This window comes from Petromyzon marinus, chromosome 3 (assembly GCF_048934315.1).
Source record: "Petromyzon marinus isolate PM22_M1 ecotype Great Lakes invasive population chromosome 3, UKy_Petmar_22M1.pri1.0, whole genome shotgun sequence".
NCBI lineage: Eukaryota > Metazoa > Chordata > Hyperoartia > Petromyzontiformes > Petromyzontidae > Petromyzon > Petromyzon marinus.
The window spans coordinates 6227558-6368487 of record NC_133669.1 but is presented as its reverse complement, the minus strand read 5'-3'; the positions used below and the strand labels follow the sequence as shown (position 1 = coordinate 6368487).

The window sequence follows — 140930 nt, the reverse complement described above, 5'->3', positions numbered from 1 at the left end:
CCTATTCCTGTGCCAACGCGGCGGTGGCGGCGCGGTGTTTACCACCCCGACGACACCTTTTTATTAAACGTCGCATGGGACGAGAGGGCGGGAGTTGCCACGTTCTTTCGGACGCAGAAAGCGACAGAGGCGAACATCGACGATGGAGAGGCTGCAGAACATTGGGGATGAAATCTGCGCGTTAGGAGAATCTGTCCACGTGACTTTACCGAAAGAACCAAAGAATAAGAGTCGTCGTCACGGAAATAAATTGTGGTGATGTGGCTCTGGGATTATATAATCCAGGATGTTGCGTATAATAAGAGCAGCGCAGTATGGCAGGATGAGCGCTCAATGCATTATCGTACAACGGAGCGTATCTGACCGTCACGCAGCCGCTCTGTCAAATTAAACACCCGCTTCGGGGTCAGTAGTGTATTCGTCTACAGTGAGAGTATCATTGTGAACACGAACGTTAAAACTTAAACACGGAATGTGTAATGTGAGAACTCAAGTTGTCCTGCAGTTTTGCACCTTTGAATAATTACATTTATTTGTAAGATACTCTGGGTAAATAAAAAGTGGGATTTTTTTTCTCACACGCAAATTACACAACGGCGCGCAATCTCAATGTAACATGGTGCGCAACTTGCTTGCAGCGAGCAACGCCCAGCGTCATGTGAATATGTAACTGTAGAAAGCACGGTGCCAAGCACTTATTAAGCGGGTGACTTACGAGAAAACGACACCGGCCGCTGTCGCACGCAACAGATGCGCGCGGGAGTCGGAACCCCTTGAACGCACTCAACCAACAAACACTTGCCAATGCTCATCGGGGCTCGCAAACACTCCACAAATGACCGGCTATTCATCCAACTCGCATCCCACCTTAGGAACCGTGAGAAATGGCGATGGCTTGTGAGAGGTCTTGGGTTAATCATGGCTGATGATGATGATGATATTTCACTCGTAGCAATTCGTTCACAAGAGAGTCTCAAGAGTGAATTCGGATTTTCTGGAGAAAAAAAAAACGGTTATAAAACATTCCAGCAATCCATTACAAACAAACCAGAAGCCTCACCAGAACTCAAACTTATGAGCCCAGCAAGTGCGCGCTAGGTGTAACCTCGACCTATTTAACCCCGCAGCCACGGATTCAACCCCTCACGTGGACTCCATCGCATCATCTTTGTGGTGTTTCGCTCATTGCTCCAACTTCACCGTCCCCTCGGAGTTGCTCAGCAATTCTACACCGCTGCACGCGTTGCACGTACGTATGCTGAACTTCTTTCGCATCGTACGTGAACAACCGTGATAATCGGAGGCGTTGTTTAACACTACAATTCAGAGAATCGTTGAAAGTGCACATTTTTTTGCCGTGAACTTTGACATGACCCTAACCTCCCGGGTTTTGCCAGGGATTATCACAACAGGGGTCAGATGGGGTCACCGTTGTGACTTGACGGCACGTCGCTCGCGAGCTCCTGTCGCCGCGCTCGCTGCTCATCCATCTTTAAGTGAACGGTTCGATTCCAGTCACAGTCCACCCCGGGATTTATGTGGAGACGTTAAGAGCATAATGATTTACGATAAACTGCTGAAGAGTCGGGAAAAGACAAAATATGCTCAAGTCATACACAGGGTGAAGCAATCCCTGTATTTACGTGCGTATGCACGTTCAACTTGTTTCGCAACGTGCGTAGCCAACAGTGCTTATCGAAGGTGCGGGCCTCTCCATGCCGTGCGTGTTATTTTAACCGCACTTCCCCAATGCTGGCTCGGAGGCCAATACCTCCCGAGAGAATAGAGAAAACAGGATCTGCCATTACGGCTACTCGTACCACCTCCTTGGTAACGCGACGAACTTAGCGCTGCACGTGCCCGACCACTTTCAGCGTCTACCTGCACCAACGTTTGGCGACGCCGGTGCATCGCAGAGATGTAGAGCATCGACAAGGAATCGGCCCGGGGTTGGGGGGTGGGGAGGAGGTGGGCGGGCGGGGGATCTTCGGAGTGGCCGTGCAGCGCGACGCAGCTCTGGACTACGAGGGCCTTACGAAGGGGACGCCGGGTACAAATCACCCGCGACATTACGCGTGACACTCCTCGCCCCACGGTGCATGCCTCTTTGACCCGCGGCTATGTTTGTTCCACGAAACTTGAACGATTCTTTACCCCGTGACTCCGCGACCGGGGAATCCGTGCGGTACTCAAATATCCGGCCATCAGTGGCCAAAATCACACACAGAGGGTTTCCCCGCGAGCTTTTGCCGTCTGTTAGTGAGACGGGCAATAAGATCAGATCACCCGAGAAGCGTGTCCAATTTCGCTCGGTCTCGGAAGCAACTAAGCAGAAATCGAGCCCGGTGAAGCACTTGGATGGGTGGCCACCAATGCATAAACAAGGTACTATATCGGCTGCTGCGGGTCTACGATGTCAACGGAGGAGCAGGAGCAGCAAAATCGATCGTGGCACGGCACTAAAGACTCCAACAATGCAGGCTGCCTGCTTTTCACCACCCCGCGCTGACCTGTGCGGTGAAGCATGTGACATCGAAAAATTCACGTGACCCACGCAAGGCATGGGGCGGCCCTCATCCGGCCAGCGGCGGACTTACGAAAGATCTGTACTTGTTAATTCGCACGAGGATCTGCGGTACGGCAGGTGACAACATCGATGCCGACAAGTCCCGGGATTCGACTCTCGGCTGTGCAAAATGTTCTCCAGCGACAAAATCGTCATCCGACCCGGGCTCAGTTTCCTGTGCAGCAAGTCGACTTGACTTAAAATTAGTACCTGTTGCGCCGTGGTAAACATTAACCCTTGAGGGACAAAGGCATTCGGACGTTCTGGGCTCGAGCACCCACACCGCCCCCAGACCCCCTTCACTCACACACGCGGTGGTGTGTGAGTGTGTGTGTGTCGCGACAGGCAATACAAAGACAAAGATCCCCCCCCGTGTAGCCTTCACGAACTGTTGGGACAAGTGCTGCTCGCGAGCACCTATTAAGGCTGGCACGGCACAGGATGGGGTAGGCGGCCAAAACCACGCCCGGCCGCATTTGTCTCTCTGGTGGCGATGTTTACACACCGCACCAGGTACTCATTTGAGGCTGAGTCGACCTTAGGGAGGCCCAGGACCGGTTCAGATAATCGGCACTGGTGTTGGCCACGAGCAGGAATCGAACCCGGGTTCGTAACGCAGCGCGCTAACCGCTAGGCTACCGCTTGCCAGGCAACACACACGCTCAGTCGCACACACGTGAACACACACACACGGGGCTTATTTGTCAGGCTCCATTGCTATGTTTGGATGTGAAGGCTGTCTGAGCCACATCCTGGTGGGGAGGGATGCGGTGGTGTACCCATCCCGCTGGCTTCGAGTGACGGGGAAATACCCATGCAGCCTATGTATAGTGCCACGTAGGGGATACGTTCAATGTATGGGGACGTTATTTGACGGTCACTGCAGTATGTTGAACTTCTTTCGCACCGTACGCAGCCAACCGTGATAATCGGAGGTGCGAAGTGCAGTAGTGCAAGTGACCAAATCACCCGGAACGAGTCCGATCTCGTCCAGATCTCGGAAGCGAGTCTGAGTAAAGCCTGGATAGCGCTTGGATGGATGACCGCCATGCAAAGCAGGTTGCTAGAGGCTGCTGCGGGGCTACGCTGTGACGGGCAGAAGGCAGTGTAGCGAAATGCAATCTCGGCCAGGACTCAAACTCAGGTAGTTGGGCTCGTAGTGCAGTGCGTTGACCACCGTGCCACCGTTCCAATGTGGAGACGAGAAGATAAAGGTCATCGAACTCAAACGAAAACTATTTAAACTAAGACTATTTCAACTAAAATTATTTAAACCATTTTTTATTTTACCAGGTAAGGCCCACTGAGCAATGTAGCTCTTTTTCAGAAGCGACTTGGCTACAAATGATAGCTCAACGAAGCGTCTTATCATCACGTGGAAATATTTAGCAGCAAAATACTCGCATGTGGAATCTAAATGTGGAAGGAAAAGCAGGTGGACCCGGGGAAAAGTCCACGCAACCACGGGAAGAGAGACACCGCAAACTCCAAATATACAGGTGTCAGGGTCGGGATCAAATCGACGACCTCCTGTATACCAGGCGAGGTAGTTAACATCTCCTCGCCACCGTGGCGAGATGTTAACCAAAGAGTGGCCACAAAACGGGAGGAACGTATACGCTGAAAGGGAAACATGAAGCAGTTGACGCGGTGAGAGATGTTGGTCAGGAGACCGATGTCAAAATAAACGATAAATGCAGTATACACTTGAATGGCGAGATAGCAGATCGTGGAATTAAACGAGATACATTTATTACGATAAATTGATTTTTTTTTTGCTAAGGAAGCCTCACTCAGGATTGAAGACTGATTTTCAAGAAGGCCATGAATTTTGGAAGTTTGTCCAATTTCGATGGAGTACACGTGCCATGAAGAGGAAGCCAAAGTAGCGACAGAAAATCCTGAGAGAAGAAGCGTAAGATTCCAACCTGCTTTCAGTATCGCCTCGTGCGGGCAGCACCACATTGCCCTACGCGTGGACGTCTCGCGTTCATTACGACCGTCGCTGCCCTTTCTACGTCAGCCATCCAGTCACCGTTTCTCGCCGAGCCGCCGGATTACTGGCGAGCTCCATGCCAACCACAAACCCACGGATACGTCGCGCCGCAGAATGAGAGATTTGACTCGACACGTGTATCCTACTGGGGGGTGGTGGGCAGGGGATCAGTGGCGCCACTGTCCGGCGAAATGCGCTGTGAACTCATCAACCCGAGTTTGATTCTCGGCCACGGGCCAACACCAGTGGTGATGTTAACCCCCCTCCCCCCCACACTTTAATTCACCAACTCGGAACTAACCAGCGTGGTAAAGTATGGACGAACAAATCCCTCCTCCCATCACAAACAAGGCGTGGGGCGGGCCTTCATCCAGCAGTGGATTGACAAATGCTGCAGGGAATATTATTTTCAATCATTATTAGGAGCCCAAGAGGCAGCGAGACGCTGATGAATCACGGTGCCTCCACCCGAAGACAAAACACCACAAGATAAATGCCAATTCTGCAAAATCCAACTGCTTTATCCGTAGTGTAACAAGCAATGATGGAGTGCGTGTTGGGCTTAAGTGTCTCCCCGGAGAGCGCGAGAGAAAAATATAAAATCGTGCGCACCATTTGAAATCGTTGCACCATCTGCCAAGGTCTATTCTGGAATACCGGGTATACATTTTTTCATTCAAATCAGTTTTTTTTTTACCAGGGACAGTTCACCAGTCCCCAGTTCCCCTTTGCCATGCGTCTTTCTTGTTGGAGGGGAATACAAAATAACTGGAACACAGCGCACAAATAATAAAACGTGTTCTAACCTATATTTTTTTATTCTTTCGGTAAAGCCACGTAGAAAGGAAACAATAAAATAATAAAAATATAAAACAATAACCTCACAATTGAGACTGCTTTTCACATCTCCCCACCAGGGCCCAAGGACCAAGGGGCTCTTACCCAAGAACAAACGACGCCAACGAACCATTCCCACCCAACCCAACCAAAGACAAAGATCCCCCCTAAAGCCTGAATAGACTCTTGGGGCAAGTGCTGTTGGCGAGCACCTATGAAGGCCGGCACGGCACGGCACGCGAGGGTTTGGGTGGCCAGCACCACGCCCAGTCCGCCTTTGTGTCTCCGGTGCCAATGTTTACACACCGTAGCAGGTACTCATTTGGGGCTGAGTCAACCTCGGGGAGGCCCAGAACTGGGTTCAGATAATCGTCACTGATGTTGGCCATGAGCGAGAATCAAACTCGGGTCGCCGGGTTGATAGCGCAGCGCTAACCGCGACACTTCCGCTATCCGGTCCACACGCAACCTCCGCACCATCGCACACTATCACACAACGCCACCCACCCTGCCTCCCCAAGGGCACCCACCACTATCCCATCGCTTCTTGTACACGCACAGCCCTTCTTTCACTCCACTGCTGTTAGTCCAGCGCTGTGCGGGTCGTGGGGCTTATTTGACCGTATCGCACCACACTGGTCAGTGCGGCTTAACGATATATAATAGTAAGTCTCGATGTGTAACGTGGGTCGGTGAAGTCGGGGAGCATGGATGCAGAAGCATAGACGTACAGAAGAACAATTTATATTGCTGCTCCGACCCGTGCTGCCTTATCGCGTAGTCCCCGTGGCTGTGGTGGCTCCGGGCCACCTCCCAGCTCAGAATTTGGCAACGATTTACCAACGCGCATTGAGCGCTTACAAAAGACGGTCACTGCGTCGCGCGCTCTTAGATGCGCTCCTGCGGCCGTCTGGAACGCTTCTTCCTTCGGATATTAGGAGGCCACTGGAGCTGCGCACTTTATGAAAAAAATCATCGAGATTGAAAGCTCATTTCTTTATAACTACGTTTTTTGCGCTCAGTTTGTTGTCCTTCCACCCGCACCTCCGATTAGCACGGTTGGCTTACGTACGGTGCGAAAGAAGTTCAACGTACATTTGGCCTGTCTGTTGTAAAAGCGAGGCCAGATGGATATAGGTGGTCACATGGGAGGGGAGGGGAGGCGGGCGAGGAGCGGGGGGGAGTTGCAGGGGCATCACCGTATCGCGTTACGTAGCCTAGTATGAACCGACGACGAGCAAGCGGTCGCAATTCAACAGCGAATTATTCATTACGCGCCACGTCATGGAAATGTAACCGACACCCCTCCCTGACAAAGTGAAATATCGGTTTGTGCCTCATCTAGCGGCGCGACAACAATGCCCCATGCGTCTGAGATAACTCGAGTAAACTTCCCTAACCGCGGCACTACATTAGCAAATTGCAATAATTATAATCACTCTTGCTTCTCAAGGAATGCCTCGTTGCCATCGGTTTTAAAGACGATTTTTGGTACGTGCATGTGTACGCCGATCTCATGTCGCACCCGTACGTAGCCAACCGTGCCTATCAGAGGTGTCGGAGTGAGAGAACAATTAACTAAAACACTAAAAGCAGTTCTAGAGGAAAGTCATCTTTCTGGATGGTCTTGCTCGTGACGTTCGAATGTTCGGTAAATAATAGCGAGTGTTGGTTGACATGAAATATTGTATTGTCCGTGTGTGTGTAGGTATTAACTTCTTTCGCTGCGTACTTAGCCAACTGTGCCACTCTGAGGTGCTGGAGGGAAAGAACAACAAACTAAACACAACACGCTTGTTTTAAACAAATTATTTTTAAATTGTATTTTTTTAAAGCGCATAGCTCCATTGGCTTCCTAAGCTTCGCATCGCTTGCACATCATTTACTGTGGCGGCTCCAGCCTTGGACCACCAACTCCACCTCCAAGGTGCTTTCGTTACAGGCAACGACGTATAAACGCCACTGCCACTTCCCGGCGGATACATTTGGGTTCAATACAACTCAGGGATGACAGCCGGTGGCCGAGACTAACGACAAAGTAGCAGCCAAAGGACGGAACGAACGTGCCCCGAGAGAGAGAGAGAGAGTAGGGCCACCTCGGAGATGGAACGACGAAATCAGGTCGTGTGCAAGTGGCGGATGGATTGTTGCATTGATGGACTGTGAGAGATGAAGAGGACTTTGGTAGGCGTTCATCCAGCAGTGAACAGATCATGGCTCACGATCAAGATGATGATGATTACACAAGTATTGCGTGGTCGGTGTGGCTCAGAGTATATAATGACCATCATTTCAATGGGAAAAAGGGCCTCACCGAGTTCCCATGATCTTTGACAGGGGTGGAGGGACCCTTTATCAACTATATTCGAGCCATTCCGCGACTTACATTGAAGTGCGGGAAACAGGGAGCAAGCTGAGCTGAAGTGCGTGGAGCAAACCCATCCACACGAGGGGTTCAATAGATCTCGCACAGACAGGCGAGAAATCATTAGCTCTCGGTGTAACTGGGCACCTCGTTTTGTTTTTTTTCCCACCTGGCCCGGTTTGGAGTCTCACTCACGTTACGACTCCCGTCTCTGCACGGGTCTGGTCCGCGCAGACACGGGGACACTTTGCCGTGCGTGACGTCTGTCCATTTGGAACCGGCGCACGATGTGACATTCACAGCCGATGGCTGACTAATTGCCCAGATCGTGCGCGATCTCTTGACACCTCAAAAGCCCAAATCAGGGGCCTGCACAGTATTTGGTGTTTGAACATCTAAACACCTGTCTTATTGCCAGAAAGGGTAACACCTATTCTTATCTATATATAAAAAGGAAATTTGTGAATGTGTGTGTCTGTTCGAAATGTTTAGCATACTTCCCAACATGCAAAAAACTTGAAATTTGGCACATGGGTAGCTTCCAGACTGTACACAATGTAAAAAGTATAAAAATAGACTTTTGTATTTTGGGGGACGGGGGGGGGGCGCAAGTGAGCGGTGACGTCATATTTGTGTTGTCACCCGCATGCGGCAGCGTTACGCAGTGTGCCTGCTGACGTCACGCATCCCCCCCCCCCCCACCCTCCGTGTAGGCCGTGTATTGATCCAAGACAAGAATTCAAGTCTAGGGCGAAGCCCGGTAGTAAAGCTAGTTTTTCGTAATTTGGGATACTGGCAAAAAGGTTCCGTAGGCATAATCGCTCGACCCGAGCTACGAGTGTTCCGCTACTTGCATTGGCTTTGTGCTGTTCGCCTTTTGGCGTTCCCGGGTCTAACGCTTGGTGAGGCAAGGCCACAAAGAAGGCTGCTGTCTCTAGTGCAGGCCAATCAGTTTCAAAGACAACGCATACATCATTATCAGAGCACGTTTTGTTTGCACGTTTGGCCACAGGCACGTGTGGTTAACGCAGACTCCGATGCCTTGCATAAGGCATCTATTTGGCATCTGAACATCCTAACACCTCCTGTTCCATTGCCAGAAAGGGTAAAACCTATTCTTATTGTTTCATCATAGCAAGGGCTGCAGACTGCCGCAGCCTCATGCTGTAAGCCGCAGAGGGGTCAGTGCAAGCAAGTTCCACGGTAGACGTGCCGATGTTCTATGCATCGTCAGCGACCAGCACTGACCGCCGTGGTATCGGCGTGGCAGGGGGGAGGGGAAGCCCTCATCCAGCAGTGCACCGACAAATGCCCGTGCAATGTACACGCGCATGATATGGCCTGGGTCGGTGTCCTAGCTGCACGCAGGGAGAAAGGGAGAGGGCAAGAGCTGGGGTGGTGGGGGGGGTATGGAGGGGATGGTCTTTGGTAAAATACGAAGCTGCCTCACTGGAATGGAATTTTGGCGAGGTCACCCTCCCGCAAAACCCCACGGCGGGGTTGGGGGTGAGCTTGCTTACCACGTACTTTTAGTACTGTATGCACGCCCAATGTCTTACCTAAAGGGCACGAGTGCCGTACAACGGGCTAATGCACCCGCGCACCCAATTATTTTTTTTTGGTTGCCCCCCCATTATCCTTTGAGAACGCACGTGGAATATGCTGCTCCCCGAGACAGGGTCAGGACAGAGGGCCGAAAGGGGCGTGCGACGAAGCACGGGCGAGGGGGCACCCTCAGAACTACACAGAGACACGGGGGACACGACGGCACGCGGACCAGAGAAGGGAATTGCAGCTCGGGAGACGTCGTGTTGGGTAGGAGGCGTCGCTCGAAGTGGCCGAGACCGACGGTGGAGCGGCGGCCGAAAGGGTGGGGAAACGTGCCCCGAGAGTAGAGTAGCGTGCGCGCACGCGTGCTGAACTTCTGTTTGCGCACCGTACGCAGCCAACCGTTAATCGGAGGCGCGAAGTGCAGTATAGATCATGACAGTGAAATTCATTTATCGAAGGACCGCAAGGGATGGCCAAAGCGTTGCGGAAGCTTTCAATCGACAGCGAGCAACGACGTACCGGATATGCATTGTCCCACGTACAATGTCAGCACGATGCGATGCACGTAACGCAACATTGCCCAAATGTATTTATACGCAATATCGCGTTACTGCGCACGCACTACGAAAAGTTGCGCCGGTGTGAAGAAGAGCGTCGGCACTGGGGCTGAGACACGGTTGGTTGGGGTGTGGCGTGTGTGGTGTGTGCGTGTGTGTGCGTGGTGCTGGTTGTACCGCCTAACGGGAGCGGTAGTGTAGCGGTTAGCGCGTTGCGCTAAGAACCTGGCATCCCTAGTTCAATTCCCGCTCACGGCCAACACCTGTGACGATTATCTGAACGGGTCCAGGGAACTCCCATAGGTCGACTCAGCCTCAAATGAGTACCTGGTGCGATGTGTAAACACCGTCACTAGGGAGACAAAGGCGGCCGGGCGTGGTGTCGACCACCCATCCACTCGTGTGCCGTGCCGGTCTTCATAGGTGCTTGCTAACAGCACTTGCCTCGACAGTCTGTTGAGGCTGCACGGGGGATCTCTGTCTTTGTTATATATGAGAAGCGCACAACTGCGATTCTGGTTGTACCGCCGAACCTCTTACACGTGCTGTGGTCGGCTTTAATAGGTGCTCGCTAACAACACCCGCCAAACAGCCTATGCTACCCATGCCAAAAAGGGTGATGGCGTGTTCGCGTGGCCTTGTGCGAGCCCCGTTCCCTGACCTTCAATCTATTTGTAATGTTGTTGTTTTTTTTGTCCAATGTGGGGAGGCGAAGGGCTTTGGGTTGAGCGCGTGGCGCGGAGTTTAATGCGGATGAAACGGAGCGGGAATGCTTTCCAGTGACGCGATGAGCGTGCGAACCTCGTTCCCGTTACGCCAGGCGCACTCCCCCTCGCCATAGTAACTCATCGGAACGGTAAACCCCACACTTCAACAAACTGTCGACGCCAATGCTAACCGCAGTTAGAGACTTAATCCTGAATCTCACCACAATCCCAGTCCAGAGCAAACGTTAACCTACTCGACAACTAACGCCATTCAGAACTCCGACAACGGTATAGTGATAACTTTAGCACCCGAACGCTGGTCCTAAACCGTATGTGTAGCTAAGATTTTTTGGGTTCGTGGCATCGTTAGGCCACGAACCCAAACATTGTTCATTTTTGTCCTTACGATAATCTAATCCCAGGTGGAAAGTGTTAAAAGCAAGACCGAGCCATAACCACAACATTACGCCTAACCACAGCCACGTGGCCATAACCTTAGAGTAATGTTTGTACATGCCCTCCTATTTTGTCACCAATATCTGGAATCGTATAGAAAGCATTTCCCATGGCAATAGAATTGCTTAACAGCCATTACGGGTGGAAAACCTGCACCACGTGACGCCTGTTTTTAGGCTTAAGTTGCTTTGTTTCACGGCCCAAGGGATTAGGAAAATAAGCAGATTTTGTTTCTATAAAAAGACACTCGGCCATAAAATCACGGCACAGGGACCATGAATGAGTATCCCTAAATCATTGAGCTCAGAGAAAAATGCCCCCTTTGTTTGGCTATACATTGCCCACCGGTGGATAACGAAAGCAAACCGTAATCAAGATCGCGCGTAATACTCATAACAATCTCACCGAATTGACGATTTCAAATAATGGTTAAAACTGCTACACGGCTGCTGTGTAGAGTAAGCCGGTGTGACGAGATGTGGTGGGGGGGGAGACTAATTTCTCGTGGGATTAATCCGCGAACTTACTGCCACTTCTTCTTTGGTTCTTTCGGTAAAGTCACGTAGAATGAGAATAAAATAATAAAATAACACAATAAAATTCTCACGACGTTTCGGCCACAACACAAGTGGCCTTCTTCAGGTGAAAGGAACAAACCTGTCGGGACGACAGAGCTTCAATGAACGTTGTTAAGATTCGTAGCGTCTTTTAAGCTGGTTTAGAGACGTGAGGCACCTTGACAAAGGGGTTTACATATCAAACAGGAGAATTTTACATTGAAATAGCTGAGGGTTTAGCTTGTGACTGTTCACAGAAATGGCTATGTTAAAGTCAAAGCCTACACATCCACAGAGGCACCTAGTACAAATCAAACAGGAGAATTTAGCATTGAAATAACTGAGGGATTAGCTTGTGACTGGTCATAGAAATAGCTATGTTAAAGCCAAAGCCTACACATCCACAGAGGCACCTAGTACATGGATGCTAAAGAAGCTGCCACAACTCAACTATCATACAGTAAACCGATGTGAAAAAACCCAAGTCTAAATTACATCAATATAATAAATGTACTCAATATATTCTTCAATAAGCTGAGCTGTTAACAGTAACTGGGTATACATATAGTGTAGTTCGCGTGGCCATCTCTCATTTTCTTGGTTCTTTCGGTAAAGTCACGAAGATAAAAAAATAATTTGAAAAATAAAAAAAATGTAATTAAAAATAAAAAAACCCCACGACGTTTCGATCGCAACACAAGCGGTCTTGATCAGGCCCTGAGAAAATGACAATGAGAAACGGCTTGGGTGCCTCTCTCCTCCGCGTGACCCTCCCCCCCCCCCCTCTGCGAGACCCCCCGGGGTTGACGGCACATCATTATGACGGACCCTCCCCCAAAGGTGGCCTGGTGTCTGTCTCAGAGGGGGGGGGGGGCTCATAACGCCGTGTCACGTGACCGAGCAACCGTGCTTGCACAAAAGCAAAGTTGCTCGTCGGATTCGGCTTCGCCAAAAAAATCAGCAGCGCTGCTGCCTGCCGCGGAAGGTAAATTATTAAGTTGTTGCTGTTGCACTGACTTCCCGATAATTGCTCGTCACTTGGAGATGGGGGGGGGGGGTTGGTGGATCGTACAGAGATGGAATTCGCGTGAAACTTACGCGTGTAGCAGTCGGTGATTCGATGTACGACCAACTTAAAAATAACATGACGATTTTTTTTACCTATCTTTCAGGTTTATATTTCAAACTTGTCGCATATATCAATAGAACTTTGGACACGTTCGGCCTTTGTCCGTCTGCTGATGGATACAGTTTAATAAGAATAATTTACTAAACTATCCAGGAGAGCCATGCTGAGTCGTATGACTCTTTCCCAGGAGGGTCCTGTTACATTTGGGCTTCAATTTAAAGACCTTGTCAGCCAATTAACGACAAGCGTTCATTAGACGCGTTGAAGGAAACCAGAGCACCTGGAGAGAAAGAAATCCCTCCCTCTCCCCACGCAGTTTTGGGGGTTGACTATACTTAACCACACTGGTCCATGCCCTCTGCTGCTGACGCAGCAGCCCCGCAGCAGCCTATAACACCTGCCACGCATGGGGTTTGCTCGCCCAGGAACTCTCCAGGCTCGAGCCTGCTTGGCATGTGAGATGTAATGACGATATCGAGTGCATGCATGCAAGAAGATTTGCTTATAGGCAGGGGGGCAATATCCCCACTAAACATGGAAGGTTTGGGCCACCGTTGGCATGTTTTACTGGGATGTTGCAATCAGTAATACGATGTATAACTTTTTTGGAAAAGCGTTGCAAAAGGTTACATACCTCCTATGATTTTCTCAAATGCACCGAAAATATGTGATGATTTTTTTTTCAACCTGCTGTGTATTATTTTTCCAGACTCATTGTCAGAATAGTCCCAACTCGTCTGCCGTACAGGGGTCAACAGACACAGGAGCATTTTCAAGATGCTGTCTTTACAAAATGTCGTGGCTCAGCCGGCATATAACTGCACGCTATTGAAAAATTATATCAATCGTGTCAGAGAGAGAGTTTGCTTTGAAACATTTTTTTAAATGTCTCTGCAAAGTCGGTGTGATCGATGTTGGGCAGCCTTGCATTGATTCCATAAGCGACCGTGTGTGTGTGTGTGTTTTTTTATACAACGGCGCTGGTGATGATTGGATCAATTGGTTTATTTTGCCGCACTCAAAAGTTGCGCGCTGTGCGGTGGACCTCTGCTGGCTGGGAGGAGGATGATGAAGATGACGAGAAGGAGCAGTTACTTCGTACGTGGCGTGGTGGATTGGCATTAAGAATCCCCGGCGTGTGGGTGTCGAAGAAGCAGAGGGGGGAAGTGTTTGGCCCGCAAACATCCGCGCCCGTCTGCTTCAGAGTGGACGTTAAAGATCCCCCTGACGTCACTCGCGAGAATGGGCCGGAATTGGAATAATACATGGCAAAACCCGTAGAATGTACCCTATCTGAATGCATGGCAACACCGGTAGAATGTACCCTATCTGAATTTAAATTAACGACGCGCAGTGCTCGATAATGATCATACATCATGATCATTATGAATTATATTTTTTTATATCTGCAATGGCAAACAGATTCCTCGGCACGGCAGGTAGAATCAATGAGTGAAGTTCATGGGGACATTTACCATTGTCGCAGACGATAGAATAGTGATAGGTACTGTGTATGTCGGCCTCATCCAGTTTAAGGCCATAATGGTGCTAGGGTGTGTACGTCGATAGCTTCATGGCAGCAGCGTAAAGTGCGACATTTAAATGCGCACCAATCTCTCTACTCCCAAGAAAAGCCATTCTTGCGAAACTTCAGTCGATCATATTTCTTCTTCTATTATAACCCTTGTGGTTGATGTTGTGAGGTTAGTTTTAAAACATGTTTACGATGTTGTACCACTGTCAAAACGGTTCCTGAATGATCTTTTTTTTCTCACATATTTGATCTGTTTTTCTGACGTGTTTATTTTCGGGGCGCTAAAAAATTCAAACCAAAGCAGGTTACATTGCTTTCGGTTGTAAAGCTTTATCTTACTTCTATTGAGTCAATGCTTGCTCAAATTATGCACTTCCCGCAAGGCCGTGAGGTCGTTGTTTTAACATTTTTCCGTGGAGAAACAGATTTAGATATGAAGGAGACGTATTGCCCGCTTACCTGTTTAGTTATTTATATCCTCCGACAAGAACACCGAATGTTTATTTGATTTCGCCGTGTTGATTCGTCACCTTTCAATGAGCAGCAGCAGGGGGCGGTGATGTCCCTTCAAGGGGGCCGGGTGGCTCCGAATGATTGCTGCCCTCTGGCCGCAGTCACGTGCTTTGAGAGATGACGCTGCTGCGCCCTGGGATCCCAATTCTGGAATTCAGTCAGTGGTTTGCTATAACCAGTTCGTTATTGGGGCGTAACAAAGGTGCGCGGCCTTCGGCGAGACCATCAATGACCGCACTAACTAACAATTCGTGTGTTTGTTTTTTATCTTGAAATTTTGTCAAGCCCCAGCTTAGAGCTCAAACTATACTCACGCAACTGTAGAGAAGCGTAGAAACATAGGATACGCCTCCTGACATTGTTGTGACCCACTGGAGCATGTGGCTCATGCATTGCCTGAAGGGAAAACGTGTGTCTGGGTAGTAGATTCAAGGGCCGGGTATTCACTCACCCTTGTGCTCCATCCCACCCCCCCGTAAACATGCCAACGTTGGTGGTTAGAATCATTGCGCTGGCACCACGAGACCGACAGCAGCACTGAACAAATAGAAAGTAGCACACGAGTAAAGGTGCAGTCCGGCGATTTCTTGCTCATGCCACTGCTGGTGGAGTGACCCCCACTCGAGGGCATTTTGGCCTTGCCACCCACCCTGGCCAGACGAGTCGGCGGCGGTGGGAGTACCCACGCTTTACCCCACCACCCCGGGTCAGCAAGATCCGCTAACACGCTATGTAGCGCGGGGCACATACAGTCCACAACATGTGTGTGCTGTATATACAGGGTGTCCATAGAGGTATCGTCCATTATTAAAGAGTTATAATTAGACAGTCACAACAGAAACATGGACATTGACAAAGAACGTGGAACAAAAGCTGAAGAGGGCACAAAGAAGAATGGAGACGCGCGTGCTTAGAATTGCACTGGGATACAGCAAGTGAAACATATGGGTCTGAGAACATACGTCTGTAAAGGTAATACTACCAGGGTCAGGTGTGCATATTTAAGCCACATTGTTGAATACAAATTGTCTTCGATAGAAGGTTTTGAATGTGTTTTTTTTTTGGGAGGGGGGGTTGTCGCCTTGGCCACTCATGAGAATGTGGAATATCCACCGTGCCACCAAATAGGGGTTTTCTTTTCACTACAGCTCTGCTGTGGAAGTGAGATATCTGAATATCTAAAGTAACCGATCAGACTCCTGACTATTGGCTCGATTGCCCAACTAAGTCTCACCTTTTGGACACGCTGGGCTTGGCATTTATGGACGGGGGTTTCCCGCCTTCAGAAAGACCAAGATGTGGCTTGCGGCTGCCATTTTCAAAATAGGAATCCGCCCAATTCGCCATGACACGGTGCGGTCGATTCTTACCGTGGGCTGATTATATCATGGACTAGAGTTGGACTCAATCGTGCCCGCCGGCGTCGACTCCATGGCCAGGGACGGCCTCACCACGACACGGTGCTGTATCGTATGGCAACCCACGGTTAGCGGCCCTCGTGGCTGACAGCCGCACCTCTCGTAGAAGCTGCTCGTGCTGTGATACTTTGATGATTATCGCCCAGCCCTGCATTCAGGGGGTTCACAAATAGCGCAGGCAAATGAGCCATTAGGGATTTTTTAAAATATATATAATTGGATTTGTCCACGTGGTAGTTTTATGCCAATATGCTTGTCGCTCAGAAAAGTCCTAAGCCATCGGTGAGGAGGCGCTCTGTTGGTCACAATTTGACCAATATATCGGCCACATATAAACACGTTACAATTTTTTTTGTTAACGTGACAATCTAGTCACGTGTGGGTCTTGTTAATTACTATTATTTTGGCATGAAACTACTACCACGTGGCTTAACCCATAGGACAAATATGGACAATCACACTGGCTATAAAATACCAAAGTTTAAAGGCGATTAAGCCTATACTTAAAAAATTCCAAGCCGTTAAGTCCTCGAAAGTGCCAGTAAATCTAACTTCGCTTTTGATAGGTATACCGAGTCACAATTACACGTTCTCACGACCAGAAGTAGCATCTCAACAACAGCCGCTGTTGCCTCACCCGCTTCGAGTGGGTACAGCCTTCAACGAGTTTTTCTTTTAACACATACACGGTGTCCACAAATGTATCATCCGTTATGAAATAATTATGAGCCGACACACGTTTGAACTGCGTTGTTGAAGTGTTGGTGGAAGGCACCCATCATCATACGCGTCAGATCTCCAAAGCTAAGCAGGCTTGAGCCTGGATGAGAATTGTACGGGTGACCGCTTTGGACAAACGGGTGGTCAGAGAAATGGGGGGGGAGGGAGGCTATGCAATGGGGGAGCAGAAAGCAGTGCCACTTCTGCCCGTTGTTACTGGTCACCGCGTTCTGGCGAAGGTGTTCCCTAAATCTTCACCCAACACGCATTGACCAGCGTGGTGAAGTACAGTGAAACAACCCCCTACGATCCGCACAGCGTGCGCGGTCTGGTGGGAGGTCCTCACCAGCAGTGGATTGGTGAAAGGGTCGTACAGTCGGTTCTTCGAGAACGCTGCGTGTTGTTTTCATAACGTGGATTGGATATAACGTGACGAATATCTTGGGGAACGCGTTTTGGTTGTAGCGCGGATGCGAATTGGATTTAACGCGATTCAGTGAACAGAACTACGTCGCGCGAGTAGTCTGCCTCGGCGTAGCATCGCACAAGGCGGGATGCTGCTGGATGCTTCTGGATGCTACCCACGCGCCTCAAGTCTTTGTTCAGCCTGCATGCGCACCCCACGTGTTATGGTGGATTGCGCTTTACCCATATATTATGTTTTTTTAATAACGAGATTTTTCCATAACGCGGTGTTATTCAGGAACGCAACCACTACCGCGTTACAGGAGAACAGACTGTGCATGGGCACAACAACGCATGTCCAAACAGGACGCACAGCTGAGCGGATGATATTTGTCTGTGTGTGTGTGCTCTGAGCTTAGACCGCACACCACCTGACCTTTAAGGCAAACGCGTGCGTGTGTGCACTAAGGGCTGGGCCCGTGGCACGCAATGCCCTCTATGAAAGGGACACACAAAAAACCCGCCACAAAACCCTTCCGTAACGTCAGGTGCCCCCAATGGCTTCATTGACAACGGCTCTCTCTCTCTCTCTTCTTCCACAATAGTTGTTCCGGTTGAAATTTTCAACAGGAAAATAAATAAATGAACGTGTATTGTGATGTTGTTGTTATTGTTGTTGTTGTTTTATGTCGTAAACTCGTCAACTCGTCAGCTTGCCAGCGGCTCGCTTAGCTACTCCGAGCCTTGGTTCGCATGCATTTGAGACCGAAGTTTAAACCAGAGAAACAACTTCCTCGCGATGTCTGCCGCGTCATTATATTTTAATACCACCTATCCAGTCAACAGGTAACGTTGAGCCAACGTAAGGCATGTGATTGGAACCGTCGGACCAAAGGTGGTCCAAACGTTCCGCGTTTACTGGGAAAGTGCACGAGTCCGCTGTGAATTAGATGTCAGAAAACATCGCAAATCACAGTAAAGTGTGCGCCCCAATGAAAAACGTTGAATTGTGACGTAACTAACGCAATTGCAGCACAGTGGATCTGTGCTCTTATCTCTGTAACGTCTCTTGTCCACAGGCCCAGGTCAATCCATGGCTCTTCCGATTATAATTATTTAGATTATTTTGGTGCTATAAATGTTCAAGCGATTAGGCCACTTTTGCTAAGTTTTCCATTTGTGGCCAGGTCGCTTCTGAAAAATAAGGAAATGCCTCAGTGGACTTTGCCTAGTCGGAATGGATATTTTATTTATGTTTGTGTGATTTGTTAACCTTTCTTGTAAAACTTTGCAGTGCTATCATGGTTTTTTGTTTTGTGCTGATTGTTGTTGGAACGTTCTTACCCGCCCGACTGGACATCTGTGCAAAAAGAGCTTCATAGCTCATCGGATTCCTCCAGTATAAATATTCTGATCTGCAGGCCACTTCACATTATGCCGTTATATTTCACGGACAAGGTGGAGCTACTTCGGAAGACCAGAAGCTGATTATAATAAGCACACCGCTTGGGTTGCAAGACCAGGTGTGCTTATATGCGAAGTGCGCTTGCATCACAAGTAGCCCTTTGCCTCCCTCCACCACCCCAGCAGTGCAACGTGTTGTTTATATTAGAACTGTGCTTATATATGGCGTGCTTATTTCCATATACTACCGTATCTGTATTTTATAACGTAGAGCAGAATAACTGGTGGAGCTGAACTTCCAGCCAGCTATGGAAGTTCCTTTCAACAGTTAAAAGATTGATAATGAAGGCGGTCATCATCATGATTATATTTCGTTTTCCAGCAGTCTCAAACACTCTAATGAGTTTCTATATCCGCCTCTGTAATGGAGAATAGTTCCATGTTGTTTGGTGCTTATATGATAAAGGCTCTGACACAGACACCAGCCAGACGAGTTAGAAGAGGGCTGACCCCCAGCAGGCGATGATAGTTCACTGATCGTCCTGCTAGCGATAGGGCCCGTACGGGGTAACGAGTTCAATGAGATGTGCATGCCATGCCTACGGATTGCCTTAAACACCAGAGGGTGTCACGAGGTTTTTTATTCATCGTTGACGCCAGTTTGTTTTTATTTTTCAGTAGAAGTCAATAAAAGTATTTCACTGCCACCGTGACGTCCTCAAAATTTCTCCCTCGGCTCATTTCCAAGTGGCTGCGCGGTACCAATCGGTTTGCAATTTGTGCAGGGATTGAGCTTTCGGGAGACCCACCCCCCAGCGCTACAATTGATCGTTCAGACAGAATGCAACGAATGTGTACGTACACGTGAGCATATACTCAACGACCCCGTGTCTGCGAAGGTACGTAGATGAGAACACGCGGTGTTTGCACGTGCCACACGTGCGATTTACAAGCGAGGGATTATCACCAAACATGGCTCACAACATACAGGCCTTGCATGTACACTTTCCACGTGGCACGATTGGGACTCATCACAGTGAGGCTTTGGTAAAGCAAAGTTTATAGACAATTTAGTAGCAAACCTCCGATTAAACAGACTTCAGTGTTGACATTGCGCTTAAGGTGCCATTCATATATATTTTAAAAAAACACGAAATATGAAGAATACTGTGTATTGCATGTGGGCAGCTCCGAGCCTAAGGGCTTTCTTTAGATCGGCGATAAATGAAGGTTAAACGCAATCGGTGACCTGACCATTGAAAAACCCCGTTTTCATCGTGTCCCTCAATTTAATCACAAGCGCTTGGCGGTGTTGAGACTAAATTGCCCCACGCATGCCTAATTTATGCTTAGACTTAAGTGACAGACACACTCACGTATGCATGGTCAAGCAAAGGGCAGTCGTGCAATATATAGCCGTTGGCAGATCCGACTTAATGTTTAATTTCATCATTTTTTTTCAGGAGGGAGACGAGTTGAGAAGACACCACTCCGCTTCATCCTCCTGACCCCCTCCCCACCAACCCTTCTCATGACAGCAAAGCGAGTGAATAATGCATGGAGGAGGGAGATGATGTGGGGTGGGGAGTAGGGGAGTGAAGGGAGGGAGCTGTGGGTGGAGGGGGCGAGGGGAGTCTCGGTGCATGGCTGCTCAGAAACCCGACAACTCATTGTACTTAGTTCATTAAAGTTCCCCGGCTGTTGACAGGCTGGGGACAGGAGTAAGGGTGGTGGTGCTGAGGGGTGGTGGGCTAAAGACATTGTGTTGCTGTAGTGCAAAAAGAAAAAAAGCCATTTTTGTCATCGTGGCTCAGTGGATCATTCACCACCACCAGCATCATGGTCACCACCATCACCAGCCATGATCAGTCCACCGCTAGTTGAAGACTTCCCCAAGTCGCCGACGTCCTTCGCAGCCACGCGATGCAACTACCGACCCAGCAGCACCTTGCACGTCAGCTGATCGCATCGCTCCACATGGGCAGTGGACGTCCTCTTAGACCAGTGCATCTTGACCTTTGTTGCAGCCCGCACCCCTTTGATTCTCAATATTTAACAAAATTGTATAATGTTACTACATATGTTTGATGAAACAAAGTATTTGTACTTGGGTGTCCGTGTTTAATTTGTGTTTTCGATGAATTACCTTCTAAAAAAAACACTGGCATATATCGCATCCCCCAGAGAGGGCATCTCGCACTCCCAGGGGGTGCGTGCACTCCCAGGTTAAGAGCCCACTGTCTTAAGACAATTTATTTCCCCTTCATTAGCTGCCACTCAAGGAGTTAATCTTTCCCACCGGCCATCGCCATGATCATCATACCACCCTTCAAATTAGATTTCCTGCGCAAAGCCACTCACTTCTTCTTAAAAGTGAAAAAAAAAAATCATGTCTTTAACCTGCATGGATCAAAATGCATGTTGATATGTTTTGCTGTTGAAGGAAATTAACTTTTCTGAAATAAATTTTCCGTTGGGATGTCAATCGTTTGGAAGATTGTTTTTATTAATACTTGATATTAAACATTAAATTTTTTCATTATATAATCACATCGATACATTGTCCGGTTCACTGATGTCTAAATCACACTTAGAGAAACCTGCCATGCTAACGCAATACGTCCAATTACCTCCTCGATTAACCGAGCACAAACACCGAATGAAGATGAGTTCACTGCCAAAAAACCTATAAATACCTCAAACTATCCTGAGATCTCTATACTCACACAAAAGCCAAACACTTGCCATACAAGTCCTTATAAGTAGTCGGCAAACAGCAGCCATAGAATGCCATCAGGTAGAAGAGGTTACGATCCATGAGTGGGACACGTGTGGCAGATGGAGGAGAGCAGGTTACCCAGACCCGGCATTGTTGGAGTGGCACCCAGAGGTCTGCGATCCACGGGGAGAGACCTCAATACAGGTGATGGATTGCAGTGCAGTATTTACAAACTGTACCTTAAAGCTTGGGATGTCAACTGTGCAACAGTTGATGGATATTGTACCAGAAAACATGTGAAGGCGATCAACTGTGGTCGCACCATCATCACATGTATCGCGTGCTTTCAGATGCACTTCTGCGGCCGTCTGGAACGCCCCGTCCTTCAGATATTAGGAAGCCATTGGAGCTATCCACTTATACATCTAGATTGAAAACTCATTTATTAACATCTGCTTTTCGTGTTTAGTTTGTTGTCCTTACCCCGCACCTCTGATTAGCACGGTCGGCTACGTATGGTGCGAAAGAAGTTCAACATTCATACATATGTGGTCGCAAAAACCGTCTGTACTTCACCTTATCTGTGGCTTTTCAAGTTTGAATACTAACCCATGTTAGATGATTTTACTATCACCTTTTGCGCTGTCCCACACCTAACTGGTTTATAAACTTCCCATAGTATTTCTGGCTGTGGTCTACATTCTCACGTGAGGTTGGTTTGAGCTATAACCCTGCATACTTGCTCGGGAGTAGGGATGTAACATCGCTGCTCGAGAGCAATCATTGGCCACTGCCCATCGCTTAGGAATCGGCTGCCATCCCCACAGAGTAAAACTAAACTACTTGTTATTTAACCAGGTAAGGCCCACTGAGCAACGTATATAGCTCCTTTTCAAAAGCGACCTCGCTATCACAAATGATAGCTCAACGAAGTGGCTTACCGTGTGGAAACGTATAGCAGCCAAATACTCTAAACGCACTTTGCTAAGCGTGGAGGGAAAAATCGGAGGACGCGGAGAAATGTGCACGCGACTTACGGAGAGAACACGCAATCTCCAAAATACACAGGCGTCTCGGTCGGGATCGAACCCACGACATCCTGTGTACCAGGCGAGGTAGTTAACATATCGCCACCACGGCGGCCCCCCGTATTCCTCCCATTTCGCATGTGCATCGCAACTTGGAAATCTGATGATGAAACGGTGAAAATGTATTTGGAGAAAGGTTTCTGCCACTCGATCTTTTGCAGCGTACGTAGCCGACCAATATTCACAATCAAGAAAGTTATATGTACTGTAATGATATTAAGCAATAAGAATCACGTAATGGTTCTGTCAAGAAAAAGCTTGCAGTGGCATTTTAATCCCTTCAATTCCCGTTACGCAGTTAGCCAAAGCGAGCAATACGTGCTTGTCAAACTGATATACGTCAAGTAACATGGCCACGCTGGTCAGTACGGGTTCGTGAAGGTGTGGAGCATGGGTGTGGGAGCGTAGAACTACAGTACAACAATGCGTTTTGTTGCACTGCCCTCTGCCGACCCCCACGTGACACAGCCCCGCAGCTGCCTATTGCATCTGTTGATCTATGCATGGGACTCACCTGCCCGAGGACGATCCAGGCTCGACCCTGCCAGGCTTCTGAGATCTGCCGAGAGCGGGGTGCGCATTCCGGGTGATTTGGTCACAGACGTGACAAATACATCACACGCCAAAATATAACACGTCGAATAGGCTCACACACATTGGCTATGCACACAGCGATGCTCGTATCTTCCCCGGCTATCACTCGTCAACAGCCTGAATAATTCTTTCTAAACAGAAAAATTAATCGGAAAAACTGCGGTGCCCACAAATCCTTAGCCCTCCCCCCCCCCACCCCTTCGCTTTTGCCATCTCTCCTGCCCCACATCAACTCCACCGACCACTCTCCCACTCTCCCCACGCGTTTTCATCCCAACTTCCACTGCTGCTCCTACTGCTGCTGCTGCTGCTGCAAGCGTTTGGAGGAAATTGCGTCAACTGACACACTGACGCGTTGCGAGGTGCAAGATTCAAGTTTTCATGTCGGTGGGGAAAGACACCTTCTCGTGAAAAATGCGCTCGGTGAAAAGTCAACACTTTAAACAGAAATAAGTCTGGAAGGCCAATAGGGCTGACGGACTACGATGTTTTATATATATATGTGTATATACATAAATATATAATTTGGGAAAAGAAATGTAAGTTCGTTTTATTTGAATTATTCAAAATATTACACAGCATTTAATTTTTATTTTACACAATATGCTTTGGTTTGGCAATAAAACATCATACGCATTATCTTTAAGAACCTTAAATATCGTTTTGATGTGCTTACGCTCGTTGTATATCCGTGTGAGAAAAAACATTAAATGTAAATATTTTCTTCAGTTTCGTGTTAAATGTTATATAATTAGACTGATTCGGCAGGCCTGCAAGGGGGGATTTTACATTCCCAATCCTAGAGAGATGACAGTGATGAATACAATGATGCATTGATGATGGTAAAAAAAATAATGAACATCAAGCGGTCATCCTGGCCAATGCCAATGGATGGCATCGTACCTCAACTTTGCTTACATCTGTTCGAGCTGGTAATTGTTGAGAAACAAAAAATGACATTTAACCTTGGCTATAGTATCGATTATAATATATGGAACACGACGACAATGATGGAGATGATTGGAACGTTTGATTGATGTCTACGTATCGAACTAAATTGATAATGACCAGAAATTGGAACTTGCTAACCTCTTTCGCCATAATAAGACCAGTGACTGCCTAATGACTGAGCCGCACCCACACAACTGGGGGGGGGGGGGGGGGCATTCTCATATACATTACCTGGCGAGCGGGCAATTAAGGATGGTGGTGGTGCTATCGTTTCTTGGCTTCCATTATTTATAGCCAAGTGAAAGATGCCACTTGTTTTCTAAACGGATTTCAGTCGCAGGGACAGATTCCCTGCACTGTATATACATCTACCGGTTACAGACACTTTGACTTTAAGCATCGCCGCTTGAGGCCGTGACGCCAGGAAAATCGTGCGAGCTGGCCGAGGAGCTATCGCGACCTCGAAGTCGCGGAGACGAACGCGCGAGGGATTATTATCTTGTACTCTTGGCCGGGGGGGGGGGGGGGGGAGCGGATGGAGACGATGTGACGACTTTTTAGCGAGGTTGATTCGGAGCAGATTGCCGGGATAAGAATTAACACAGGGGTACAATTTGTTTTGTTTATAAAACAACACTCGCAATATATTGTATACAACATAGCTATGTTGTGAAATTATGACATTCAAGTGACATTAAAAAAGTCATAAACAATTATAATTACAATTATATCATGAATTATATATTTTTTTGGGGGGGGGGTGGTGGTGGAGGAGTAGCTCAAATCGTCGGCTTCTTTGCAGATCCAGGAGCGAACTCTGAAGAATCGTGGCAACGCAAACGAACCCAGAGAGATTCCAGCGGAGGCCCAGCAGCTGCTGCTGCTGCCGGGAAGAGTTATATTCGCTCGCAATTCGCCCTCCGCTTATCCGAATCATTGCCGTCAAAAAATAAACAACCAACCTCCGCACACTTGCACGCTCGCAACACTGCGACCGCCATCACCGAGCCGCCTCTCCACCGCTCCACGCGTTCCACAGACAGACGTCGACCTCCGACGCCTGCTCGTGCACAAGATGCACGCGGGACACTGGCGAAAGTCGCGTGCCCCATCAGCACCTTGATCTTCACAATAAACAGCTCTAAAACAATCAGGACACCCAAAAAAGCGACAACCGCCACACTGCAGGCCAAAACAGTTCTCTTTCAGGCCTTTAGAAGACTGCCGTGCGGACGTAGCAGTAAGGATGAGTTCACGTGCGCGGTGTGGATTGCGGCATCACAGGGCCACGAGGGATGGCTACGGGGTGTGGGAGGCCTTCAATCAGCAGTGGATAGAAAATGGAATTGCGACGGTGATAATTGTGTCACTCAAAAAAAGAGTGGCTGGCTTGCACGTGATGTCCGACTTTCTGGTATATTCTCCATTATGTGGTAATCTCTCAATTCAGCTACACAGGAAACCACTTGCCTGGCAAGATTGGCGGAAGGAAAAAGTGATAATAATAAGTCACATAATTGGTGACCACGAAGGATGCCTGTTGTCCTCACGTGAACTCCAAACTCAAATATGGGCTTTCCTACCTCCCAATTGTCGAGATATTCTCAACTTGAAGCCATCCTGACCAAAAATAGCCTTCCTATCTCCCCTCATCCTCACACTATTATTCAGGAGCTACTCTATCCACCCTTACATAACAAATCAACTGATATCTAGCAACAACACTTGTTTTTGTGTTTAATTTGTTGTCCTTTCCCCGCACCTCCGATTAGCACGGTTGGCTAGGTACGGTCTGAAAGAAGTTCAACATTCAAGACCCATAGGCATTGAACGTTACCCCTCGGAAGAAGACATAAAACACATGGTTCTGCTTTCTAAAGCATTATCCAGCAGATGAAAAGAGAGAAGCGGTTATGTAAAAATCCTCTCAATGATCTTCATGCAGCCCCGTTGAGGGAGAACCGTAAACAATTCCTTCGTGGATAGTTTCTTAACGAACAGCGCACAGGATACATTCGATTTGTCCCCAACATCAGTCCCAGATGCCCTCCCGACACATCGCAAACGCACAAACACGCATTCTGTGATTGTCCAGACATTCAACGTTTCTACCAAAAACCATTACCTGTTATTTTAACCATACACAAGGCTCCAAACTGATTTATAACCCTGTTGTTTCTTTATTCGGACTCATAACCCCCTGAACAACCCAAACATGCACATTTTTAAAATTGCAAAGATTTAATGCAGCAGGCCAAGAAAGCTGTCATCCAATCGGCTGGACAAGCAGGCCGCCTTGGCGTGTCACAGTGCTCAACTCAGAGGGAAGGATTTTGACATTTGTGTCCAAGTGTGGGCAGCCTTCCCCAACATCCCCTCCTACAGGAATCGCAGATTAACTTCCCCGTAATGTTTGCTCGCCCGTCCCCCAACCACGCATAATCCCATTCCACACTCCGCCTTCCCTTTACCCGCTTAGGTAAGAATAGGTTGGACGCTTAAATGTAATAAGAGGTAATAAATGGTAAGACGGGTGATATGGATAAACCTTAATATGATGTTATTCTATCAACTCGCTGCATTTTCTGAATACCTTTTAATACAAGTAGACAATTCCGACAATGGCCTTGCGATTCTTACCACGCGAACACCGACAACAGCAACCGCCATTCGCCACTAAGCGGCTGCGACGTCACCACGGCGCTTGTGCCAGGTTAGGTGCACTTTAAGGCCACGTGAAGTGTCGAACGCTCACTGGCAGGTCACGGGAACAGACCCAGGTACCGTGGGTCGAATGACTAAGATGACCGGAAGATGAACCACCTGTGCCCCCTACTGTGCCAAGTTGCTGCGTTTTAGCCGCCTGGCGCTCCACTCGTTGTTGTGAGCTTTGCTCCTCGGCCCACCACCGTTGCTATTTCGTTCTCCAGAGGCCAATCTTGACACCGATGGTACCGGTCATCGGCAAATCCACTCGGCGCCATATCCTCTCGTGCCGTATCATTCCATCTCTTCTATAACCGAGCCCGTTTATCCTCCTCTGTTTGGTCGAACAAAAAAATACTTTGGCATGCGGTGGCATGTCCAAAAACCACCGACTTATACACTCGCCATCTCCGTTCCTACCTTACATTTACACCAACAACACGATTCGTTTGAACGAATGTATTTTTTAATGTTTGCTTGAGGTCTTTCTGCGGTTTTGCCCTTGGGAGCGTTGAGGCGCATTTCAACGTTAAACAATAGTTTTGCTTTAAAAAAAAAACCATGAGTGGCTGAAAAAAAAACGGGAAGGAAAATTATCTGAGTGGGGCTGACAACAACAATTTTACAAACCACCTCTCGACCCTGTCACTTCAAATCGAACAAACACGGATCGCACTCTGTCATGCCCCCAGTGGACACGAACACGTGTTACCCAATATAAAATGTCATCCCGTGACCGACGACGACACGCGCACGCGTTCACATTGACCGACAACGGGGTTAAACAAAAACAACCAAAAAAATAATGTTTCTGCGAGACGCGACTTGTGGGGTTCCTGGGCGTTTAAATAAAGGGGCCTTTTTTTCCCCGTGGGTAAATGGTCGACCGTCAGAATGTTGCGTCGGGGGTCGGCCGAGGGAGAGAGAGGCGGGGGGGTACGAACTGTGTGTGTGTGGGGGGTTACGAACTGTGTGTGTGTGGGGGGGGGGGGGTTACTGTGTGTGGGGGTTACGTACTGTGTGTGTGTGTGGGGGGGGGTTACGTACTGTGTGTGTGGGGGGGGGGGGGTTACGTACTGTGTGTGTGTGTGGGGGGGGTTACGTACTGTGTGTGTGTGGGGGGGGTTACGAACTGTGTGTGTGGGGGGGGGGGGGTTACGAACTGTGTGTGTGTGTGTGGGGGGGGTTACGTACTGTGTGTGTGTGGGGGGGGTTACGTACTGTGTGTGTGCGGGGGGGGGGTACGAACTGTGTGTGTGTGTGTGTGGGGGGAGGGTTATGTAGGTAGCCGCTCGCTCATCGCTGCACCTGAGCCAGCTGCAGGCCGGCGTGCGCGCGAGTCACCAATCCCTCCTCCCTCGGCAGTCGCAGCTCGACTGACGGATGCTGCCAGCGCAAAGTGTAACCACATCATCAGCGCCCTGCCTGCGTGAGACGCGCCTTTAGTTAACCAGGTGAGACCCCCCCCCCCGCCAGCCCCCCCCCCCACCCCCCCCACACTTTTATTCGGATTTATTACACGTATGGTGGTTTTTTTGTTGTAACAGTGACGGGCATTGTTTTTATTTATTGATATTTTTGTATCGCGGGGAATTCTGGAGAGATTGGATGTGGGCTATGACGTGCAATGGTTTGGTCAGCTCTTGCGAACGATGCCACACAGGGTGTTTAACGTCTGCTTTGCCATGCACATCACGTAGCATACACTAAGCGTATAAAGATCTGCCATAAATCACCATGTGGACGGTTTGGGCGAGCGCCGATAGCGGAGCAACTCGTGAAGGCCGCACGTTCGGGGCAGGTGTGCCCAGCGCCACACCTGGTCGCTTTTTCTTGTTAAATCTCCCAAGTGTTGATGTTTACACACTGCACCAGATACTCGTTTAAGGCCGAGTCTACCTAGGCGATGCCCAGCACCGGTTGAGACGTACAATTGTACACGTAAAACACACGCGTGTAACCGCATGTAGCAACAGACTCATTTGTATGGTCATGTCAGTGTCTATTGCATGTCCGATGATTGGCTCGTAATGCAATGAAGATATACAGCATGTAGAATAGTTAAGATCACAAAAATAATAACTCATTATTTTTCCTGTTTGTGAACTGGATTTGGAACACCGTGCGAACATTATTCTCAAGGTCATATGCGTCTGCCGACAAAGACTATAGTCCACGTTTTCCAAATTGCGAACAAAAATTGTATAGGCTGAATACAAATATAACATCCTGCAGTATTTGTCTGTGATTTGAGCTGGAATCCAACCTCAAAAAAGGGATGCGGTGAATGTCCAAAAAAGATCTACGGATAAGAATTACAATTAAACTATGGGTTCATTAATCAGACAGACTACAGCCCCAACGTCAATGCATCTCAGCCATGCGGTATCCACTGCTGGATGAAAACCTATCCAAGTCATTACCATCGCTCATCTTTTAAAGGAAGCGACAATCCACTTAGCCGATGTCATTGCTTCATTTTTACGGTGGGAATCCTTTCGACCTTCATGCCTCCATTGGCTGCCACTTCTTTATTAGTCTCGACCACCCATCACCATAATCCCCACTAGCGATGTTCCTACCTATGGCCTCTGACTTCACTTGACTCTCAATACGATGTCTCTAAGTTGGTATGTTCTCCTGTGCATGTGTTCCTCTCCGTGTCTCGGCGTATTTCCAGCCACGCACCTCTCCACGCTTCTTTGCGCGCTTATTGCAGATGTCTGTGTAGTAGAGCAGTGGTTCTTTTCTTCTTAACCTGTGGTGCGCGCACCCCCTGGGGGTGCGAGATGTCCTCTCTGTGGCCGTATATTTTTTTTCGGTAAATCACCGAAACACAAATGAAGCACGGGCACATATACAACTAATTTGTGTCATCAAACCTGTTAACATGATACATTTTTTTTATCATTGAGAACCAATGGGGTGCAAGGCTACAGTAAAGGTTAAGAACCACTGTGTAAGATCAGTGCTGTGGTCGGTCATAGTCACTGATTAAATACTTTCTTCCTTAGCCAGTGGTAAGTTGGGTTTTTAATCGCCAGTTCGGTAATATGAAATCACTCCAACTTTCTCTGACCCGTCTTTTCAGTTAACAGTTTTTATCCTTGTCCGCCTTCAATAAGTGCTATGGGTATATGGTACATACTCTGAGGTGGGTGTTTTTTTGACAGTTGTGTCCCTCTAACAGACGTTGTCATTTATTTAGTAAACCTGTTGCACGTGACTTTATTTTGGTCGAAATTACCTGAAAACTTTACAGCCTTCTTTATCACAATTGTAACATAATTTCCTCTTATTAAACAGTTTCGTTACTATCACACTCATCAGAAAATCTGAGACGGTGTATATATTTTCTCTAGTTAATGTCCACCCCCTTCCCCGAGTCCTCCCCCTGCTATGTATGTTTTGTTCCACTCATCATGCGGTCTCAGTGAAGCTCTTCCATTGTTGTAAAAAAAAATATATCGTTTCTAAAACATGATTTTTCATAGGCCTCGGTTTGTGAGTTTGGATGACTCCATCAGTAGCCACCGAATCAACCACAAAAACCACGACAACGTAGAGGAGATATCAAAGTAGACAAATATGCAATTTAGAATGAAAACACAGAACGCTGTAAATTGATGAGGGAAATGGTGAGGAAGTTCATCATAGAACACAACACGAAATATAAATGAGGACATCATAGAAATAGGAGCATGGAAGCAGCATAAAGTATGATTGGTAACTTACAAATGGTATCCCTCAGGGAGAAAGATGTAACCATAACACACGCTAAAGAAATCATTTTAATGTCAGTGGAGGAATTTCACGTAGAACTCTATAGCAAAATAATTGTATATCCCAGGAACCAAACCACTTTTTAAATGAAGAATTTCCAGATATCACATTGGAAAAATGCTCTTCAGAGTGTGCAAAAAAGGGAAAACTCCTGGACTGAAAGTAATAACTGTGGATGTCACCAAGGCGGTAGGACCAGAACAAAATTACCAGACAATTACTGAACGTTTACGTAACGGGAATATGCCTCGATCATGTTTCTATTAAAAGAGGGTGGTGAAACGGACTTGGATTATTAGAACCATTAGTCTCTTATGTCCCATTTTACAAATACCATTGGAAACAGATTAATAGAAAATTTGAGGCCTAACCAAAAATACGAGCGAGCTGGGTTTCGTAAAGGTTGCTCTATCACCGAAAATTTTACATAGTCGTAATCAGATTCGGAAAGAGAAAACAAATATCGAAAACCATTGCCTGGATGTTGTAGAATATTGACCTCAATGCAAGAGGCTAGAATTTTTGCATCCAATCCCACACACAATCACACGGCTTAATTGATTGGAACAGTGTCCCCACAGGTAAAATATTTCCTACACATTGATGTCCATCATCGAATCGAACCGCAATAGAAATTGAACTAGCCAAAAAGCCAAAATTTGTGTATTTGCGGTATTATCTTTGGTAACACAGCTGGTTTAATTAAGCATGAGATATGCGAGTGCAATGTACCAACACAGACTCGAGTACACAGCTTCGTGGCTTGAGGCCAGGATCCCAGCTAAGAAAGTCTTCGTCCAGACTGAGACCGTCAAAACTCACGACACATTTGGAATCTCGTTCACCGTACAACGCGGGTAGGAGGCCAGGATTCAAACCCAGAATTTCAGCGTTAGCGGCTCATTGGTTCCGACATGCTCAGTGGCTACAACAGGCGACGTCAAACTTGGGGTATTATGAAATATTCAGTTTGATCGCTTGACACGTGTTTTTAAACACGAGCTACAGCGCATCATGCGAATAACTTTCTATTACACGTTGACAATAAAAACCCACCCCCAAAAAAACTAACACCACAAAAAAAAGTGCCCCTCTCCCTACCTTTCGACATGGATACAATGTCCCCCACTCGTATCAATTATGCAATGGCTCATTCAAGAGCGATAGCGGGGCGAGCGTGGCGGGCGGGGGGGGGGGCGCGGAGGGGGGGGGATCATCGGCGCAGGCAATTAGCTTGATGGGAGCATGGGGGCCACGTGCGAGCCCTGCCGTGGCTACTTTATTCCTCGTTCCACCGGAGACTTCGGCGAAAGGGTCTTTATAAAAGCGTTCCCGTCGTGGCTCGTTTTCGCCGCGACGATCACTGACGGACGACGATTACCGCCGGGGAATCGCGCGCGCGGGGCTTTTCGCAGTTAGGTCTACAACGCGCGTGCACGCGCGTGAACGCGCTTGCACGCGCGCCCTACCTGAGCGCACTTAAGGCTCACCTTGCTAGCTATACTCGGCGGGGATGGGTGTTTTATTTTTAATCATACTTTCGGGCGGCTTTATTCGTGAGCCAAGTGAATTCCAACATGACAACAACGAGCCGCATTTTGAACATTCTCGCCGTGCAGCGCCTTTTTTTTTCCAATGTAACTAATATGGGATTGCTTACTCTTTTTTTGATTCATTAATTAAACAGATGTTCTCCCAACTGCGGCGCTGTGATGATCGGCTCCGTTCGACCTGGACCAGCAGCAAGTCGTCGACGTGACGAGATGCGAACCCGGCTATTTCTCCTCGCTGTCCTCGTTCTCCCCGTTGGCTCCTCTTCCTCCTCCTCCACCTCCTCCTCCTCCTCCTCCTCCAAGGAAAGTGACAACATTGACCTTCATCTCTCCGGAGGCCGGGTGATCCCATTCGGAGACTCCAGGAGGTCCTCGGTGCAGACAGAGAAGCCCGGCTTGGCGCTCATATTGGACCAAAGACACAAGTATCAGAAATGTTTGAGTCAACAATTCGATCAGCAGCAGCAGCATCAGCAGCATCAGCAGCAGTTGCCGATGCAACAGCAATCAGTGAAGCGACATCAGCAACAAGCGCCGGTTAACGGGCAGCGAGAGCACCAGCTGAAGCAGCAGCAGCAGCAACTCTATCAGCAGCGACAGCACGAGCGGAAACAGCATCGATTGAAGCAGGAGAATCAGAACTTAAACCAGCAGCAGCAACAACAACAACAACAATTAAAGCAACGGGAGGAGCGACAGCCGAAGCGGCAGCAGTGGCAGCTGCCGCAGCCTCTGAGGAGCAGCGATCGAGGAGCCTCGCCCAGGCCTCGCAGGGTCGTTCTGTCCACTCGGGCCCCACGGGACTTGCGGCCGCAGTCCTCGCTGGAGGGCCACGAGGAGGCAAATGACAACGGGGAGGTAGAAAAACACCGGCAGGAGGAGGAGACAGGAGGGGATGAAGACGTGGAGATGCGGGGCCTGATTGAGAAGGGCAACGATGAAGAGGATGATGATCGAGAAGATGACACCGAGGACGGGTTGGACGAGGTCAAGGAGGCACAGAATAAGGCGATGGAAGAGGAGGAGGAGGAGCCGGTGGCAGTGCTGGATGAGGTGGACGGCCAGAAGACAACCATAAAGGATTTGGTAGACGAGGCAGCGGTGGACAAGAAGGCGGTGAGCAAGGAGGTAGACCAGGAAGAGGCTAACAAGGTGGTAGACACTAATACGCTGTTGGAGCAGGAGGGCGTGATGTTTGACAAGGGCGGCAAGGAGGCGGCAGTGGCCCCGGGGGCAGGCGGGGAAACGAACCGCGGGGCGAGCGGCAAGGAGGCTGCGGACAGACATTACGCGGCGGCCGATCACGAGGAACCTGCAAAGAACAGCGGTGAGCCGGAGACCGAGAAAGTGCTGGGGCCATTTGAACGCGAAGCCCTTTCGAACGCGCCGAGTACCCGACGAGCGAGCGGCAGGAGCAAGGGCAATGCCAGGAGGAGAAGTCGGAGCGCCGCACCACAGCAACAGCAGAAGCAACAGAAGCAGCAGCAGCAGCCCCCACGACGTCCCCACCGAGGGGAGTACCCTGCCTGTGACAGCGAGAGTCGCTGGGTGTCCGATCGCGACACGGCCTTCGACATCACCGGGATGCGAGTCCGTGTACTGGGAGAGCTGTCCTTAAGTTCTTCTTCTGCATCATCATCATCATCATCGTCGTCATCATCCCAGTCTTCTTCGACGTCGGTCAAGCAGTATTTCTACGAGACGCGCTGCAAGCCGGCGGCGGCGGCGGGCGCGGCGCGGGCCGCCGGGAGTCGGACCAGAGAGGCGCCCTCCAGGTTCGCCTCCGGAACGGGGACCGGCGCCGCGTGCCGTGGAGCCGACGAGCTCCGTTGGAGGTCGCAGTGCAAGACGACGCAGTCGTTCGTGCGCGCGCTCACCGAGGACGCGCGTGGCCGCCTGGCGTGGAGGTGGATCCGGCTGGACACGGCGTGCGTGTGCACGCTCACGCGGCGCTACGGAGGCGCGTGAGACGTGCCGCGGAACACTCACACGCTCACCCCACACCCCCCCCCCCCCCCCCAGCGGTGTTGCCTTCGTGCGGATGAAGTATACGCACTCGTGCACGGTACACAGTTTTAAGTTTCATTTATTTGGTAGAGCCCTGTGAGCCATGCGGTTCTTGAATCGGGTGCGACCGCAACAAACAAAAACACGAACAAGAAAACATCTTAAAGTGACTATGCGCAACAGAAAAATTCCAGGGAAAAAAACACAGCAAAATCTTCCAGAAAAAGCACCGCGTATCGACGCTGTGTGCAAAAATCCCAGTGGGATGCAAGTCACAGAAGTGTCTTCCTTCAACAGCAAAAAATGTGAATGGATACTCTCCGGCATGCTTTGCGTTTCAAGACGACGGGGGCCGTTCGTGCGTGCGTGCTGCACACAGCCTCGCGGTCGTCACCAGCTCCACAGAGCCGAGAAAGCAAATCGTGTACCGGTTTTCAGCATTGCTCTTCAGCGCAGTATTGACATCGTTGGCCTGCTGCTGCCACGTGTACCCCGAGGTGCTTCATGTGGGTTCACCAGCCCCTTTCCTGCACTGCCCAAGCCGTGAGATCGCGACTTGGTTTCAAATAACGGCAAGCGTCGAATCGTCACCCTCCACCACCGGCTTCGAGGCCGCGTGACTCTGAGCAACGAAGAGGGACGTGGAGCATCCTCCGTTGGCTCGAGGACATCATCAGCGGTAACGGGCTCCGTCCAATGCTCGTGTGAGCAGGACACACTTTGACAAAGAGAGACCTGAAGGATTCCTTTATTTACTCTCGTATTGGCGACGTGAATGCTGGCGTAACTGGGCGTGTGAATGCACGCACGTGAACACGCAACAATAAACAGGTGCGCATTCACGAAGTACGGTCGTATTTTAAACGACGCCAGCAAAGTAAATGGCGAGCGTGAATTTTTAATGAGTTAAGATTAATAACAGGATCGCAGTCAGTTAGGGTCGTGGGTTACAGTAGAGTTATAGGGTTATGTGTAGGGACTCCTATTAATTTTGGCAAATGGTTAGACTTTTGGAAAAGAATACTGTATATGGCAAAGGCTTAGGAGGTAAGGATGTTAGGATTTGCGCTTGACTATTGTAGTGCTAGGAGCTATGCTAATGAGTAGCGGGGATTAGGTATAGGTTGGTTCCAGGTTGGTTCTAGTTAGGTTAGCAGCATGATGACAAGTTGTAATTTTGTGGCTTTGTTTAGATTCGCTATTGATCATTCGTGGTTAAACAAAGCTCACCTCCGTGCACTGCCACATCGGTTCTGCAACGACATTTTAAGACGTTTTCACACTCGCCTACCGTCGTGGGGAAAAGTTTTGATAGTGGGGCAAGCCATACGCTCTGCCCTCCTCATGGACCCTAGGGACTCTTGACTCCTCTACATGGTCACATGACCCCACCGCCCCCCTATAAGCTTCCATATGTTACTACCCCCCCCCCCCACAACTTCTAAATCATTCCCACACGATGTCACCTTCTTAAATATGAACGGACTTTCAAGCTAATTTAAATCGTCATCATCGTCATAAGGTCGTGATTCTAGCCACGGCTGGATGAAGGCATTCCACAACTTTTAAGAATTGAAAACTCATTTCTTTAGAACGGTTTTTTTGCGTTTTAGTTTTGCTGTACTACCCCCGCACCCTCCAGATTAGCACGGTTGGCTACGTACGGTGCGAAAGAAGTTCAACATTCACACGAACGTCCCTCATGGTCTCGAGATCCAATAATTCACCCAGCTCCTGCACCCGCGGTAGGCCTCCCTTCGGAGGCGTTTCCCCCATTTGGTGTGAAATTGAACTCAGGTGTTGGAGGGGTATAAAGTTTTACTCTGAGATGACCCGGTTCATCATCCCAATTCATCGAAGGGGTGGGGAATGACGGAGCGATACTTTTGCAGCATGAGAAGCTGAGAGATTTTCGCAGCAAATAAAAAAGTGACATTCATCTAAACCCTAGAAAATGTTCTCGTTAGAGATTATGGGGATGAAAGTATTTTTTTGCCCTTTACATCACAGCTGGATTCAACTTTTTTAACTCATATAAATTGTGGAATAATTGGCTTGGAATCCAGTCACTTGTTTTGCCTCTAAGCTCTTTCACCAAACTAACACGAACTTAACCAACCCAAGACTTTGAACACTAACATCGCTCAAACACTGAATGATCGAATCCTATTGCCAACACTGCACTACTTACAACACTCACACTTACCACACTGAACTTTAACCCCATTTCTTACCTCAACAATATCCACAACTTTTTTTGTAACCTTAATCATAGCTCTTACATTACTGTATTCTCTTGTAACCTATAACCACAGCTTTACTTGCAAGCCTATCCTAGCTATTACACTTAGTAAATCCTGAACGCGAACAGTTGCAGTATTGTTGATGTAAATATTGTATCGTTAATAGGTAGGTGAATGTTTAAGATTTCTTATATAGAGTTTGGGACAAGTCTTGCACGAGGAGACTAGGTAAGCACGTGTGTACATAACATATTCGGGTTAGATATCTGACTGAGGACACATCAAATGTAATTATTACATCTATGAGGTTTTTACAGCAATAAGATATTGGGTTAGGACCAATATTATGCACACGGAATCATTGTACTGTACTTTAATGTGATGTCGTGGGATGATGTGCTTGTCAGAGTGTGTGCCTTGCACAAACTCAATGAACAACCGAGTATATGGTGTACATCATATTAAAAGGTAACGTACTTACGAGCTTATTTTCAATGAAAAGAAAACAAATTACAGCTTGTATATATAAGAAGAAAAGAATCCCATGGCACAAGTGTGTTGTGTTGTTACATTTATACTACTCTCGTAATGTGCACAAGGCAAGCAACGAGCACCACGTGAGTACTTGGCTTACATTTACAATGAAGCCCTGCGTAATGATGAACCTGAGAGGTACCCGCGTAGCGCATCGATGATACCCCAATGGACCCCACCCACGAGTCTACGCGGTGACCCAACTGCGCAGCGAATTTGTGCGTGCAAGAGCACTCACTGGTGGTTCTCACCCCGTAAACAATACGGAGGTCGCCAGGAAGAACCTGGTGAATGTTTAATATCAACATCTTCCTTTCGACCGAAATATTTTTCCTACTGCAAAGTTGCTGGGTTTTTTTGTACATTTTGTAATGATTTGTGTAAAGCAATGCATGATGTACAATTAAATAAATAAGTAGTATTGTCACGAATTGTGGTCAAATGTTGACTTATTGGAAATAGTGCGTGGGAAATGATCACACAATATATACACAATGGATTTATTTTAATACTGCGGCAAGAGTGGACGTTCAGAAATTGTTTTCGTAAAAAAAACTGGATAATTAAGGCTTCCAAAAATTATGGTTTGGCCAGGAACAAGTCCCAGTTTCAGAATATCTGTCGCGGTATCCCAAATCTACAGCAAGACTCTCGACTATCCGAGCTCATGACGGGGAGGACGGCCGCAGATCATTCAAAATCGTGGATAATCTAAAAATATAAATTTACTCTCGGATCTCTGTGATAAAAACCACTAATATGGGTATAAATCACGTTAAAGTGAAGAGTTCTAAGTGGATCGCAGAGCCACGCCCAACAAAAATCAAACTCCACCCACTTAAGTGAAGATATGCAACTCCTGTACTGTTGAGGTGATCACGTGGATTTCGGATTTACCGAAGCAACATATTTGTTCGGTTTAAGCACGTGATTTATCATGAACATTTCCAAGATCAACAGTGCTATAACTCTTTTTAGATGATTAATTTGGGCTTATGGGAAAATCCACGAGTTATGAATTGATATCAAAATCTCAGGAGCGCGGTTAATCCGCCAATCGAATAAACCATACGCGGATAATCGAGTCTACTGGACCGTAGAACCTTTCTCAACAATGTTAATTGGTTCCAACGAAACCGATGGTTTCGTGATTTGGTCATTAAGCGGGTATAATAAATATATATTAATGTCTTAATGCGTTCTGATAGCATCGACAGTTATCCTTTTTCACCCAAAAAAAAGTACTTTAAATTTTTTTAACAATGGTTATCAATACATAATGATACTAACAACATTGTAAAGACATGTTCAAAGAAACATGGTCAATCAATGCATTAATTTACATTTACTGTACCCACAACAACCCGTCGTTAACAGGGGATTGGTCGGTAAGTGAACACTTTGGGCTCTATGGAAGCCCGGTCGTTAAGCGATTAGTCGTTAACAGGGGTTCTACTCTCCTAGATCAGAAGTTTGGTGCGTTTACAGGCACGCGTTGACTACAAATTGTTTAATGTTTTAATATTGAGGCGGACACACATATTTTTGTAATTTACCAGGTAAGGCCCACTGAGCTATAAGAGCTCTTTGTCAGAAGCAACCCTGGCCACAAATGATAGCTCAACGAAAATGGGCTTATCATTATCACGTGCAAATTCATAGGCAGACAAAAATGCTCTAAACGCGTGTTGTTGCTGATTCTAAAATGTCGAGGTAACAACCGAAGGACCCGGAGAAAAATCCACGCGACCACGGGAAGAGAGAAACACCGCAAACTCCAAATGTACAGCAGGGGCAGTCCAGGGGTCGGGATCGAACCCAGGGACAACGTCTGTATACGCCAGCGGAACGTCGTGAAGAATGATTCTCGCCTGTACAGTACACGCTTGCTCGCAGCTGATATAACATGAGCAGCGATCACTCGTGTCAAATACATATGCGAGCAAAGTCTTAAATGGTCAGTTCTACAGCACAGAACTCGAGTACAGTATGTAGGCGTTCATAGCATAGTAGACCTCAAACTATCACTGAAACTCAAACGAAGTATTTGAATACATTGAATTAACTTTAGTAGTTAAGAAAACAAGAAAAATGACCTTTGTTGAGCACGAAACATCCGGTATAAAATTGCTTGAGCGTAGTGTTGAAACTGACCGCAGGTGCAAGACACGTTATTATTGGAGGCCTAGCAGCCAATGGATTTGAACCTGTTGAGGGCACTTTTAGGGCAGTTGGTGACTCTTCTTGCCATATACCACAAGAGTTTAACTTTCTTATCCGTTGTTTTTTTTGTTATTTGAAACTTCAGTTCTCCCAAAGGACTCAAACCTATTCTCAAAACACTTCACAGTAGACTTGTTTTCATTATGGTCCGCTTTCAGTAACTGCCCCTTTCTATGAGATCCTGGGCCGAAAACTGATAAGCAGCTCGTGATTAAATTGGGTTCTCAAGTGTAATGACTGGATGGTCTCCACTGCGTCACCGTTGACTGCACTTTATTTGTATACATTCTAGGTTTTGAGAATTTTTAATGTTAGGTTGATGCGTGCCACTAACACGTGTCTAAGTAGCAGGGCGCGTGGGGGAAGTGCTGCCCCTAGTGTGGACGAGTTGGCTTGAAGATATCTCAAGAAGCCGTTCTGTGACATCCGCCGTCTGTGCAAAGTTCTCCAACGGCTCTACAACCCTAATCCGAATGGTTTCTTCATCTCATTCCATGATTCCCATCGCACCATCGGGATAACATTGAGGATACGAAAACAAATACAAAATTCACAAATACAGACGTGAGCGTCAACCACTTTTTTAAATGTTTTTTTTATTTACGATCTGTAGCTTTGCATCAAAATGTGAAAAACGTGAAGAAAATCAAGGTTATTAAACAACACTCTTAAGATATTAAGGAGAGATGGTCAAACATTTGTAAAGCCCCAATTGCATTCGGAAGAACCTAATGGTTGTTCTTTTCTTAGCGCATATATACACATCCATTGAAACATATTTACAGAATACAAAAAAAAATCAGTCGACAGCTCTGCTTCTTTCTAGAGTTGACAATATAAAGTTTACGATGAAAATTGCGTTCAACTTAGAAATACATATATTTTTTACACAAGCTTTGACCTATCCATGATGTAAGTCATCTAATCCTATGTAAGCTCTTCAAACTTGATCACTCTTGAGAATGGACACACCAATGTTAGTGGCAAATTGGCAATTCATTAAATGGCTACAAATGTTATTTATTATATTACACATTCATTGCATCTCTATTACAATCACTGCGAATTGTAAATGTACGTACGTAAAGATGCATATGGAAATACTTTAAATATCTAGTTCACAAAACATTTTGACCGCCGCTGTCTTTCATGCAAGGCATTGTGCAATTATGTCAAACATGAAGTTTTACATTTAAATGTACAGATTGTATTCAGCTATATTTTAGCAATACTGTACTCTTTGGTTCTTTCGGTAAGTCACGTAGGTACGGAAAGAACCAAAGAGTATGGATTCCTGCAGTCACGAAAGCTTCAAATCAATATTTTAGCAATGTTTCAAGAAACTCTAGTTTTGGAAGTTATTATTTCATAAAACAATACCATTAAATTTGTACACATTTCCCAATCCATATATCTCACAAAGGTCCAGATGTATATTTTATTTTTTTAATCTCTGTATCTGGTAACTCAGCTAGACTGCAAACACCAAGCAATTGTTTCACTTCTGCTGTAAGTGGAGACCACAATCATCTGAAAATTGTACCATAATTATGCAATCAACAATCAATTTCCATTACTCTGCTACGTTGAATATTGACGCTTCGGGTCATATATGATGGCCAACACTGTCATACAAAGAAGCAATTACCTATTGAGTTTCACATATACCTTTAGTGTTCGCATGACAGCAGACATTGCACTCTAACAGAAATGCCGCCACAGATTTTGACAGCCACAAGGAGGATCACCAACACCGATGAGCGGAAGAGTGACGCGCTGCTCTCTACGCCAAAAAACAAATGGTCAATGATGTGCTGACAGATGGAAGTTTTTTTTGTGAGCACTATCGCATGCCGTATTTGGGACTCAAGTGGCAACTGCAGCAAAGCTATTTAGAAAACAGAACCCCTCGCACTCCCCCCCCACAAGATAACACTTGACTATCAGTCCTGGCAATACGTTCACAACTCCACACTTCACATGGATCACTCTACCAACAATACCCACCAGCCCAGTTTACCATGCCTGGCCAACTGTGGACACACTCAGCGGTCAATGCAAAACAGACGTAGAGCCATGTACGTACAGTTTTCCACTCAATGCAACATTTTCGTTTTACTGTTGACAGTGAACTAAGGCGCTCTATAAATATAAAATAACATAGCCACCTATAAACAATGGAGATCATATTCTTAAGTCAACAATGGAAACTTGCTCCTCTGCAAGATCGCAAGCAAGATTTCCGTGATTTGCTTTGGAATTACTTTACACGTGGTCCTTTGTGGCCTTAAGTCCGTTTTGGTTTGCATCTAGCATTTCCCTGTGACCAGTGTTATAGTTTTGATATCTCTGCTTGAAACTATTTAGTTCTTGAGCAAGGCCAACTGGTTTTGAACTGTTGAAATTATCATTACACTTCTCATCTCCCCAGGGTTAACAAGATCAACTTGACCTGGAAAGTGCATGCCACTTGATGCCAGGAAGTAACCACTGGTTAAGAAGGTAATGGATTCCATTTTGTACTTGGAATTGTATCCACTTGCTGAGAACCATAAATGGACATGGATGGTCAAGGGAGATGGTGACACTGAGTTTACATTTGCTTAAGTAACTTGTTGTTGAACAGATTTTTTTGTTTGTTGCAGACATGTAATGTATTAACATTACAACGGCATCAATACTAACATTGATGTCCAGAGAAGACTACCATGTCAGCAGACAGATCACAGATTTCAAAAACCACAGCACTACAATAAATCCGTAAAAACGTCGACACTTCACACAATTCAGGGCAATGAGATGTTTCAACTTCCAGCCTTTATAAGCGTCACTTTTGAACTTTTATGGTTGCAAGTCATACCGAGGCTGGCAACGTAATACATTTGGCTGCTGTGCATTTGCAAGGCAATGCAAGTGCCACCTGGTTTCATGAGCTTTTCCTATGATGTCTGATAGCCTTATTTATTTACACCGGTGTGTAATTTGACAATGAGACATTAATGGTGAACAACACATTTTGGGTATACATTCAAAATACAACCAATAGGCAGTCGCGAAACGTTGTGTCGAGACGTAAATAGATTGCATATCATTGAACAAGGTTTTGAAGGTTGCCACGTATAAAATTGCACTTTAAAAGCATGGAATCCCAAAAGTTTGCGAAAATTGCCATCTCAAGCTCGTAACGTCGCTAAAAATGTGTGAAGGAAAACATTCTCGTAAAAAAAACGATACTCATATGATCCACAAACAACATTACCGCACCTTTATAACCTAGATGACATCTTTGCAGCTTCAATAGGTATCCACGCGTATGTTGAAGTTATACGACAGATTTACTTCACGTGCAACTTCTAGCAGAACCTGTGCTACGTTGTTGTATTGGTGCATGGTGCATCGCACAATAGACTAAAACATTGTCGTTAGGATCAAAAGCGCCAGAGAATCTCATTCATTCATGCCAGGAGTTGAACTGAGGGTGAAATGCAAATTTCTAAATAGAGCTGTCTTTTCCTTTTAAATTCTTTACAATACTAATATACACAGCAGTCACGATGGTGGTCACCGATACGACGCTACCCAACTCATAAGTACCAACTACGAATTCATATTTTTTTATATCAAAAATACATTTACTTAACAAAATGCAAGTTGGCAATTGTGCAGTTTCGTACCGATTGGAAACAAAAATATACGATGGTGAACAACGGTGCGATTCAATTTGAAAAGTGACGGGAACAAAACATTCAACAATTGTCCACTTCTTAACATGGGCATGGATTCAAACGAGCGATTGTTGCCAATAAATCAGGTTAACACAGCAAAAGGATAATCTTGTATGGATAAAACAATTTTTGATTGGGGTAGAACCTGGGGTTAAAGTATGGATCGTGGGTCGTACTCGAATCGGGTTTTGGTCTAGAATTAGTGTTTGAACAAGAACTAGAATTAACTCTCTGGTTATAATTGGGTTCAGGGTTCGGGATATTTAATGGTTTTGGATTAAGGAAAATGTTTGTTCAGGTTGTGGCACAGATTAGGATTTACACTAAGATCATGGTTTGGTGAAGAGTTAATGTGCAGACTGTAGACGGATAGGAATACATTCCAGAGTTATACATAGGTCTAACTTTAAAATATTCCATGTGTCAGTGTTGGTCTTTACTGCATTAAACATGGGGTCATCATTGGAATCTTCACTGCGAGATCACTCGTTCATAACAGAACCATTAATCTAGATTTGAAGCTTTCGTGACTGCAGGAATCCATACTCTCTGGTTCTTTCGGTTGTCACGTAGGTAGAAAATAAAAATAACTTGTGTTGCAATCGAAACGTCGTGAGTTTTTATTTTATACCTACGTGACTTTACCGAAAGAACCAGAGAATATAGTCATTAATTTCAGTGCCAATCGCAGCTAAGTGCGTCATTGACATTCCAGATGCACCAGCTCCCTATAGCATGAGAAGTCTGCACATTTTCTCTATGCAAACTAACAACACATTGATGAGTGTGCTCACCACCAGGCCCGCCCCCCACTGGAAGCATATACAAGATAATAAAACTAAATTCAGCCCATAACAAGTTACCCTATACACAGGACAGTGTAAGTTTTTGAGGGTGTGCTGTATAGGGTTTATCGCGTGTTGTTCAGCATGAGATTCGATGTTTCACCCACGTGATAGGAAGCTTCTTGATGAACTTCAGGAATGGAGGACGCTCCCAACACGTGGAGCAAAACATTGGACATCATGCCGAACAAAACACAATACAACCTAAAAGCATATCGAGTATGGTGGTCTCAGCTATTGACTATAATACAAAAAAAACACGAGTCGTTTGGGTTACATTTATTTCACTACACATGCATAGATTGCATATTGGACATGAAACACAACTTAAAAACAACGTGGAGTGCTAAATCATAAAAAAACTTTTGCCAAAATTTTTAAAATAAATGCATTTGTCTGCAGCTCAAGTCTGTTTTTGCATTGCTTCGTAGAACTGAATTTGTACATTTTTTGTGCTATTTACAACAAAGTACCTGTGTTGTGTGGGATGCAGACATTCCAGCTAAACCCACTTACATCAGGAATTCAGAAATTTGACTTTGCACCAAAAAATATAGAGGTCACCCGACAGAAAATGAGTATAAATACTGTGGATTAATGTTAGCTGGGTCTGTCCAGGTCTGTGACCCAGAAAATATTTTCACACCCGGCACTCCACATCCAAGTATACCGCTCCCTATGGCTGTTGCTACTAGTCACGTGGCTCACGCCGACTTCAGAAAATATTCAGTGCGTAATTAATCTATAATCAATACACACATGACTGTATAACAGAACATAAAGATGGGTATACATTAAATTTATGGATATGGTAAACGAAATATAACGTCTTTATTTGTTTTGGGAGCCTCAATAGCTCCGTTTCCACCTACATGTTACATTAGGTAAAACCAGCTGTGCTCTAAGTATTTCCAAATCAATGCAAATCAGGATCTAAATCTGCTTTTTCTGAAGAGGTGGTTCATGAATGATGTGCACTGGCAAAGAAAGGTTTGACGGAAATGCAGTAGGTCACATTGGGGCGTTTCCGACTGGTTTTTATAAATAATCTACCCTATGCCCAAGTTGATTGATTTTACTTTCCCTGCAGTCTTGTGGTCTCGGGCAGGCCCAGCAACTACGGGAAATGTCAATGATTTTCATACATTTATAAATCTGTCATCATGTGGCTTATTGACATGGGCATAAGCAATGATGTGAAATTAAATCAGCCAACCAGGGAGCATGGGTCAACTCATCTCATCATCCCTGCAGGATTGATAAGGTACCACTGTATGGGAAGAAAACAGTGGTTGTCCTATAGGTATAGATTATTTAGCCCTGCCATAGGAATATGGAATTTATATAAATGGCCCATGGCCACCCATACTGATAGATGAGTGCTACCCCAATGTTTGTTTGGGTAGAAAGACCGTTTGATTTGGCAATTACAGAGCACAATGGGAGGTTGCATTTGGAACATTTCCGAGTAAATCCAGTCCTCATGACGTTTCAGTAAAAGGGGGCTGAAAAAAACTCACGATTTTACATCGATTAAATTTAATCAAATTTTGCTGCAAATAACATCAATGCACCACTCTTTGGATAGCAACAAGTACCTTAATGCACTGTCATGTGCTATTACTCGGATAGAAACGTGGCCGATGAGGTTGTTGGAGGACTCAACTCTGGAATGTTACGTCAAAAGCTTTTTGCGTATTTTTTTTGGCGGACGGGAGTAAACTGGGGTGGACAGGGAAAACGCCCCCACACGTAAGTGCCGCACTCATATTCTACTGCACAGACAGGATAACGAATTGTTGTGTGGCATTCTACAGGCTCCACCACATTGTCCCGCAGGTGGGCGGCATGATCCGCAGCTCCGAATAACACGGTTGGCCATGTACGGCGCTAATGAAGTTCAACGTACATACGGACACGATCCACCAATCCCTAATTCAAGTGACTGTAATTACACTGGCGCGCCATCACCACCACACAGCTGACAAAATAAGGCATCCAAGTAGTTTCGGTGGGCTCATAATGCCCTTGGAGCAAAAAAGAAGAAAGCAAGTACCATTGCCATGATGGTTTTAACACCCTATCTCCTGTCTCTTGTCTTTAAACAGGATCACACAAATGTCTGATGCCACTGCGTGGGTTTTCACGGTTGCGCCGTTTAACTCTCCAGTGTGTTTTCGGGCCGTGCCATGTGTTGTTCAGCCAAGTTCTGCATTTCCGTTTCTGAAGACGCTCCCAGCATGTGGAGAAAAAACGTCGGACATCATGCCGCACAACACACGGGGGAAAAAAAACAACAACCCAAAAAACACATTGGTGAGCGGTCAAGTTTGATGGCCCCAGCAACAAAAACAATCAGCTGTTTACGTTACATTTATTTCAAGACACTTTGCATCTATTGACTATCAAACGGATGAAAAATCCGCACTCGGCGGCAACAACATGACGGTGGGGCCGTTTTTGTGGCTATGGCGGGCGGGGCAATGGAAAGACGCATGCTTCTGCCGTTTTCCTTTTCTGCCTTGGAAAAAGTCACCAAACGCATAACGATTACGTGCGTCGGGGTCAACGCAGGCACTGGGCAAGCATGAGGCTGAGCATGCAGGGAACTGGCTGCATGGCTCCACCACGGGCTGATGTCAACCACTGCAAATTGGTGTGCACCGACATCACTTGCCTTAGCAATTTATCCAGGTTAAAAGTTGGGATATTCGCACATGATGATGGCATACATTAGTGGGGAGCACTTTCAAACTGAGCCAAGCTGTCCTGCGTCGCGATTTTTAAATTGACAATGGGTGTGTGTGAGAACGTGCTGCGGGATTAATGTTAAACCCAACTCATCCAATACAGATTCATCTCATGAGGAAGCCACCTTGACGCGCAAAGTCAATGCAGAATGATTCCAAATAATAATAAAAATTGCTATAAACCATACAAATAACACCCGCTGAATATTGTATTCTTGTACATCTAACGATTATCCAGTAATCAATGATTTACAACGACAACCGAGCTTAAGCGGAATGCTCGATTAGCTGTTAGTTGCATTTCTATAGTGTACGTCTATTAATTCGGATATCTCGCTGTGTGTCTGCAGTATAGTAATAGTGGCTATGCCTGAGCTCCTAGTATCTGTTTACGCTTTGTGCGTGTGCACAAATGTTAACAATCACCCCTTAGTCGTGAGTGAATATGTTACGGTTAGCACTGTGCGTTACAAATCCAGTAAAGCCGGCTTGATTCCTGTTAATGCATGGGTCTCCCCTATGTCAACTCAGATTGAAAGAAATTACTACCATGAACATTAAGTACTGTGTTTGAGACAAACCCCCAGGTGTGAATGGGATTTACCCCACAATCTCATGTGCCGTACAGTCCTCAATGTTCTAATTTAAAAGCCTTCGTCCCGACGTACACATACGTACATCTGTTTCAATGTGCATTCATGACCGACATCCGTGTATGTCACAAATAGGTACATGATCATGGTTTTGGTCACACCATCCACCCACAGACTTGTGCTAATCAGGATTACATAGGTGCTTGCTGATATCACTTGTCCCGAAAAAGTCTATTGGGCTGAACAGGGCACCGTAGACAAAATGTGTGGGTGTGCTCGTCCATGTTAGGGCTCCGTGTCACCAGCTTGTTGTTGCTGCTGCTGCTGTTGGGAGGCCTCAGAGTGGCTGAACGGCCACGGCGTCACGGCCTCGGGCACCGCTTCCGTATCCCGAATCACGTGCACGGCGTCGCCGCTCACGTTGATCAGGCACTGGGCCTGCAAGGAGGAGGATGAGGAGGATGATGAGGATGAGGAAACGGGCGGCAAGCTGACAAACAGCCTCACGCCACTCAGGCACGTTCCGTTCACGAGGCAGGTGGCATGGAGGCGCACGACACTCGCACGCACTTTATGTAAAAGGTATTTCTCTGAGCAATTGTTGATGATGACAACAAAACAACTTTTTGTACGCTGAAACAAAACATGAAGCCACACGACCGCTCTCTGCTGTATACTGTTGTTTTGTTTTATTCACTCGATCGTGTTTGCTTTGTCTGGCCCCCATCTCTCCTAAAATTACCTCATTCGTGCTCTTTTGTTAACAAAATGTTGATGTTTGTTCTTTAAGCACTTATTTTGCCTGCACCTCTGACACGTTGTTACATTGCTGCCTGTTCCTCCGTACTAATCACTCTGATGGGAGTTGTTCTTGTTCTGTGCCGATGCGCCACCCATCTCCCTTGGAAGCTATCTGGGTAACTGTCTAAACAGGACATTCTGTGTAACAAATAAATATTGATCGATTGCTTTTCAGGGTGTACCACAATACAATCTGTCCGCAAGACAGCTATAGAGCATCACGTGCTTTCAGATAGGCTTCTGCGGCCATCTGAAATGCTCTTCCTTTCAATATTAGGAAGTCACTGGAGCTATGTACTTTGAAAAACTAATTTTTTTAGAGCTGCTTTTTGCGTTTAGCTTGTTGTCCTTCCCCCACACCTCCAATTAGCACGGTTAGCTACGTACGGTGCGAAAGAAGTTCTACATGCATACATACAACACGACTGGGAAAAAACCTCCATAGTAGCCTTTATTCAGACTTTAAACTGGCTGGTGTGTGTATAAGCAGAGGTTTATCTCGATTTCATTAACAACCAACCAACCCACCCTGACCACCTCCCCACCACACCAAAGGAACTGTCGTCTCGTACAGGTGCGCTGTATTCTACAAGCCTGCCAGGTGGAACAAACAGTGGGCAGGTGGAGGGGGGGGGGGGGGTCGCCCCGCCTGCACGCACCTGGTTCTTGTTGGGGTTCTCCGAGAAGACACACTCGCGCATGCGGTACGAGACCACGGCGTTTCCGCCCAGCGAGGCCACGTGCGCGCGCACCATGGCGAACACCTCGGCGATGAACGTGTGCAGGAAGCCGCTCGCCCCTCCCTCCTGCGTCGGTCGGGACCGTCCGGGGTTTACCGGGAATGTCCAAGAGAGATGGGGACAAAGGAGACTGACGTGAGTGCTGACCGATGGCTATCATCAGGCAGTGACAGACGTTTGCGTAATCGTGACGTTTACACATCGGAGAGTGACAGGGGACGTGTCCAAGTGAGCGAGTAAATCTCGACAGGAGTGGTGGCGGGGTGGTTAGCACACTGTGCTATGAACCCGGCGAACCGATTTTCGATGCCCAGCCGTGGCTCACGTCAGTGGCGAGAGTGACATCTGAGCGCGATATCTGAACCAGTCCTTGACCCCTCCCCCTCACCGCGGTCAAAAACCCCCTGATCAAAAAGACGTGGGGGAGGTCGTAATCCAGCAGCGGACTGACAAAAGGCTGCAAAACTTATTATTATTTTTTAATTATTGATAAGACAGTCACATGTGTATACACGACACTGGATGCTCAAGGCATAGAGGCTACTTAAACAGCCATTGTGTAAGCCTGACATTGCAGGGTTCAAATTCCATGCCGCCCCAGCTTTCCATCTCAGGAACACCTGGGGCGGCGTGTCCTTACTGAACGCAGCACCAAATGGGACATTTAGACCTCTGTCAAAAATGTCAAAATACGCAATTCCATGAGATGTGGTATTCCTTAAACCTTGAAGCCTAACCTTACGACTTGACCAACTCATTATGAACTTGGTTTCATACTTAAATGCAACTTGAATTATGAGTAATTTTAGCGCTTTTTACTGAATAGAAATTAAAAAAGTCTAACTAGAACCAATCATGGTAAAGGCAAAAGATGTGGACTGGCACATTTTTAGCGGTGAGGGATTTATAAAGGATGTTTTTGGAAGGAAAGTTGTTGGAAAAGAGACCTTGAGAGGCAGATAAAGGAAACATGCTGCTTAACAATTTGTAGGAAGGAGGCCATAAAGTAAAATTAAGAAGAAGGCTTAACATCGGATATAACGGTGGAAGTTTGAGCCAAAGAGATGCCATTTAGCAGATAAGTAAAGGAGATACATTTTTTAAAATCGAGTTTCAAATCTCGAGCAAGGGCCTACAGCAAGTGAGGGAAACAGCAGGAGTCAAAGGGTCAAGGTTTATAAATCCCCTGCCAACCTCGCGGAGCGACGTCGTCTCGCGGATGAAGAACACGTTGATGATGCCGAGGTACTTGGTGATGCGGCAGCCAGGCAGGAAGGAGAGCGGCGTCATCTCCACCAGCGGGTGGGCCAAGGCACGCGACCCCGAGCGGTGGCGCCCCTCGCCGTACGGGCTCACCCTCTCGCCACCTGCCGCTGTTGGACAACGAGCACCGAGAGGTTGGGGGGGCAGTGGGCAGCGCAGGTGTCGAGGAGGATACAGAATGAGTGAAAGGATTTTAGGGTTAATCAGAAAGAAGTGGAAGCAGTGGGGGGGGGGGGGGGTCAAATTGAGGATTTGGTGTGTGTGGGGGGGAGATAGCAATTGCGGAGAAGAGTGGATGTCGGGAATATCGTTGCATGAATTGAGAAATGAAAAGACTGGGAACGACATGAAAGGGAAATAGAAGGCCAAATGTGGTGTGGCACAGTGCAGGGGAGCAGGCTTACAGAAGAACTGGATCGTTGAGGGGGTTGGGTTGGTGGCTATGGGAGGAGTAGTGGCATTCAAATTGAATGCAACACTCAAATGTGGAATTATCAGCATTCTGTTCCCAACTGAAATATACCGATAAACCCGTCCACAGAGCTTGACGTTTCCCCCGGTTGCTTTGTTGTACCAGTTTCAGCCTCATTTAGGATAATCAGCACTCTGTGGTGCACGCTTTTCCTATGTCCATTAACAATTAACGCCATCAGTTCGTGGGCCTTTGCCTTGGGTTAAGGATTTCTCATTAGCATTGGTGTATTGAAGAACATTCTCACTAAATAGATCTCGGTGAGCACATGGACTACGCATCAATTTGCATTCAATTAGGTGGATCCGTAGAGCCACCTAATTGAACTAGCACTCCGCACACTTGCTGCTGACGAAGTTTAAATATGCTTGGTGAGATAATCCCGATCAAGTCAACACAGAATGTATTTTTTGAGGCATTCATATTGTGAAAGTGTGCGGTCTACTCTAAAGTGTATAGTTACGATATTGAGGCATTATTTACAAAAAGACGAGAGCTATCATATGCCAGATTCATAGGCCAAATCACCAAGGTCATCAATGATCAGTAACTAAATTGTGAGGAAAGATTTTGTTCCGAAAACAGTGAACCATAATGGGCTCTCCACCTGCTGAACACAATACAATGTGGCCACATCTGAAGGCGCTGCATAGAAATAGTGGGCGTATCTATTTTTTGTAGAGAGGGCGTCAGTAGTAAACAGAGGACAGGAGCAGGGGAGTCAATAGCATGGATGGCTGGGTAGAAGGGAGCTCGAAACCGCACAAGCGGCAAGATGACGAAGATGACGAATCACTTGTCTGTCGAAACCACAACATACCAATCTCTAAAGTGAAGATCAATTGCAGCCGATGGGAGTAACAAATAGCCACTAGCAAGGTTAAAACAGCTCCAGAGCTGTGAATTAACACGCACTAGGCGACAATCCTCACACACTTCACTTACAGCTGCTAGTTTAAAGGGCCAACATATAACTACCCTACCACCACTGGTGTCTAACGGTGTGTTCACAGCTCTCCTGAAATGTTCAACAGCACAAACGCTCACCCTACCGTGGAGACAACCGCTCGCAAAGAAACCCAAAATGTTTGCCCCCAATTAAGTGCAGACTCTCTTACTCAAATAATGGTACAATGAAACAATATGCGTATATAAAAGCAACATGGAAAAAAAACCCTCACAAAGCATGGGTAATACCCCAGCCTATGGTGGTGGGATGGTAATGGAACACATGGCCACCCTGCTTGGTGAGTGTAGGAAAAGGTGAGTGAACGAGTGTTGGAGTTGACAGCTGTAGAGGTCAACCTTAAAGAGAGCACACGTGCACAGGACAGGGTGGCAGCCAGGGCAAGGACGACCGAGAGAAGGGGGGTGGGGGGAAGATGCATGCGTGCAATCGCACCTGCCCATATATTCAAACACGTGTGCACAGAAACACACTTGCAACCACTCTTTAACAGACAACGCACACAAACTCGCGCACACATTCATGCACGCACGTGGACGTTCAAGATTCTCTGATGTTAGTTCCAAGAGTAGGCATTATGTGTTTTTGGCGGATGGGTCCACATTTGCAAAATAAAAAAAAATTACCCACAATTAGCAATTACTGTCGTCTGTTTGCAGACTCGTGACCCAGGCCCGCTGTTGCAAATGAGATTATCTTGATATCGAGTTCTCACGTGATCAAATAAAAAAATGAACTAGAACATTTACAAACACGCGTGCAAATGCTCATGTATGCAGGCACATTTTCATATGTACACATAGATGCATAAAAAAATACACGCTCGCAAAAGCACGCACATGCAGACTCCACAGTGTGTGCGCCGAGCCCTGTGGGAGAGAAAAAAAAAATAACGAAAACAGAAAACAATGTTTGGGCTTTTGAAGGCGACTGCTCCCCGAGAATTAAGGCTTGGTTGGAGAAAAATAGTATCGCGCACGTGCACTGTATATCAAGTAGAATTAACACCACGCGTTTGAGAGGATTAAAACACAGAGGGAGATGCGAGAACTAAGGATGGGATTGTTTTGGTGATATACTGTTGGGCAGCAAGATGTGAGGTTTCTGTGCTGAGTGGGAGGGATGAGTAGGGGATGGTTTCAGGCACACAAAATAGTGTGAAGGTTCCAAGCCTCACTTGAAAATCATTGCGGCTTGCCACGGATGTTTCACCACAAAGATGTTTAGCTGTTAAACCACATGTTCACCAAGACAGTCGCAGACTGTTCAAATTGGTATTGCAGGGTAATGATCAAGTCGTATTTATGTCAATTGTTTGTTCAGGGATGTTTCTATAAACAGTTTTATTCCCAAAAGGTCCTGGATTGTGCAAACCAGAGTACCTGGAGAAATCGAACGTGTATGAGGGGATGGATAAATATCAACAAGTTCACAGAGATTATTTTATACTCATTTCCTGTTACTGCCACCTTCATGTCATCTCAAAGCCCCGGGGGGGGTGGGCTTAGAAGTTTCACAAATTTGGATAATCCACCAAGCCTTGCCTCCAAACGTGCTGGATTAAAGTAACGTGTCACCACGCCCGGCATGAACTTATCAATAAAATATTGTATTCTTTTATCATGAGAAAAATGGCTAAAAACTAAAAACCGATATTTTTACATGCAAATGTAAATTTTCATTCAATGGAAGCATTGTAAATTTTCATTCAACGGAAGCGTTATTGGTAAAACGATTCCTGCAATGCCAGAATAAAATTTAAGGGACTAACGAGAATCACCGTGGAGACGTCCCCTTATATCTCACGTAGACATGCACATGAGATAAAAAGAGTAGACTTCATGCCCAAGTGATATAAAATATTGCAGAGAAAAGTAAATAATTATACCCACCCTCCAATTAATTCGGCCTAAATATGATAAATAATCCAGTATATCATACGACTGACATGTGTACTATTTGTAGACCATGAAGGAGCAATGTCTCTCCAGAGCAGTGGTTCCCAACCTGGGGTGTGCGGACCATTGATATTCCACAAGGCCGTGAAGAGCGGCCCGCATAAATGTTGTAGCTACGATTGCCTTATTGTATGCTGGACCGCCAAAATGTTGAGGGTTGACTGTTGTCTAAAGGTGAAGAAATGTTGGGAACCATTGGTCTCGCATAAGAAAGGCCTGTTGCAGTGACCCCAGAAGACATTTTCTGGAGCTATTTGTTCATATGACATCAGAAGTCCAACCACATGCAATAAAAACAAACTCGAACAGGCGGAAAAGAAAAAAAACCCAAGGAGAACCAATAAGAGGGAGGGTGAAGACGGTGGACGTGTGCAGGTGGCTCCATCACCGGGAACTGAGCAGGGGATGCAACATTCACCCGAGACGGTGGAGGAAAGGGGGGGGGGGGTTATTTAGGGTTGCAGAGGCAAGGGGTTATATAGAGAGCTAGGCTGGCAGCAACATCCACTGCCACCGACCAGGGGGAGACACTGATGCCAACACGCAAAGCGGTGCATACTTGTCCTCATGGATCCACGGCGAGCAGTCTGAGCCTTGCTCTTCAGGAGCTCAATCCAGCTACTGCAGCGGTCTGCAAAGGAACTGTAATCGAGCGAGGCCACTGGGATGGAGACAAGAGACAGAGAGATGGGGGGGGGGGGGTGGCAAGGAAAATAAAGCAGAAAAAATGGTAAGAGCGATACTAATGATGGCAGTAACCTTACCAATTATTACAACGCCAATAGGTGTAAGAGCATTGCCAGCAGTGTTATCCAGGCGCGAAAACAAAATCGGTTAGCTCTTCAAAATGCGGGAATGAAAATTGTTTTATCCGTGTGAGAAGTGAGACGTGAACATCTGTTATTTTGAAATGGTTTGTGGGCAGTTTTGTTCCCATTAAACTTGACAGTGAGATGTGTCTTGCTGTTAACGAGAAAGTACTGCACATCCATTCACTCGTGAAACTTAAATATGAATGGTAAAAAAAAACAAATTACCAGAAAGAAAAATAAATAAACATAATTACGGATTTTCTTTTTCTCAAAACAGAAAAAAAATTTCCTTCCGTTTTTGTCATTTAGATCCAAAAGAGCAACTATAGATGAAAGCGCAATTTCCTTAGAGTGCGATTCGATTCCCACCAACCACCTCCTCCATACACAGACACGTGGTCTCGTTCGACCAGGGAATAAAGAATAGGGGGAACGTGGGGGAAACCAGTTCCCCTCCACACATCTTCATTGTACACATCCATGAAAACACACGGGCAGACGCACACGCGTCCCATCAAGTGGACTGGTTAACCGTTCGTATGAAAAAGCTCGGCTTACTCAACTGTGATTGCGAGAGGTTTTACGATATAATGGTATTGAAAAATATAGACTCAATCTAAATTACAATTGACTTCATTTATTGACGTGAATCTAACTATAGGTTCCATGGTAAACTCACCAGCTCGTGAAAAACCATACCTCGCCACTTCCCTGCAGCCTCTTCAATCAATCCAGCCCATCGCTCACCAGTCCACCACATCAGTTAATTTAATATATTGCATTGCAATGATTACAGTAACATATCTTTTGTTGGTGCCATCACACACTGCGACGGCTCTGTAAGCACGGCATGGATGGAAGATGCGTCATACGGCATTACTCAACTCATATGGGTCTTGTAGTAGAGTACAAAGGAAAGAATCATGCTGACCTCTCATTTGGAGACACTGGTCAGGGTCGAGTCTGGATGGTTAGGATAGGAGAGAGGAGGGAAAGGAAAGGTGGTGGTACGAGTGGTGTTGCAAGGGGGTAGCAACTAAGGTTAAGGTCGTAAGATTAGGAGGTGAGGACCCAGAGTGATGCGTGAAACAGGAGGGAGGTTGCCCTCACCTCTGTCGGGAGATGTGGGATGATTGCAGAGCTCCTCTCCATTGCCTGTTAGTTACAACAAATAAATAAAAGCCAAGAGAGCTCAGAACAAGGTTGCTAACAATCCAAAAACTCGCAGTCAGTTAAAGAGACTCAAACAAAGGTTACCCTTACAGAGATCCGTGCACCTGCCAGAACGTGCAATTTTCACCAATGGATCAGGACTGCCACCGGTTATGAACGAACGATGCCCACTCGCTTTCTTTGTAAATCCGTGAAATAAAATAGGTGTCCTTCATATTTAAATGTGAAACAGACTGCGATGGTATCGCAATGCCAGAAGAATGCAACCAAACAGGAATCCAGAAAAAGCAAGAGGGACACTAGTAGAAGGCAACAGAGGGAGAGGATGATGCAAAAAAAAAGATGGACCGATAGTGGAGAGAAGGAGGCACTAGAATGGAGAGGAAACACATGGAAACATCAGCCACAGATGGTACATGAGAATTATCGCCAAAAACGGAGGACTGCTGCTGGAAGTTCATGAAACCAGCGGGGCAAGATGGGAGAAAGAAAGAGAGATAAATCCATAATTAAATCAAAATCCATCACTGGAAGCTGGTGGATATGCACAGCTGTAAACCAGCACTTTGGAGGCAAGGGTTGGTGGCTCAAAGTCATAAAACTCGCTGTCCGTGGGTGTCAATGCCGCCATCTCCTGGCTTGCCGGGGTATAGCAGCAATTCATTGCCATGCGTGCGGGGATTGAGTGTTACTTGCTCGCATGCGTGCGTTTTTTTCCGGGTCCACCGGTTTTCTCCCACGTATATCTTAACACGAATTGATGAAGGTGACCAAACATCCCAATATTGAACCGCAGAGCTTGGGCAACTGCTGGCGCTGGTTTAGGCCACATTCCCGTCTTGTCTGTGGGTTCCCGCGTCTCTTGACTCAAAAGTCTCTCCGAGTGAACGAAAGCTTTACAAATCCTAAATTATTGTTAGCGTAGTGTATTGTTTATTGTACCTGTGGGGTTGGATGGGGTGACGAGGCGCTGCACGTCCGAGCTGAGATCCATAGAGAACTGCAGCTGTTCGTCCGCATCCAAAGAGCCTGCGGATCGCATTCCTCCTTTGTTAAAACTACACCGTGTGTTTAACTGGGAACAGCACAACAACGATCACCAAGTCCTACATAACGAGCATCGTGATATCGCGTCATTCATGCAAACTGCACATCACAACGCTGCCTCAATCCGCAAACAGGAAAGATGCATTTATATCAAGACGTTTTCAGCCAACTAATGAATGAGATTTTATCCCCTGTGGGAGGTAACGGGAGCACCGCGAGTAAACAAACCTGCACCTGCAAGGGGGCAACGGGAGGCGAGAGGACCGGGAGTGCAGTAGAGTAAGCAAGGTAGCGAGGTCACGTGGTTAAAATAGACGAGCCCATTGTGAGGCTAGCACGACACAGGCAGCCTGTGTGCGCGCCGGCGTAATGACGCATGCTGGACGCCACGCCGGCACACACTGGACGCCACTCCGGCACACGCTACTGTGTTGAAAAGGCGGTGGCGGTTGAAATGATGGGGATTTAAATGTCACCATTTGGAATGGGCATTTATGTTATGTTGTTTTTTAAACAAAAATGTATCTCAATACCATGACATTTTCCTTTAAAACGTTACCTTGTTGGCTGAACGTGTCTTGGTATTTGTGGATGAAAATAACACCACGTAGTTTGTAACTACAGAGAGGGAAAAAAGTATTTGATCCCCTGCTGATTTTGTACATTTGCCCACTGACAAAGAAATGATCAGTCTATAATTTTAATGGTAGGTTTATTTGAACAGTGAGAGACAGAATAACAAGAAAATCCAGAAAAACGTATGTCAAAAATGTTATAAACTGATTTGCATTTTAATGAGGGAAACAAGTATTTGACCCCCTCTCAATCAGAAAGATTTCTGGCTCCCAGGTGTCTTTTATACAGGTAACGAGCTGAGATTAGGAGCACACTCTTAAAGGGAGTGCTCCTAATTTCAGCTTGTTACCTGTATAAAAGACACCTGTCCACAGAAGCAATCAATCAATCAGATTCCAAACTCTCCACCATGGCCAAGACCAAAGAGCTCTCCAAGGATGTCAGGGACAAGATTGTAGACCTACACAAGGCTGGAATGGGCTACAGGACCATTGCCAAGCAGCTTGGTGAGAAGGTGACAACAGTTGGTGCGATTATTCTAAAATGGAAGAAACACAAAAGAACTGTCAATCTCCCTCGGCCTGGGGCTCCATGCAAGATCTCACCCCGTGGAGTTGCAATGATCATGAGAACGGCGAGGAATTAGCCCAGAACTACACCGGAGGATCTTGTCAATGATCTCAAGGCAGCTGGGATCATAGTCACCAAGAAAACAATTGGTAACACACTACGCCGTGAAGGACTGAAATCTTGCAGCACCCGCAAGGTCCCCCTGCTCAAGAAAGCACATATACATGCCCGTCTGAAGTTTGCCAATGAACATCTGAATGATTCAGAGGACAACTGGGTGAAAGTGTTGTGGTCAGATGAGACCAAAATGGAGCTCTTTGGCATCAACTCATCTCGCGGTGTTTGGAGGAGGAATGTTGCCTATGACCCCAAGAACACCATCCCCACCGTCAAACATGGAGGTGGAAACACTATGCTTTGGGGGTGTTTTTCTGCTAAGGGGACAGGACAACTTCACCGCATCAAAGGGACGATGGACGGGGCCATGTACCGTCAAATCTTGGGTGAGAACCTCCTTCCCTCAGCCAGGGCATTGAAAATGGGTCGTGGATGGGTATTCCAGCATGACAATGACCCAAAACACAGGGCCAAGGCAACAAAGGAGTGGCTCAAGAAGAAGCACATTAAGGTCCTGGAGTGGCCTAGCCAGTCTCCAGACCTTAATCCCATAGAAAATCTGTGGAGGGAGCTGAAGGTTCGAGTTGCCAAACGTCAGCCTCGAAGCCTTAATGACTTGGAGAAGATCTGCAAAGAGGAGTGGGACAAAATCCCTCCTGAGATGTGTGCAAACCTGGTGGCAACTACAAGAAACGTCTGACCTCTGTGATTGCCAACAAGGGTTTTGCCACCAAGTACTAAGTCATGTTTTGCAGAGGGGTCAAATATTTGTTTCCCTCATTAAATGCAAATCAATTTATAACATTTTTGACATGCGTTTTTCTGGATTTTGTTGTTGTTATTCTGTCTCTCACTGTTCAAATAAACCTACCATTAAAATTAAAGGCTGATCATTTCTTCGTCAGTGGGCAAACGTACAAAATCAGCAGGGGATCAAATACTTTTTTCACTCACTGTATTTCCATGCTCGCTGCGCTGTTGGTAACTATTTCATATATATGCCGCAAGCTTCACTCTGAACCTTCTCGCTCCACCAACCCTCGGAATGCACCGACCTCTCTGAAGCATCCTCTCCAATGGCCTGGGTGTGTCGGGCAGGAAAGAGACCGCAAGTGCCGTCACCGTAACCTGAGCAAGGGCGCGCAGGAACAAAAAAAGCGCCAGCAAGATGTCAAAACGCACAGTGACCGGCTGCCCTTGCAAAACGTATTCACACCTGTACGAAGACACCGAAGTGAGCTTTCCACCTGTACAAGTCACCCACCTGTATGAGCTCGTCCTCAGGCAGAGACACGGAGAAGTTGACGTGGCACAGGCAGCACGGCATCATGGATCTGAGCTTGAAGTAAAGGCTCTGTAAGGGGGCCACAACGTGAGAAGAGGACGACTTATCCAAAATCATTGACAGTAAAAATTTACGTTTTTGCGGTTGATTGGGTGCATTGGGATCTGCGGAGGATATGCACCTTACAAATGTCAAATTATTATTATTTGTATTATTATAGCTAAACATATTTCTGTGGGTAATTATTATTATTACTAATAAAGTGCACAAATTGCTGTAATAGTGCACATTAATGACCCTGCAATGCCATCATTCACATAAAGCACTTCCACAAATGACAGGAAACTCAAAATAGCCAAGTCAGGAATTAAAGCAAGAAATTACACTGACAAGTCATATTTCAAGCGCAAGTGGATGGTGTGCTCACGAAGAACTAAGAGCACTAAAGCCCACTGTACCCTGGGTTTGGCTGATGCCAGACTCTGGCTCAAGTGAGCTGGATCAAAACCATGACTAACTAGAGCCGGCTGTGACCACGGTCTCAGCTTTGCTCAAGATTTTGGTTGAGCTGAGCCCGAGCCAAGCCTTGGACGAGCCACTCATGCAACTTTGAAAACCGAGTGGCTCAAACCTTAACCGAGCCGTGTTGGATCCAAGCCTAAGTTGACCCGTGACTAAGAATAAGGTTCGACGATTGTGGCAAGCGCACCTTGAGCATGCTCTCGCACATGTCGTTGAAGGCTTTGTTGCGGTGCTGAGAGGTCATGGCACCCTCCTGCATGCGGTAGACTCGCACCGCCGAAAACATCTGCGCACAAGAGAAGAATTAATGTGTGCAGGCACACACGTACGCAAGTACGGGTAGACACACCGCATGCATATATGCCGGCACTAATCCAGGTATGCATAGTTACCTAAAGCCACATTCCCACAAAGAGGTGGAGTCGTGGTGCATTGGGGTAGCACAGTGGTGCGCTATGAACCCAGTGACCAGAGTTCAATTCCTGGCCACGGCTACCATCAGTGGCAAGGGATATCTGCACCGATCCCGAGCACCCCAACAAGCATGGGCCTGCACGGTGAAGTATAGTCAAACAACTCCCATGGCTGACACGGAGTGGGGGAGGCCTTCATCAAGCAGCATTGGACTGACAAAGCGCTGTGAATTATCACAAATTGACATGCTCACATGAAGAGGAATGCAAACAAGCACACAGGCAAGTATCGATGTAACTGTTAAAAGGCCGCTTTCGCTGCCTAACTTGGTAGCAGAGCCTCTACACTCGGGCGATGTCTGCTCCGGTTTACGTCCCTCTGGACGATGGCACTGACAAACAAATATGAATTATTATTTATTGTTATAAAAAGGAATGTGAGCAAACGAGAGGACGCATTTGCATGTCACACGTGCACGCAAAATTAAACACATGCAGGAATGCACACACATATAAATGGAAAATAATTTGCAACGTCATCCCTGTACCACTCACCTGCAGGTCAGATGTGAGAGAAATAACACCTGGAACGGTCTCCGTATTACAGATGTAAAAACCTGAAGCACAGGCAGTTGATAAAATATTCATCAAATAGGACACTGGAAACATTTTGATATTATACATAACAATGAGCCATGATACTAGCTGTACAATTTTCAGGATTATTTCAAGATTAAAGGCTGACAAGCCATGAAGGTAAATTGAATTGATGCAACCAGATCCCGTAACAATTTCAGAGAGGATATCCGATATCCATGGTCTTCCCTTTTGGTGTTCCGATGTGATCTGACTTTAGGCCTTTGCCTTGGTCTTAGACCTCCTGGTTGTCACTCAAAAGCCCGTCTTGGTGACCTCTTCTACTCAAACATGCACACGTGTCCCAAAATCGCAATGTTATTGCCACCCCTGCCAATTTAAGATGCCATGCTCCCACCACCCTGCAAGCTGTACCAGACGGAGTGGGGGTGTCGGTGAGCAGTGCCTGTATGTCCTCTTCCGCATCTGCGTCGTCGATCTGCGGCACATGGATGTGGGGACACAAAAATGTGAGGCTCGTGAGATAAACCTGCGGGCATGGGACAACGCTAATTGCAAGTTATTTGGCACGCCAGGGAATACTGTGCTACTGACATGAATGACACGGGTGTCTTGGTTTTTGATATCAGGGTTCCTCCGCAAAATTGCCTGCTATGACGTATGGAACAAAAACATGGGCATTGAAGAATGGAACAAAAAACGATCGGTGTGCAAAGGAGCATAGAGTGATGTATGCTTGGAATTACATTGAGAAACGAAAAGAGAAACATATTGAATACATGGCATATACGCAGGTTAAAGACATCATTTTGACTGTAAAGTCACGTTGAAGAGAAACAACAAAATAACAAAATATATATATTTTGTTATTTTGTCACGTTGAAGAGAAACAACAAAATAACAAAATATATATATATATAACAAAATATATATATATATAACAAAATATATATATATAACAAAATATATATATAAATATATATATATATAAATATATATATATATAAATATATATATATATATTTATATATATATATATTTTGTTATTCATATTCTTAACAAAATATATATATATATATTTTGTTAAGAATATGAATTACTCCAGTCACGAAAGCTTTAAATCAAAATCATTTTGACTGTCAAGATAAGTAAAGAGAACACGTCACTTGCAGAGATGAGTGCCGACGGATGATACCCGTGTTAGTGGTAGCAGCAAATGGAGCGAGCAAGCCAGAGAGGATGTCCGCCAACACCACGCTGGTGGCATTTGCCGTGAGGATGGCGCTATCACCTCGAGCACGAAGGCATCCTTCTTGCCATGGGACAGGTCGAGGTCCAACGTTTCATCCGAGCTCTCCGACTGCGAGCGGAAGACACGATACCTTCGGACCTCCAGCATCGGCCAGTCAGGGGGATCCTCCATCTCCACCTATGACCAGAGAGCGCCAGACGTTTGGGAATAAGACACAACAAATAGCCAAATGACAATCACGAGGCTGATGCACAGACACAATCGTCACTTCTCATACAGGCGCGGCGGGTGGGAGGGGGTATGCACGGGGAGTCACTCACAGGTGTTTTGATCTCGTAGAGCTCCTTGTTTCGGGCGATGACCTCGTTGATCCTCTTCTGCACGCCACTCACGTAGCCGTCGAGCCCGGGCTCTGGGCTCTTCCCTGCCACATGGAGGCCACCAGGGGGCGGCAGCGCTGCCACAAACACAGCCGTGGCCGACTGCACGCACGCGCGCGCACACACAGCGAGTGGGATGGGCACATGGCGAAAACTCGACAACCATACAGTAAAGCTTTCAATTAATAATAACTTATCGTGGCTTTTGTAAACACCATATATGTGATTTAAAGCTTTCGTGACTGCAGGGATTCATATTCTTGGTTCTTTCGGTAAAGTCACGTAGAAGGGAAACAATAAAATAATAAAAATATAAAAATTAATTGTTGTACATTTTTTATTTATTAATAAAAATATAAAATATATATTTTTATGTTTTTATTATTTATTAATAAAAAATATATTTTATATTTTTATTAATAAAAATATAAAAAATATATTGTTTTATATTTTTATTATTTATTAATAAAAATATAAAAAATATATTGTTTTATATTTTTATTATTTTATTGTTTCCCTTCTACGTGACTTTACCAAAAGAACCAAGAATACCATATATATGCTTCAGTGCTTTAACAAGCTACCGACATTTTTTTAAATGTACAGCTCTTTGTCAATAAAATGCTGGATGAAGGTCTCTCCATGGCATCGGTCATGATGTTTTTATTATCATACTTCACCCCATTGGTCAGTGTGGGTTGGCAAAGAGTGAAGGCAGGACAGGTTCAGATATAGCTCACCACTGATGTTAGCCGGGACTGGGAATGGAACTCGGATCGTCGGGTCCATAAAGCAGCGTGCTAGCCACCAAGAACCTGCTCCACTACCAATCAATTTAGTCAAGGTAAAATACCCATTTAAAAACGACGACTGTTCGTTCAAGAGGATTGAGGGGAAATCGACTTACGGCAATGCCGACCAGCATGGTCTCCCCGATGGAGATGCGCACACACAGGCCGAACAGAGCGTTCATGCCGCGCAGCTTCAGCTTGTTCATGAGCTGCGTGTGCAGCTCGTACTCCATGAAGGGCAGCAGGTTGCTGATGCTCGTTGCATTCACCTCGCCTTGCGCCTTCTTTTTCTGACGGCACAGCCTGGCCGGGTAACACCACCATCATCATCAACATCACTTGTCATCGGTAGCTTTACCACAATTTCCATCATCATCATCACCACAAGCAGTCGCGATCAAATAACAGCTGGATGGAGGCCTCCCCGAGTTGCCCCAAACTCTCACGGTCCTGCAATGTCGCAATCTATCTAGCAACTGCAGACAAGATGAATTCATCGCTCCATCTCCAAGGTGAATATACTCTTGCGTGTTTTTCCGTTATTCTTGATCTTTGACCATCATACCTTCTAGCGATGTGTCCTGCCCAAGCACACTTACTTTGTGAACAGTAAAAATCTCAACAACTCATCAATGTTTTCTACCCATGTTGCAGAATATGAATTAAATTATGAAATAAAGGAAGCGGGTCAAATTGCTCTGAGAATCGTCATACGTGTTCATCATCAAAATAATCATGAACATCGTAAGCATTATCAAAATCAAACTCATTATTACTTCTAGCAACAGTAAATTCATCTATTTATTATCATCAAGATATAAAATAAACATCAATAACAATACAAGCCCTCACCACTGGTCTGTTTTAAGCTGCAGTGGAAACAATAGAGCAACATTTCTAAATCCCCCCAGACTCTCTCCATCAGGCAGTAAAAATAGGTACACCGCATCATTAGACCTCCTTTGCCAGTACCAAAATGTAATAATAGGGTTTTTCCCCTTTTTTCTGGCAACAAAACTGAAACCTTTTTACAAGGATTCATGTCTGCATTAACCCCAATACCTGCAGTCAAAATGCAAACAAAACACATACTATGATAATATATGCCTTTTGGCGTCATCTGGTCGAGCACCAATTGGGTCGAGGCTCAAAAGAAAGCCGTCCCTTGGTGTGGACCAATCAGTTTCAAGGACAATGCATCAATTATTATCATAGTATGTTTTTTGTTTGCATTTTGACTGCAGGTATTGTGGTTAATGCAGTAACATGAATCCTTGTAAAAAGGTTTCAGTTTTGTTGCCAGAAAAAAGGGGAAAAACCCTATTATTATAGGTACACCGCAGTTAATCGATCGGTAGGCCGGTGTGGAAAAGTTGGCCAAAGACCCCGTCGGGGGGTTCTCTAGAGTTCAGTGGAGGCCCTTCCACCAGCAGTGCACTAAGTAATTGCAGGAATCCACGTTTACACCTTCACTACCGACAGTCTCGATCAGTGCTCACCTGGCCTGCACAAGACAGCCCTTGCCAATTATGGGCAGCTCAGAGGGAGGGTCCACAGTGGTGAAGAGGAAGTCGGGCACTTTGTGGCGCTTGCAGCAGCCACACGGCCCCAGCTGCGTTGGGAACGGCAGGTTCAGCTCGTCGTATGGCACGTGGCAGAAGCTGCAGCTTGACTCGTCCAGGCTGCGAAAGGAGGACACGGCATACAAAGAAGATCCCCCGTCTATCCTCAACAAACTGTTGGGGCAAGTGCTGTTGGCGAGCACCTATAAAGGCCGGCACAAAACACGAGGGGGTGGGTGGCCAATACCAAGCCCGGCCGCCTTTGTCTCCCTAGTGGCGATGCTCACACATCACACCAGGTACTCATATGAGGGGGAGTCGACCTAGGGGAGGCTCAGGACCGGTTCAGATAATCGTCACAGGTGATGGCCGTGAGCAGGAATCACACCCGGGTCGCCAGGTTCGTAGTGCAGCGCGCTAAACGCTACACTACCGCTCCCCATGGCATACACACGCGGTCGCACGTGCAGACATGAAATCACAAAATGCTTAAACGAAGGTTGTTTTTCCACTGCAGAGGCCGACCCCGTGCCGCACTGAATGAGTCGCTCAACTCGCTCCTGGTCCTGCCTTCATGTCTCATGAGGGCCAGAGTTTCATTGTCTACTTTCGACTTGGCTCAGCAATTGGCAATGTAAAACCATCCGTACAATGGCGCGGCTCGGACAAGTAAACATGCACGCGTGTACGTGCATAAGCAAAATAGGCACTGGCGCTTGAATGCTGATGTCGACCACTGCTGACATCCGATAAAGCGCTACTCAATTTACTAACAGAGGGTTGAGTCGACCCAAAACACAACAACACTGACTACAATTCATTCACTCCAACCACTGCACCAACCAGTTGGGTATTTCACTTTGGCCCTACCTACTCCTCTGCCAAACCCGCCCGCTACCCGCGTAGCAGCTGAGATTCTCCATTACCCATGCAGGGTGGCGGCGGCATCGCGGCTGGTTTGCCGAGAGTGGTGCTCCATGTCCCTCCGCCCGTCGTTGGCGCCCATGCCAGCCTGCCACGAGAGGCGCGCCGCCTCTGCGGGGGGCACGGCGGTGGCCGCCCCCAGTGCCGGCGGCGCGCGGCCCCCGTTGTCCTGTACCAGCCGGGGGCTGAGTACGGCTGCAGTGCCGCACGCTGACAGGATGCACACCTCCTCGCTGCACGGGAACGCGCACACACACACACACACGCAGTGTCACGTGGAACACTGCTGTGACGCATTGCCTCATGTACAACAGACCATGGTTACGCAGGTATTTAGTTGGGTTAGTAAATCCGTTAAGTGAGTATCCTCTCAATACTGTATTATAACAGCACTGGGATTTCGCTGGAAGCAGAGCGGTGGCCCAGTGGTTCGCGCACTGCGGGAACCACTGCGCTATGAACCAATCGACCTGAAACCACTTTCGATATCACACGAGTGGCGAGTGATATCGAAAGCGGTCTCAGTTGCCCACGCTTTCAGCAACTAACAATGGTAAAGTATTATCAGCAAATCTCAAAGACTGACACTGTAGCGGATTGAGAAAGTTGCTGCGAAAAGTAATTAATTAATTCATTACGTCCATTGCTCAATAAGGCTTAGCAGTAAAATAAATACATAAATTGTGCACATTGCTCAGCAAGTCCTAGCAGACCCTGAAGGTAGTGTGTTGTCCATGTTATAGTTGCAAGATCCACCATAATGAATACAACAATATTGACATTTGGTGGCATAAACAATATTTATTGGCTCTGATGACCTTTCAAAAACCAAATGCAAATTATGACAAACTGGTGACCTTTCTTAATCCATCAACTCCACGACTTGCCAGAACCTGGTTTCACATTTTACAATACAAAGCTCAACTGTTTGAAACCTATATTTTCCGAATGTTGCTGGTTCTAATCCACAATCAAAGAGACATGAACACAGAAGCACACACAGCATATTTGGGCTCAAGTTTTTTATGTCATGGTTGGCGACAATCAGCTCATAAACACTCACCATATGCTGGTACATTCGCTGTACCCCACTACAGCGTGACAGCCTAGGGCCTTGGCGTGAGACTTAATCTCTTGCCGGATCTCGGCCCACCAGGCATCCCGTGTCTCAGGTTCCTCTACCGGATGGGTGGGCGAGCAGGTACACACACACACACACACATTAACGTAAGCAACAGTACGCGCCTAAAAACAAGTGTATAAACAATCAAGTGCGCATACACGAGCACAGAAACACATGAGCATAATGCAAACAGTGAAGAAGCATGCGCTTCCACATGAACGTGCACACACATACAAGGGCACACGTGCATCCAAACATGCATCCTCACTTATACGCGCACACACAACAAAGCACGCGCACACACACACAAGTGTATGCACACGAGCAGATGTGAAGATGCAGCACATCGAACAAACACGCGCAGAGGTAAACAGATGTGCAATAATTGACGAATGCATCAACTCACAAAAGCACATAGGCAGTATGTGTGCATGACCGTGCCACACATATGCATGGACAAGCATGTACAACAATAGCTGGCGTTTGCAGGTGTGAAAAAAAACAAGTGGGCACAGGCCTATGATCACGTACATCGCATTGGGGTAAATTCAAATGCTCACAGTATGAAGTCAAACAGTGCCCGTTAAGTAGTTGACAGTCCCGTTAAGTAGTTGACAGTCCCATTAAATTTGAAACCTCTTTTGCATGAGAGGCCCTGTTAACTACAGGTACATAAGGACGTTTAAAGTACAATGTATTTAAGTGCAATTGCTATACCAAACGTTGCATCGTACTGTGACATCCTAGCATACAATAATGATGTAGTTTTGAGAAGAGCAAAAAGTTACCGCAGATAGCACAGTTTGCGTTTTCAAGTGAACGTAGTATGGAAAAAGTATAAAATTGCCTGCAAAAAGTTTCACCTGCTTGATATCCTTACTAGTGAATGTAGCCCACATTGTTATATCAATGAGCTTACTGGAATGCATTATGAATATAAAGCTTGATAAGTTAGATTTGACGTTCATGGCAATTCCACAAACATTTTATGTCTGTTACAGCAAAATGACGGTACATATACAGTGAGGAAAAAAAGTATTTGATCCCCTGCTGATTTTGTACGTTTGCCCACTGACAAATAAATGATCAGTCTATGATTTTAATGGTAGGTTTATTTGAACAGTGAGAGACAGAATAATAACAAAAAAAATCCAGAAAAACGCATGTCAAAAATGTTATAAATTGATTTGCATTTTAATGAGGGAAATAAGTATTTGACCCCCTCTCAATCAGAAAGGTTTCTGGCTCCCAGGTGTCTTTTAAACAGGTAACGAGCTGAGATTAGGAGCACACTCTTAAAGGGAGTGCTCCTAATCTCAGCTTGTTACCTGTATAAAAGACACCTGTCCACAGAAGCAATCAATCAATCAGATTCCAAACTCTCCACCATGGCCAAGACCAAAGAGCTCTCGAAGGATGTCAGGGACAAGATTGTAGACAAACACAAGGCTGGAATAGGCTACAAGACCATTGCCAAGCAGCTTGGTGAGAAGGTGACAACAGTTGGTGTGATTAATCGCAAATGGAAGAAACACAAAAGAACTGTCAATCTCCCTCGGCCTGGGGCTCCATGCAAGATCTCACCTCGTGGAGTTGCAATGATCATGAGAACGGTGAGGAATCAGCCCAGAACTACACGGGAGGATCTTGTCAATGATCTCAAGGCAGCTGGGACCATAGTCACCAAGAAAACAATTGGTAACACTACGCCGTGAAGGACTGAAATCCTGCAGCGCCCACAATGTCCCCGTGCTCAAGAAAGCACATATACATGCCCGTCTGAAGTTTGCCAATGGACATCTGAATGATTCAGAGGACAACTGGGTGAAAGTGTTGTGGTCAGATGAGACCAAAATGGAGCTCTCTGGCATCAACTCAACTCGCCGTGTTTGGAGGAGGAGGAATTCTGCCTATGACCCCAAGAATACCATCCCCACCGTCAAACATGGAGGTGGAAACATTATGCTTTGGGGGTGTTTTTCTGCTAAGGGGACAGGACAACTTCACCGCATCAAAGGGACGATGGACGGGGCCATGTACCGTCAAATCTTGGGTGAGAACCTCCTTCCCTCAGCCAGACCATTGAAAATGGGTCGTGGATGGGTATTCCAGCATGACAATGACCCAAAACACACGGCCAAGGCAACAAAGGAGTGGCTCAAGAAGATGCAGATTAAGGTCCTGGAGTGGCCTAGCCAGTCTCCAGACCTTAATCCCATAGAAAATCCGTGGAGGGAGCTGAAGGTTCGAGTTGCCAAACGTCAGCCTCGAAGCCTTAATGACTTGGAGAAGATCTGCAAAGAGGAGTGGGACAAAATCCCTCCTGAGATGTGTGCAAACCTGGTGGCCAACTACAAGAAACGTCTGACCTCTGTGATTGCCAACAAGGTTTTGCCACCAAGTACTAAGTCATATTTTGCAGAGGGGTCAAATACTTATTTCCCTCATTAAAATGCAAATCAATTTATAACATTTTTGACATGCATTTTTCTGGATTTTGTTGTTGTTATTCTGTCTCTCACTGTTCAAATAAACCTACCATTAAAAGTATTGATTGATCATTTCTTTGTCAGTGGGCAAACGTACAAAATCAGCAGGGGATCAAATACTTTATGAGACCTCCTTTGCCAGTAGCAAGATATAGTAATAGGTTTTTACCCTTTTATCTGGCACCAAAACTGACACCTTTATACAAGGGATCATGTTTGCAATAACCACAACACAAGCAGTCAAAATGCAAATAAAAAGAGACCACTCTGATATTGATATGCACTGTCCTTGAAATTGATTGGTCCACACCCGAGACGGCTTTTCTTAGAGCCTAGTCTCCACTGGTGTTGGACCAGATGACGCCACAAGGCGTACAACTCAAAAACAGCGCACTATCAGAGTATTGAGAGCTAGCTCTCAGCACACTATCAGAGTATTGAGAGCTAGCTCCCTTTCATCTGAGCTAGCTCTCAATACTCTGATAGTGCGCTGTTTTTGAGTTGTACGCCTTTTGGCGTCATCTGGTCCAACACCAGTGGAGACTAGGCTCTAAGAAAAGCCGTCTCGGGTGTGGACCAATCAATTTCAAGGACAGTGCATATCAATATCAGAGTTGTCTCTTTTTGTTTGCATTTTGACTGCTTGTGTTGTGGTTATTGCAAACATGATCCCTTGTATAAAGGTGTCAGTTTTGGTTCCAGATAAAAGGGTAAAAACCAATTACTAGATCAATTACTTTTTTCCCTCACTGTAGCTTCATTTCATTATATAGATAAAACAATTACGATTGAGTCGATACAGCTTTGGTAAACATAAAAAGCACAAATACTTTGACAAGATAACAGTATGTGCAAGTGTTTCTGCCATAACTGACCTAACATGGTTGTGGATAATGTCCATTAATGTGGTTATTACTAATGTGTGAATTCCAACAAAATGTGTTGTTTGTTAAATGTACAAACGTATATGCGCTAGCTTGAAAACTGTGCCATTTCGAAAATGTGAAAAGCCATAGATTGTAAACAACCGACACATTTAAATAAATATGCAAATCAGTTTGTGGACAATTGTGGCACGTTATTTATTGTGCGACAAACTCTGTGTCCTGCACGCATCAACACCTGTGCAATTTCACCTATTACAAAATCATAAAGTATTGCCGCTAAATATTTCAAAATCTTTTTATTTTCATTTTAGCCCCCCTCCCTCCCGCCCCCCACCATTGAAATACAGCAGAGTCCGATTTTGCTATCTAATATTTTGAAGGTCTTTGACAGATATCTCTGAAAGGTCTCCCCTTCGGAGGCATAATTCTCTCGAGATATGTCAACGAGTTCCCGGTTCACTCAGCACGTGTTTGTCAAGTAACCCCTCAGAGCTGGGCTGTATCTCATCAAAAAGCAACAAAAGCTTGTGATTGGTCTGCGTTCATAAACATTGGGAGCATGATTTTATCAGGGATGAATGCGAGTCTGGGATTCTAAGCCAGCCATGAGATCTCAGTGGTGGCAGCTCAGTGCTGGAAGTTTGGGCATTCGCATATAATCATCAGTAAAGTGAGCCACTCCGTCCGCCTGGGGTTATGTTTAAGAACAGAAAGCAAACGAGCATAACGGACGTGGCGAATGCGCACGCAACTGGACCATCGAAAGTGTCACGTCTCCAAGGACGCAACAATGCAGACACAATGCGTTTCTGCCGCGGAGGCCAAGGTATGAACGGTTGTCAGCATCGATAAATATTTCAAGAAATACCGAAGAAGACAAAATACATTGCAATAAAAATGTGTTAACCAAAGCATTCAGCCAGTACAGCATGCATTTAGATAGGGGCGAGAGGCAGAAGTCTCTCGGGGCAGGTTGGCCTAAATCGCATGCAAAAAATTGATAATACAAATATATTACGAGAGGGCCAAAACGTGATGCGCTTACACGTGGAGGCGTTTGGGTGTTGAGAGGTCTGTCGTGTTCGTGGGAGGTGTGTGGTGTTTATGAGAGCTGTGGTGTATATCGGATGAGGTTTGGGGTGGAGATGAGTGTGACGAACTTGTGTGGGCGAGTTGGATGGGGTAGTTGGTTGGGTTGTCTGCTTTTCGTATCACACACACACACAATGTAATTCGAGCAACAACAACCTATTCATATGTACAGTGAGGGAAAAAAATATTTAATCCCCTGCTGATTTTGTACGTTTGCCCACTGACAAAGAAATGATCAGTCTATAATTTTAATGGTAGGTTTATTTGAACAGTGAGAGACAGAATAACAACAAAAAAATCCAGAAAAACGCATGTCAAAAATTGCATACATTGATTTGCATTTTAATGGGGGAAGTATGTATTTGACCCCTCTGCAAAACATGACTTAGTACTTGGTGGCAAAACCCTTGTTGGCAATCAGAGGTCAGACGTTTCTTGTAGTTGGCCACCAGGTTTGCACACATCTCAGTCTTTGCAGATCTTCTCCAAGTCATTAAGGTCTCGAGGCTGACATTTGGCAACTCGAACTTTCAGCTCCCTCCACAGATTTTCTATGGGATTAAGGTCTGGAGGCTGGCTAGGCCATTCCAGGAACTTAATGTGCTTCTTCTTGAGCCACTCCTTTGTTGCCTTGGCTGTGTGTTTTGGGTCATTGCCATGCTGGAATACCCATCCACGACCCATTTTCAATGCTCTGGCTGAGGGAAGGAGGTTCTCACCCAAGATTTGACGGTACATGGCCCCGTCCATCGTATCTTTGATGCGGTGAAGTTGTCCTGTCCCCATAGCAGAAAAACACCCCCAAAGCATAATGTTTCCACATCCATGTTTGACGGTGGGGATGGTGTTCTTGGGGTCATAGGCAGCATTCCTCCTCCTCCAATCACGGCGAGTTGAGTTGATGCCAAAGAGCTCCATTTTGGTCTCATCTGACCACAACACTTTAACCCAGTTGCCCTCTGAATCATTCAGATGTCCATTGGCAAACTTCTGACGGGCATGTATATGTGCTTTCTTGAGCAGGGGGACCTTGCGGGCGCTGCAGGATTTCAGTCCTTCACAGCGTAGTGTGTTACCAATTGTTTTCTTGGTGACTATGGTCCCAGCTGACTTGAGATCATTGACAAGATCCTCCCGTGTAGTTCTGGGCTGATTCCTCACCCTTCTGATTCCTCACCGTTCTCATGGTCATTGTAATTCCACGAGCTGAGATCTTGCATGGAGCCCCAGGCCGAGGGAGATTGACAGTTCTTTTGTGTTTCTTCCATTTGCGAATAATCGCACCAACTGTTGTCACCTTCTCACTAAGCTGCTTGGCAATGGTCTTGTAGCCCATTCCAGCCTTGTGTAGGTCTACAATCTTGTCCCTGACATCCTTGGAGAGCTCTTTGGTCTTGGCCATGGTGGAGAGTTTGGAATCTGACTGATTGATTGCTTCTGTGGACAGGTGTCTTTTATACAGGTAACAAGCTGAGATTAGGAGCACTCCCTTTAAGAGTGTGCTCCTAATCTCAGCTCGTTACCTGTATAAAAGACACCTGGGAGCCAGAAATCTTTCTGATTGAGAGGGGGTCAAATACTTATTTCCCTCATTAAAATGCCAATCAATTTATAACATTTTTGACATGCGTTTTTCTGGATTTTCTTGTTGTTATTCTGTCTCTCACTGGTTAAATAAACCTACCATTAAAATTATAGACTGATCATTTCTTTGTCAGTGGGCAAAAGTACAAAATCAGCAGGGGATCAAATACTTTTTTCCCTCACTGTATATACACATATACTGCACTCACTTTAGGTGAAGATGTTTTAACATGGAGATGTATAGTTCATGCCAAAACTGACTTAACCACCATACCCAGAAGTGTTTGTTTATGGATGAAATAATGGACTTCTATTCAAGGGTTTCTAACTTATATTTGAATTGCTTGCCAACACTGTGGGCGAAGCCCAAATGTTTTAAAGTGTGTATTGCGCTTGCTGCCATCCAGCTTAAACACAAATACTTTAATATGAACACCATACAATTGTTAATTTTCGTCCATAGACCTGTAGGTCACACTATGACCATTAACTAACCTGATCAATTGTTATTTTGAAACTTACTAATGATATATTTACATGGATAGCCACATCCAATAAAAACAAAATATACACCTTTTATCAATCCACTGCCGGATGTAGGCTTCCCCAAGCTATATCGGCCATGGGGGGGGGGGGGGCGTGTTTGACCATACACCTCCATAACTGGTCAGTTTTCAGATATTGTTCACAAGTAAGGTTAGCCTTGTCCAGGAATTTAACTCTGGTTGTCAGGTTCACAACGTGGTGCACCAACCACTGTGCCACTGCTCCACCCATCACTTGTACAGGAATGTACAGCCCACCTCCTCAAATCGTTTCAATGCAATTTCAGTGCACACAAATATTTGACGAAGTGACCTTCCCTAATGAACACAATTACTCAACCTTCTACTGCGGTTGTTGCTGCCCTATGCAATTTAACTGTCGTGTTGAGGCCACGTGTGTATACAACCTCAAAGAGGTGAAGTGCATGCACTGGCTTACAAAGACAATTTTGTGGTTAAAATGTCAAGGGACAACAGGGATGGAATAGACATGGAATGATCCTACGGCTAAGAGTAAATGTCTGCACAACTGAATGACCAGCTACTTCCCAATTAGCATGTTCACAAGTTTATATTATAAGTTGTCCAAGTGTCTCAGAAGGGTTGATGCTACTGCCTGTCGTAAAAAAAATCCTGCCAGAAATGCTAAGACCCTGAGTTCAAACCTAGTTTCCAGCCACCCAAGAATAAATTTGGATCTCAATCGGTGAGTTTGATGGCTTCAGCCCAGTCAAGAAATACGTTTTGTTTTGTACTTCTTTAAGCCTTGACAATCTGTGATGGCTTATTCAGCTAATAGATGGAAAGTGAACCACCTGTTATGGAGATGGTGAGACACTCGTAGGTTGGGGAGATGGTAGTGTTTGTAAGAATTGTGGTGAGAGACTGTCCGTGGTGAAAATGAACACGTGCTCTAATGTAACTTTGGCATTTACAAGGAGTGATGAATTAATTATAATGCCAGGTGTGGAGGGTATGTGTGCCTATAATTCGTAGCTATGGAAGTGTGGCTGATGCATTACACAGAGGGGGTTGCCTGCATTATATACCTACTTGCAGGGAAGTAAATTAGCAACCATCACAACATTGGTACCCCCCCCCCTCCTGAAAATGGGTCTTAATATCAGGGTAAAAATATATATTTATATAAAAGCCATCTGGGCAAGCGGCATCAAAGCATAAAGTAGTTAAATCCCTAGAGGAACAGCTTCATCATATTGATGAACGAATCAAGGCACCGCCCAGAACGACATTATTTGATATCTCTTCAAAAGGAATCTTACAGCAGCCACAAGACAATGCCTTTGATTGTTTTTTTTTTCGTTTAATTACGTGTCAGCGCATGTCAATAATCAACTATATAAGTTAATAAAGAAGAAGAATTAACATCCCTTTTTGTCAGAATATTTATCCGATGAGCTATGAAGCTCTTTTTCACAGATGTTACTTCACTACCGGATGAAGCCCTCCACACACCACGTCGGAGATGTGGATTGTATGACCATACTTCATCACAGTGGTCAGTGCAGCTTGGTGAAACGAGTAGACCAGGAACCGCTTCAAATATTACTTCCAAGCAATGTCAGCCGTGGCTGGGAATAAAATTTAGTTCATAGTGCACTAAGCATTGAGCCAACTTTACACCCCGAGACACTCACCACAGTACATATCTGTGTGTGTATATAGGTGTGTACATTGACGATTATCTGAACCGATCCTGGGCCTCCCCTAGGTCGACTCAGCCTCAAATGAGTACCTGGTGTGGTGCGTAAACATCACCGCTGGGGAGACAAAGGTGGCCGGGAGTGGTGTTGGCCACCCACCCCCTCGGGTGTCATGCCAGCCTTCATTAGGTGCTCGCTAACAGCACTTTCCCCAGCAGTCTATCTTTATGCTGTGTCGACACAAATGTACCCTGAAATAATAGGCGATGTCAAACTGACAAACTGAGGGAAAACTACATTTCATTGATGACTGGGCTGAGATCATTAAACTCTACAACTTATTGCATTCAAATCAGGAGTAGATGGTTGTATACATGACAAACTATAGAAATATGTGGCTTCACTTGCATTATACAGCCAGCCATGAGGCTCAAACTAGAATGTTAGCAATGCTGGGCAAAGTGCTTTGACAGGAACTTCAGCCCATGATCACCAGGTCAATAAACTTCACTAAATTTGATAAGGAAAAAAAATGTGTTCAGTGTCTATCAGGTACTTTGATATTTTTAGTTTGTATAAAAAGGTGAAGACGGTTACCAAACCCATTCCGTAACCATCCGAGCTATACAATCCTTCCTTCATTACACCCCCCCCCCCCGCTAATTTCATAATCTTACACAAATGAGGTTTATGATGGCTTTGGTTCTGTATACCAACTACAGTACTAATAAGTTAACTACTTAGAGGTGGGGTTTGTGGATTACATAAGGATGAGAGCCATGATATGCTCAAAGCCCATCTCCTGGAAGAGGTGTTGAACATAACTGGAAGTTTCTGCCTGACGTATAGCAGTATTTGATTGATGTTATCTTACATGTGTAATGACAATAGAGCCTGCATGAGGTGTGAGGGGACTAGTGGCCACGGGAGGTAATGGCAGGGGAGTCAACCTACAGTACGAATGCACCAGTGGCCACGGGAGGTAATTGACTGGGGTATCAGTTGTGTGTGCGAAGGGACTGGTGGCTACGGGAATGTTCGAGAAGGGGGGCGTGGTCAGGTGACGGAAGAGGACGGTGGAGTCTGCATGGTGGAGCGGGCGTCCAGAGTCAGCGAGAAGGTTTGAGGAGGGGGGCGTGGCCTCATGTTGCTATATAAGGGGGAGATGCGCGGGAGACTCGGGGCTGTTGCAGTGGGGGTCTCCGCCTGATGTCAAGTGAACGTGCCTTCAATGAAGTGCCATCTCAAGAGAAGTGTGTCAAGATGGTCATTACACATGTAAAGTATCTCTACTTATCCATGATTTGTCAATTCCAAAGAAAAATACGTCAAAAAGGAATTTGCCGAATATACAAATTTTGGATTCTCCTAAAGTGTGTCTTGTGTTCACAGTGGAGTTTCTCTGGGTAAAAATTTCAAACTGTAATAATCACTTTCATTGGTGTTACATATTGGCAGTTAAAACACGAGACGGTAGGGGACCATTGACCCAATGTAGCCAAAGTGGCGATGATCATAAGGATATGGATAACAATGATGATGGTGCTGTCTGTCACTGGAGTGCCATGAACGGGAAGGTGATAAGGCGACGCATCCAAGCACGGGAATGGCAGACAGGTGAGCGGGCAAGCGAGCAAGCAGCCGGGTATAATGGCAGACAGATGTACAAGGGGCATTTATGGATGCGAAGGGTGAGGTTTTGATAGCCAACACGATACCTGACGCGAAACTATTCCAGTCAAGCAGTTTGTGAGAGCGGGTGTTACCCATAATCCCGACAAAGGCTGAGTTTGGAAGAGCAACCAGCAAAGGCGTTAGAAACCATCAACGTGTAAGAGCGAAAACACGCATACACAAACACATACACACAAACACACACGCATTAAACACATGCATGCATACATGAAAGCCCAACAAATGAAATTAACGTACAGTCTTGGTTTTAGTGTTACGTTTTCTTTGGGCTTTTTAAATTCAGCAATAACAATTATCTTTAGTCACGGTGGTAGATCACTCAACCTCACAATCTTTGTCAGAGGTCAACTCATCATGGCCCTCAGAGTTCACTAAAAGGGCACTAATTTGCGAGACTTTAACAGTGGCTGTACTTGGGAGACTGGACCTTACCACAATAACGTGGAATTTCCACCAAATCACCCTCAATATGCCCAATCTTAGATGTGAGAAGCTAAACAGATTAAGTCTGCTTAGTACTTGGATTAAGACACTGCCTGGAATCCCAGGTATTATAAGCTTGGGCTGTATAGTGGCCATGTGATGGCAATATAGCTTTATACAATGTTAAATCTATCTATGCGGAGACTTAATCCCCTTGTATCTATGGATTCTACCATGTTACTTGGTTTCCTCCCACATGCCAATGGAATTGCCCAGCCATCCCCAATGCAGGACACTCTTGAAAAAGGTGTATCCAGATTCGGTGAGACTTTTATGGTTATATAAAGGGACATTATTATAGCACATCATGGCATCATTATTTCAAGAGCCCAGGAGGATGACCAATTCTTCTGAAGACACAGCGGCTTCTACAAACTAATCTCACAAGATTCCTTACTGCTCCACAAATAGAGGCTCACCACATGTGAATAATATAATATGTGCCTATGCTCTCTCTCTGAAATAGTTGTGTTTGGCCAACTTACGTGACAAAGCAAATAATCTATACATTATTTATCAACCAAGCTCAAAGCATTTTACTGACTACACTTGAGGAGTTTGGGTACTAAAAACAGAGCCATATTTTCACATACAGCAGAAAGTGGCAATGACTCCCAAAGCATGAACTGGATTTTCATTATTTGAATAGCATTTGCTCAGTGAAAAAAAAACATTTTAGTGAGGGCTACATGAACTATACTATTTGTTTAGTTTTAGACTAAAAATTCCCGTACCAATATTTGTTTCAAATATTATATTCCATTGCTAATGTGTGCACAGACACACTATTACAAATAAGCATTAAGTATGCAATCTCACAATCATGCACTAAGCGCACACACACATATCTCATGCATGCATACATACAAAATTATCAAAGGCACTCATAATATTAAAACCAAAGATCGTATTACGTATATTGAAACCCTTTGAAAATCCACTGCTGGATGAAGATCTAACCACGCCCTGTCAGCCATGGTGGTTGAGTCCAAGCAACAACGAACACCAGTGAGGAGTAACACCCGAACCGGCCCTGGCTACCCCATTCCCCCTTCACTGACCCACACTGACCGTCATTGTGAAGCATGATCAAACGACCCCTAGGGCTGAAAGTGTGTGGGGGCCCTGCATCCAGCGGTGTGTATTGCCAAAGGGATGTCAATTATTGATTATTTTGTATTTCACGAGCTCTGATTTTGACCTTTAGGAGACCACGTGCATACTGTCTGTCATAAAATGCCACTTTCAGAGTCTGCCAAGGCTGCCTAGACACTGTACACGAGACTTCTCATCGCAATAGGACAAGCATGGATATGCCACCACCCACATGTTTAGATTTGCATGTGTAACAACAATAAAAATGTGCGTGAAAAGCATCTAGGTGCACGGCAAGATATTTTAAATCCATTCTTGATAAGTATACGTTCTCAAGCCGGGTGACAATAATTATATGCTACAGCCCTTTGCCAATGCACTGCTGGATGAAGGTGTCCCCATACACTCTCTGTTGGAAGGGCTGTTTAACCATTCTTCATCATGCTGGTTCAGTGCGGGTTAGTGAAGGAGGAACCAGGACCGGTTCAGATATCACCCGCAGTAAGCTTACCGCTGTGCCATTGCTCCACCCATAAAACTGCTTAAGGACCCAACAATGGAATCATAGGTCTCCCATTGCATTCACCAAGGGCCCATCTTACCCGTGTAGACTGATTTTATCATCTGGAAAACAAGTGAGCAGTTTGCACCCGTACCTGCCTCAACGATTACAGATGTAGGTCTAATGGCTGGAAATACATCAATTAATTTGCAAAATCAGATGGGTTTTTTTGTGCAATCACAGGTGACTGGGCTGAGACCATCAGGGTTGCTACACGGTGAAATCTCTAATAATCCTGGGTGGGAGTACAATAATAAAAACCAAGATCTCCGCAGCTCATTGCTCAAACACCGGCATTGAGGACCTTGAGCCAAATAACCACTTCAAAGTCTACGGCATTTTCATTCACATTCAAGCCTAGTCTGGATTGAGGTCATGGATAATAAAACATGTTTTATGATATAATTAGTTCACAACACGCATTTTAACTCCAGTTCTCACAGCACCTATAATGTTATCCACAGATGTGACCCATTGACAACAACCACATCAAGACTTGCGTCAATTGTTGGAGATTTTGCCATTCGATAAAAAAAACATGACGAAGAGTTTTACTGCCAAAAAATTCACTGATACTTACCAATTTATGATGAAATTAATTTGCGACTGACTTCATCAGACATTGGGTGTTTATCAAATGGTACAGATTTTCAGTGCTACAGATGGAAGTGTTGCGATTCGATTCAATACATTTATTTTTTATTTCTAGCATCTCATTTGTATTGGTTTTAAAATGTCATTTCAAAGTTGTGTTTGCAGCATCAGAGAAATAGAACACATAATTCGAATAAATTGTGTGTAAATAATACTTTCTCCTGCATATTATTCGATGCATGTGCCCAATATATTTTGCTCAAAACAATAAGTAAATGTAACTCCGATTGCGCAAATGGAGTCATCAGTCAAACACAAGTTATTCTGGAATTTCGTCAGTCAAGAGATGATCGCATCATGCTTTTGAAGAGCCGTTAAACGATAACGCCACGTGAATTCCGTTGTTATGATTTAAAATCGGCTTTTCTGACCCAAAAAAACGGAAGGTTGTCCTTGATGCCCAGTAAAGAGTGGTTCGCTGGATGTGATCTATCCAACATATCTGAAGTGTTTAAGTTTCATAGATATATAAAACAAATTCAGTGAACAACACATTTCTCGCAAACATTATTTTACAGTCATAAGCCATGAGGCTGAGACTATGTATGAGGAACTGGTTTAAACGTGGATGACTGGCGCCCAAAATAAAATCCTGGCTCAATATTCTGACATCGCCATTATAACCCAGCCAGCTTTAAAACATTTTTTTTTATCTAAAAATACATTTTGAAAATGTCTGCACAAAAAAAACCCACATTTTCAGCCCGAGTGGAAAACTGAAGACTGGAGCGAACATAACTTTACGCAACTATGAGACAGAGCCATGCAAAACACTTCAACTGCAGTGGCAATGGTTTAGGCAGGAGAGGTGTGTGTGTGTGCAGAAATGTTTGGATGGAATCCACAGCACTCACCAGGGTTGTGAATTCGGTCGAGCAGTTTGACTGAGCGGGCGCTCACTACGCCGGCAACGTGGATGAGGAACCCAGGCGGGAAGGAGGTCAGGGTGAAGAAAGGGAACTCCTAGACGGGACATGGGGAGGGGGGGGGTTAGTAGAAAAATATGATTGGTGGCGAGGGTTTGCTTAAAATGTCAAGGTGACTAGAGAATGTTAGAAAATAAGATTAAGGAGAGTACGTAAAGTGAGAAGATTATAATTGAAAGGAGACAGTTTTTGGGAGAGAAGAGATGATCATGGTTAATAGAGGGAAGAGAGCTTGGAAAGAGAGAGAGAGCAGTCTAAGCGGGCAAGGATCTAAAGACATGAACAGATCAAGAGTTGCAGCGCATGCCTATAATCCAGTACTTTGGAGGCAGGGTTGAGAAATCATGGGTAACTTATCTTTTGCATAGACCTCCAACCTGAGGCGTTGTGAGGCGGACAGGCAACGGCATTTCAGAAAAAATGTTCCGGACCTGGCTACGTGGATTATAATTTCAGAATTTCAACGCGCATGGCAATCACGCGCACAGGATGAGAGATTGCTCATTTGTGAGGAAAACGTTGAACGCAGGAAAAACCCCACACACACACACAGACACAAAAAGGGGTAACACTTTGCATTGCCATCACCTGGCCACCTCACAGCCACTCAACTACTTTACAATACCAGGCTTCCGAGGTCTGACAAGATCAGACACATTTTGGGTAATTGGGACATCGGCAAAATCAGGGCACCTTCGTGGTGTCTCTCTCAGAAAGGAGACAGCAGGGAAGAAGGATGGTTCGTGTCTCACCAGTTGGTCCATGGTAGCGGTCGTGTGCTGCCGACTCAACATCTTCATGGAGTTTCCATCCCGGCCACCGCTGCCACTGCCGACACCCGCTGGGTGGAGGGGGGGAGATGGGGACAAGGGGTACGCGGAGGCACTGGCGGACGGGAAAGAGCAAACGTGCTACGATGTGGGTGGCAGAGGGCAGTGCAGCTTGCACTGTGCTATGCTCCCACGTCTATGCCCGCCGCCTTCACTAACCCGCACTGACCAGCGTGGTAAAGTATCGCTAAATAACAAAAGGGCTGCTGAGCAGTTCCGTTTTCGCTTCGCATGCAGTTGCATGGTTCAGCGTTTGGATTGTCTCACCGGAATCATTATATTTGTAAGCCGTTCTCTTTTCTTGATTTGTACAACAAAACAACATCCGTATTGACCATGGACGGACAACGTGTTGAGTCAAACCCCTCATCCTGAAAATGCACTTCAATCCTTAAAATTGACAGTTCAATGCTATTGCCAAGTTGCTAGCCCGCATAATACAATTGTAATAAATAATTTAATAATTGTTTCGCTTTTCATTTTATAATTTAACAACTACCCTTACCCTGGAAATTATTCTCAACTAAGACAGCAGCAACTGGTGTTTCATCTCAGCTTGGACCGTTATTTGCCTGAAAACCATGGTAACAAAGTGCAACGATTTCCTCAGGCAAATACGAGCTGAGATTATAATTACCCAGCCTGAGCAACAGAAAGTAAATGGAATTGAACAGAAAAAAACATAGTTGAACTCATACTTTATTGTCTCAATAGCACAGCTGGCGTAACAGCAAGACAGTTCTGTAACAAATTGGTGGCTGAAGCCAAATTTGGTGCGACTGAAATTGATCATTTCAACCCTTTCTCACTTTAAACTGCATTCTCAACCACAAAGGATGTGTCACCTAAGTTTTAAAGTCAACTTCAACTAATTGTCATTATGGTGGTCGTAACTTCTGTTCATGGAAACATTCCTACAACTGGGCCGCAGACTAAGGATTCATGTTTTATTTCCAGGATATCGTGAGGTGGCCGGTTAGGTAGTTAAGTTTCATATTATGATGAGCTCCGAGCCAGCACCTCATATAAATAATGGGCTTAAGACCTGGGACACCAATCGAGGCAAAAGAAAACTTCTCATGTATAGCAAGTTTTACAATATCAATAAATCGCCAATTAATGCATAACACTCCCTAATTGCTAAAAAAAGAGAACAAGAAAAACAGTTAAGTTTACCATAAATCGACCAAAAAACTGGTGAATTATCATCTGGATAATTAAAATAGGTGAATTTAATAAGAAACAATAGAAGTTGTGCAATATCGATCTCTGGTGCATTTTCAGGTTGTACAGCGCGTTGTTCAGCACAATATCTGACGTTTCACTTCACATTCTGGGAGCTTCTTCGGGAACTGAATTGATGAGCACACTTTCTCCCTCGAGTACAAAGCCTGTGATGAAATGGCACTTCCAGTACATGGCACGAAATTTTAGAAACAATGCCGAACAAGACGGCAGTATCACCTTAAAAAAACTCATCGGAGAGTGTTTACATTTGTTGGTCTTTAAATTATCTGAAGCCTCTGGATAGATTAGTCCTGTCCCTGTCTAAGCGATCTCCAGGTGGTCCGGTTTTCCCCTCCACATTTAGCGACGTGTGTTTACGAGTATTTGACTGATTTAAATTCCACATAAGCCAGTTCGTTGAGCCATCATTTGTGGCCAGGTCGCTTCTGAAAAAGCGTTAAATAGCTCAGTGGGCCTTACCTGGTAAAATAAAAATCTGTAAAAATGCTCTTTAACTATTTAAGACCGTACATGTTTTATCATTTGCAAAATGTATATTTTCAACCATAGTTCTATAGGAATAGATATGAATTTAAGAATGAAGCCAGACTCATTATTTTCAATTATAATTGCGGCTCAAGACACCAACACATTAGTCTGTGTGGTGTTACCGATAATAAACAGTTAATCTTAGAACAAAAGAGGACTTATCCAATCACAAAACTAATGCTCCATCGAAATGCATGGTGAGGTGGATGCAGGATAAATAAAATTGCTCAATCTACACAACTTTGACTGTCAGGCATAATTATCACTTTGCTATACATGAGGAGTGTAAGAATGCACTGATTCATTGATACCAATTCTTCGAGCCCAAAATACGAACATTTACTGAGTGTGTAAGAATCAATGGTTTTTTCAATTCACATACGTTGCATGTTATGTGTTTACACAACCGTTTAACACACTAAAAGCCACTACATTCACGACAGTGTCAAAAAAGAATCGATTCATGATTCGCAACCATTAATCGTCACAATTCATTGTTAGTGGCTACGTATACAGTAGGGACGAATAGTTACACCCCTACTAAATACATAGCCACCGTTATCACAATGTAGAACATGGGGAGACAAATAGGGCAGGATAATGCAACTAAAATAATAAGACAGACAAGGGGAGCGAGTCACACGCAAGATTAGTGATATGGTGACAATAAGGGCTGGACAAGACATGCCATTGGCAGTGAACGGGGTCTTACCCATCTTGGGGGTCAGACTCAGCTCAGTGTCGGAGGAGGAGGACTGTCGGCTGAAGGACTTGATAGGAGAAAACGAGTTGGTGGTTTGTGCTTTTTGAGGACTCGATAATGGCGGTGACTGACTCAGGAGCGCTGCCTCATCCAGAAATGGGGCCCTGTTAGCAGAGGCAGCACAGAGATTTTGGGCTTATAGGAAAATCTTCAACCCCACTCCCCCCGCCCCATATCTAAAGAAACAAGTTTAAATAATAATATATCTCAAGAACTGTCCCTCAGGTAGCTATTAAACAATTATAGTTGTAATGTAACTTCAAAATAACTTAACTAAATTACAAATGTTATTTTAGGTTTCATTTAACAAAACACACAACCATCTTTTTACATGCCAATAATTGGGTGACACAAGGTGTACATTTAAATTTCATGTGACCAGTTGTGGGCAGGAATTTTAGCGTCAAGGTCAGTGTCTGCCTTTGCTAACATTGTGACCCTCCTTGTCAAACATCAAGCTTCGTAAAGGGATGACCTTTTGTCTGTCTGCCCTGCAGACACATGCAGGGGCTGCATCCGTGCATGCTGGGGAATGGGATTAAACTTAAAAAACAATCTTTTAAAAATAACTTGTCATCACAGCATCGAGCAGTTCAGGGGTCAGTTGGTGTTAAACGAGCACACACTTTTTTTCCGTATAAGGTTATAAAAAAGAAAAACAATCGAGCTAAAATACTGAAGGCCAGCTAGTCAGTCGATCAACAGTGGGCACATGCTCACAAAGTCAATCGTTACCAAAAAATGCACCGAGCAGTAGTTTTACCATGTGCTAGTGTTAGCACCTTTTTTGTAATTAACGTGACCTCTGGGTCAACAGCTTCTTTCTCGTGGAGCAGGTGAGCACCAACTGAAAACCACCACGCAAGGTACACTTGAGAAAATTCGTATGGCAAAGAGAGATTTAATTCTTTACGAATTAGTCGTGGTAAAGGACAAAGGCTCGCATGCGCATAAACTCGTGTCGGGGGTTTTGCTCCACGCAGTGAGCGGTGTGGTTCCACTGTATGAGTCGAGTGCTGGCCAAATACCAGATCAGGTTCTTTAAAGCAACTTAACAGCACAGTAAAACAAAAGTCCTGAAAAGGCAACGGCAAGCTGTACCAAAGGGTGGGCTTTCACAAACCGGTGGCCTCTAGAAAAAAAGCAAAAAAAGAGAGAGCAACCCATTCACAAGGGAAAAGTCTTGACCACAAACTAATCACCAACATAACATTTACACCAGCCAATCAATCATTGACTTTGACCTTATCTACAGATACAATAATTGGTTTAAAAATATCAGGACGTCTCATTGCGCTGTTACTTTGCATTAGAGTACCACCTCTGATAAATCTCACACAATTCTGGCCTATACAAAGCAAGGTCCAGAATGGCAACAGAAGTTCATTTTTGATATTCAAACGCGCATACGCAACACATTTTCATTTGGCTACACACAGCTGATTTCTCAATGCATTTGTTACACTGACAGAAAGAGGACATAAAGATGTGATAGTAATAAACGCCTGTTTCAGAGATATGCAAGCAAGGACCAATCTATCCATAATAATAATAAAATGGTTTTACGTATTTCACTATTAAAGTGATATTTACGTGAAGTTTGGCACTTTTAATCAACAAAAAGCTACGCTTGATACCAAACACAAGCTGACAAAAACAGCATGTCGCCACATATTTCATCTATATTTTCCCTAAACATTTTTACATAGCAAGGGTCAGTTTACAGGGCTGATTATGATTGTACCTGCAGCCCAGCAAGGCTTCTATTCAAGCCAGGACCGCTGTTTTACGCCTTTCTCTGGAAGAAGTGCAAAGAACAATCCTCTTTATTCCGCATGGCTGAAAAGAGCGCAGTCTAGCGGGGTCGAGCATCACAGGCCTTTGCAAGGTATAGCGACAATAATCATTCCAAGAGATGACACATTCTTACTGTCTCTTAAGAAGATCTGGAAAGGATAATAAGATATACTCTTCATTCTCTGCACTTAAATATGCCAATATGATAGATGAGACACCGCAGTTATCATGGCAATGTGCAATGACATCTGGTGTCTCCCTCAATTTCTCTAACCCAGCCACCAGACCGTGCTCTTTTTTTGTGCTGTTTTCCAAGGGAGTTATTGGCATGCGACCATCAACCAAGTCATGCCTTCAGAGCCGATTTAAGTCTGATTATGGAAAGCTAGGCAAAGAAGCTGTTCATTTGTGCACTCATTGGTGACCGGGCTGAAACCGTAACACTCACGACATTTAAGAACCGTTTCATAACTGACGGCTGGATCTGAGGTTTGACACCCGGGATATATCGGTGGTGTCAGCTCAGTGCTCCGACACATGCATAACCCCCACGAGCCACAGAGTCACCTCAACCACTGCCATTTAGAGAAACCGCTCCCTCGCCAACGGGGAGGCTTGTGTGTGGGAAGTGGTTGGCAGTGGTGGCTCGAACGAAGGGGGGGAGGGGGGGGTTATAGGAGGGGAAACGTTAAGAGGGCATTAGGATCGGGTGCTTGCCGTACCGAAAGATAGGAGGGTGGGAACAGAAAGAGAGAGAGAATGTCCCAGGGCAGCGCTGCGAGCAGTTTGAACAGGGCTGCTCAGGGTGGAGTGGAAACCTTTCTGCATCAGCGTGCGCTTAGGCAGAAACCTACGGAGGAGAAAAGGGGGGGAGCGGGCGAAGTGAAACGTTAAGGGGACATGAAAAACACTGGACGGTAAGGGGAGGATGGTGGAGACCCCTGTTGAAGGATCACAAAGTAGGACACGCTGATGAGCTGCAATACTCTCCACAGCCAACGCAAGTGGAAGAAACTGGAAAGAGAAGTTAGCAGGCCTAGACCAAAACACACGACTTCACAAGAAGGGCACTTCAGTTCATGTAACGCCTGGGAATTTATAGGAATATATAGTGCGATCCATTTATAGCTATCCCACCAAAATAACGAGGGATAATATAGAGAAAACCACATTTTTATTCAATGTCTCTGACAAATCTCAATTAACTTAAGAGTTTCAACACGTTCTCTCCTTTTTAAGGTATGGAGCCATCGCTTTCACAAAATTAATTCACCTGTTAAGAAGACAGTCATGAGAAATTAATGGTGTATCTATAAAGAATCGCCCTATATATTTGATTTGTCTTCTTAGCATTTTCATATTCGGTAACATTCGAGACTCCCTTGCTTGGTCTATGGAACGTTATCTTACTGTATGCCATCATCACACAGCAAGAAGTCTGAACAAGACAATCAACCGTTAATAGTTTCAGAACAGGAGCCTGTGAAATTCAATTAACTACGATCAAGGCTCCAAGATAACTGTGGCTCTCATGTCACAAGTGGTTTTACTTCGTCAGCCAATGGACTACTAATTCACTCATCGTGTCTCTATGTTCCAATGTGAATCGTGAATGCCGCTTTTTGGTGCGTCCCAATGCATTTGATGAAGATCGCAGATAATCGCGGATAAGGGTATGTAGAGCACTCGGCTGTTATCTGGGATAGCTATGGATAACAAAGATTAATGTATGTCACGTAGACTCTTGTGTAATGTACTGGAGTGTGCTGCATCTGCAGGCTGCAGAGGTGATTTGGATGGCACAGAAATTAGCAATATCCTCTCCGAAATGGTTAAAACCCACATATCATGACCATCGGCTTTATCATCATAATCAATCATCTTCATCACCTTCATCTGTATAGCATTGTTGTCTTCACCTTCATCATACATTGCCACGGGTAATGGCATGGATTTACAACATGACACACGACGCACAGCCTATGCTGCCAACAGAGGGCAAGGCAAAAATCGATCGTCTTACAGTCCTGTTCCCAACGTCTACGCTCGCTGTCTCCACCAACCTACACTGATCAGCATGGTGAAGTATGGTGAAATAACCCCCATTACCCACACACCGTGGGGAGGCTCTCATCCAGCGGTGTCTGGCAATAGAGATGTACATGTACACGTGCACGTGAATACATAAACATGTTTACAAGTACACACAAACCATGACCGACTCCAAGGCAGATGGGATGCCAAGATTCAAAACTCAAGATCTGATGTAAAAAGGTGTTATTCAGTGGAACAAATTTGTACCCGCAGCTACCTTGAATGTATGGTTGCTATAACAACAGAGAAGAGGAGGGTTAAGGCAAAGGAGTTGTGAGCCAGCATAATAACAGACCTGAGCTTGTGGCTTCTTATTACCATGAGGTACTTAACATTCCTTCCTCATTAAATAAATAATCCAACAGCTAATGTGTTTAAAGTCTTGCTGTGGAATGCTTGTAATTAACATTTAAGGCCAGTGGCTCTCAATCAAAAGGTTTTAAGTTCAAATACAGGCCGAGGTTGACTCAGTCCATCATCCATCCGGAAGGTTGATAATATAAATACCACTATGTAGGCAAGTCAATATTGGTTGTTAAATGGATATGAATGTGGAATTTCAATCAGTCTCTGGGCTTCTTTGGTTCTTTCGGTAAAGTCACGTAGAATGAGAATAAAATAATAAATTGATAAAATAAAATAACACAGTAATATTCTCACGACGTTTCGGCCACAACACAAGCGGCCTTCATCAACACAAGCGGCCTTCATCGCTTGTTGTGGCCGAAACGTCGTGAGAATATTACTGTGTTATTTTATTTTATCAATTTATTATTTTATTCTCATTCTACGTGACTTTACCGAAAGAACCAAAGAAGATGAATCATTGCAGTCACGAAAGCTTTAAATCGAAAAGTCTCTGGGCTGTAAATAGGAGATTAGCATTTGAGCAAGAAATCACTTTGACTCGACATTATTGAAAATGTAATGCCCGAAATGTGGCTTGAATAACAGGAAATGTAAATTGTGATGCTGGTCTCTACTCAGAGAGTGCAGTAGAGGACCCAGGTGAAGTTGTCAAAACAAAGGTAAGAGATTTCAGACTGGTTAAGCAGAGGACAGATTATTGGTAAAAGCAGGTGATTTGGTCACCATAATGATGGTAACCACAATAGACAGCCTAAGAATCATAATACATAATTTATAGCAGGAAAGACTTGGGGGTATGAAGATGATCCAGGTTCACATTCTATGGTTCTTTCGGCAAAGTCACGTAGATAGAAAAATAAAAAACAATGAAATAATAAAAATTTAAATTAAGTTATTAAAAATAATACAAATATTACGACGTTTCGACCACAACACAAGCGGTCGTCATCAGGAACAGGGAGGTTATCCTCTAAGGGCAAGCTGTTTATAAAAGTTTAGAGATGGGAGGGGCAGCTAATGTTAATGTAGGAGAGGGCTCCGACACCGGCAGTAGGTCTACACCAATCAGAGAGCTGTTTATAAAGGTTTAGAGATGGGCGGGGCAGCTAATGTTAAAGTAGGAGAGGGCTCCGACACTGGCAGTAGGTCTACACCAATCAGAGAGCTGTTTATAAAGGTTTAGAGATGGGCGGGGCAGCTAATGTTAATGTGGGAGAGGGCTCCGACACCGGCAGTAGGTCTACACCAATCAAAGAGCTGTTTATAAAGGTTTAGAGATGGGCGGGGCAGCTAATGTTAATATAGGAGAGGGCTCCGACACCGGCAGTAGGTCTACACCAATCAGAGAGCTGTTTATAAAGGTTTAGAGATGGGCGGGGCAGCTAATGTTAATGTAGGAGAGGGCTCCGACACCGGCAGTAGGTCTACGCCAATCAAAGAGCTGTTTATAAAGGTTTATCTACGTGATAGAATATGAATTCCTGCAGTCACGAAAGTTTTAAGTCAAAATGACCCAGGTTATTAGGTTATTTAGCTATGACCTTGGTTAGGGCTTGTGCCCGTTGGCAGGTTTAGGGGACTGCCTGAGCATTGTGGCTCACAAGCTACGGATGGGCATAACACTACCTTCATTAACTGTGTATTTCAGAAATAATTTGCACAAAATAGACAACTGTCAAAAGGCGGCTAAGGGACAGTTTGCAATGGCAGAAAAAGTTGTTTATGGGTTATACAATCACTTTGAAAGGGTAGAGTGGTCCAATTTGGTGTTAAAGGGACTGGTGTTTTAAGCAGGAGTAATGTATGTTACTGCATAGAACAGAGTGTGGGCCAGGAGAAAAAAAAACCCCTATATATTAAAAAAACATTCAATCTATGAATACAGCTGCTTGTGGAGTGCACGAGGAATTTTTTTTATAATGGGACGGGGTCAGTAACTTTGCAAGCTCAGAAAAGAACACGGCATGAAAGCACTATAATCAGGAAAAGGAGGGTCTCTGATGGGTGAAACATGTTCAGGATGGGGAAGGGCAGGCCAGGAAGACAGGAGGGGGGCTCGCAATCAGAGAGAAAGCGCTGCAATGTGCCTGGGATACAATACTTGCTGGACAACAATTTACCAAAAATCCCATGCACACCCCTCCAGAAATGTTTATTTGAAACATTCAGTGGTGACTTCCCTCATTCAAAGTAAAACCATACGTACGCTTTTGTTTCCATGACTCGGAGTGGAAGATTCTGTGTTGGAATTGAGTAAAATTTTCACCATTTTTTACTGTGGGCGATTCCTGCAGGTACCGTGATTCTCCCATGGGAGATTCCAAAATTTAAATCTCCATTCACTTGGATGGGATTCTCACAGGGCTGAGTGCGCTATCGACTGGGCATATGTGAAAAAGAGCTTCAGAGCTAATCGGATTTCTCCAGGAAAAACATGATTCTGATCTATTGGCGACTCATAATGGCATCATTGGAATCACCAGTATCTTCTGAAACTACCAAAGCCTGAAATTTTGTGGCGATCCATGTACCGTATTTTCCCGCATATAGCCCGCATACGCATATAACCCACAGACGCATATACCCCGCAAAAATAGCGTTTTGTGTAAAACAAATTCCATATACCCCGCATGCATTCATATATTTAACGTCGTTACCGCAGCTTAATTCCATCATATTAATACGAAGTTTACATTTGTAATACATTCCACTATAAATTGTTAACATTAAAAACATAACGTGCACAAAGAAAACAAACTAACCGGAAACGAGTGAACTTAAAACAGTAAATAAGTAATAAAAGTAAATATCCAATAAATAACAGCAACTGGTAGATGAGTACAGTTTTAGCACTGGTAGATTGCGCACTGCGCAGATAATAATAGCGGCACTACGGTGACGCCGTCGCCTCGCCCCCACCCCTCTCCCCCCCCGCTGCCCCACCCCCCACCTCTCTCCCCCCCGCTGCCCCACCCCCCAACCCCCACCTCTCTCTCCCCCACCCGCTGCCCCACCCCCCAACCCCCACCTCTCTCTCCCCACAGCTCTCCCGTCACCATCACAGACCTTGCTCTGCCCCACCCCCCACCTCTCTCTCCCCCCAGCTGCCCCACCCCCCAACCCCCACCTCTCTCTCCCCCCAGCTGCTCCACCCCCCAACCCCCACCTCTCTCTCCCCCCAGCTGCCCCACCCCCCAACCCCCACCTCTCTCTCCCCCCAGCTGCTCCACCCCCCAACCCCCACCTCTCTCTCCCCCCAGCTGCCCCACCCCCCAACCCCCACCTCTCTCTCCCCACAGCTGCCCCACCCCCCAACCCCCACCTCTCTCTCCCCCCCGCTGCCCCACCCCCAATCCCACCTCTCTCTCACCCCGCTGCCCCACCCCCCAACCCCCACCTCTCTCCCCCCAGCTCTCCCGTCGCCGGTAAACAGTGCGCACACTTCAAACATTGTGGTTTAATTGTACAAACAATTAATTTAAAACGTGATCACGTGCAATTTTAGTGCTAGTGGTTTATTCAGCAGTGCTTTAGTCAAAGGTAAGTGTTGCATAGTGGATAGTCCTACCATGAAAAAATGTAACGAGTTATGACATGTCACACGTGTAAAATATTTTTGGGATAGCCCGCACCTCTATATACCCCGCAGGGTCTTGTTTTGTTTGTAAAAAGTGGTATACCCCGCGGGTTATATGCGGGAAAATACGGTAATTGTCACTAGGATGGAGATCCAAGGACTTTCATGATAATGCACAAAGATTATATGGACGATTCCAATGCTGTCAATCCCATTCAATAACATGTGGATTCTTGCAGCTTCATCATTCACAGAATCCCCATTAATTTCAATGAACACGCCAAAACCGTCATTCGCATGAACACCATTCCATTGGAAAATTCATTGGCTCTCAAAGAAAACCATTAGTTTTAAATGGATATTCCCCATCACTCCATTTAAGCAAATGGGATTCTCCGACAGCCTATGCATTCCCATTCATTTCAATATGAATTCGTGGAGCTTCATTCATATGAACATATACATACTCTTTGGTTCTATTGGGTAAAGTCACGTACCTACGTGACTTTACCCAATAGAACCAAAGAGTATGGATCCTAGCAGTCACGAAAGCTTTAAATCTAGAATTGAACATATACAATTCGAGCAATTACACAATTCTATATTCCCATTTGGAATCACAATTCCAGGCTAGAGGCAGTGGGACTCACCCAGAACTGCACATAACGATAGTTAACCACGTCTCAGTTGCAAACAAAGATTTAAAGAGTCTTAAAGGTTAAGTCTGAAAGGATCTCACATCGTGTGGTTAAATTAGGAACACAAATCACAGGCAAGTCACTATTCCAACACACCGTGGCACTCATCATCATCTCATCAAACAACTTTAATCTTTTGATTTGTCCTTTAGTTATTAGTGGTCCTCTGTGCACGCGAGCTACTCACTCCTTTGTGTCGCGAGGAATGGGGGTCGGCTGGCTCTGCTGCTGCTGCTGTTGCTGGTGATGCTGGTGCTGCTGCGGCCCAGGGCTGGCTTCACCAACCAGAAACTGGACGCCGGTGCCAGCAGCATTGCTGTTGTTGGTGGCGCCAGCTGACAGGGGTGGAAATGGCGATTGAAGTTGGCTGACCCGTCGTTGGCCGAGCAGAGCAAGGACAGGCGGGCTGGGCTGGCCAGGAGCGGCGGTGGTTGTGGCGATTGCCAACTTCTCAAGGGTGCAGGCTGTGCCAATGGCTCGGACCACCAGGCCAGACTCGCCCTCCAAATCGAAGCATTGCAGGTAGCCCACAACGGCATTGCCAAACATCTCCAGCACCTTCAAGCCAATCTTACGCTGAAGCTCACCTGCTCACCCACACAGAAGCACGTACACAGAACAGCACTGGTTTTTTTCCAACGGCTTTCCAGGTGCAACTGAGTGTCACTGCCGGTGACACTATGACTGCGTGTGTTGAGAAAAGATGAGAAGATTAAATTAGAAGGGTTATGAAGATGCCGGTGCAGGGTAGAAGTCCAGAGCAGATCTGGGGTCAATCATAATTAGTCACTGCCACCGATGTTCTCTGAAAAGTAAAAGCAAGCAGATGACTTTTCTTCTCTAGAATAATAATGGTTTTTTTGCACTACTAAGGCGTCAACTGCGCGCTTCTACACACCGGACATTTGCGAGATGAGGCGCTGGCGAGCCTCGTTGGAGGCGCGGGGGGTTCGGATGCGATCGATCCACTGGTACTCAGGGTCCTCGTTCACCACCAGCTCCTCCACAAAGCCGTGCACGGCCAGCGCACGGTAGCACCGTGGTATGCACGTTGCTATGAGCGGGCACGCACACGCGCACAGAATTATTGAATTGACACGCGCACCCAACTGCATAGTACATAATAGTACAAGGAAAAAGTGACTTATAGACAACAAAAAGCGTAAATGTGATCACTGCATCGGTCTTCCCATCATGCCCTGTATGTCAAGTGACATCACCAAAACTGCGCGTTTAATGCACACAGCAAAAAATATTATGCATCCAGTTAAAGTGGAAAAAATACAACTGCAGTGGGAAAATAAAGCAATAAATAATGAAGGCATGAAAAAAAATCACAAACCAACACTCACAGCTGAAAAACTTGACTCCGCACGATGACTGGCGGAAGCGATTTATGTCGTTAAAAAGATCCACCTTGATGGTGACATTGATTTCGCCACGGATTCCTGAAAAACAAGAACAAAAACATAAATTCCAAAAATGTTCTAGTAATGACAGCATCAAATATGGGCAGAATGGATTTTTCCAGCTGTCCCCCAAGTTCAGCTCTCTGACGTATAAAGTAAAAATACATCTCCTTGACTGCAATATCCGACTTCATAAATAACTAGGCACATAATGCTTGATTAACACCGACTGATACACGCATTTATTCGTGATGACGATCATTACAATCTCCTTGCTGGAGGTAAAAGGTCTTAGTTGTTAAATAAGGTGGTTTCCCAAATGTATTATGGTGAGTATTAATATTCCCAGCTACTCTACATGTAATCATGAGTTCAGTCAACTAAAGAATGAGCATTTTATCTTACAGACAAGTAAATGGTAAATTAAAAAAAAATAATGTTACATGCAAATTGCAGGTTACTTTGTATTCATTTTAGATGAGTCACATTGCATGCTGTAGACTACTCTGCATATCCGATTATTGAAAAATTATTAACAGTCGAATATACAAATCGTTGATAATGCAAATGTACAGCCTCTGCATGCGTTTGCACATATTTACATCGTTTTACTGTTAAAGCAAAATGTAACATCTCAAAGTCGATGTGTACTTTATAAATATATTTTACTTTCTCTGACTTGGATGTACCTAAATATACAAATGCACATTCTGAATTCTTCTGGGCCAGATTATGTTGTCCCAAATTGCATTAATCATACAACACGTGAAAATGTAAACCAAGACAATAGTGGATCACAAGCACCGAAATTTGGTAAGCGTTAGACATTATTAACATTTGGCGGGGGGCGGGGGGGATGTGTAATGTTACTTCACTGTTGGTCAGTGTGGGTTGGTAAAGACAAACATACCGAATGAAAAAAACACCGAATTCTTACAAACAAATGCGATTTGAGGCATGTATAATGACGCTTAAGAATTAACATTCATTGATGAATCAATGCATCACAATAACACATAGAACAAAGGAACAAATGCACGTGACAGACATCATATTAACCGTTCAGCAAAGTAAGTGGCCTTAGTCAGGACACGTTGCAAGAAGGGTAGAGGGCCGATGGCGAAAGATGGGAACACATGCCCAAGATAATGACCACCGCGGAGATGGAGCAACAAGGTCAGCTCTTGTGCAGGAGTGAGTTGAACTGTTGCACATCACGAGACTGAGGGATAGCGACAACTTGGGCAGTCTTTCACCAAGCAGTAAATAATGGCTGATTGTGATACAGTATTAAAATACATTAATCACTCATGTGCATGACTTTCAAGTAACCTTTGTTCCATTTACTGAAGCAAGCACAATCTTTATGCAAGGGCTGGCATTAAGCCCTCATTTCGGCATAGCATTAACTATTCTGTGACCCTTGCACAAACAACAGGAATAACAGCTGCATCACATGCACTGTAATGGTGCTGCAGGGTTGCTCTGTTAAGCAGAGTTGTTAGTTCACTTGTAATCAGCCAGTGGTTACATATGCACTATAGTTGCGTGACACACTGAAAGTTTCCAGCCATAGCCGTTATGGAAACTTGGGGCTTGATAAACTGCTGTGATACCTTTGATTACTGCTATGTTCAAGTCTCGTTGACTTGTAAGTTGATCGTTTTGGTTCGTGGATATGTATGTGTTAAGATGCCTCTGCAAACCACCCATAGTCAAATCAGCAAAACCACTTTTCAAATATTCATTCCGAGTGTGACAGTACCAATACAGTCAGTCACCCTAAATAATTGCCAGGTGTGGTTCCCAATAAATTCTACAAGTTTCCAGAGTAAACAAATATTAGCGAGGAAAGCAATTTACTTGTGACAGTGAAACAGTGGTTTAGGGAGCAAGACAAATAAATCTTGAAAGCAGGAATCAGAACCTTGGAACATTGAGACAATATATTTACTACTATAATGAGCCGAGAATGTCTGTGTCCCGCGTGTGACGTCGCTCCACGTCGACCAGCCCCCTCAGCAATAATCATGAGCAGGTGACGTCCTCCAAATAGACACCCCCTCATTAACAATAATTAGCGGGTGACGTCACTCCAGATGGAGGGGCGAGGCGCCTCCTCCCCTCTCCTCAGCATCAACTTATAACCCTCACGACAAAGGCAGAACCCTCACGTCACGCCATCTGCGTAACGCTATTGAGTCAAAGAAGTAAAAAGGATGTCAGAAATAAGTCTGTGTCACCGCGGCCTTACAAATTGCACACGAATGGATGCAATGAATATCACGTCGTGGTCTGATTTTCGCTTTCAAGTTTCAGATTTACTGCAATACACCCGTCCTTGGACGGGCAAAAGGCTAGTATTGCATATTAAGGGAAAAATGTAGAAAAATAACCGATTCATAAACAACAGTAAGTGCTTTCTACGTCAGGATATGGAATGTTGATCCCCCTTAAAACCTCACTTACAATGAAAAATGTCATGCTTAAGGTAAGCGAACTAGGTGTCAAAACCATCACGAGGCCCCTTGAGTAGCATGCCCATCATTTCACATTCCAAACAAAGCCAGAGGACAAACCTACAGATAAGAAGTGTTTTAATCCCTTAACATATGAAAATTACTCCATCAATCTGTGATAAAAATCACACATCACAAATGAGTGGTGGTGCAACGGCACGGTGGCACAGTGGTTTGTTGCACTGCGCTATGAATCCGATGACTTGAAATTGATTTCAGTCCATGGCGAGTGAGATCTGACCGAGAGACCACCCAAAAATGGCCATCCTCCCCACCGTATCTCACCTTCTATGAACAATCTGTGATGCAACGATTTGTGTAGTGTGCATTTCTGTATTAATACATCCCACCATTCATACCCGAAAAACGTGCAACTATCGCTCGAAGCAATTCAAAGAATTCTACGCTTTTCTGTTGGAAACCTTCGAAAAATCATCACAATACAGACCGTGTATGGTGTCGTAGATGGGGAACCATCCCGAGATGAGGGAGGCGGCCTCGGTGGACAGGAGGGGGTCGATGTCGATGTAAACCTTTCCGATGGCATCGTTGGCGCTGTACGTGTCGTGGTCGAGTACTGTTATTTGCAGAGGCTCGTCCTGCAGCTCCTCATCGTCCACCTAACTCACACGCACGTACGCATCTGTATACGTCTATATATATACAGCACGTATCCACTCACGGACCATGAGAGCACATATGCAAAAAATAAAGACGAGGATCCCCCATATTGCTGATAGCGAGAACCTATGAAAGCCGGCATGGCACACGAGGGGGTGGGTGGCTAGCAACCACGCCCGGCCACCTTTGTCTCCCAAGTGGCGATGCTTACACACCGCATCAGGTTCTCATTTGAGCCGGAGTCAACCAAGGAACGGTTCAGATAATTGTCACTGGTGCTGGCCATGAGCGGGAAGTCGAACTCGGAACGTCGGGTTCAAAGCGCAGCATGCTAACCGCGACACTACCTCGGGCACACACACACGTACCTGCATATACACAAATACGCACCCTTCAGGGCAGTCATGACCATCGTCATCATCCATAATATATCCACTGCTGGATGAAGGCATCTCCAAGCCACCGCCAGTCCCACAATTCAGCAATCCATCTAGCTCCCGCAAGCGAGCTGATCTCATTGCTCCATCTCTGCGGTGGACACACTCTGGCGCATGTTCTCTCCTTCGGCTGCTACGTCATCATGAGCCCCAACCACCGGCCATCATTCCTTCTAGTGGCGTGTCCTGTCCAAGCCAATTTTTCTAAACAGTCAATGTGTCTAACTTGCATTTGTTCACTGACCCGTGTTGCTCATTTTGTTTCTCAATGCACATTTCAAGTATACACCTCTCAATGCTTAAAGTTTTTGCTCGATTTTCTTTATAAAAGTGCCCATGCTTCTGAACATTGTCGTACCAGGTAATATATTCAATGATTGAAATATTTTTTTTAAGACATGTCGATTTTATGATTTTAATTAAGTTCAGTTTTACAAAAGCAATCGAATCTGCTCTTAGCTGCCTTTTTATTTCATCACTTTGATCCCGGTCTGCCTTAAATAGCTAACCTACATATACATGCTCTGAACACTCAGAACATAGGTATACTTACTAAATTGAAATAAACTGCAATAAATGGTGGAAAAAGCGAATAAAGAATGCTGCAACGCTGGGCTCATGATACATAGGAGAAAAAAAGTCAAGTACAACAAGTCTGCTAAACAACTGAAAATATCCATTGGTGGCACATAACTGAAAAACGCATCAGTGGTATACCATGCGCATTTCAGAAAGGTATTGGTGCGGTAGTTATCACTAGTTGTGTCTTAATGGGCATGACCTTCATTTGTTGTGATTAAATCAACTTAGCAGTACATTATTAATAATTACAGCTGTCAATACATTGCTGGATTGAGAAAGGGCAACTTCACCAGACCGGTCAGTGCAGTTTGGTAACGAGGGATTAGGCACGATATCATTGACGTGAGCTGTGGCTGGGAATCAACCTCAGGTAACCCGGGTTCACAGTTGCGGTGAACGAAGCACTGTACCACCACTCCAGTATAAAAAATTATAAATTCTATACATTTCCCAGTCCAAGACTATCAGGGTCAATAAACACAATGGAAAACTATAAACATGTAAAACATGCTGAGTTATTGCTGTTTGAAAAATTAAATAAACAAAAATGCCACGCACATAAACTCATATTATAGAACACTTCCAAAACATCATACAGCACTATGTAAACATACTTTGCTTGTGTGCTTTAAACACAAAAACATATAGGCAGTAAATACGTATTAAATCGTACGTGGAAGAATCGATTATTTACAAGACAATAATATATGCAAAGGTTACGTTTAGGATAATGGACAAAACGAGACTGAACCACTTAAACTGATATTAGATGGTGTGGACCTTCCTGCAAATAACTTTCTTACATTCCTCAAATGGTGAGCAACATCCTACGGTGAAAACAGTAACGCATTGTTGAGCCATTAAACGAAATTAAAGTACAGCTTGGAAGGCCGGGCAACTTGTGCCCTGCGATCATCTTGGTAGCATGGCCAAAGTAAACCCAGCAATGGGTCTAGGCAAAGGCACCTGCTTGGCGAATATAATACAAAAAACTATCCATTAATTTTAGACAAGCTGATTACAGGTGGAGCGGTGGAACAGTGGTTAGTATACTGACAAAGATGTGTGCATTGCTAAAGATTTCCTTTTGGGTCCCCAGGATTATAACTTGACACACAAACTACTATGTAGCTGCTTCAAACAGCACACCCACAAATGCACAATATAAAAAAAAATCAAATATAGCAGTGCTGATGGAATTACAAATATCATGATCTGTTTTCATTATGAGACCTCCTTTGCCAGTAACAAGATATAGTAATAGGTTTTACCCTTTTAACTGGCACAAAAACTGACACCTTTATTCAAGGCATCATGTTTGCAATAACCACAACACAAGCAGTCAAAATGCAAGCAAAAGAGACAACTGATAATAATATGCACTGTCCTTGAATTTGATTGGTCCACACCCGAGACAGCTTTTCTTAGAGCCTAGTCTCCACTGGTGTTGGACCAGAAGATGCCAAAAGGCGTACAACTTTTGTGCCAGTTAAAAGGGTAAAACCTATTACTATATCTTGTTACTGGCAAAGGAGGTCTCATAATGTAAATGCTCACCCCGAGCCCTCAATACTCTGATAGTGCGCTGTTTTTGAGTTGCACGCCTTTTGGTGTCTTCTGGTCCAACACCAGTGGAGACTAGGCTCTAAGAAAAGCTGTCTTGGGTATGGACCAATCAAATTCAAGGACAGTGCATATTATTATCAGAGTTGTCTCTTTTGTTTGCATTTTGACTGCTTGTGTTGTGGTTATTGCAAACATGATGCCTTGAATAAAGGTGTCAGTTTTTGTGCCAGTTAAAAGGGTACAACCTATTACTATATTATGATCTGTCTTGGAAATAAATTGTGTATTTCAGTGGCTCCTCAACTAATGTAAAAGCATACAGTACCTCAACAAAGTTGTGTTTTTCATGCTGTGTCTGAAAGACATCTGTTTTTAAGACATAACCACAACAAAACGGCTCACCTCAAACTTGAACCACTCAGAGTTCCACTGCGGGTTCAGGGACTTGGGGTATACGTCCGTCTTAAAAGTGATGTTGCTAAATTTGACCTGTGAGAAAGCCAACACAAATACAAAAAAAACAAGTGAACAACTACACACAAGACTGTCTAAAATGTTAACGGATTACCAACTAAACAACGGAGCACGAATTTGCTGGGATCAGCACAGACTTGCTGATGCACAGCCCTATAAAGGACACCTGTGATGACGGTAAACTAAAAACCTTTCCTTGCAGTTGGAGTTAATACAGCACTTGTAATCCTGTATGCAGTTCTTCAGTTATGGGTCCTCACTTTCCCTTCAATTTTAACCAGTGTGCATATATAATTTGGACCTAAAAGTGTGTGTACTACTCAATGTCCGCTAACAGAAAATCCATTAATGTCAATTATACAGTTAATTTGCCAACTTTCTTCAAATGTATGAATTTTCACAGGACACCACAGTGATAAGTGCAATCTCTAACTATAAGTCAGCTAATCTCTCTACCCTCTGCTTAGAAGAGATATTTCCCAAAACATCCACCAGTTATCTACTTAAAGTTCAAATGCAATTAATTTATTTTATGTGCCTAACTAAATGCTTACATATCTCAAGACACTACAAATAGTGGGACATATGCACAGACATTTTTTTTTTAGGAAAAGAGACAATACAGCCAGCCATTGGCATACAAGAAGAGGCTATCTTAAGCATTAGATTGAATAGAGGGAGTCAACAAAAATACAAACTGGCAGGGGGAGGGAGTTCCAGAATAAGGGGAGCAGCAGTAGAATGCGTGACCTTCCACTGAGTGAAGGTTGCCTAGGAGCGTCAAAATAAGGCCTTGGTTACTGGAACGGAAGAGCCCATGAGGGGTATACAACGTTATTAGAGTGGAGATTCGGCAGGAGCAAGTTCATATAGGATCTTATAAAGGGTCAGATCCATTCTGCAGTCATTCCCAGGACTGGTTTAAGAACCAGTGAAGGGTTGGAGTAGTGGGTTGATTCACGATGGCTTATTAGTGCAGGTAAGGAATCTGTCAGCGGAAGTATTACTAACAGCATTAATATCGAATGTGGTGCGATTCTTATTTGATTTGTGCTCTGTGTTGTGTGCTCCAACACACTGCAGCATTTCCATAAATAGAGCTCGTGGCAGAGCCGTAAAGTTTATTTTAAAGGATTTTTTGGTTTAAGATCTCAATTAACTGCTGTCAATAATAGCATCTCACAAGTGTCAACTCTGAAACAAGGCTCCTGATGGACAGCGGCAGCTGTATAAGCAAGGGCTCTAGTTTCACCTCTGTGTAAGGATTGGATGGAACAGAAAGGCAGGGGTTTTTGCCTCGGAAACTCTATCTGGGGAGGGTAGGAGCAGCAGTGAAGTGGCGTGTACTACGTTATGGACCTGACCAGATGCATTTGATCCTGAGCACAGCTAACGCAAGTTATCTGAGCCGGTCCTGGACACTCCCATTTACACAATCCAGCACTGAGCAGCATGGTGTAGTGTACTGCCACTACAACATTAGGAGGCCATTTCTCGACAGCACCTTGAGATGCTATTCACTTTTAGAGGCTCCACAAATTCAAATTGTATTGTATCGAACTCCTCCCGTGCACAGCACAGCCACACGCAGAGACAACTGATGGGAAGCACACCTCCACAAAGGCATCTGTTAGGTCGCTGGCGCGGTCCATGACGGGCAGATGGCGCCCCGCCAAAATCTTAACCTTCAACTTCCCGGGCATGGCCGCGGGCACCCTGTAAATGAGACAGACACGCCCAATCAAAAACCTGGACTGTGTTGTACCTAGTTATGTTTCTTCATTGTCGAGATAGCAGAGCAATGGCAAAGGTGACACAGAACACGTGGCCACAGCAGACCAGAAGATGGGCTCTGCACACAGAGCAGAAATATGCATGACACACAAACCGATCAGACTGGGTGGTGCACAGCATAGGAAATTGGGACCCCCAGCAAACACATGCAGATGCAGTCTCAAAATAAAGAGTGAACTTGCAGCAAGAACCCAACTGCCTTGGTACAAAAATCTTGAGGTTGTTTATTTTGGCAGGCACGTGTAAAAATAAATCCATATTATTATAAATTAATGCCCTTTTCATTATTAATTATATTCAAATGGCCTCAGCAGGGTAGTACTGCTGTAATGCAAGCACATTAACAGCCATGTGTTTGTCCATACACTGCTGGACGAGGGCCTCCCCACGCCGTACAACTTGTGGGGGACCACAGCTGTGACAGCATGGTATAGTATATCAATTGATTTTGTCGCACTGCACACTGCTGCCCACAACCGACAAGCAATTGGCCAGATATTTTCATCAGAAATCACTTGACACTCCTCTTGAGACTCAAGCATTGCTGTGTAAACAATTCATCAAACCCCCAGCCATCATCCTTCAACCATATCGTCATTCAGACAGACACCACTGTGCACGTATTGCAATCCAAAACCCCCTTGCATAAGGCATTGTTAAAAAAAGGAAATTATGATACAAAAGTATCGTTTGTTTTCGTTGCACCGTCTGTAATAGCTACACTACAGAGCAGTCCGTTCTACGGACAGGGTTACAAGACCCTCACGTAGGTGAAAACAAAATAACAAAAAATCACAACGTTTCGGCCACAACACAAGCGGCCTTCATCAGGTGAAGGGACGAGACTGTCCTCCGCTTGTGTTGTGGCCGAAACGTCGTGATTTTTTGTTATTTTGTTTTCACCTACGTGACTTTACCCAATAGAACCAAAGAGTATGGATTCTAGCAGTCACGAAAGCTTTAAATCTAGAATTACAAGACCCTCATCTAAACACTTAGCCAACCACACACATACTAGACACTCACTCGACACAATACGGCTTTCCTATGTAAACGAATGATATTATTCTACGAGCCGAATAAGCGGCCAGTTTCGAGTTTGGATATTGCTTGTATGAGTGACCACCATGTATGTACGTAGAACTTCTTTCGCACAATACCTAGCCAAACATACTAATCGTAGGTGCTATAGGCTGCTACGGTGCCACGTTGCCAGCAGAGTGCAGTGAAGCAAAATCAATTTCAGTACTTCGCAGTACAGTACAGTGTTCCAATTGCCCTGTACTGCTTCGTCTCCAGCGCAGTGAAATATGTTAAAAAAACCCTCCTCCCAACCACAAACCACACAGCATGCAAGGCGAGCGGGCTCTCATACAGCAGTGGATTGACAAACAAACGCGCCGCACAAATGTTAGCACACTCCGGCGGTGTTCATGGGGGAGTCAATTGACATCCCGAGTCCACGCGTGACCGCCGTCAACCAGGCCCTCTGTGCAGCGCCCAAGCCTTATTAAAACACAAACACAGCACAGCGCGCACACCTTTACAATCACGACACTTTAACATAAAGGTAGCTAGGTCAATTCTGATGTTACGGCGGCATACATCGCCTGTCATTATATAACCACACAGTGTGCTGTTAAAGGATTGTGCCACACACGCACACACGTGTCTGTGTGTGTGTGCGTACACTCGTAGCGCGAGTCAGGCCTGCCCCTCTCGCACTCGTTTAACCGCACCAGCGGAATGTTAACTTACGTGGCCAGTCACACGAACTTGGTCGATTAAAGGTTAAAAACACACACACACAAGCACGCAATTTAATCAACACGGTCGCGATATCGCACGGTCGGCCACGTGTTTGCGTTTGACTAAAACATCGCCACCTGGGCCTATAAACTGTACTGGTTGAACGCTCCACGTCAACACGCAGTTAACACGCCGTGTGTACACAAGTCCACACACACTGAAGGCTGTAGAAGTCGTAGCTTTAAGCGGTGCTCGTTTGAGGCTGAGTCGACCAAGGGGAGGATGCCCATGACCGGTTCAGATAATCGTCACTGGTGGTGGTGGCCGTGTGCGGGAATCGAACTCGGGTCGCCAGGTTCGTAGTATAGTATAGCACGCTGACCGCTACACTACCGCTCCCCATACACACAGCCTGTACCACACACAGATAGAGTCTGTACCACACACACACACACAGCCTGTACCACACACACGCACACAGCCTGTACCACACACACAGCCTGTACCACACACACACACACACAGCCTGTACCACACACACACACACAGCATGTACCACACACACACACACAGCCTGTACCACACACACACACACAGCCTGTACCACACACACACACACAGCCTGTACCACACACACACACAGCCTGTACCACACACACACACAGCTGTACCACACACACACACAGCTGTACCACACACACACACAGCCTGTACCACACACACACAGCCTGTACCACACACACACAGCCTGTACCACACACACACAGCCTGTACCACACACACACACAGCCTGTACCACACACAACCACAGCCAGTACCACACACACACAGCTGTACCACACACACAGCCTGTACCACACACACAGCCTGTACCACACACACAGCCTGTACCACACACACAGCCTGTACCACACACAGCCTGTACCACACACAGCCTGTACCACACACAGCTGTACCACACAGACTATGATGCACGGTTGTTGAATAGAGAAGCCCGGCATGTGTTGCAGTGCAAGTGAGGCAGGCCTCTGCCGTGAAGCAATCGCCCCTTGTTAATCAACATACAGTACCGGAATCTTTGCATACAGAATGCTCATAAGCTCACCCCGTCACGTACAGCTCGTAGATTTTTGTTTTTGACCAACGGGTAAAGAAAAATATAGAATAAACAGCTAGCAGCTTTACCTGCAAGATGTCCATGTGCGCGTAACTTGTCATTAAAAAAGCAATAAACACACGCTCACTCATACAGACCTGTGGGCGCAACCTTTGCTTGTTCAACCTCGACGTGCCTCGCCTGCTTCAAAGCAGCAGCAGCAGCTGCTGCTGTCTCCGCTGCTGCAACATCGTTTGGCCTCAAACGTAGCAACACGCACACACACACACAAGGTGTATTGTTGTCGCGATAACGAGATTAAGTAGTAGAAGAGAATGAGAGAAAAACAACCTCACTCAACCATCAACACGGCTCTGGCTGCACGAGCGATTCAACACGAGCGGGAGAGATTGAGGGCGACACAATCCCCCGCCCAGCACGGAGAAGAGAGCAGAGCCGCGCCAGAGTGACGCGGGATCATTGGGCCGGGCACTCCCCCTACCCCCACCCTTGATCCCCCCTTGCCCCCCACCCTTGCTCCCCCCTTGCCCCCCACCCTTGCTCCCCCCTTGCCCCCCACCCTTGCTCCCCCCCACCCACCCTTGCTCCCCCCCCTTGCCCCCCCCACCCTTGTTCTCCCCCCCCACCCTTGCCCCCCCACCCTTTCTCTCCCCCACCACCCTTGCTCTCCCCCACCACCCTTGCTCTCCCCCCCCACCCTTTCTCTCCCCCCCCCACGCTTGCTCTTCCCCCCCACCCTTGCTCTCCCCCACCCTTGCTCCCCCCCACCCTTGCTCTCCCCCCCACCCTTGCTCTCCACCCCCCCTCACCCTTGCTCTCCCCCCCACCCTTGCTATCCCCCACCCTTGGTCTCCCCCCCACCCTTGCGCTCCCCCCACCCTTGCGCTCCCCCCACCCTTGCTGTCCCCCTTCTTGCTCCCCCCACCCTTGCTCCCCCCACCCTTGCTCCCCCCCTTGCTCCCCCTCGTGCTCGCCACCCCCCCCCCCTTGCTCCCCCCCCTTGCCCCCCCCCTTGCTCTCCCCCCTTGCTCTCCCCCCTTGCTCTCTCCATCCCTTGCTCTACCCCCCACCCCCTTGCTCTACCCCCCCTTGCTCTACCCCCCCCCCTTGCTCTACCCCCCCCTTGCTCTACCCCCCCCTTGCTCTACCCCCCCCTTGCTCTACCCCCCCCTTGCTCTACCCCCCCCCCCCCTTGCTCTACCCCCCTTGCTCTATCCCCCCCTTGCTCTACCCCCCCCTTGCTCTACCCCCCCCTTGCTCTACCCCCCCCCTTGCTCTACCCCCCCCCCTTGCTCTACCCCCCACCTTGCTCTATCCCCCCCTTTGGGTCCCCCCCCCTTGCTCTCCCCACCCCCTTGCTCCACTCGGCTCCTCCTCAATGGTCGCCGCCAATTGGTGGGTGGCTGATGAGGATTTGCAACGCCGCAGCATCCCTCCCTCCCCACGACTATTTAAAGCAACTCACTCACCGTGTCAACCCATACGGTTTATATCACCCCCCCCTCCCCTATTATTGTACAAGGGAAATTGAGTTTTCAGGTCCATACGGGGTACAGCCGTTTCAATACGTTAAACAAAAGTGTGTCTATTTGTTTGTGTTTCTCCCTTGTGATGGCACTTTGTAGGAAGAACGTTGAGATTTGTAAGGGCACAGGGTGTTCAATGAGAGTCTGCATTTGGTCTGTCATCAGGTAGGCACTCATCAATTAATAATTATAATTCTGTACTGTATTGACGACGTTGCTGGCTACAGCGGGGGGTAATGAACAGAGTCTTAAATCATGTAGCACCTTTTGTTGGGACGAGGTCATCCCGCTAGTAAATAAAGAACGTCGGGGGTCAACGTTGTAACCCTTTCCAAAAGGTGGCGGAGGCATCGTCAAGGGTTCGCAGGTTCAAATCCAACCGCCGTATTAATATATAAAAAAGTTTACTTAATAAACAATCATTATATTTAGTTAGTCATGTTTATCAGCATGGTAACATACAATAAAAAAAATCGTAAAGTATTTAAACTAGTAGTGTTATTGTATAAACAAGTGTTTCAATGCATCAAGGGTATTGCGGACAGGTTGAGCAGTTATATAATAGCCCAAACAAGCGGCTCTTGTTTACAACTGACGCTGTAGCTCACCGTGCTCAGGCACCTTTGCCCTGTTATTCGTGGGTCTAATGCCTGTCACGAGAGCCACGAGGGATCAATTACAAATTCATCCAATAGTTAGAGGTGAGAAGGTGTCGCTTGCCATAGCTTGAGTATCTACAAAAGGCCTTTTAGACCCCCTCTTGAACGTTTTTAATTTGTAAATTATTTCGAAAAAAAATCAATTACAACCCTCGCCACAAGGCGGCGGCAGTCAAATAAGTCGCAGGTTCAAATCCAACCCCCATGATAATATTTATTTTCACTTTATAAACAATCATTGAATGTACTTAATCATTTGCTGAAATGTTCATCAACGTGGTAATGTGCAATAAAAAAAATCTAAAAGTATTTACACTAGTTGTGCTAATTTAAAGTTATTTATACAATATATGTGCTATGTGTATAAAAAAACAGTTTTTAATGCATCAACGGAGCAGGTAGCAAGTTACATAGCCCAGAAGCGCCTCCTGTTTCCAACGACGTCATAGCTCACCGTGCAAAGACCCTTTCGATTGAAATTTGTGATCAATTCCAAATTAATCCAATAGTTAAAGATGAGAAGGTGTCGCTGCCATAGGTTAACCGAGTACCGTCAAAGCCTTTAGACCCCCTCTTTTTTTTCTTTTTAATACAATAATTTTGTTACAGATATATTGCAACCTTCGCTACCGTCATCGCTCGTAATACGGCAACTCAATATATGGAATTTCGCAATCACACGCAACTTATACATTAGGAAACGAATTCGATATACCTTACGTTAAAGTCGCATTTCAACATTTTTTTTTTACAAAATCCAACAATGCACGGTCCCTCATTCCTCGCGTTCATTCCAGGCACTTCCAATAACATTTTCAACGTTTCTCAGTAAAAGTAAGTGAACATGTTCCTCGGTGTGCAACTCTCTTATCCCTTTGCACATCTGCAACATCAAATGCACGCTGACTTTCAAGAAACATCTAAAGGCCCTTCCATCTCTTGGGTCAGGCTTTCGAGTAACTCTGAGCTTGACTCCGCACCTCTGAGTTGTTGACTTGTTTGCAAAATCTGCCGCGTTTTAAATGGTTGGTGGGAGGGTTGGTGGGAGTGTGGGAAGGTTGGTGGGAGGGTGGGGGGGGTTGGTGGGGGGGTGGGAAGGTTGGTGGGAGGGTGGGGAGGTTGGTGGGGGGGTGGAGGGGTTGGTGGGAGGGTGGGAAGGTTGGTGGGAGGGTGGGGGGGTTGGTGGGAGAGTGGGATGGTTGGTGGGAGGGTGGGGAGGTTTGGTGGGAGGGTTGGTGGGAGGGTGGGGAGGTCGGTGGGAGGGTGGGGAGGTTGGTGGGAGGGTGGGGGGGTTGGTGGGAGGGTTGGTAGGAGGGTTGGTGGGATGGTTGGAGGGTTGGTGGGTGGGTTCGAGGGTTGGAGGGTTGGTGGGTGGGAGGGTTGGAAGGTTGGTGGGAGGGTTGGTGGGTGGGTTGGAGGGTTGGTGGGTGAGTGGGGTGGAGTGTTGGTGGGAGGGTTGGAGGGTTGGTGAGAGGGTTGGTGGAGGGTGGGAGTGTTGGTGGGAGGGTTGGTGGGAGGGTTGGTGGGAGGATTGGAGGGTTGGTGGGAGGGTTGGTGGGATGGTGGGAGGGTTGGTGGGATGGTGGGAGGGTGGAAGGGTGGGAGTGTTGGTGGGAGTGTTGGTGGGAGGGTTGGTGGAAGGGTGGGAGTGTTGGTGGGAGGGTTGGTGGGAGGATTGGAGGGTTGGTGGGAGGGTGGGGGGGTTGGTGGGAGGGTTGGTGGGATTGTGGGGGGAAGGTTGGTGGGAGGGTTGGTGGGTGGGAGGGTGAGTTGGTGGGTTGGTTAGTGGGTGGGTGGGGTGGAAGGGTTGGTGGGAGGGTTGGAGGGTTGGTGGGAGGGTGGAAGGGTGGGAGTGTGGTTGGAGGGTTGGTGGGAGGGTGGGGGGGTTGGTGGGAGAGGGGGGAAGGTTGGTGGGAGGGTTGGTGGGAGTGTTGGAGGGTTGGTGGGAGGGTGGAAGGGTGGGAGTGTTGGTGGGTGGGAGGGTGGGTTAGTGGGTGGGAGGGTTGGTGGGAGTGTTGGAGGGTGGAAGGGTGGGAGTGTTGGTGGGTGGAAGGGTGGGAGTGTTGGTGGGTGGGAGGGTGGGTGGGAGTGTTGGTGGGTGGGAGGGTGGGTGGGAGTGTTGGTGGGTGGGAGGGTGGGAGGGAGTGTTGGTGGGAGGGAGTGTTGGTGGGAGGGAGGGTGGGAGTGGTCTTACGGCCACTCAATCACCAATCCCATCGCCAATGGCCGGCTGCCTTGCACACGCGTGACCCCTCGCCCCGCTGCAGCCAATGGCACTGGGCGTCTCGGGCACCTGTACACTGACTGGGTTGGCCTCGCGGCGGCGGCGGCAAGTAGGGTGCGAGCGAGCCAAGGGAGCACACGCAAACAACACCGACACCACACGCACAGTGAACACCACGCACGCGATAACACGACGCGAAATCCCAGCGGCACGCGGTTTTTGTTGTTGTCGTTGCGGCGGCGGCGGTGGTTACAAAGCAGCCGTCAGCATTCGAAGCGTGGGTTGAGAGAGTGGGGGGGTGGTGGTGGTGGTGGGAGAACGGGCGCCGTCGTTGAAACTGTTTCGAACGACCACAGGATAACAACAAGAAGAAGAAGCAGCAGAAAACAAAATGTCGTACAATTACGTGGTGACGGCGCACAAGCCGACGGCTGTGAACGCGTGCGTCACGGGTAAGCGGGAAGGCGACCAGCACCACCAGCACCTCCATCATCATCCTCCTCCTGTGCGAGGCCGCAATGGGGCCCCGTTTCGACACGTGGGGGGCTGTGGGGGGGGGGGTGCTTCGTGGCGTGCGTGGGTCGAGGTGGTTAGCGACTCGTGCAATGTTCATTCATAGAGTGGCGATGTTATCGACTGCCTCCGTCTCCCATCAAGAGCCCCACTGTCGCTGTGTAAAAACCCCGCCTCGGTCAGGCCGTCCGAAGCCTCTGGCGGGCTCCTATGGCCGACGCGAGGTGGCGGCGGCGGCAGCGGCGGGGAGGAGGAGGAGGGCTCCTTCCTCTCTGAGACGTCCATCCCCCTCGTGGCATTCATCATCATCATCACCACCTCGTGTGCGTTCCAACGTTCACAAGTGCCGTAGTGTATTGCTCTACAAACAAAACAAACTCAACATTAGTCAATTTACATTGCAGCCAGCCCACCCCCCCCCCCGTACAGTTTTATCGACCATTGCAACTAAATTGTGAGCCAGACATCTCGATTGTAGCCTCCAATGCACGGCGTTTACGATTGCAAAACATCACGGTCACACTTTGCTCCCAGCAAAGTGTCTGGATTGAGGATAATGTCCACGGCACGCGTGTGCTTTGGCCCCTCGGAATGATTTTCAATCGTATCTTGACCGCTAGGATTAGTGCTGTGCGCCGTCTTATTGTCTCCTAAATTGAACTGTATTGTTATTGCTGTGGGAGGTTATTAGCCAGCAGCTTTAGGAAGTGTCCCGTGTATGCGGTGGCTAAATTGGCTGTGTAAATTTGGGGTTTAATGGATACACCAAATGGAGAACAACACGCAGATATGTTATCCTCCATGAGACCCCAATGGCATTCATAACCTTGCAGTGAGTGGTGAGGCCCTGCGTAGTCCTAGCATGCATATCCAAAGACAGATGGGCATTCCGTGGGTTCCAATGGGACCATTTACCATTGTTGTGGGGCGCTGGGGTAAGCACGGCATTACTCAATCGCAGATTAGTAACCATTAGGCCAATAGCATTCCACAAACCGTACAGGACTTAAGTAAAACACAAGACACCGCACTATTGTATCCTTTATTTAACCAGGAGATTAAATCGACACGGTATATTGTGCATCGTTCACAAGGGCGACCGAGGTAAATTCACAATATTAACATCTCTCTGGCTCATTGTTCCAAAAAAAAAAACATCGGTTCGCATTGAACCACGTAATTCAATCTAAAAACATGCTTTTTGAATCGTGCACTTTTTCCCTGATCTTCGCTGTTGGGAATTACTTTCTTCTGCGGATCTCTGCCAAAGCAGGGTTCCCGATTAAGAGGTACCCGGACATAACGTGGGTTGTTATTTGTAACTGATGCCACGGTGTGCAGGTCACTTCACGTCCGCAGAGGACCTGAACCTCCTCATTGCCAAGAACACCCGGTTAGAGATCTACGTGGTGACGCCAGAGGGCCTGCGGGCCGTCAAGGAGGTCGGCATGTACGGGAAGATTTCCGTCATGGAGCTCTTCCGGCCACAAGTGAGAAATCCTTGATGCATCGTAGATGCAAACGTTGGGTTGGACATCTGGGTTATGAGGGTCAATCGCTATGCCAACGAATGTGTTCTGATACAGTGCCGTATCATATCCATTATAGTTGCATGGAGGAGCTGCGGTAGAGTTGTAAATAAGATGAAACAGATATGTTCTTGTGGTGAAAAATTGCGATTAAAGTTTTAATGAAAGATGTTCAAACTACGGTATAGGGATTTATGGAAGATTTTTTTCATGATTTGCATGGGGACACCTGAATTCGTGCATTGCCAGAAAGTGTATCAAGTCAATCAAGAACTGTAAAAACTGACATTACTCATAAGCATGGTTCTTTCAATGCGCTGAACCAGATATGTGCAATGATATTATCTTAATGTTTGCGTCACAATGACGCAAGCGTGTTGCTCACTCTTGGGATGTACCTGAAGAAGTGACAGTGCTGTGGGTATAATGTTTCTTTTAGGTGCATGTCTACTGTCCACATGTAAAAAAACAAACTGATGCATACTTATGATGCATTACTCGTGAAGCTACATTTCGGAATTATTGCTGTAGGCTTTTCTTTTTTGAGGTGTACAAACCACTTTCCCCTTATTTTGCATCAACCTCAAATCATGAGGGTAAAGTGTAATCGCACTAATGTATCATGGTCACCCTGTAAAATGTGAAAACTTCGAACTTGGGGAATGTTCACCCACACGTTCCTTTTGAGTGTAATTTTATTTTACAGTAATAAAAAATTATTTTATTCATATTGCACCCATAATGTACTGAAACGTTTCAGGCCTCAATGTTCTAGCCTAGAGGACTGCCGAATGGTGGCTTGTGCAACACAAGGTGAACACAGCACTGGCCTGCATTTGTTTTCCAGTAGGGGGCGATGTTGCTATTGGTTATGAAGGAATTTTACATCACGATGAAGCATGTTGTGTGGTCTCCAGGGAGAAAAAAAAGACCTTCTCTTCATCTTGACTGCCAAGTACAACGCATGCATCCTGGAGTACAAACAGGATGGGGATAATGTGGATATCATCACGAGGGCACATGGTAACGTGCAGGTAATAGCACCGCTCCATTACATAAATGCTTGGGAAATCACCATGGAACAGACAGGTTCAGATAAACCACAATGTTACCAATATATACTTTTAAACACTTGTGGATATACAGACATCTACGTAAGTTTATGTATGCAATAGTCAAAGCTTTCAAAATGGCTTATTTTTACGGTGAAGTATGATGCCAATTCGGAATCTACGAATTACAATGACGTTTTATACAAGTGCGTAATGGGAATGATATTGACAATTTCGATGGTGAAGATTTGCGTTGGCATCATTTACATTGACAAGAATGATGATGGTAATCCGATGTGGAGGCAAAGATGGTGTTAATGGTAATGTTTGTCTCTGCAGGACCGTATTGGACGTCCATCAGAAACGGGCATCATTGGCATTGTAGACCCCGAGAGCCGCATGATTGGTCTGCGCCTCTATGATGGCCTATTCAAGGTCATCCCGCTTGACCGGGACAACAAGGAGCTGAAGGCCTTTAACATTCGCTTGGAGGAGCTCATGGTCATCGATGTCAAGTTCCTGTTTGGCTGTGCCGTGCCAACCATTTGCTTCGTATACCAGGCACGTAGGGCAGCAGGGATCACCTCTTAGCTCTGATCTACCAACTTTTTATTTATTTTGTGTGAGCTGGCTAGGTCGTTCAGAGGCTGCAAGCTGCCTGTGATTAACTAAATTATCATGTGATGTGAGTTAATGGGCTCAGCCCGGTCACAAATGAACACGATTCTGTGCTTAATTTAACTTAATTCCAGCTCTGAGAATGAAATATAAGTTTTTATTCATTTTAACTGTCATGCAATAAACATTACTGCTGGTGGCCAAGTGGTAGGGGAAGTTTTCCTCATAATTTGAATCGCACAACAGTCAGATATCATGCTGATGTCTCTGGAAACTCAAAAGAATACCTCGGCAACTGCACAAAATCGGATAATCTTAAAATTTTTAAATTGGATTTGTGTTTGGACACATTCACAGAGTTTTTACTAGGTTTAATAAAGTAAAATATGATTATTTCATTGGGCGGTCTGGGAGGAACAGTCATATAGGATTAGAGAATAATACATTTATAATGAAACTATGTTAAAGCATATGGTTATGATTGTTCCATTTTTCCCAAGTGTCTCTTTAGGGTAGAGCCATGTTATAGGCTACCACAAAAATGCTGCAAGGTAAAATGGCTTTCATATAAGAGTGAGCAGGCATTGCCTGTGCCAGACCCTATCCCAGTGGGGTGGGGGGGGAGAGGGGATAGGTGAACAACGCTCAACAAAATCCTTAATTCCTTAAAGTAAATGCACTTTAACATCACACCCGTGAGTTGGTATGATCCAACAACTTGGTCATGTTATCGCCAGATCATGGAGCCGACTCCCAGTTTTATTAATAAAATTCCAAGTATTGTGGTGCTGATGGTGATGGTGATTAGGCATGCTTATGATATTTTCTTGTTGATGGTAGTGAGTGTCGTGTTTTTAGTGATGATCATTATTGTGGTGGTTGTGGTGGTGTCATGATAAAGGACCCCCAAGGTCGGCATGTGAAGACCTATGAGGTGTCTCTTCGAGATAAGGAGTTTAATAAGGGGCCTTGGAAACAGGACAATGTGGATGCCGAAGCTGGAATCGTCATTGCAGGTGAGCTTTGAGTTCCCTGCATCGCATTTATGAGCATGAACAAAAGTGACATCCGATGCAACATGACACCATTTTCATTATGAATGGTTGGAACTGGGATATAAACCCCCAGTACCTCATCATCATTGGCTCATTACGGCGTCACAGCCATTACGAGCTCATGACAGCCGTCTTTTTTTTGGTTTTTAATTTCTGACATGTACAGCAATATTCTGCACTGATGTTAATTTCTTATTAAGTATACATTAACTGGGGTGAAACATACTTCTAGGCACATTCGTCACATTTTTTTGTTATGCAACTAATCAAGAGTGTGTTGTGTGTGACAGTGCCCCAGCCAATGGGAGGAGCTCTTATTATTGGACAGGAAGCTATCACATACCACAATGGTGACCAGTATCTACCCATTGCTCCTCCTGCCATCAAGGTAAATGTGAATTGTTATAATAAGCTTATCTTAGTCTCAAGACTTCCTCAGGAGGGTCCTGCATTGGGATGTTTGACGAATTGCCATTAATTAGTTTGTGGAATTTTGGAGGAAACCAGGAATATTGGGAGAAAAAACCCACGTGTATGAGGAGGTGACACTCAGCACTGCCATCCCTTGACCACCTCAACCATATGCCTACAACATCTGAAAAGCCTGGTTTGAGACTCTTAAGATGTTGAAAGACCCGATTTTACAAATGCATCCAAACATTCAGAGGCTAAAGGCCTTCTTCCAACCTGACGATGTTTAGCCTTCATACGAGCCTGAAAGCAACGGAGCCCATGGCACATTTTGGATAAACGGCGCTGCTGCAAGCACCGTACAGCAAAATGGTTACACAACCCCCTTGATGAATTGATTTTGGTTTACCGTGATGGACTGCTGGCGCTAGTTCCAACCTGGGTTTCTGGCAGGCTGTTTGGTGGAGATTGAAAGTTTATATGTCATGTGTCTTGAGTTTTCATCTTTTAGTCTGGGCTCTATAAACCATAATCTCTCAAAAATCCATCTACCTTCGATGGAATGTTAGTGGGGCTTCATTGTCTGAAATCTCCTGACATGGATGGTGATGTGATAATATTACCACGTTTTTGCCCCTAATTTCAGAAAAACGAGGAAAATAAAAAATAAATCACTATCACGCTCCTGATAATCTGCTGAATTACTCACCCATGGTGTAATTCTGGATTTCTGCTTATGTGTTATCCTGAGAAGCAATTATGCTTTACCATCTCCACACCAATTTTCTCACCATTGCCTTGTCTGGTTCACTCCACCACCAGCAAAGCACCATCGTGTGCCAGAATCGCGTGGACGCCAACGGCTCCCGCTACCTCTTGGGCGACATGGAGGGGCGGCTGTTCATGCTGCTGCTGGAGAGGGATGAGCTCATGGACGGCACGGCCACCGTGCGGGATCTGCGAGTTGAGATGCTCGGGGAGGTGAGCCGGAGACCTCATGTGAAAGCTTTGTACTACTGGTTTTAAGAATCCTGGAGCCCGATTAGGGTCAAAGGAGAGCATTGCCTTAACAAGATATGTTGCTATGAGCAAAATTATCGTGTTGCTTTTATTTTACCTGCATACCAGTTCCTCCATACTACACTCTACCTCTCAAAAAATCTCTGACCCATGTATTGTAAGCTGGGTAATTGTTAGGTAAAGGCTATGTTTAAAAAATATTGTAAATTAATGTTCATGTAAGGAATGGTTACATATAAAACACAGTGTTCATCCATTGGCATCCCTGAGGTCGTTGTGAAAATTCCACATTGTTATGGCAGGGCCCAGTCTTTCCACAGAACAATCATTAATTGTTCACACCCTATGAAGTAGGATGAGTAGATGGGTTTATCCTTGACAGGGTTTTGAACTCTCAACTCTGAAAAACTACAGAAGAGAATGTGACAAATAAAATACCACAAAAAACATAAGTATAGTTGATGGTTACAATTGTGTTAAAGTTGGCGTCATTGCGTCTTCTCCCTCAACAGACATCTATTGCCGAATGTCTGACTTACTTGGACAATGGTGTGGTCTACATCGGTTCAAGACTCGGAGACTCCCAACTGGTTAAGGTAATTGATAAATATTCACATAAGAATGGAGAATGATAGTAGTTTGAGTGCTTGAAAGAGTGATGTGATGGTAATGCTTATGCAACATGATAATGTAATTGTATGGATGTCCTAATCTTAAATGTAGCTCTAGCTATGTCGTTTATTTGTGACCATTGCCCTAATTTTTCATAGCCCCCGATCCATTGCATAACTAATCCTGACTACAACCATAACTTGAGCCACACATTTAACTCTTCAGAAAATGAATAAAGATATATTAAAGTAAACATGTTATGTTTAGCAATGGGCATTGTGCATCTTAGGGATGAGTTTTAGATTTAAACATTTCAGAGTTATTTTATATATATAAAAACCAGAACTCTGATGTCACGCTAACTCCGTAACGCTATCATTAATAATCATGAGTGGGTGACGTCACTCCACATAATAATGAGCGGGTGACGTCACTCCACATGGAGGACTCCCCCCCCCCTCATTAATAATCATGAGCGGAACATATTTTGTTCGTTTGAATTTTTCAGATTTACTGCAATACACCCATCCTTGGACGGGCTTTTTAGGCTATTTCAGATTTACTGTAATACACCCGTCATCGGGACGGGCTATAGGCTGGTTATATAATAATGTGTCTTCCCACTAACTAAAGTGACATGACCTGATGCCACGTGACACTGCTTTAGCGGGAAAATCACGGAAGTTAACGATTATGCGACATAGTTTTCTGTGACGTCATACTTTCAGATCAATCTGAAACAAATCTTTTTGGGATCATACAAAATTTCGAATCTGAAAATCGGGAACACATCCCAAGTGATCTACCTTGAAAGTATCGAGCAGCCATTGGTGTGACTTGAATATTTTGCACAGCAACAACTTTTGACATGCCAAAATGTGGTGCGAACATTTTACTGAAATAATTTTGCAAAATCTAGAGGGATGACACGTTCAGCTGACCCTAATTTGGATTTGAACTTGTAGGGTTTGTTGGAGGAGAAAACCACTTCTCCAATGATTTTCATACGATTGAATGTGAGTATTATGAGCATAGGAATCAATTTAAATCAACGAATGAATGCCTAGTTACATGTTTACTGTATTGTGTCTGGCTACTGTGTGTTTTAGTTGAATGTTGACAGCAATGAGCAGGGCTCATACGTCACAACCATGGAGACCTTCACCAACCTGGGCCCCATTGTGGACATGTGCGTTGTGGACCTGGAGCGGCAGGGGCAGGGCCAGGTGAGTGCTCGTGTTCTTGCATATGGCATGCACATGTTGCAGCCCCTTTGTCAATACTTTTGCCCACTATATAGACCGCACAACCCCATTGACAAACGTGTACATGATGATCACCATCATGCTGTATTTTCTGTCGATTTCGACTAGATGTTTTGGTCAAAACACCTTCAATAATGTTATTAAGCAGTTCACAGCAAAGAGCACATTTCGTACTGCATCTCTAAACACTACCTAGTAGGGGCCACATGCCAGAGGAATGTGGTATATCTCCACATGCCAGAGGAATGTGGTATATCTCCACATGTCTGTGCATGTCGATGTGAATCAATGTGCATTTGCACATGGATCTTTTTTTCTGGCGCCACGGTGCCGAGGTGTTAACTACCTCACCTGGTATACGGGAGGTTGTGGGTTCGATTCCAACCTGCTGTCTATTTGGAGTTTGCATGTTCTGCTCGTGGTTTTGTGGATTTTGCTCTGGATCCTCCGGATTTCCCTCTCCATTTAGAACATGTGTTTAGAGTATTTGGTTGCTAAAAATGTCCACCTGATAAGCTACTTTAAGCTATCATTTGTGGGAAGGTCGCTTCTTACTTGGTAAAATATGTGCGTGATCGTGTGTGTTGTGCGTGTGTGGGTTTCGTGTGTGCGGAGCAGTTGGTGACATGCTCAGGTGCATTCAAGGAGGGCTCATTGCGAATAATCCGCAATGGCATTGGAATTCACGAGCACGCCAGCATTGACCTGCCGGGCATTAAGGGTACCGATCCACACCCACACACTCATACATGGCATGATCACACGCCACTTAACCAGACACGCATTTCGGCACACTTGTCCCAATTTAGGATGCTGCTCCATTCGATAGAGCATCTGTGATGTCAATGTTAATGTTCATATTCCGATCAGAATGAGCTATTGTCGTTGGTGCCAATGTAATCATCTCATTGGTGAATGAGCGACCTATTCAGGGTTATCCGATTAGCACGGTTGGCTATGTACGGTGCAAAAGAAGATCAACATACATACAGAGAGTAATAACAAGATCAGATCTGAAAAGTAAATGACGATGTCCTTTTATTTTCTCTCTCCATCTCTAATCTTTGGCCGTGGCAGGCTTGTGGCCTCTCCGCTCGGACCCCACACGTGACTTGGATGACATGCTTGTTCTCTCCTTTGTCGGCCAGACACGGTATGACAATTCTTTTAAGCAATGAAAGTCATTGTTTTATTGTCGCTTTATTTAGTTACCTTGATCCTCGTCCCATGATGTGAGTGCATTGAAACCTCATGAAGTGGCGAAGGCTCAATCAAGGATTACAGAAGACTCAAATTGCTTGCTGTAAAAGCTTAAATACTTATTTAATAATGTCATGACTTGATGCAGGTGTCACACGTGGAACAGAATCGGAAAGAAAAAGGTTAAAAAATGATCGCAAAAAACAACCAATTGGAGATATGCGTCGTGTTTGACATAAGTTAGTGTGGAATGTGTAGTTTAATTTAATGGAAGCTGGTGCGAACACCGAGCCAAAAACAGCTTTGATGTAAGTAAAAGAACTCTGCTTGGGTACGTGTTTTGACGTGTGTTTGCAGAGTGCTCATGTTGAACGGTGAGGAGGTGGAGGAGACTGAGTTGCCCGGTTTCTGTGATGAGCAGCAGACCTTCTACTGCGGCAACGTGGCCAATGAACAGCTCATCCAGGTTTGAGGTTCCCCCACACACTCATTACCGACTCTTCTACACTTCCATTACCCACACAATTGCAAACATTTTTCCCAAATTAAAAAATACCTTTCCATACATTTCCTCACGCTTGACCGCTAACCGCTTTCGAATTTTGCATTTATTCCTGGAGGATTTGAAAGGGAACTTGAGAAAATGTATTTGAATGCTTGAACAGTATGAAACACTTCTGTTCAATTCCATACCAGCTACACACCCCACACACCATCCACGCACTCACATAAAACTACCAACCGATCCCACATTCCATACATTACATCTACCAACACACTTTCTGATGTCATCATAGGATTTGAACTGGTGCACTTTACATTTGTTCAATTTTGAAGTGAATCTTGTTCCAGCATTTTGCACATTGTACATGTGTGCTGCTTGCTTTGGCTGTTACTGTTGTTCTTCTTTACCAGGGCCACCGCCCCTTCAAGCGGTGTACCATGCCCAAGCCCGCTTGCATTTCTTAACGATCAATCTGATTGATGTCTTACTACTGATGTAATGTATTCTGCGGAGGTGGAGTGATTATATCAGCACATATGCAGGTGCTAGATGGATCGTTGCATGGCATTTACCTATGTGAGATATCGACATCTTGGTGAGACCTTCAACCATGAATAGATCATGACTGATGACATGTGCATGCTTGCTCTCTCCCCCCCCCCCTTACTGTGCTAGATAACCTGTGGATCCGTGAGACTGGTGGACCACAAGTCAAAGGCGCTGGTGAGCGAGTGGAAGGAGCCCAGTGGCAAGAACATCAGTGTGGCCTCCTGCAACGCGGCGCAGGTGGTGTGCGCCGTGGGCCGTATGCTCTTTTACCTGGACATCTCGGCAGGGCAACTCAAGCAAGTCAGGTGATCACAAACCTTGGAACGGCAGTGGCCCTGCTCCCCTTTTCTCACTTCGCTTTTCACCCTGGCCCCTGACCGGCCCCGCTGGACCAGGCGCCGGCAAACCTGCGGCTCCGGAGCCGCATGCGGCTCTTTAAAGACTCCTCCGTGACGTCGTTTATTCAGGTCCGCCGTCTCGTATTCACGTGCATTGCGGCTCTTGAAATGTTGAGGTTTTTTTTTTTTTAAACCGAATTCGAAAAAAAAATGCCTCCCTTTGTTATTTTGGTTGCCGACTCCCTGCACAGGACGCTCCGGGTGCTAACTGCTAATGCCATGTCAGGTCATTAAAGCCCACGTGAAGTATTTCACAATGTGATGACGTTGGCACCTTGGCGTCGTACTTCTATTTAGCCACTTAGCCTATGACCGAATAACCCACAATGTGCCCAATCTCATTATTTCTTGGACGATAAGCACAGCTGAGCCTTGATGGTGCTTGGATGATGCAGGCATCTATATGAGATCACACCATGAGCATGGAGACCCTTTTTCCAAGTGGATTACCTTTGAGACAACGTTATTTATGTACGAGGATAACAAAAGGGAACACACTAGCGAGCTTGAGGTAACTTCCTTAGAAATAATGGAGAGGTTTGATAGATTGTTTCAAAATTTGATGGAGTATTTTCTTCCCTCGCCACAGTTCCACCGAGATGGAGCATGAGGTGGCATGCCTCGACATCTCGCCGCTGGGCGATGGGGCCGGCAACTCGACCCTGTGTGCCGTGGGCCTGTGGACGGATATCTCTGCGCGCATCCTGCGTCTGCCCTCGTTCGACACACTGCACAAGGAGATGCTGGGTGGAGGTGGGGCACGGTTTGATCCTCGTTCGTTGTTGGACGCATTCTTGAGTGTACACCAGACTATCCCTGAAAGGCGGTGGGTGTCGGACATGCAACCCGCGGGTTGCGTAGCAGCTTTGGTACGGCAATACAGTGACTTGATTTTCGGGATGCTCCCATGCTGTCAGTGCACTTGCAATCTAGAGGTCGCCGCTTTGAACTCTTTCGGTCCTGCAGTTGAAGCAATGGGCAAGTTTCATAAATACCTCCCACCTCTGTCCACCCAGCAGTATAGATAAGCACACCACCGCCAATTACAGATCGTGTGTTGGTTAAATTGCAGGTACCTCTTGCAAGGCGGCAGGCCAGCGTTAGAACAGTAGGCCATATATCTTCTAGAGGGGGCTCTCTAGGGCTGCCCCTAGTGGAGGCACTTCCGCCAGCAGTGGTGTAAATAAGAAATTGCAGAGCTGCACCTTCACTGTTTAAAGTGACCTCTGTAGATTGTTGTTATAATGTTGTGACCCCCCCCATCAGATTCCTCCAGTATACATACATATTCTGATTCTGAACATGGACAGTTGTCTGGACTGTGCCATGTTTTGTTTACACGACCATCTACCTTGAATTACTGTATTGCACAATTGTTGATAATTATAAACGTGCCATTATCATTCTTTAATCTGTGCCACAGTTTTGTTATATAATTGGCTGCAGTCCCCTGTGGTTCACATTGCTTTTACACTGCTGCCTCTTAAGGTCAACAGAATATAGTGGTGCTCTGGCCCCAAGATACGCAATGTTTTCTAAATGATGCGCACTTGCTATATGGGTTTTCCCGTCATGATTAATTAACTTCCAAAGCAGGCAGTTTCATCCTTGTGTCATGAGTTGCGTCAGTGTGATGTGGGTGACTGATTTTTGTGAGGTTTGCTTTGCCATTCAATTCACTGTGTTGTGCTGTCCCATCAGAGATAATCCCACGCTCGATCCTGATGACAACGTTCGAGGGAGCCCATTACCTGTTGTGTGCACTTGGAGACGGAGCCCTCTTCTACTTCAATCTCAGTGTGGACAGCGGTGAGTGAAGGTCGACGGTTCTGGATCAGTTAGATTAATGTGGGTCTTTAACTCGCTATCTTTCCTCCCCCTTAATGTCCTTTATTCACTGGAATTCCTATGATGCTCTTCTATTCCTTTGCCCCCTTCCCTACCTACTCATTTGTTAGCACTCTGCAAACGTCTTTGCCCTTCTTTGCCACCCTTTGCTATTTATCGACCAGGTTGCCAGGCTCACAGCAAACCTCTGTGGCACGTATGTATGTTGAACTTCTTTTGCACAGTATGTAGCCAACCACGTCCCTTGCCTTTACTCCTGCTGACTTGTTCCCACTTGACCTTTGACCCCTGCCCCTCCATCCCCCCCCTGTCGTGTAGGCTACCTGAGCGACAAGAAGAAGGTGACACTGGGCACACAGCCGACAGTGCTGCGCACGTTTAAGTCTCTTTCCACAACCAACGTGTTTGCCTGCTCGGACCGCCCCACCGTCATCTACAGTAGCAACCACAAGCTGGTCTTCTCCAACGTGAACCTAAAGGAGGTCAACTACATGTGCCCCCTCAACTCACAAGGCTACCCTGACAGGTACCTCCTTACCAGCTGGAGTTTTCCCGTTTTAATTATTTACTAATCACAAACCACTGAGCAAGTTAGAATTGTTTGGTGACGCTGCCTTGGCAGGGGTGTACAAGCACAAAAACAAACAAAAAAACTCAACTCGTTCATCAATAACACTGCCTTCAAATAATAAGTGTATAATAGTTGATGTTTTGTGCAATGGCCTTTTAACACAATGCATAGAGAGGCCAGAAAGGTAAAGACCCTACCTCTCTGGTAACTACTTTACCTGTGACAAAATGTGTTATTGACAATGTGTTGAGTTTTATTTTTAACAAGTTTCCCGGTCAATTCATTAATTTGGGAAATTAATTTTGTTAAGTCGATTGCTTACGTTTCATAAGGTATTAAGCAATATATACAGCTTATTTTCTGGTCGCTTTCTTGGAATTGCACATCAGAAAAATATCCTTAGCTGTGCTCATATTTTTCACCTGGAATGTTTTGTACACCTGCTCCAGATTTAAGTACGCACACTTAAAAACAAACCTTGTATAGCATGTAAACGAACAGTTGGACTTGATACAAATGCCATCTTCACACGGGGAGGGGCGAGAGGGGGAAGTATTTCTTTCTCGGACATTTTGTTGGATCAAAGGTAGCGCTGTGTGTGCGTGTGTGTTTAACACTTGTGATATGTGGTTGTCTCACGTACAGCTTGGCGCTGGCGAACAACAGCACTCTTACCATTGGCACCATCGATGAGATTCAGAAACTGCACATCCGAACAGTGCCACTCAACGAATCTCCCAAGTGAGTCCGTAACCACAGGCTATTAACTCTTGTAACTTGAAAGCTGTACGCTTTAGAGACACCACTGAGTCTACAAACACACCTCCGTCAATGGGATTGCGCGCACGCATCCATTGTCTGTGCTTGCACCGATGGGTCTCTGTCGAAACTGAAAACTGTGCACCTTTGTCTTCTGTTCGAACACAGGCGCATTTGCTATCAGGAGTCATCGCAATGCTTTGGTATTCTCAGCAGCCGCGTGGAGTTACTCGACCAAAACGGGGGCACCAGCCTCGTGCGACCGAGTGCCAGCACGCAGGTGAGGGCCTCTCCTAGCTCCCTTCCCCAATGTCTGGAAAGCGCAGCTACAAGCTGGGCATGCATACAAGATGAAGAGGTCATCAAGGCCAATTCCTGATGGTATTGCATCTCTGGTTAGCACGGTTGGCTACGTATGGTGCGAAAGAAGTTCAACATACATATAAATACATAAATGCTTCTTTCTCCCGCCCGCATTCAACATTGCAGACCATGCAAGGTTCCTTGGAAACATTTTAGAACAAAGAAAACTATTGAAATGTCTAAGATTTAGTTTAGCTTTTCATTGCAATTTAATTTTTAGATTTTTTTTCCATTACTTGTACCTTTTTTTTCTTACAATTTAAATTATTTTTCTATCAGTCCTGACTGTCTGTCAACAGAGACCGTGTTTAAGTATGTCGAACAAGCTAGGATAAATCAGCGGTGAATTGTAACGGTAATGTATACGATCTTCCCCAGGCGCTCTCCAACAGCGTAAGCAACAGCAAGCTGTTCTCGAGCAACAGCGCGCAGCACGAGAGTTCGTACGGCGAAGAGACAGAGGTGCACAGCCTGCTAGTCATCGACCAACACACCTTTGAAGGTACCCTGAAGTTTACCTCTCGGTCCATCCTCATCTCCTTTCTCTGCCCCACTTATACATTGAAACCCCTCTTGTTGTTTGCATTGGTGCGCCATGAGCGTATCCTTATCATTTGAAACCCCTCTGAGAAAATAGCTCTTCATATTTGCCAAATTAAGTTGGGATTAATCTTAATGGGATACATTTTCCACTTGGCTCCTTTTTGTTTTTAAAAACACAATCGGTTAAGTCATGAATGTAGTCATGAACGTGAGTATAAATGAGTGAGTATAATCGTAGAGTTTTTTTTTTACTTGGGTACAGTAACAAATTAGAACCATAAGTCAGATCGAAATCAACATTTTGAGAAAGAATCATAAAATGTCATGCTGTCGGATGTACTCGGACTCACTTTTTCATCCATGCTAGGATGGTGGTGGTGCATTCAATTTTGTGAATGCATTAGACCATTGACTAACTTCGTAAACATACCATATTTTCAAAAACAATAGGTAAATGCCCTCAAAATTACACCCTGCTATATTTTGATATTGACCTTGCTTGAGTTTTGGTACTGCCTACCCGTAATGCATTTGCCCTTGGCGCTTGCGCAGTGCTGCATGCGCACCAGTTCCTCCCGAGCGAGTACGCTCTGAGCATCGTGTCGTGCCGTCTGGGGAAGGACCCCACGACGTACTTCGTGGTGGGCACAGCCATGGTGTACCCCGAGGAGGCGGAACCCAAGCAAGGCCGTATTGCCATATTCCACTACACGGACGGTGAGCGAGCGAGCGAGCGGTCGTCCGAGCGAGCGCTCCCGGCCACCCCTTGTCGGCTGTGCACAAGTGTGAAGATGTTAACAGTGTTTTCACCTTGAAAATGTTTCCACATGCCCAAAATGGTCTTGAGTTGCCCTGCAATGGTCTTGAGCAAGCTTTGAGCCGGCACCGTTGAAATTAGTTTTTTTTAAACGAGTGCCCGGAACAGAGCACGAGTGGCAAGGGGGGGTGGGTACAGACGTTCCGCGGGCAACAAGCCTGATGCCAGGTGCTCATGAGGCAGGAGAAAGGGAAGCGGTGGCTGTGGGGACTGCCCTACTCACATAGGGGCAGCGATTGGGAATATCGGGTCATTCATTTTAGGATCCCACCACGTCCAGATTAATCTATTTCTAAGGTGCATTTATAGCATCTGTCCAGTCGGCAATTGCTGCAAAATGTTAAAATAATTTTCAAAGGTACGAGTTGCCTTGTGACCATATGTTGTACAATGCTGGCATGCGTGACGCATGTACAGTGAAGGAAAAAAGTATTTGATCCCCTGCTGATTTTGTACGTTTGCCCACTGACAAAGAAATGATCAGTCTATAATTTTAATGGTAGGTTTATTTAAAGAGTGAGAGACAGAATAACAAATAAATCCAGAAAAACGCATGTCAAAAATGTTATAAATTGATTTGCATTTTAATGAGGGAAATAAGTATTTGACCCCCTCTCAATCAGAAAGATTTCTGGCTCCCAGGTGTCTTTTATACAGGTAACGAGCTGAGATTAGGAGCACACTCTTAAAGGGAGTGCTCCTAATCTCAGCTTGTTACCTGTATAAAGACACCTGTCCACAAGCAATCAGTCAATCAGATTCCAAACGCTCCACCATGGCCAAGACCAAAGAGCTCTCCAAGGATGTCAGGGACAAGATTGTAGACCTACACAAGGCTGGAATGGGCTACAAGACCATTGGCAAGCAGCTTGGTGTGAAGGTGACAACAGTTGGTGCGATTTTTCGCAAATGGAATAAACACGAAAGAACTCTCTCAGTCTCCCTCGGCCTGGGGCTCCATGCAAGATCTCACCTCGTGGAGTTGCAATGATCATGAGAACAGTGAGGAATCAGCCCAGAACTACACGGGGGGGATCTTGTCAATGATCTCAAGGCAGCTGGGACCAAAGTCACTAAGAAAACAATTGGTAACACACTACGCCGTGAAGGACTGAAATCCTGCAGTACCCGCAAGGTCCCCCTGCTCAAGAAAGCACATATACATGCCCGTCTGACGTTTGTCAATTATCATCTGAATGATTCAGAGGACAACTGGGTGAAAGTGTTGTGGTCAGATGAGATCAAAATGTAGCTCTTTGGCATCAACTCAACTCGCCGTGTTTGGAGGAGGAGGAATGCTGCCTATGACCCCAAGAACACCATCCCCACCGTCAAACATGGAGGTGGAAACATTATGCTTTGGGGGTGTTTTTCTGCTAAGGGGACAGGACAACTTCACCGCATCAAAGGGACCATGGACGGGGCCATGTACCGTCAAATCTTGGGTGAGAACCTCCTTCCCTCAGCCAGGGCATTGAAAATGAGTCGTGGATGGGTATTCCAGCGTGACAGTGACCCAAAACACACGGCCAAGGCAACAAAGGAGTGGCTCAAGAAGAAGCACATTAAGGTCCTGGAGTGGCCTAGCCAGTCTCCAGACCTTAATCCCATAGAAAATCTGTGGAGGGAGCTGAAGGTTCGAGTTGCCAAACGTCAGCCTCCAAACCTTAATGACTTGGAGAAGGTCTGCAAAGAGGAGTGGGACAAAATCCCTCCTGAGATGTGTGCAAACCTGGTGGCCAACTACAAGAAACGTCTGACCTCTGTGATTGCCAACAAGGGTTTTGCCACCAAGTACTAAGTCATGTTTTGCAGAGGGGTCAAATACTTATTTCCCTCATTAAAATGCAAATCAATGCATAACATTTTTGACATGTTTTTCCGGTTTGTTTTGTTATTCTGTCTCTCACTGTTCAAATAAACCTACCATTAAAATTGTAGACTGGTCATTTCTTTATCAGTGGGCAAACGTACAAAATCAGCAGGGGATCAAATAATTTTTTCCTTCACTGTATGTGTTTCAAATATGTATCGTGTTTATTTACATTTTGTGTGGTGTGCGATTTGATTGGTCGAATCGTGCGTTTTCAAGTGCCGTACGTGTTCACATGTTGCGAGGTGTAATTTGATTTTCTTTGTTGTGTCGATATGTTGCGTGCCGTTTTCTTCTCATGTTGTGTGGCATGTGTTTCTCCTGTGTCGCGTGCTGTGCTCTTTCTTGTGGTGCGTTTATGGGCACCACCGTATGCTTGAGCACGCTACTAGTGCCTGCTGCATGTTTATGCGTTGCTTTTGCATCGCTGTGCAGGGAAATTGCAGACGGTGGCAGAGAAGGAGGTGAAGGGTGCAGTGTACTCAATGGTTGAGTTCAACGGCAAACTCTTGGCCAGCATCAACAGCACGGTGAGTCCACATCCATACATATCCATTATCCAAAGAGTTTTGACGATGATTTCAATGCCATAGCTCTTATTCTATGAATCGTAGCCATGAAGCATGTTTATATTAAACTGTTCTTCAGATCACTCTGGTTATTGCCTACATATGGGTTGTTAGGTTTATGCATGCGTTGGGATTGTTAAACCTGTGTTGTTGGGGTTGACACGTGTGTAGTTTTGGATACACGTGTCTAGCTAGGGGTCAGGTTTGCCCTTCGTCGCGATGCTCACGTACGCCGCTGTGCCCGTGTGTGCGTGTTCGAGTGTGCGTGCTTCCCATGCGCTTGATTGCATCTCGCGATTATTCAATGTTGATGTGTCATTTTATTAAGGGACTTGCGTCATATCTTGGTGTTGGCTGGGACTGTTTTGTTGTTATTTCGGCCTTGCCCAAGCTTCATAAATCGAACTTATGCAATGAAATGATTTATTACGTATTTGTATTTAGTGACTTGCTTACCTTTTTCTCTATTTTGCACTCCTTTCGTTTTTTTGTAATTGTTTGCCGTTGGAACTTGCTGACATCCGCCCAAAATGGACATCTGTGAAAAAGAGCTTCATATGTTTAATCGGATTCCTCCTCCTCCAGTCTAAATAAAGATTCTGATGATTCACGTTGGCGCGCGATGGACATGCCCGCGCTCTCGTGTGCCGCTCGCCCAGGTGCGCCTTTACGAGTGGACGGCGGAGAAGGAGCTGCGCACCGAATGCAACCACTACAACAACATCATGGCCCTTTACCTCAAGACCAAGGGCGACTTCATCCTCGTGGGCGACCTCATGCGCTCCATGCTGCTGCTTGCTTACAAGCCCATGGAGGGTAGCTTCGAGGAAGTGCGTCATCCTACCGGTTCCCCTCCTCCGCACGCATCCACAACACGATTCGTGAATCACTTTGATAACGCTGGTCTACAATTTTTTAGACATCGTCTGCTTCAGAGATAAAATGTTCTGTTTTTTTATGGATTTTGATGTGCTGAATTCAAATATGACAATTAAAACAACTGATTGGCTACTGTTCCCAAGATGTTACATTTTACATCTATTTATATTGTGTAGATAGTAGAGTTTTACTCATACATTGTAAATCTAGGTCTTCTCATTTGTTTATGGTTTAAAAATCAGCAAAAGGGTTGTATAAATACAATTTATTATGAAACAAAAGGCAAAAACCTATTGTGTGGCTATAAGTACGTAGTTTAGTCCTTATTCATTGTCTACTCGGCGCTTCTTGGCTTGTCTCTTGTATTCATAAAATGGAGCATCTCTTGTCACTGTCCAGCAATAGTCTGCAAGCATTGGTGGGCTCCACTTTCCCTGACAGCGTTTCTCCATTGTCGCAATGCCCTGGTGACATCGCTCGCCATGCTCGTCGCTCGCTGCTCCTCAGTTCGGTGGGACAAAAATCGAGATGAGAGTGCAACAAATGTATCTTTAGTGACATGTTGCAACCAAGGCTTTTGTATGCCTTGAGGAGGTTTTCCACCACCACCAACTCCCTGTAGTTGTCTGCCTTGTTGTTTCTGAGAAAATTTGTTGCCACTAACTGGAAGGCTTTCCATGCCGTCTTTTCCTTGCCACGAAGTGCACCGTCAAATGCATCATCTCGAAGAAGTTCATGAATCTGAGGACCAACAAAGACACCTTCCTTTATCTTAGCTTCACTTAACCTTGGACATTTTTCACGGAGGTACTTGAAAGCTGATTGTGTTTTGCCCATGGCTTTGACAAAGTTCTTCATCAGACCCAGCTTATTGTGTAAGGGTGGTAACAAAATCTTCCTTGATTCAACAAGTGGTGAATGCTGAACACTTTTCCTCCCAGGCTCCAATGACTGTCGGAGTGGCCAATCTATCTTGATGTAGTGGGAATCTCTCACGCGACTATCCCATTCGCAGAGGAAACAGCAGTACTTTGTGTATCCAGTCTGCAGACCAAGCAAAGAGCAACAACCTTCAAATCGCCACAAAGCTGCCACTGATGTTGGTCATAGTTTATGCACCTCAAAAGTTGTTTCATGTCATAGGTTTCTGTCATATGGACTGCATAACCAACTGGAATTGATGCCAAAATATTTCCATTATGCAGCAAAACAGCTTTAAGACTCATCTTCGATAAATCAATGAACAGGCTCCACTCATCTGGATCATGAACGATGTTGAGGGCTGCCATCGCACCATCGATGTTGCAGGCTACAAGATCACCTTCCATGAAGAAGAATGGGACAAGATCCTTTTGACGGTCCTGGAACATGGATATCCTAACATCACCTGCCAAGAGATGTTCCACTCCTGCAGTCTGGGGCCCAACAGCTCTGCCTTATTCTTGGGTAGTTAAAAATCCCTGACAAGGTTTTTTAGTTCACCTTGTGTTATGAGGTGTGGTTCAGAGGAGGAGGATGGGAGAAAATCTGGGTCATGTGACATTGATGGTTCAGGACCAGAAGTTTCATCCTCTTCCTCATCTGACTCAAGTGAAAATGATTCTGGTGCATCATGAACTGGCAGTCCTCCGTGGGGTACTGGGCGAATAGCTGATGGAATGTTTGCATAATGCACAGTCCACTTTTTCTTCTTTGACACACCTTTCCCAACTGGAGGCGCCATGCAGAAGTAACAATTGCCGATATGATCTGTTGGCTCTCTCCAAATTATTGGCACTGCAAAAGGCATAGATTTCCTTTTCCTGTTCAACCAGTGGCAAAGATTTGTTGCACAAGTGTTGCAGCATATGCGTGGGACCCACATCTTGTCCTGATCTCCAATTTTGCAGCCAAAATAAATGTGATAGGCTTTCTTAACCGTAGTGGTTATACTGCGCTTTTGTGATGCAAAAGTCACTTCACCACAAACATAGCAGAAGTTATCTGCTTTGTTCACACAAGTACGAGGCATCTCTGCTCACTTTGGCTAAACAGAAATGTCCCTTTGCAAAACCAAACAGAGACAAATAAGAGAGCGCGACACTATGATTTCTGGAGCTGATATAGGGTAATTTGTTCAGCAGAGGGATGTCAGCCTCGTTATAATTGCATCATCCATGACTTATAGGAATAACATGATGCAATTCATATGTATGATGCAATACCAGGTTCAGATTGCATCATTCACTGTTTTGCTCAAAATCCCAGTCATATTTTTTCATAGATCCAGTCAAAGATGTATTACAAATACTCACTTATCCTCCATTCCCAAGTCAAGGGTCGTATATACTGACCCAGTAGCATATCTTGAAGACTAGAGCCAATCAACAATTTTAAGCATAATTTTCATTCTCAGTGACCCAGAATTAGTAAAGTTGGACTACATTTATTTCGGAAGCATTTTGGCTGTAGACCAATTCTCGTTAATGTGCTGTGAAGAAGGGACATTGCCCGAAAAAATGCCGGAAATATTTTTCCTTTTAATGCAGTGTTAAGGACGAATGTGTTACACTGTGAAACTGGAACATACGGATTGGAAAACATACAAAAGTTAAATGCGTATTTTGTTTAGCAGTATTTTGACAGGAAACTCTTTCTAAACTTTTGTGGCCCCAGTCAAATCATAGATTAATTTAAGCAGGCAGGGTATTGACCCCCTTGATACTAAATTTTTTTTACACGAATGGACAAGTGAATGAGTGCTGATCGGGGAGGTGAGTGCATAGAATGTAGTTTAGAAAAACGTGTCAAACTGTGAGGGAAAATGTTGTATTTTGCTTTTTCACAGATTGCCCGTGACTTCAACCCCAACTGGATGAGTGCGATAGAGGTGCTTGACGATGACAATTTCCTGGGGGCAGAGAATTCCTACAACCTGTTCGTTTGCCAGAAGGACAGGTATGCCCTCGACCAACCCTCTGATTTTTTATGTCATTATTCCTGGGAGAACCTGATGAGGTTCCTGATTCAACAGTGTTGAGCACAATATTAATATTTTCATCAGAGTTTCCGGTCCAGAATTTCATTTCCAATAATCAGTGAAACTGCGCAATGTTTTGTATGGGCATTGAACTAAAAAAGTGTGCAATGTAACCACCGGCTGTCATGGTCGACTTCGAAATATTTCGTGTTACGTAGCTTTAAAGGTGTTCATGTTAGTGTTAACGGTCCGCTGCTTGTTAGTTCTGATTTTTTTATCCTTTTTTTGATGTGTAAGTTAGAGCCGCTGCAAATTAACCGTGATGTTACTGCATGTAATCACATAGATGTGACCAGAATTCAACTGCTGGCTTCCATTCATTCACATCCGTATCTCGGTGTGCGCGTGTGCGTGTATGTGTCGCGTGCGTGCATTTACCTATGCGCACGTGTGCCTTGCGTACGCCTGCGCGTTTGTTTCTGCCTGTACGCGCGCACGCGTTCCTGTGCGCGCGTATACCTGCACATTTTCGCCTGTGCGCGTGCGTGCATTCAGCGCGGCCACGTCGGACGAGGAGAGGCAGCACCTGCAGGAGGTGGGGCAGCTGCACCTGGGCGAATTCGTAAACGTGTTTTGCCACGGCTCGCTCGTCATGCAGAACCTCGGTGAGAGCTCCACGCCAACGCAGGGCTCCGTGCTCTTCGGCACCGTCAACGGCATGATCGGTGAGATGCCCCCCCTCCTCCTCTTCCCTCCCTCGCTCGCTCGTTCGCTCGCCCGTCCTCAATCACAGTCTAGGGTAGTGTGTGATAACTTTGTAATGTAAGTGACCTTTACTGAGTTGAGCGTCAACAGTCTGCGGCTTGTTTGTACTGATCCTGAATCCTTTCTTTTTTACATAAAACATAACAAATGCCCCTTTGTCAATGCACTACTAGATGAAGGCCAACCGACGCCGTGTTGGCCTTGGTGATTGTTTGGCCATACTTCACTACGCCGGTCAGTGCAGGTTGGTGAACGGAGGGAGCTGGACCCCATTCACCGGGTTCAGAGCGCGTTGTGCCAACTGCTGCGCCATCATTTAAACTGTCACGTGACACCAGAATCAGCTGTGAATAAGTCATTGTTATTCAAACGAGGGTATTTTTTCTGAAAAGTTTAACTTTTTTTCTCTTCATATTTCTCTTTCAAACAGCAGTTGACCAGTGAATCTTACATATTAAAAAGTTACTTAGTGTAGGTGTGCTATAACCACATATAGCAGTGATGACTGTTGCACTGTTTGCTACCCAATCAGCGGGAGTCGAAGGTGGAAGTTTACATTGCTCCGACCTACCAAAGGCCCTTCATTTTGCAGTTCTGCTAATTCTCATGTGGACTTATCCCTACATTTTTCCAAGCACTCTCCAGTATTTCGATTTAAAGCTTTCGTGACTGCAAGGATTCATCTTCTTTGGTTCTTTCGGTAAAGTCACGTAGAATGAGAATAAAATAATAAATTGATAAAATAAAATAACACAATAATATTCTCACGACGTTTCGGCCACAACACAAGCGGCCTTCATCAGGTGAAGGGACGAGACTGTCTGGAGGACAGCGCTGGAGCGTGGCTTTTTCACTCCAGCGCTGTCCTCCAGACAGTCTCGTCCCTTCACCTGATGAAGGCCGCTTGTGTTGTGGCCGAAACGTCGTGAGAATATTATTGTGTTATTTTATTTTATCAATTTATTATTTTATTCTCATTCTACGTGACTTTACCGAAAGAACCAAAGAAGACTCTCCAGTATCTTGGTGTTACCCTTGAACGAATTTGCTAACTCTGCTCAAAACCTCTGCCATAAGAAACGTCTGGGCATACTCTAAATTTAAAATGCAGTGTCATGTGGAACACCCGAGTGAGCGAACAGGCACGCTTGTGTGTGTGTGCATGTCTGCCTGCGTGGCTGATGGCTGTTTGTTTAAATGCTGTGTGTGTAGCAAGTTGTGGAAATGTTTGCCGACCTGCGCTTGTTTGCACAGGGCTGGTGACGTCACTGTCGGAGGGCTTGTTCACGTTGCTGCAGGACATGCAGGGCCGCCTCACCAAGGTCATCAAGAGCGTGGGCAAAATCGAGCACTCCTTATATCCTTGAGAGGTTGACGTATGCGTAACCGCTGTGCACCTTACTATACAACTTGGAAGTTCCTTTTTTTTTAGCACTTTTCAACAAAGGTTGAAAGCGTCAATGCATTACCTCTCTCTGCCTGGCGGTCTGTAGCGAGGTGTCACGATATAACTCTCGTAACGATGATCCAATATATATCAAACTTTGGTATAACGTTCTGTTGCTAATGTGGACTTGCCCAATTGAAAAGTGACTAAATTTTTCAAAGGGTTGCCCAGAACGTGTAGATGCAAACCAGAGCCAAATGGACTTTACAAACATGCAAGTACATTTTGCCCTGACCACTATCCATTTCCATTGGTTTTCGTACCATTATTTAAATACTTATCAGGACAAATGTATGTTGGAGAGCTTTAAATCATGCATAACATGATTTTCAGTTTTTATCTTTTTATCCTTGTTTCAATATTACATTGACTTGGTCAGGTAGTGGACATGCATTATTACCACAAGTGTTTAAAGAAGCTGGCTGACAGATACTGGAGAAACTCCATGAGAAGTCAGGCATATAATAGAGAAGAACTGGATATATAAGGACATTTGCAGCATGCATTGCAATGATTTTTTTTTTATATTATGACATTCTTAGGCGGATAAAGCCAACCAACTAATTTTGAAACTGTGATAGTTATCATCAACTTCATAATGTATAATTAACAACATAGGACTCAATGCGGTATCCACCAAGAGAAGGGAGGGAGTTGCGTCATTGCCACTGTGAAGTCTTAACATGCCGAGGCTCGAGAAGATGCCTGAATGCCGGTTGTCTCGAATTTGTTCTCGTCCTTAATGCCTGCCCTGCACCTGGAGATCGTTCCACAACGAGCGAAAGACAGAAGCAGCAACGGGTTTCGTGGATGGGGACCTCATCGAGAGTTTCCTGGACCTTAGCCGCCCCAAGATGCAAGAAGTGGTGGCTGGGCTGCAGGTGAGAGGAGGGCCGGTGGCAATGGAGATGTATAGAGCCTGTTTTGGGCCAGAGCCAGAAATACCGCGGCCACCGATGATGTCATTTTAATTCGTAAGCACGAGTGAGAGAATAGTGTTAGGTTAGTGAGCGAGTTGGCGTAAGGAACCGCGAGTGGTGTGCGCGATGTATCGGCGTTTGTGTTTCAGATGTGGAGAATCTTGGGAGTTTTGGTGGGGGGTGGGGGGTGTGAGAGAGCGCGTTGGCGAGCTATTTTCATTTTTCGTGCGTTGTCAGATTGACGATGGGAGCGGCATGAAGAGGGAAGCGACAGTGGACGACCTGATCAAGACTGTGGAGGAGCTCACGCGAATCCACTGAGCAGCGGGCATCTTCCACTGCACATGCTGTCCCAAACATCAGTAGCCCTTCATTGACACGAGTGAGACATAGGATTTACCTTATTTTGCCTGAAAGTTTTTCCTTTGTTCATTTTACCCACTGCTGCCCTGCATTGTTTCGCTTTACCTTCCCTTTCCCCAACTTGTGTTCCGTTGTCGACAATTTACTTTCACTCACCACACACACACAGGTAATGCTCTTTCAACCACCTCCCTTTTCTGAATAATCCGTGTTATCGAGACGGTGATGATGAACACTGTCGTGCTTGTACTGTGCCACACCCCCGCCTCACTCATCTGTACATTTGGACAACAGGAAGCATGGCCCTTGTTTCAGAGGAAGTGGTTTCTTTGTTATTTAACTGCTCAGGAGGGGCTGCCCTTCCGCATGGGCACCCACTTATAATAAAATAACTGTCTAGTTGCCCCAAAAAAGTGTTTTTGTTGCCCAGCTGCCTCGTTTTATCAAAAGCCCAGCTACACCACGACCCAATCATGTCTACATTTATCCAAAACTCCAGCCACCAATTTAGCCAATTTATCAGTTATATCAAACACACAGCTTTCCGCTTACTCGAATGCCTCATCCTGTCGCTCAAACATCCAACTATTCCAGTTTAACAGCTTTTCAATCACCAGAACATCCAGCGACACATTTATCTTAACAGGCAGATATTCGGTTATAAAGCTGCATCGTTCCCAAGACTTATATTCTCAGCAAGCAACCCTGTTACCTGATATCCAGCTGCCCAAACTGTAAAAAGTAAAATTCATGACCATCTTCCAAACGCCTCTTGGGCCATTGTTTCCCCAGCAGCTCTTGTTCGCAAAAAAAATAGTTCTACAAATGTCGATTTTTATTTGCTGATGACACACAGTTGATATTGATGCAGCTGCTGCAGAAACAGATTAATCCAGATATATGTTTGGATGATGGATCTGATGTTATTTTGTTGTGATGGGTATACATTTTACGTTAACTTGTTACTGAAATACAATCCACCTTTGCATGTAATGTACAGTTTTGCTATACTGCCCTGAATACCCCAATGTTGCTGAGTTGCCTTTACATTTTACAAGAGCAATTTTATCAGAATTTAAGAGGCCATTCCATGCTGTTGAGACACAAAAAGTCAAAACTTGTCCAGTTGACTGCTGTAAACAAAATTCTGATGGATATCATCAGTCCTGCGATCCTAAAGTTGATTTAACTTTATGGCAATTAAATAACCCCTCTGTGTATTTATTTTCCACGATCTGCCAATACGGTGCAACAAATCTACCCGTTCTTCCAACAAATACCTTGCTACCAGTTGCTGCCTGAGAAAACACCTTGCCACCGTTAAACCGTGCTTCATGACGGTGAAACGTTGAAAGTGGGATTCGGGTTTTCCAGTTACCCTTCAGGACACGGCCCAGCCATTATCCATTTCCCCTGGTCTATGTAGCAGTTGCAAAACTTTAAAGAGCCAGCAAGCCATCATATACGTTTTCACTTTTATAAATATGACGTGCAGCTTCCCAAACATCTACGTGCGGTCTGCTTGTCTGATCAGACAGCTTGCCTGTACGCTCACCCGGCACAAGCCAAGGCTGCCGACGGGTGCAGAGAGCGCTCACCTCCACACACGCCGTTTTTCTCATTGGCATAGTACAACACAGGACGCTGCATTCTCCCAACACAAGAGGCCAGTCTTTTCTCCCATTTTACAATAATGCCGCGCACAAACAAGTGGCGAGTGACATTTTATTTTGACCAAGGAGTTGTATAAGAATGACGCTACCTTGGTCTGCGGTCTGCTTATCTGAAATCGTGTACCTCATGTTTGCCAACACTATTGTGGGTTTTGCTGACTACGGGGGTTCTTTAAGGATCGTTTATTTGCTTCGTCGTATGAAATGCAGCACAATTGGGACACTGGCATTTTAAAAAAATCACTCCCTTTAAATTCGCCATTCCCCCCCCTTCCTTTGCTCATTACCTGTAAATATTTAGAACAGTAAACCAATGCTGTTACTAGCATTGACCCAGATCATCGCCATCACGCCGGATCCTTAAAAATGTGCACCACCTTTTTGGTCATTTGTGTTTAAGGAACTCGCCGGTCTCCACCATCGGAATGTGGAATTGCAACCACTGACTCAGGATCATTCATGGGGATGAGTTCCAAGACATTAGTCCTATGTTAGATGTAGCTGTATTAACTCATTGTACACTTCATACCATTCATGAAAGTAATATGTACGAAACATTCACGAATGATATGTGCAAATATTTGAGTTGATTACAAAACAGTTTTTTGGAAAGGGACTTCACAATGCATCTAAAACTTTTATCGTGTCAATAAAGTTATGTAAATCTGATTAAACGCGCGCACGCGCACACCTACCAGATTCTAAGACGCGTCCCCCAATGCTTGCTTTAAAATACAGGGAAGTAAAATGCCCTCTAATCGCAAGTATGATACATCCCGACACTAACTGTCACGCACACAGTAACCAAAATTTAAGACTGAATCCCACACCTGTTCGGGCCCCAATATTCTATTGTGTATACTCTTTCGGTAAAGTCACGTATGTAGAAAAAAATAATAGAACACGCCGTTTCGATCGCCTGATGACGATTGCTTGCGTTGCGATCAAAACGTGATCTATTATTTTTTCTACCTACGTGACTTACCGAAAGAACCAGAGTGTAGTCACGAAAGCTTCATATCAAGATTGTGTTGTGTAGTTGTGCAATCTTAATATCAAGTCCATTCCAGTCTCGTGTCCACCTGAAACCTACGATAGTTCTCGTACGAGTTTGAAACACCCTTACTCCAAATCTCACAGTATTCAGCGCACACCCGCGTCCACAATCTCTCGTCACGAGTCAAAATCCTATAATATTTGGGCAGTCTTATTTTCGTCCGTTTTTTTTGTATCGTAGGACAACTTTAAGCTTTACACGTAATGTTTTTAAGGTCCTAATACCCTCCCACTGCCATTTCCAAAACATACAAAACATGATCAATATCAATGTAAATATGAAAACAAAAATACCCAGTGTTTTATAGTTTTTGCTTGCATTAATCTTGAATAAATTGCAGTTTATCTTTACTGTCTATGCTGTGATCTGTTGGTGTCATGCATTGTAAATCCCGGTGGCGCACACTCGTACATCCAACTCGCACGATGGTCGTGCTATAGGCGAATATGAGAAATGGTTGGATACGTAAACATCTATGGAAACTGATTTGCGTTGGAGACAACAGTCTCGCCGCAGGATCGAAGCCTCGGGACTGTCCTCCAGGATCAAGCCATGGGTGTTGGCTAGACATGTCAAAACGTCCTCGTCTGTAGAAAGTCTTATCGTGGGGGAAAAACTGACTCAACGTTAGCGGAAAATTACTCATTGGTTTTTTCGGTAAGTCACGTATGTAGAAATACTTTACCGAAAAAAACAAAGTAATTTTATGCAGTCACGAAAGCTTTAATTCTTTGTTAGCGGAAAAGTTCATTCCCTTTTCTTGCTTCATCTGGTCTTGGATGTGTACATGGTGTTCGTGCGTCATAAGGCCGTTGCACTTCTTGAGCAGGGGTGTAAGGAATTGCAGTGTGCACTCCCGGGATGTGGAACAGCGTGGAAGTCACGGAGCAATCCTCTCAGTTCATTCTAATCAGCTTCCTCCATCGTTGGGCCCTCCCCTGTCCCTGCTGCTTCCAAGTTCAGCCTCAATAACTTTTTTAATGCACTTTTATTTAACTTTCCCTGTTTATAGCCTTTCAAATGTTGGACGCTTAACACATTCCTGCGGAGGGAGCTGGTAGGAACGTTGGGTTGCTCGGTCAATTGGCCAGGGTCAACGGCGGCGTGGTGTATTCCGCAAATATGCCCGACTGTGAGGGTGGGCACAAGCCGGCGTGAGTAGGTTAAACGTTGAGTTTTATAAGGGCACCACGGGGTGACCATCCCCTCCCCACCCAGCCCCACCCCTCCCACGTGGACATCCACAGACATACACAATTAATCCCCTGCCTCCTGTGAATTTATCCCGGTTGGGCTTCCAGTCCACTACGTTTCCTACCAGTAATATCTTCGGATCTACGAAGCCTAACGAGCTGAATTTTTGTACACGGGCTCCCCTCAAGTGAAAATCGAAGATCCCGCCGATCCTGGGCACTTTAAAACAGAATTATCCGGACAATAATGAACTATTGTCATTTTCTGGATTGAGATCTTAGAATGTATATGCACATATACAAATAATGTTTACAAGAGTAATGTAACAATAGGTCAAAAACAAGTTTATCAATGCACACTTTTACTTGCACTCAAAAGTACAAAATACGTTGTTTTGACGTCAGAATTAATCAAATTTGATATGCTTAATAAAAGTAGGTGGTTTCCTTTCGACATGTTTAATTTGCTTGGGTCTTTCGGTAAAATCACGTAGATAGGTTCAAAGAAAATAAAAAAAACTACGACGTTTCGATCGTAACACAAGCGTTCCTGATGACGAACGCTTGTGTTGCGATCGAAACGTATTTTTTAGTAATTTTTGTTATATTCTTTTAACCTATCTACGTGACTTTACCGAAAGACCCAAAGAATATGAATTCCTGCAGTCACGAAAGCTTTAAGTCAAGATGTTTAATTTTATACTCTTTGGTTCTATTCGGTAAAGTCACGTATGTAAAAAATAAAACAACAAAAAATCACGACGTTTCGGCCACAACACAAGCGGCCTTCATCAGGTGAAGGGATCAGGCTGTCTCGAGGACAGCGCTGGAGTGGAACACAGCCACGCTCAGACCGCGACCTTTAAGCTGTGTGCGAGGAAACAAGGTGCCTTGAGAAAGGAATTAGCATAAAAAATTAGCATTTGATTGGCCGACTAAGCATAGAGGTGGTGTACATGCAAGTGCACATGCCGGTTGGCGCGGGGGGGGGGGGGAGTTTCCCTATTGATGGTGTGAAAAGGGAATTTAAGAGCTGCGAAAGTTTGGGGTACCACTGCTTGAAAAATATACTGTACCATTGAAAATTAGTTTAATGTTTGGTTCGATTTAGAACATCTTTCCAATGGTTGCTTAATTTGAAACCATCTTCTCGGTTAAAATTGTGTCTGTGCTTGTAGATCTGAATTGCCTCGTGAACAAATCTCTGATAAAAAAAACCCCGTGGGTTTGCAAAGAACCTTGGTATCGGAGAAAATTATATCGTGATCACCCACAGCGTTGTAACAATGATCAGCTACGGCGGAAGAATTCGTTTTACCGTGTTTCAAATCTGATTTGTGCTCGCGAATTCGGTCAGAGACATGCCGCTTTGTCTCCCCGATATAGCAATCACCGCAGGTACAACTCAATTTGTAAACCCCGGGGTACTGTAAGTCAGGAATGACATCCTTCACGGATGGGATCAGATCACGAATTTTGTGTACTGTATTGAACCGGACCTGGATCTTGTGTTTGTTTAGAATTTTGGAAATCATTTTAGTAACGCCTGCTATATATGGTAGTGTGATGGTTTTGACCGGAGTATCAAGTGGTTGATACGCTGTCCTCGAGACAGCCTGATCCCTTCACCTGATGAAGGCCGCTTGTGTTGTGGCCGAAACGTCGTGATTTTTTGTTGTTTTATTTTTTACCTACGTGACTTTACCTAATAGAACCAAAGAGTATGGATCCTTGCAGTCACGAAAGCTTTAAATCTAGAATGTTTAATTTTCTTTATGCAAGCCACCCACTTTTATTCAGCACATCAACTTTGATTAATTCTGGGGTCAAAATTATTAATTTTGTACTTTTGAGTGCAAATAAAAGTGTGTGCATTGAAAAGCGAGTTTCTTTTTTGCTTATGCATATGCCCGACTGCCTTGCCTTTCTCTATAAAATGCACCCATTGTTTACAGCGCCTTGGGATGTGGCCGCAATTGGACGCTGTGCACACCCACTCACATTTGTGTTGTTTGCAGATGGCATGTGTGTAAAGCGTTGCACAAGGGAGGCATTTTATGTCGATGGCAGTGCCCATCGATGAGTGGATTTCTGTCCACTTGACAGGCTCCAAATTCATGTTTAGCGATAATGCTCCTCTGCACATAATAATGTACAGGCCAGCACTTTTAGATTGCCACCTTCTTTCAGGTTTAACCAAAAACGAGGGCATATTATGGGAAGAAGAATGTCTAAATACTTCAAGAGAGGAGAACTACATGTGTAAATGCATTGTCTAGTGGTGTAATTTTTTAATGCAACTCACCAAAATAAAACCCCGGGTCTTTTTTAACGTTGCAAATTGGTTCTGATGACCTTTTGTGACGTGTTCACATTTTTCCCTCGGTCGGGGGAAGTCCTAACGCTTGATGTGCGCAAAGAACAGCAGCACTTGCACTAGCGGCAGGCAGCCGCTGCACCACCACCATCACCTCCACCACAGTATTTACATGTAAGTGTTGTCTCATAGCGACTCCCTTCACTTCATTCCCCACCCACCACTTTTTTTTTAAACAAATCAGCACAACACATTACCCATCCCTCCCACATCCGTCTCTACATGCAAATATATAACACCAATTTGTTTTTGTTTTACACATCCCATTGCCAACATTTGACCTTTCGCGATGACCAAAGCAAGGCACGCAGTCAGTCTCATCTCAGCTGAAGCCGCTCACGGCAAGTGCAGCTGGACTCGCGGACTCGTCAGGGCCTGGGGTCAGGGTTAAAACCTCCGCAGTTCCGAAGCAACTCGAGCAGCTCCTCCGATGTGGTGCTTCGAGAGCTCTGGAACGTTTCGTGGCTTGTATTTGGAGATAACTGTACTGTCGTTTCAACGAACGATGTTGGGCAGCAAATTGTGAAATGATTCGCAGGCCTTTTTTTTGTGAATCCACTGCTGGATGAAGGCCGCCTCATGCCATTGAAGGCAGT

The 140930-nt window shown here is 45.5% G+C and overlaps 3 protein-coding genes across 16 annotated transcripts; 2 read left to right on the top strand and 1 right to left on the bottom strand.

Annotated features, from left to right (window-relative positions):
- Positions 1-32256: 32256 nt before the first annotated feature.
- On the top strand, positions 32257-34094 carry LOC103091807 (uncharacterized). Its single transcript, XM_032972202.2, has one exon. It carries the CDS (start codon positions 32269-32271, stop codon positions 34075-34077), a length of 1809 nt encoding a protein of 602 aa, XP_032828093.2. The 5' UTR covers positions 32257-32268; the 3' UTR covers positions 34078-34094.
- Positions 34095-39681: 5587 nt separating this feature from the next.
- Positions 39682-104697, bottom strand: C2CD5 (C2 calcium dependent domain containing 5). 14 transcript variants are annotated; one of them, XM_032972114.2, is made up of 30 exons: positions 104360-104697; positions 101176-101278; positions 99491-99577; positions 96331-96502; positions 93307-93402; positions 92853-93008; positions 92142-92541; positions 85939-86066; positions 80803-80891; positions 79979-80087; positions 76354-76419; positions 66315-66429; positions 65254-65484; positions 64265-64447; positions 62882-63068; positions 61915-62076; positions 61634-61771; positions 60757-60820; positions 60301-60362; positions 59520-59618; positions 58790-58879; positions 58581-58653; positions 56158-56244; positions 55153-55197; positions 53790-53891; positions 52112-52141; positions 49765-49943; positions 48490-48636; positions 47332-47467; positions 39682-45909 (listed from the first exon to the last, which is right to left on the bottom strand). In XM_032972114.2, the coding sequence occupies exons 2-30, from the start codon at positions 101263-101265 to the stop codon at positions 45845-45847; spliced, it is 3588 nt and encodes a 1195-aa protein (XP_032828005.2). In that variant the 5' UTR covers positions 101266-101278; positions 104360-104697; the 3' UTR covers positions 39682-45844. The 14 variants fall into 14 exon arrangements, with proteins under 14 accessions (XP_032828005.2, XP_032827996.2, XP_075929319.1 ...); XM_032972105.2 differs by lacking the exon at positions 85939-86066 and adding an exon at positions 83369-83523 and having other exon boundaries at positions 104360-104696; XM_076073204.1 differs by lacking the exons at positions 85939-86066; positions 104360-104697 and adding exons at positions 83369-83523; positions 103115-103536.
- Positions 104698-108633: 3936 nt separating this feature from the next.
- DDB1 (damage specific DNA binding protein 1) lies at positions 108634-137119 on the top strand. Its single transcript, XM_032972080.2, has 27 exons — positions 108634-109083; positions 110486-110634; positions 111591-111707; positions 112065-112286; positions 113245-113359; positions 113689-113786; positions 114632-114790; positions 115342-115425; positions 116551-116667; positions 117325-117427; positions 117784-117859; positions 118264-118372; positions 119087-119265; positions 119948-120111; positions 121060-121167; positions 121525-121732; positions 122423-122518; positions 122705-122816; positions 123278-123401; positions 123995-124159; positions 126568-126662; positions 127361-127531; positions 130408-130517; positions 131095-131264; positions 132559-132661; positions 133509-133632; positions 133909-137119. The coding sequence occupies exons 1-27, from the start codon at positions 109023-109025 to the stop codon at positions 133990-133992; spliced, it is 3423 nt and encodes a 1140-aa protein (XP_032827971.1). The 5' UTR covers positions 108634-109022; the 3' UTR covers positions 133993-137119.
- Positions 137120-140930: the final 3811 nt, after the last annotated feature.

What these genes read in the sequence shown, in the direction of transcription:
- LOC103091807 (XM_032972202.2), top strand. Translation starts at nt 32,269, where the DNA reads ATGATCGGCTCCGTTCGACCTGGACCAGCAGCAAGTCGTCGACGTGAC.
- C2CD5 (XM_032972105.2), bottom strand. Translation starts at nt 101,265, where the DNA reads ATGCCCGGGAAGTTGAAGGTTAAGATTTTGGCGGGGCGCCATCTGCCC. An exon ending in GCCGCCGCCACCCTGCATGG is followed by an intron (nt 64,448 to 65,253) that starts GTAATGGAGAAT and finishes CTCCTTTCGCAG; the next exon opens with CCTGGACGAGTCAAGCTGCA. An exon ending in GGCTGTCTTGTGCAGGCCAG is followed by an intron (nt 63,069 to 64,264) that starts GTGAGCACTGAT and finishes TTACCCGGCCAG; the next exon opens with GCTGTGCCGTCAGAAAAAGA.
- DDB1 (XM_032972080.2), top strand. Translation starts at nt 109,023, where the DNA reads ATGTCGTACAATTACGTGGTGACGGCGCACAAGCCGACGGCTGTGAAC. An exon ending in TGGAGCTCTTCCGGCCACAA is followed by an intron (nt 110,635 to 111,590) that starts GTGAGAAATCCT and finishes TGTGGTCTCCAG; the next exon opens with GGAGAAAAAAAAGACCTTCT. An exon ending in GGGCAACTCAAGCAAGTCAG is followed by an intron (nt 119,266 to 119,947) that starts GTGATCACAAAC and finishes CCCTCGCCACAG; the next exon opens with TTCCACCGAGATGGAGCATG.